Source organism: Talpa occidentalis, unplaced genomic scaffold (assembly GCF_014898055.3).
Source record: "Talpa occidentalis isolate TD23 unplaced genomic scaffold, MPIMG_talOcc4v2.1 talOcc4.10, whole genome shotgun sequence".
Lineage (NCBI taxonomy): Eukaryota > Metazoa > Chordata > Mammalia > Eulipotyphla > Talpidae > Talpa > Talpa occidentalis.
The window spans coordinates 36,297,109-36,415,765 of record NW_023600993.1 but is presented as its reverse complement, the minus strand read 5'-3'; the positions used below and the strand labels follow the sequence as shown (position 1 = coordinate 36,415,765).

General features: G+C 52.5%; 2 protein-coding genes and 1 long non-coding RNA gene across 22 annotated transcripts; 2 read left to right on the top strand and 1 right to left on the bottom strand.

The window, feature by feature from the left end:
• The first annotated feature begins 20,309 nt into the window (after positions 1-20,309).
• POC1A (POC1 centriolar protein A) lies at positions 20,310-87,471 on the top strand. 8 transcript variants are annotated; one of them, XM_054694377.1, is made up of 11 exons: positions 20,310-20,372; positions 24,302-24,386; positions 25,696-25,867; positions 26,251-26,430; positions 27,288-27,395; positions 28,278-28,393; positions 36,494-36,630; positions 45,013-45,081; positions 47,614-47,706; positions 70,737-70,880; positions 86,750-87,467. In XM_054694377.1, the coding sequence occupies exons 1-11, from the start codon at positions 20,367-20,369 to the stop codon at positions 86,846-86,848; spliced, it is 1,209 nt and encodes a 402-aa protein (XP_054550352.1). In that variant the 5' UTR covers positions 20,310-20,366; the 3' UTR covers positions 86,849-87,467. The 8 variants fall into 8 exon arrangements, with proteins under 8 accessions (XP_054550352.1, XP_054550334.1, XP_054550327.1 ...); XM_054694359.1 differs by having other exon boundaries at positions 20,311-20,372; positions 24,228-24,386; positions 36,497-36,630; positions 86,750-87,466; XM_054694352.1 differs by lacking the exon at positions 20,310-20,372 and adding an exon at positions 20,996-21,060 and having other exon boundaries at positions 86,750-87,469.
• On the bottom strand, positions 87,006-99,339 carry LOC119260981 (uncharacterized). 13 transcript variants are annotated; one of them, XR_008551467.1, is made up of 7 exons: positions 98,920-99,071; positions 98,683-98,747; positions 96,188-96,409; positions 94,583-94,635; positions 88,428-88,707; positions 87,819-87,900; positions 87,006-87,339 (listed from the first exon to the last, which is right to left on the bottom strand). It is a non-coding gene; the product is annotated as an uncharacterized LOC119260981 (long non-coding RNA). The 13 variants fall into 13 exon arrangements; XR_008551448.1 differs by lacking the exons at positions 94,583-94,635; positions 98,683-98,747; positions 98,920-99,071 and adding exons at positions 95,392-95,801; positions 99,201-99,339; XR_008551452.1 differs by lacking the exons at positions 94,583-94,635; positions 98,683-98,747; positions 98,920-99,071 and adding exons at positions 95,392-95,801; positions 99,201-99,339 and having other exon boundaries at positions 96,290-96,409.
• Positions 99,340-106,779: 7,440 nt separating this feature from the next.
• On the top strand, positions 106,780-115,288 carry DUSP7 (dual specificity phosphatase 7). Its single transcript, XM_037530118.2, has 3 exons — positions 106,780-107,296; positions 108,690-109,124; positions 112,058-115,288. Exons 1-3 carry the CDS (start codon positions 106,780-106,782, stop codon positions 112,363-112,365), a joined length of 1,260 nt encoding a protein of 419 aa, XP_037386015.1. The 3' UTR covers positions 112,366-115,288.
• The last annotated feature ends 3,369 nt before the right edge of the window (positions 115,289-118,657 follow it).

Here is a 118,657-nt window from a genome sequence, read left to right as displayed (position 1 = left end):
GGCCTCCCCGGTAGCGCAGCGGTTGAGCGCTGGGTTGCGAAGCTGCCCGCGGCCTCTGAGGCACCGGTTCGATCCCCGGCTGCTCCCCGGCCACGGGAGGAGGGTCCCACATGGCGCGCAGACCTCTCCTGCCGCCCGCTGCTCCCCTCAGCAGTGTACTTCGGTCCTTCTGCCTGTTCTGCTCCCCGCTCTGGCTCTGGTGAATTCTCTCACCCTCCCGCGCTTCTGACTGTACCCAGTGCGTGTATAAATAAATAAATAAATCTTTAAAAAAATTATTTATTTATACAAGCACTGGGTACAGTCAGAAGCGCGGGAGGGTGAGAGAACTCACCAGAGCCAGAGCGGGGAGCAGAGCAGGCAGAAGGACCGAAGTACACTGCTGAGGGGAGCAGCGGGCGGCAGGAGAGGTCTGCGCGCCATGTGGGAGCCTCGCCAGTGGCTGGGGAACGAACTGGCCCCCAACCCAGCGCTCAACCGCTGTGCCACCAGGGGAGGCCCTGTTTTTTTTTTTTTTTTTAAGATTTATTTATTTATGCATACAAGAACTGGGGTACAAGCCAGAGGTGCGGGGAGTGAGAGGATTCACCGGAGACAGGGTGGGGAACAGAACAGGCAAACTGACTGAAATACACTGCTGAGGGGAGCAGTGGGTGAGACAGGAGAGGTCTGCTGCACCATGTGGGTCACCTCCCTGGCTGGGGATCGAACTCATGTTATACTGGCTGCAGATAGCTTCATAGTGCTGTCATAACCCCTGGCACCACCAGGGAGGCCCCCCTCCTCCACTCTTGAGGAAAAGGTTTACTCTGCCCCCAGCTGAGCATTAGTCAAAGGGACAAAGTCCAAAGTGATGTGACCAAGGTGTGTCCAGGTATTTCCAATTCCTTCTCTGTTTCTAACTAACAGGGGAGTCTCCCACTGAAGAGGCAACTGGGTCCAGAGTGGCATTGGGACCAGTTTAGAGGCCCAAGCTAAGGGCTCTGGCTTGGGAAACCCAGCTCTGTCCCATCCTGCTCAGGGGCCCTGGGCAGTGCTCATCAGTAGAAAGGAGGACAGAGAAAAGATCAGCACCTGAACACATACCCAAGTGCAGTTAGAAGTGGAAACAAGGTAGATGGTGTTGAGTGCTTGGCCTGTTTCTGGGCCTTACTTTCCTTACCTGGGCAAGGGCATCATAATTTCTGTTCTGCCTGTCTCACAGGACTGTTTGGGCGGCCAGAGGCAAAGTTGAAGCAGAAAGAACTGGTCACTAGAGCTGGACATGTGTTCCAGCCATGGCTCTGAATCTTCCTAGGCCTTGGCAGGCCACAACCTCTCTGAGGCTGGGTTTCCTTATTGTAAAGCTTACTTGTGGTTGGCGGGAGGGTCAGGTGAAGTCATGGATTTCAGAGGTTTATTGTTTAAACCAACAAGTCTCCAGCCTGCTGGGAGTTTCCTGTTTAATAGAGGGAAAGGTTGGGAAACAAAGCAGACTCATACAGAAAGTGAAATAGAATGTTGTAAACATTCCCAGATGGAGGGGGAGGAAGCTATTACTCCAACAGATGCTGAAGGAGGGGGGATCCCAGCCACCAGGAAGTATTCCAGAAAAGAGATGCTGGCTGGAAGGATAGGTCCCAGTGGAATTGGGAGACTGGAGGGTGAAGCCTTGAGGCTTGAGCTTGGGGGCGGGGAGGCAGTATGAGTCAGCACAAATAATTGGATTGTAGGCAGGGGTGCAACTTGGAAGTCAGACCAAGAAGGTCAAAAAAGAGTCACAGAGGTTCCCAGTGTTAGAATTCAAGAACCACCAACAGGGCACTGGTCAGAACACATACTCCTGCAAGTGGTCCTGTTACAGGGCAGGGAGAGGGGCAGCCCAAACCCTGCAAACCTGCCTATTTATTCTAAATGGGTTCTGCCATCCGCCGCATCAACACAAAACATATGAGACTTTAATGGAAAGGAACTTTAATACAACTAGGAAACAAGACAGGAAAGGCAAAGAATCTAGTTTCTAAATCAAGCACCTAAAGTTACCCGTCCCCTCGTGGGTAAAACTCCATCCAAATGGGACCGGCCCAGAGCAAGGCCCCAAAACCTGCCACAAGTCTAAAGCATCTTCCAGTGGAGACCCACAGAAAAGGGTCACAAACAACCAGACAAGCCCGGAAGGAAAAGAGCAAAATCAAAATCAAGATGAAAGCTGCCATGGTCACCTCCCCACGGGTCTCACCCACATCTGTGTCACCCAGTCCACGACCAAAAGACAAGCACAGTTTCTTCACATGTCGCTGGGCTCCATGAGCCTCCTCCAGGTCTCCTTCTGGCTCCATCCTGCTTCCTTCCTCAGTCTCCTCTTCAGCTTCTCCTCTCCCTGCTCAGCTCCACCTTCCATTTGGGTGGGGCAGGGAACCTGGAACCTCCCCCTTTCCTCGGGACCACCCTGTTACAGTCCCCTTGATTCTGATCATTTCATGCAGCCTCCACTCCTGCTAATGGTGGTTACCAAGTGAAAAATCTTGGGCTCACATTTTGGGAAATGCTTTCCAAGTGGTTTCTAGTTTGAGACTGAGGTATAAGGACTAAAGCTGTGAATTTTAATCCTGGCTATGTCTTTCTCTGATTCTGGGATCTTGGGCAATTACCCAAGGCCCCAGCCTCAGTTTTTGCATCTGGGAAGTGGGAATACCCCTCCTGTCTCAGTTATGAGACTTGGTGGGCCCTACTCTGGTAGTTTTTTTGTGTCAGTCTTCTTCCTCCCTGGGACCTTTTCTGTTCTTTTTCCTTTCTTCCCTTCACACCTCCCTCCTCCCTATTTCCTCCCTCTTTCCTAGCATGTCTCACTCCTCAGAGCTTCACAAGAACTCATCTTATCACTCTGGCCCTGGGCAGGGGAGCTTAAGCCCCTGGAGTTCAGGCAAGGTCAGACCCCCTTCCAGGGATGACCCTGGGGCCTGGCCTCCCCCACTTCCTCCAGGCCCCCCTACCCCCCCCCCCGCCCCTCCCACCGTCTATGTCTTCATCATTGTCAGGGGCTGCTGCACACAATTCCCACCCAGAGATCAAGGCAAAAGGAAAATGTTAGTCCCAGCAGAGAGTTCATTTTTTCCACTCTGGGCCCCAGGAGCTATTCTTAGCAGTACCCCTGCACAAGGGTCAAGTCACGAGGACAGGCTTACTGCTTTTATCTGGGCCTCAGTTTCCACATCTGTCTGTCAGGCAAGAAATCTTGCCAGTTTTTTGGAAGATGGACAAAACCTTCAGCTGCCGATGCTCAGGGTGGCCTTGGACTTGGGCCAGCAGTGCCCTTTAGGGTGTCTGTGCCAGTTTACATAGCAGTGTGTGTGGTGGTGGTGTGTGTGTGTTGCGGGGGGGGGGGGGGGAGGCAGCCTTGCAGTGCAGAGTGGCTTAAGTCTCCCAATACAGCTCTGCTCCACCCTGGAGGATAGGATTGGAACATGAGCTCCAATGTTCACAGTGTCAGGGCCCAAGAATTATCAGAAGACATGGAAAGGGAGGTTTGGGTGCAGTAGGAGCACTCTGAGGTCCCAACACCTGTTTTGTGCTGACACTGCCTTTGGAACCCCTTCAGGCTTTGACTCACCTAAGGCTAGTGTGAGCCTGAGGTTGTGAAACCAGCCCTGGGGTGAGGGACACACGCTGACTAGGAAAGCAAGGGGCCAGAGTGGAGCTGAGCTATCATGTAAATGCTCCAGGAACAGCTCTATGGTGGGGTACACAGGGAATGATATTGCTCCCCCCTAAAAGCAAACACTACCCTCCCTTCTAGAGAGCCTCAGAGGATCATGAACCTAGCCCTCCAACCTAGAACCCATGAACCATGGCCCAGACAAGTTCTGTTTGACCCACACAGTGCTTTTTAAAATAAAAATTATTTATCAATGCTTAACAATCAAGAGCTCATTAAACTGAAACCAGATGTCTGTCTTCTCATACAGAATCAGTAGTCCTGGAGCCTCTGGGCTAGCCCAAGCAGGACATCCTCTCCCCAGTTCTTCTTTTTTTTTTTTAAAAAAAAAGTCTTATTTATTCATTTACACAAGCACTGGGTATAGTCAGAAGCACGGGAGGATGAGAGAATTCACCAGAGCCAGAGCAGGGAATAGAACAGGCAGACAGATGAAGTACACTGCTGAGGGGAGCAGCGGGAGGCAGGAGAGGTCTGCGCGCCATGTGGGACCCTCACTGGTGGCCAGGGATCGAACCGGCGCTGCAGAAGCTGCGGGCAGCCCCGCAGCCCAGTGCTCAACTGCTGCGCCACCCGGGAGGCTCATCCTCTCCCCAGTTCTCCAGCAGCCCTCTTTTCGGGGGTTCCCAACCCTGAGGACATGTTGTTGTAGAGCAGCCCCTATATTGAACGGGTTCCTGGCTGTGGGTCCTCACCCGCGCGCTTACAAGGGACTTATGAATACTCCACTACAGGAACACACAAAAGGTTAATAAAAGGTTTATTTACAAGGGAAAAGGAAATAAGGAAAATGTACAACTCAGGGAGAAAATAGGGAAATAAAGTCTTTAATGCGTCCTACCCGATCCGACGACCTGGAAACCCAAAGTCGCTCTCAGAGCTGGCCGGACACTGCGAGCTGGCGGAGAGCCAAAATGGGGGACCCCCCCTCAAAGCCCACGTGTCTGCCTTTATATCAACCTGGCTGCTTAACCCCACCCTCAGGTCCCAGCCACCTTCCCTTTGGTGGGGATGGGATTTGGAGTTCCCAGTGTCTTTGGCTTTGGCCTGGGGTGGGGGTGGAGTCCACAAAGCCTGTATGGGATTAGCTTTAGGACATCCTTTTCCCCCTAACAATGTGATGACCAAGCAATGAGTGATACCTGTCTGTAGTTGTAGGCCTCTGAGTGTATGTCTGCAGCCCTAATCCTAATCCATTTTATTTATTTAAAGATTTATTTTATTTTATTTATTTATTTATTTATACAAGCACTGGGTACAGTCAGAAGCGCGGGAGGGTGAGAGAATTCACCAGAGCCCGAGCGGGGAGCAGAGCAGGCTGAAGGACCGAGGTACACTGCTGAGGGGAGCAGCGGGCGGCAGGAGAGGTCTGCGCGCCATGTGGGACCCTCCTCCGGAGGCCGGGGAGCAGCCGGGGATGGAACCGGCGCTGCAGAGCCTGCGGGCAGCTTTGCAACACAGTGCTCAACCGCTGCGCCACTGGGGAGGCCCCCCTAATCCATTTTAAAGCCAGGGCAACTAAGATCCAGAGGAGAAAGGACAAGCTCAAGGCTACATAGCAAGTGGTGCAATAGTACCCAGTCCCCTGCTTTCTAGTTCACACCTGAGCTCTTTTGCCCTCAACCTCTGGAGGGGGTTCTTAGTTGGGGGCTAAGGGATGGGTGACTGCAAGGGGTTCTCTGGAAGTGACTGGCCCAGAGGTAGGTTTCTCTAGACTTGTCATAACCCTCAACACCGCCCCTGCTTTGGGATCAGGCCACAGGAGGCCCTCTGAGGTGATGGGGTGATGGGATGGGGCAGGCTGATTCCTCCTCTGGCCCTTGTGATGTAAAGGAGACTCCCTTGCTGCCCTGGGCTGTGGGGAGTCAACACCAGACAAGGAGCTGTTACAGGTTGTGACACAGGCAATCAAGGGTGTGGGGACAGAGAATGGTGGGGAGGGAGACCCACCTCAGAGCTGGGGGTGGGAACTGGAACAAAGGAGAGGGTGAGGGAGAGTGAGCAAGGCTCGAAGAAGTGGTGCTGGTGGACAGGAGTGGTGAGGAGGAGCCAGGTGGATGATAATACAGTGAATAAGTGTGGGAACTATAGCAGCTCTAATCAAAGATTTATTTTATTATTTGTGCACACAAGAGCTTTATGTAGGCCAGAGGTGTGGGGTGGTGGTGGTGAGAGAATTCACCAGAGACAGAGTGGGGAGCAGAACATGTGGATTTACTGAAATACCTTGCTGAGGGGAGCAGCGGGCAAGACAGGAGAGGTCTGCTGTGCCATGTGGATTAGCTCCCTGGCTGGATCTAACTCCTGCTGCAGTGGCTGCTGATAGCTTCTTAGTGCTGAGATTTAACCCCTTCTGCCACCAGGGAGGCCAGCAGCTCTATTCAGCTATCTTCCCTGGCACAATATGTGGCTATGTGCACAACATTAGTCCCCCTCGAAGCAATCCTACAGATCAGTGCAATGATTCGCTCCATACATGGGACAGAAGCTCAGGTGGTTAAGTAATTTGCCCAAATTCACAAAGCCAATACAAGGAAAGCACACAACTTGTAGGCTGTCTGCCTTCCGGTAGAAGTGCTCCACCCTGGGGCCGTTGAGGAAGCAGGGAGGAATAACACTAGAGCTGCCTCAAGGGTTGCAGGTCTCAGTGGAAGTGCTTCTCTCCTTCTGGGTGATGGATCCAGTTCGTGTAGGCAGATGGGAGTTGCCCAGACAAGCAGCCAGCTCGCTGGACTCAGAGGAAGTCCAAGAACCACTGGGCAACCATCGAGGGCCTTGGGAGGTAGGACTCCTTCCAGCCTCCCAAGCTGGTGGCCATGACTCCCTCTCTGTCTCCTGCATCTGGGACAGCAGCTCTGCACTGGATTGAAGAGTACCAGGACCCAAAGCCTGGCAAAGGATTCCTTCTGCCCTCCTCTCTCTGGGAATCCTGCAAGGAGGAAATGTGGGAATTATAGATTTTCTATCTGAAAACTCATCTCCAGTGGAGCAGCAGCTGATTCCTCTTTATCTCCACTCCCAATTCCCACAGCCACACCATCCTTTTTCAGTGTTAACAGCCATCTTGCAACAGCAGTCACTGCCTTATTGAATTCTGATCTTCCAGAAGCCAGGCTCCAGGCACTTCTGTGCATTCTCCCAACTATAATAATTCTCACAGGCACTGGGCGAAGCTGCTAGCTCTCAGTAGCCCCGCCCTCAGACAGCGAGGCAGCCTCTTGCTTGAGGTCAACTCCCTGTCTATCTTCTAGGAACTCCGTGCCTCACAGCCTCTCCAAACTTCCATCTCCTCATACTCCAAAAGGGAGCGATGCTTTTTGTGATGGTTAAATCTTGTATGTCAATTCAGCCTGGTGATGGTGTTCATTGATTGGCTAAAGACCAGTCTTGATACTGCTAGCAGGCATGCTAGACATGCGATTAACATTTGTGATCAGTTGAGATTATCCTTGTAACATGGGCAGGCCTTATACAATCACCTGAAGGCCTTAAAGTGCAAAAACTGAGCTTTCTTGACTGAGAAGGGATTCCACTCTAAGCTATAAACTGGAGCACACTGCCTGAGTCCCCAGCCTTTGCAAACTTCAGATTTGCCTCTACAAACTCTACAAACTTCAGATTACATCAGCCTCTACAATCATGTGAACCAATTCCTTAAAATAAGTCTCTCAGCCACTCTCTCTTTGTATCTGTGGGTATGTAGCTATAGTTCATTGGCTCTGTTTCTTTGGAGAACCCTGACTGATACACAAAGCTGATGTGAGGACTCACCTTCTGCTTTGTGGAGTGCCCAGCACCTGGAGACAGCAGGCAGTTAATGGGGTCATTGACTTCAGGTGAGGGATCTGATGCTTGGAAAAGTGAGTTCAAAGTTTCAGAGCAGGAGCCAGAACAGCAGTCAGGCTTGATTTCTGCTGGCCAAGATCCTTGGGCCAAGATGCCCGAGGGGTCACTGGTGGCTCCAAGGATTCCTTTTCGGCTTAATTAAAACTCTCAAGACCTGCTAGAAGAGGTGAGACCAGAGGCAAGGTTGGAGTCCAGAGAATGAATAGGTTCTTGTGAAAGACCATGACTTGTGACATGGCACATTCACCAACCTGAGGACTGAATACTGGAACGTGCCTCTTTATAGAGGGTGAGGACTTCAGTAGGATATTTAGAAATTAAATATTATAATGATTCTAATTCCCACAAGGTCAAACTGAAGGTCAAAATCTTTGCTTCCAGGGGCCTCCCTGGTGACGCAAATGGCTAAGCACCGCACTGTGAAGCAATTCGCAGCTTCTGCAGCACGAGTTCGATCCCCAGCCAGCCAGGGAGCAACCCACATAGCATAGCAGACCTCTCCTGGCTTGCCTGCTGCTCCCTTCAGCAGTGTATTTCAGTCAGTCTGCCTGTTCTGTTCCCCACTCTGTCTCTGGTGAATCCTCTCCCACCGCCTCCCCCACCCCCCCCACCCCCGCACCTCTGGCCTGTGCCCCAGTTCTTGTATGCATAAATAAATAAATCTTTTTTTTTTTTTTTTTATAGAGGCATGCTTTATTTATTTATTTATTTGTTTGTTTGTTTTGTTTATACATGCACTGGGTACAGTCAGAAGCGCGGGAGGGTGAGAGAATTCACCAGAGCCAGAGCGGGGAGCAGAGCAGGCAGAAGGACCGAAGTACACTGCTGAGGGAGCAGCGGGCGGCAGGAGAGGCCTGCGCGCCATGTGGGACCCTCCTCCAGTGGCCGGGGAGCAGCCGGGGATCGAACCGGCGCCACAGAGGCTGCGGGCAGCTTCGCAACCCAGTGCTCAACCGCTGCGCCACCGGGGAGGCCCTAAATAAATAAATCTTTAAAAAAAATCTTTGTTTCCACTTTGTCTCATCTCTCATATTGAGTTGCCCATGTTCTTATAAATATCCCCAGATCTCTGAGTGAGGTGACTCTGAGAAGATAGATAATTAAGTTTATTCACTCAGCAACTACTGTGACTTGTTCACCAGGCATTGAACTAAGTTCTGGGAGGGTAGATGTGAACAAGGCAGAGGTAGTCCTGCTCCTGTGGTGTGAACAGTTGAGTGGGGGAGACAGATGTACAGTAAAGACGAGTCCATCCAAGCATGTGATCACATTAGAGACTCCCCACTGGCTCATCTGAGTGACAAGGACAGGAACTGTTTTATTTGGAGGCTAGAGAGGCTTCTGAGGAAGAGACATGCAAGGTGAGTCCTGAAGGATGAGAAGGAGCCAGCTAGGTGCTGACAGTGGCTGGAGCAGGCCAGGCGAGGGAATCCAGGTGCCATATTCTTGGCTGTCTGGTCATCTTGCTTTATAACTATTGGGAAATTGGAAATATCACCCATCATGCCCAGCATCAAGTAGGGGTTGGGTCTGTCTCATTATGCTACTACTGATATTATGAATAAAATATGAGCAAGGAGGCATGGGTGAAAATTTGGTGGTAGTCGGCAGCACTTGGAAGATGGGGCCCAGGCTCTCTTGGCCTTTGGAGGAGGGAGAAAGAGTGCAGAGGAACTGGAAGGCCTCAACGCTTCCCATCATTCCCTAGTCCTTGGTGCTCACAGAGGCTGGGGGAATGGGTGGGAAGAGTACAGGAGGGGCAGCAAAGGCAGTCTAGGTCCAACAGCAGGAACTCTGAGAGCCAGCAGAGTGAGCTACCTATTCCGTGGGATTTGGGATTGGGGGCAGCTCTGCAGCCTCTGGGGCAAAAACCCAACTGAGACAGACCATGGGCTTCAGGCTAGGTGTCCATGCCAGACCCAGCTGGGGGCCTAGGATGGGGCCAGAGCAGCCATGACATTTACCCAATCTCCACAGCCCATCCGGCTTGATACAGTGGCCTGGTTGTGACACCAGTTCAGAGCTTCCCTCCAGCTAACGGCCACCATCCCACCCAGCCTGTTGGTTCCCTTTTTCTGCCACCTACATCAAGGTCCGTCAGATTTTCTCCTTTATTCCTCTGACCTGGGGGGTAGGGGTAGCTGGAGGGCATCAGTAATGCTGGGGGCTCCCAAGAGGTGTGCAATGAGCATATATTGAATAAATGAACAAATGCATAGATGCGTGCGTGAATGAATGGTGTGGGTAGATCCACGAGGATTATCTCTGCACTGTGTCCGAATGCATGTGTGCAGGTGGGTGCACAGGCTCCAGAGACGGGGCAGTTTGTGGGAAGGTTGTGTCAGCAAAGTGGCAAGTGTGGAAAGCTGGAAGGGGATGGCTGCTCAGCAAATAGCCCAGTGATTGGTGGGGGAAGCTAATCAAGGTCTTTTGCCAGGCCCTGGTTGCTTGGCCTTCTGCAGGAGCCTGCTCTGGGGAGATCTGTAAGTGTCCACAACCCAAGCGTCCGCATGTAAACTCAGTGGGGCCCTCCCAAGCCTCCCTGAGGTCCTCCTCCTTGATATTCTTGTCACCCTCTGCTTTCGCCCTGGGGCAAGCCATCTCCCATCTGGGCATGGTCTGTGAGCCTTGTGTGTCATCAGGACCCAAGTGACACCCTGTGGAGCTGAGCTGGGGGTGAAATCTACCGGCATAGGGCAAGTCTTCCCCACCCCTCACCTCGCTCCTTTTCTTGTCCTTCTGCTCCCTTCCACGGCCAGCATGTCAGAAGGTGACCATGTCTATGCAGCAGGAGGGCTCTCACTTTATTTGGGGTTACTATGCTTAGAAATGATTTCCCTACAGCTGGTTCAGTCTTTACACACAGAAAACCACTGGCAGCTTTGAAGTGACAACTCAGGTTTGGGAGTTAACAGGGCCAAGTTTCTGTCAGGGAACCCACTGGCTCTTAGGGGCACACACTGGACATCTCTCAAATTCATACTCGGTCCCAGGCCCAAGGGGTCCAGAGTCGCTGAAACCCCCTCGTGTGCAGTCACACATCCAGGTGCTCTGGTTACCAGGACGGCAGCACACATGCTGACATCCACATGTAGCTGCAGCGTCACGTTGTTACAGGCAGATACATCAGGACTGTTACAGTGCTCCACGGTCGTGATGTTGTCATACATGGTGTCACACACTCGTGGGCTGAGCAACGTGGGGTCACAGGGTGGTACATGCCACTTCACCCTTCACCCTTACTGCCACCCTGCCTTCTTGGGGCTCCCTAAGATGTTGCATCACAGCCCCTTCCCCCACCGGCATCCCTGATGAGGTCAGGGCTGTCTTGAGCCCTGGCTGTCCCTTCCTTAGTCTGCCTCCTCTGTGACCATCTTATTCACTTCTGAAAACTACCCACTGACCAGTGTGGACCTTGGGAGTTCCCTGGGGCGACAGTCAGACTGTGTAATTGTATTAACAGTCCCTTCTTTCTGGACTTCAGTTTCTCTACTTGATTAACAGGGTGTGGAGTAGGTGGTTCCAAACATCTTCTGGTACTTGTGATAGGGATGGCTACATTCCTGTGGCCTTGTGGCATTTCCTGGAGCAATGTGGCTTCTGAGTTTCTACAGAACTGCATGACTGGATGTCTCTTGCTAAGAATGAGCCCCAGCAAGGCTTCCTTGGGAGCAAAAGAGAGCCCTGTTACCCTTGAGGCCTCAGAGGAGCCCCTGAAGGCAGGCCTGATGCCTGTCTGTGTGCAAGAGTCACACAAGAGGCCACGAAACTTGGAGACAGAGGGATGATGGGACTGGTCTCTGGGCCCCACCAAGGCCTTCTACAAGCAACACCGGCAAAAAAAGCCTTCTAGAGAAGCTGCCTTGTAATTCTGCCACAGGTTCAGGCAGGGTGGGCACTCGGCACCAGGGACAGTCATTATTTCTGGGGAGCCAAGGAAGCAGCTCCTCCCTGTTCCCCATCTTGCACTTGAACCTCCTAGATCTCTGGGATCCCAGGGCAAGTAGGCGTCCAGAGTCAAGGGCTGCAGCCAAGTTCCCCCAGAGTTCAAGAAAGGTCGGTGGGAGTGATTTGTAGATGGCCCCAGTTCAGACGGCGTTACCAAGGGGAGATTGGAGTGCTTTGCAAAGGGTAGCTGTTGAGTGGTCACTGTGTGCCAGGTACATCGTGGGAGTCCAAACGCAAACCCATGGTTTGTACAAAGTACCCTCTGCCAGCTTGAGGGCTGTTTCGTATGTGTTCTCTGAAAAAACTGTTCTGTGGCCAAGTACATTAAGAAAGCGTATTATATAATTCAGCTGGGCAGAACAAAGGCTAACTGATTTCTCCTTTGTGGTTTTTGGCAGGGCCTTTAACAGGATCTGTGAGTGTTTCGGAATGTGGGAGGGCTGAGAGCGTGGGTCTCATTTCTCACCTAGTTTTCTTCTCAGACTCTCTGGTGGGGTCAGAGATCTTGAGGGGTATCGGCCATCATGGAGGGCTCCACTCCCTCCATGGAGGGTTCCAGATTCAGCAGGGCACTGGAGAATCTGCATTTCTGCAGGTTAAAGAGACCACACTTGGGTAATCACTGCTCTTATCTCAGGGCAGACAGAGGGATATTTTTAAAACAAAAACTTCATGAAGTTCCTCTGCTTGAAGTTCTCTGGTGACTCCCTCTTGTTCGGCAGAAGCCAAGTGCTCTCAGGAGTCTGCAAGGCCCACCTACCTCAATGACACCCCCACCACAGCATCCCCAGCCCTGCACGTCAGCTCACAAGGCCAGAGCCGTGCCATCTCATTTGCAGTGCTGTCTCTAGACCTCCACCCCTTCTCCTCATAGGGCTTGGTGCAGGGTGGGGGGTGTGTGTGGGGGTGATGGTTGAAGGTGAAGTTAAATAGAGCCTAGAAGAGATCAGTAGTTCCAGCAGGGCAGAAGCTGGACTCCTAGGCCAGCTAGACCTGAGCAGCAGGGAGCCCTCACCCAGGAGAACATGAATGGGGGGGCTCTCTGGTCTACCCTCAGGTCTGGTATCCTGGGAAGGAATGAAAAAGATGGCAGTGGTGCTAGACTGGAGCAGTGGTCAGCCAGGCTTTGTCGCTGGCTTGGTGAACCTTATCAGGGCCTGACTGTGTCCTATTCTCGGAGCACTTGGTGTTCTTGACGCATCTCCCCAAAGGTCATGGCAGTGCAAATGAACTCAGTTCACCCAGCTGCCTACAGTGGCCCTGATGAACTCTGTCCTGTGGCAGAACCCAAAGGCTCTTAGAAACTAGGGCCAGGCTTATCCTCCCCACCTCCCTCCACTGGCTTTGACCTGGCTTGGGGGACCCCAGTGGACACTGGGGGAAAGCAGGGGTAGCAGAGGCCTAGCTGACTTCCAGATGCATGGGAGTTATGGGCAGTGACAGACCCCCCCCCCACCTACCTTTCTATGAGGTGAAGGGTGGTGGCTGCTCAGAATTCCCCCTGGGGTCCCTAGGGTCCCTCTGATTCTGTGTTCTTCCCTCCTCTTCCTCCCCTACTCAAGTGGCTGTGCTGCATGTGCTCCTACAGCCCTCCCCCATGTGGCCAATGTTGTGGGTTTGAGTAGCCTTGGCAGTAGGCACTATCTGAGAATTTTCACCTGACGTCAGGGGTGGCCTTGCAAGGATTTTCAAGGAATTCTGTCAATCATGCCTTGAGAGCTGACAGGTTTGAGCCTTGCTCTGAATGACTCTTCCTGGCAGGCAGCTTAGAGGTTAAGGTATAACTGCATGTTTTGTATCCTGTGCATGCATACTTACCCAGCACCTGCATGTGTGCACATATGAGTGTGTGAGTAGGTGCAGGATGTCTGCGGCTCTGAGCTTCTCCACCACTTCTGGTCTGCCCTTTTTTTTTTAAAAGTACCATTTATTGAGAGCTTACTATGTGCCAGGCCCTGGTTTAGTCCTTACAGCAGCCCTATGCCTCCCCAAAAGTATGTTGAACTCCTAACCCCCACAGTCTGTGAATGTGACCTTATTTGGAAATAGGGTCTCATATTGGATGAGTGTAGGCCCTAAACCCATGACTGGTGTCTTTATAAGGAGAGGGAACTTTGCACAGACACACATATAAAAGGCAGCATATGAAGGAGACAGAGATAGGAGTTAATGCTGTCACAAGCCAAGGAAATCCTGGGGCTACTTGGGGCTGCTAGAAGCTGGAAGAACCAAAGAAGGGTCCACCTTTTTTTTTTTTAAAGATTTGTTTATTTATTTATTTATTTATACAAGCACTGGGTACAGTCAGAAGCACAGGAGGGTGAGAGAATTCACCAGAGCCAGAGCAGGGAGCAGAGCAGGCAGAAGGACTGAAGTACACTGCTGAGGGGAGCGGCGGGCGGCAGGAGAGGTCTGCGCGCCATGTGGGACCCTCCTCTGGTGGCCGGGGAGCAGCCGGGGATTGAACCGATGCCTCAGAGGCTGAGGGCAGCTTCGCAACCCAGCGCTCAACCGCTGCGCCACAGGGAGGCCCCCACCTTTTTTTTTTAAAGATTTATTTTTTAAAATTTATACAAGAGCTGGGGTACAGGCCAGAGGCGCGGGAGGGTGAGAGGATTCACCAGAGACAGAGTGGGGAACAGAACAGGCAGATTGACTGAAGTACACTGCTGAGGGGAGCAGCGGGCGCGACAGGAGAGGTCTGCCGCACCCATGTGGGAATCTCCCTGGCTGGCCGGGAAACGAAGCCACGCTGCAGAGGCTGCAGACAGCTTCACATTGCTGCGGTCAACCTGCTGCACCACCAGCGAGGTCCCACTCTTTTTTTTTTTTTTTTATATTTTATATATTTTTACATTATTTTTCATTTTTGTACAATGTAGGCATTTTCGTCTTGGTTATATTCCCCATATAATTCCCACCCCTCCTTATTTTTTTTTTATTTATTTTTTAATTTTATTTAGAGGCATGTTTTATTTATTTATTTATTTATTTATTTATTTATTTATTTATTTATTTGTTTGTTTGTTTGTTTGTTTATACATGCACTGGGTACAGTCAGAAGCGCGGGAGGGTGAGAGAATTCACCAGAGCCAGAGCAGGGAGCAGAGGCAGAGGGACGGAGGCACACTGCTGAGGGGAGCAGCGGGCGGCAGGAGAGGTCTGCGCGCCATGTAGGACCCTCCTCAGGTGGCCGGGGAGCAGCCGGGATGGCTGGGGAGCAGCCGGGGATCGAGCCGGCACCGCAGAGGCAGCGGGCAGCTTCGCAACCCAGCGCTCAACCGCTGCGCCACCGGGGAGGCCCCCTACCCCTCCTTATTTTGACCCTAATCCCTCCTCTCCTCCCCACCTCCCCGTAGTGTCTCTGGTTTATAGTTGCCTGTTGATTTTGATTTTTACTTTGTATTGATCAGTCTTTTTCCTGGTCTCTTATTTAGGTTTTCTAAATTCCTGCTATGAGTGAGTCCATTGGTATTTTTCTTTTTCTTTCTGGCTTATTTCACTGAGCATGATCCAGATGGGTCTACTCTTAGAGGCTCTGGGAGGAGAATGGCTCTGCCAATAACTTGACTTCTGACTTGTAGCTTCCAGAATTGTGAGAGAACACATTTCTGTTGTTTTAAGCCCCCCAGTTTGTAGTGCTTTGTTACAGCAACCCTAAAAACAAATACACTTAGTTTCTGTTATGATCTCTATTTTAAATGAGCAGATAAGGCTCAGAGAGGTTAAACTCTTGCCCATAGTTGCACAGCAAGTTGGTGTTGCACCTGGGATTGGAACCCAGATCTGCTCAATTCCAAGCCCGTATGCTTAACCCCTCCTTACAGAACAGGTCTCCTCCTCCCTTGGCTCTATCCCCCAATCTACCACAGCACACCCTTCTCAGGCTCAGAAGAGATCCCATCCCCTCCTTGCTGTGGGTCTCCCTTCTTCTTTGCTAGCTCCAAAAGACTCCTCCAGGGTCCTGGTTTCTCCACACTCCAGCCTTACTACTCCCCTTCCATTGCTCAGCAGACTTCATGGACACCCTTCACCATCAACCCCTGTTCTCCCAGGCCTCATAGTGGCCTCAACCCTTGAAGCTACTCCCACTGTCCATGTGATGTGAGAATTCTGGCACAAACTGGCACCCCGTGGATCCTCCTGCCCCATCCCTATGCAGTCATGATCGCCCAGTGGCCAGACCCTCTCGCTCCTGTTGTTCCCCAGGCCTGCAGAGCCCATGCCTCTGTGCCTGGACCTCTCCCCTGTCTGAAGTGACTTCTTCGGCTGTTCCTGCTGGGACTTCCACACTTGCTCTCTTTTAGAGGACAACTCCCCTGGGCCCTCAGACTCCTCTCATATTAAATGAGTAGAGCCCAGCAACTCTAGCAGGGCCTCTCACGGCAGCCAGGCCTGAGTAGCTGGGACCCCATCCCCAAGGAGGACGCAAAATGGGATTCCTCACCCCAGTTCCTCCCCGTTGCCCCATTCTTCTCTTGACCCCCCCCCCCAATTTATCCCTACTCTTTCTCCATAGCTCCTCCCAGTCCCTCACTCAGTAGCCATCAGACCCTGTCAACGACACCTGGGTTTTCTTCTTCCTCATTCCTGTGGTCTCCTGTCCCCAGTTCTATCCCACAGCTCCTCAATTTCTAAACTTTGCCACCTCCCCTCCCCCCACAGGAAGTGCTCCCTGGTCACCAGGCACACCCTTTGCCCCCAGCTAGTCACCTATCACACTTAGGGCTTTGCACAACCTGCCCAACTGAAAACCTCTTCTGAGGGGCTCAGACTTCCGTCTGGCCCCAACAGCTTGTCTCCAGTCCTGGTCACAGAGCGGTTCCTCTAAAGGAGAGTGCTGACCACATCCCTTGCTGACACACTCCCCATGGCCTTCAGGACAGAGGTTGAGTTTCCCTGGGTGGCAAGTGAGGCCTTCCCAGCTACTGTCCATGTTCCTGTGGGCAGCAAGATTCAGAGGAGGCCAGGATTCCAGTCTTGGAGAGTTCGCCACAGGAGGGCCTGCCCTCGCTCTCTGCCCTCACCCCACTTGGGCCCTGGGCCTCCACCTTGGCCCAAAGCCTCTGTCCAGAGTAGGTGTTGATCTGTTTGCCCAAGTTTGGCACAGAACTGGAATCATTTGGCAAATCCGGAGTTAGCCTGGTTACAGGAGGGGAGGAGGGCAAGTTCAGAACTTATTTGATGTGCTGACCCTTTCTTGGACCTGCAGAGGTTTGCACAAGAAGAGGTCACTGGAGCCCTTGTTGTGCCAGTCCTTGGCACAACATGGAACCAGCACACACACATAAACATGGACACAGTGTAGTTGCTCATTGGTGCTTAACCTGCTCCCCCCACTTTTTTTTTTTTTTTAAAGATTTATTTATTTATTTATACAAGCACTGGGTACGGTCAGAAGCACGGGAGGGTGAGAGGATTCACCAGAGCCACAGTGGGGAACAGAACAAGCAGACTGATGAAATACACTGCTGAGGTGCTCCCCCCACTTTTCTGTTTGTTCACACAGCCCAACTCCCAACTGCCAGTACCAGAGAGCTTGTGCCAGAGCTTTCTTTGCCCCAGAAGCCCTGGCCTTGATGTAGGGCTGGCTGAAAATATCAGGCCTCAGCCATGAATGTTGAGAATGAATGTATAAAGCCTCAATTCCCTCATCCTCAGGTGGGATGATTCCCAGACATGTTCTATATTGTGGCTCCAGTTTGAGTGCTGGTCACCTGACACACACTTCACTGGCTGTTTTCCCTTCTCTGTCATTCCCACTCCCTACTGGTGTTTCCTAGAGTCACTTCCCAAGTAATTGATTTACTTTTTTTTTTTTTAAAGAGGCATGTATTTTTATTTATTTATTTATTTGTTTGTTTGTTTATTTATACAAGCACTGGGTACAGTCAGAAGCGCGGGAGGGTGAGAGAATTCACCAGAGCCAGAGCAGGGAGCAGAACAGGCAGAAGGACCGAAGTACACTGCTGAGGGGAGCAGCGGGCGGCAGGAGAGGTCTGCGCGCCATGTGGGACCCTCCTCCGGTGGCCGGGGAGCAGCCGGGGATCGAACCGGAGCCGCAGAGGCCGCGGGCAGCTTTGCAACATGGCGCTCAACCTCTGTGCCACCGGGGAGGCCCTGATTTACTCTGAAGACCTTTACAGGGTTAGCTTGTGGAGGAATCCAAACTGCAATACACAGGCACAGATGCAGGCATAGTCTCACAGAGGCATGCATCCACATACAGCAGACTCATGCAACACACAAACGCACTCAGAGATACAGGCAGGTGCACACTGACAGCCTTGCCCAGACACACACTTATGCATGCACACATACACACAGACATGAGCGCACTCTCAGCCACTATGCAGAAATATGTACACACAGTTGCGCATACACCTTCTTCTAGTTCATGTACTCTAGGGAGGGGACCAGATGAATTGACAAGTCCCTCCCTCCAGCAGCACAGGGATCCTTGGATAGAAGAGAGGAAGAGGATCTGACTCCCCGAAGGGGGGTGGTCAGCCTGAGCAGCCTGAGCCCCAGAGGGTCCTGAGGAGAGGCAGTCATTCCTTTTACATGTTGGGGGTGGAAGATTTGGGACAGGATTACCCCGGAGGGGTTGGACACAGGGGCGTCCCAGGCAGAGGGAACAGTGTAAACTAGGCACAAATGGGGTGATTGTCTGGCATGTGAGGTGGGGTAGAGTCAAGGTGAGTCTGGAGAATAAGCAGGGGCAGAGCAGGTGGGCTGTGGGGAGCCTCACCTTATACTAAAGATATGGGGAGCCGCTGATGGATTTTGAGGGAAACACAAATAAGCCCCAGGGAGGCTGACAAATGTAATTACTCCATATTTGTACTAAACCCCTTTCTCCCTCCTCCAGACCAGAAAACATGCCTCATCCCTTCTGGAACTCAGTCTTTTCCCTGCACAGGGGAGTCTATTTTGACTCACTTCAGTCCTAGGAGGGGACATGTGGTTAAGACCAATTCCCAGGAGGCTTGTCTAGCTGTGTCTAGTAAGGTGGTCACCTACTAAAGACTACCCTGAGAAGTTGACACTTGAATAAAGTCCTGATGGAAGTGATGGGTTGGGCCAAGTGGACAATAGTTGGTGTAAGAATCCTGGGATTGGACTGTGCCTGAGCTGCCCTGAGCTGCCCTCGTCAGAGTTCAGGCACAGGGCAGATTGATAGCATTGGTGGGGCTTTCCAGACACAGGCTGGGCGGGCTTAAGGGTGTGTGTGTATGCGTGTGTATGTGATCCCTGTCTTTCCTCCTTTCTCTGCCTCAGGTTGGGGTAACTTTTGTCCTGGGACAAGGGATCTGGGAATGATGACAGGGCAAGGTGGTAGTAGGGTTTGTACCAGGACTGAGGTATTCCTTCTGCTGGGGGACTTGAAAAAGCTTTCTTCTCATCCTCTCAACATGGAGGTTCCTCCAACACCGAATCTCTCCTCACCCCCAACATGGAGAACTTAGTCAGAAATGGAGTCCAATCTGATGGAACTGGCAGGGAGTAGGGGCTGTTCAGTCAGAAAGTGGAAGCACAATTTTGGTTTAAGTAGGTTGTGCCCGCAGTACATACTGGGTTGTCTATGTTGGCAGAGTCTATCTCATTTTTTGGCAAACAATGAGGAAGGCGGTCAGGGCATTCCTAGTTCTTCCTCCTTGATAGATAAGGATAGAAATCAGTGGGACCTGAAAAGACTAGAATGAGTAAAATCTTCCAGTGCCTCTTACTTAGCACAAGCCTGATACTGGAAGATAATTTTACAGAGGAGTTCAGTTTAGGTAAATTTTTTTCTTTTTCTTTTTTTTTTTAATATAGAGGCATGTTTTATTTATTTATTTGTTTGTTTTGTTTATACATGCACTGGGTACAGTCAGAAGTGCGGGAGGGTGAGAGAATTCACCAGAGCCAGAGCAGGGAGCAGAGCAGGCAGAAGGACCGAAGGACACTACTGAGGGGAGCAGCGGGCGGCAGGAGAGGTCTGCGCGCCATGTGGGACCCTCCTGCGGTGGCCGGGGAGCAGCCGGGAATCGAACCGGCGCCGCAGACTCCGCGGGCAGCTTCGCAACCCCACGCTCAACCGCTGCACCACTGGGGAGGCCCTAAATTTTTTTCTTCATTAATATTTTCAACTAAAGTGTTTGATTGACAGACAAAAGAATAGCTGAATGAGACTGGAATGTTGGGAAGGCTTGGAGATCCCCCATTTGAACAGTGTTGAACAATTTAGGGGTGTGTGCAAGTGATTACTAGTTTTAAGGAGAATTTCATTGTGTCTAAGTCAAGTGAGCCAGCACATTTTTAACATAAAGGAACCAGCTCTACGCCAAATCACAGTAAAGATGGAATTAAATATATATATATATATATATATTTATGTCTGGTGTTAGATATTCCAGTTTCAATGGGAGGTTCCCTCCTCTACAAGCTAGTTTCCCCATGTTTCTGAGTTTCACGAATCAGGCTCTGGTGTGTCCAGGGACACTCTGTCTGTTTGAGAAACCGCAGGATTTGGAGTCTAACCAACCATATCTGCCCAGGGGAGGTGATGGAAGGTTCCTGAATCTTGCAAAATATCTGGTCCAGGTCAGTTTCAGCTTGGGAAAATGCCCAGGATGAGGCGGGGTGCAGTGGAGGAAAGGTCTAGGGACTGCCTCGGCTGTTCCGACAGCAGAAAGTGGGCAGGGACGGCCTCTGGTGGCCAAACCACTGGCTGTCTCCTTCTTTTAAATATGCAATTATAACGGCTTCTCCCATTCATAAGAGGGCCAGGTTGCATCACACTCCCTCACAATACAAATGGGGAAACGGAAGCTCACAGAACAGGGGTCCTTTCAACAAGCTCACAGAGCGAATCGGGGAGATTGAGACTCACCCCATGGAGGTGATTCCGAGAGACGCGTGTTCTTTTAAGTCGACGCCTGTTCTAAGCACGTTCGGAGGAACGAACCATTTAAAGAATGTCCGAGGGGTGAATAATCAGTTCTTTAAAGGGTGTCCGCCGAAACGCCGGCGTCGCGGCTCTTTAAGAGAACACACAGAGGAGTTACTGCTCCTCCACTTCCGGGATTCTAAAAGGCTTTGCTTGGGGTGGTTCATTCCGGCCCCGATTTTAGGGCATTCTGGGAAATGTAGTTCTACTCTTCTGCGGACACAAGGATACCCGCGTCCTGGAACTTCATTTCCCAGAAGTCTGTGTTCGCCATCCCTTCAGCCGGATTATAGGCCAATGGGGCGAAACCTTCATCCCGAGTTTTTTAATTTCTCAATGGGAATGAGCGACGGTGGACAACAGTCCTCGGAGGCGCAGTCTATAGGCTGCCTGGCCTGGCGGAGCGGGCGCGGATAACGTGGGGCCGACCTAACGGTTCTGCTTCCGGTCGGGGGGCAAAAAGCCCAGGCTCCGCCTCGCCTTTAATTGCGATGGGCGGGGCGCGGCGACGCGACCCGCGTTGCTATTGGCGGCGGTTGGGGGCGCGGAAACTGAACTGGCCGGGACGCCGGCGGCTGACTTCACCGGCTCCTCCGGCGCCGCGGGTGCTGTCGGCGCCGCCATGGCCGCCCCTTGCCCGGTAAGTTCTCGCCGGCGGCGTCCGCCCTTGTCTTAATCTCCCCGCGGGGACAGTAGGCTCCTGACCCGGGCGATGGCCGCGAGGGTGTCGGTGACGCGGGGTCCGACCTGATCCTCCTCCGTTTACTGTCTGTGCGGGGATCCCCGGGTCAGGGCACCCTCTGCGTGCCAGGCCGTGCGCAGGCTGCTGGGGCGAACAAAACAGTCCCTGTCCCCGGTATTTGCGTCTCACCGGGGAGACGGTGGTATGGCCGAACTGAAGATGCGACCTGCGGCCAGCGTCGGGCCTCCCTGGCCTGAGTCTCCATCCTGAGCAGTGGGTGACTGGATGAGGGCATGCTGAGAGTACACCCTGTTCCTGGGGTGGCAATAGTAGGCCCCTGGAATAGGTGGGAAAACCGAGACCTGCAGTGTGGCCTGAGCTGACACCCTCTTTGCTTCCCAAGCCCCTCCCGAGGCTAATGCCAGCCGAGCAGTCCAAGGCCCCCCTTTTTTGAGAGATGGTTGGGAACCTGTCTGGCCTTCTGACTGGGCTGAGAATCAGGGAGGATGGGAGATGGACTGTTGGTCCTTTGGGCTTTCAGGAACTTGAGTAGAGGGCCCAGACTAGGATTTGGCTTTTTGACTCCTAATCTGGTGCTCTCTCCGCTCTACATTCCCACTTAAAACCACCTTTGGCTAAAATAACTACAAGGCTCATGGGATTTGGGGAAGAGAGTGTTAGATTTCAGAGGCCTTCTGGTCAGTTGTCTCTGCCCACTGAGCATAGAGGTGGGCACTATTTTATTCTTCCTGTTCCAAGAGGCTCTGGTGGGGCAGTTGCTGCCCGGTTGGGGGCCTTCCCCCAGCTGCTATTCCCTTTCTCACTAGGAGGAAGACTTCCGCAGGTGTGTTGGGGGTGGAGCTGGGCACAGGGCCATGGGGGCCTTTGTTCTGGTTAGAACTCCGAGGGTTGGCAGTGGCCTTACTCAATCCAAGGACATGGACATTTTTTTTCCCCCAAGAGGAGGCTTTGTTGGACTCTCTGGTGCACCCGAAGTGTTTCTTTGAGATTTCTGATATTTGGGGTAGGGGAGATGTTGCATGACTGTGATATAACTCTTCAGGTTCTGAGACACAGACTGCTATTGGATGGAGAATCTCTGGAGTATTATCTCCATGCCTTCCTAAGCAGTTCCTGGACTACTATTTCTCTGAATATGGGTGGAATGGAGGTGGTGGTGATGCCACCAGGAGCTTGTCCAGGGCTGACCTTTTGGGCTTACAGTCCAGTCTGCAGTGGGATTAAGGGTATGGGGTCTGATTCCTGAGATGGGGTTTTGGAAAGGCCCCCATTATCTCTTCTTGGGTCTTTAAAAATAAAAAACTGATTGAGACACTGTTCACATACCACAACATGCACCACTTTAGAGTATAAAATTCAGTGTAGTGCAGCCATCACCACTGTTTAATTTTAGAACATTTTGTCATCCCAAAGAATACCCCATTTTGCCCCAGTCTGGCAACTTCAAATCTATTTGCTGGGCCTCTCACGGTGGCGCAGTGGTTGAGCACTGGGCTGTGAATCTGCCCGCAGCCTCTGCAGTGCCGGCCGCCCGGGAGGGTCCCACATGGCGCGACAGAACTCTCCTGCCGCCTGCTGCTCCCCTCAGCAGTGTATTTCGTTAATCTGCCTGTTCTGTTCCCTGCTCTGGATCTGGTGAATTCTCTTACCCTCCCATGCTTCTGACTGTACCCAGTGCTTGTATAAATAAATAAATAAATCTTTAAAAAAAAAATCTGTTTTCTGTCTCTCTGGAGTGGCCTATTCTGGACATTTCATGTCAGTGGAATCACACAAAATGTGACCTTTTGTGTTTGGCTTCTTCCATTTAACATAATTTTTTAGTGTATTTTCAAGGTTCCTCCATGATGTAGCAGGAAGCAATACTCCATGTCTTTTTTTTGCTGAATAATATGCTATTTTGTGGATATACCACATTTTGTTTACCCATTCATTCATTGATGGATATTTAGGTTTGTCTTCTTTTTGGCAATTATGAATAATACTGCTATGAACTTTCAATAGCATACAAACGGCTATTTTTTTTTTTTAAGATTTATTTATTTATGCATACAAGACCTGGGGTACATGCCAGAGATGCTGGGGTGGAGGTGGTGAGAGGATTCACCAGACACAATGGGAAACAGAACAGGCAGATTGACTGAAATACACTGCTGAGGGGAGCAGCGGGCGAGACAGGAGAGGTCTGCTGTGCCACATAGGTTGCTCCCTGGCTGGCCGGGGATGGGATCGAACTGCTTCATAGTGCGGTGCTTAACCCTTTGCGCCACCAGGGAGGCCCAAACGGATATGTTTTTGTGTGAACATGTTTTCAATTCTTTGGGGTATTTGCTTTGAAGTGCTCGGTTACTTGATAATGTTATGTTTAATTTTTTGAGGAACTGCCAAACTATTTTCTACAATAGCTGCTCTTTCTTGCTCTTGCTCTTTCTTTCTTTCTTTCTTTCTTTCTTTCTTTCTTTCTTTCTTTCTTTCTTTCTTTCTTTCTTTCTTTCTTTCTTTCTTTCTTTCTTTCTTTCTTTCTTTCTTTCTTTCTTTCTTTCTTTCTTTCTTTCTTTCTTTTCTTTCTCTCTCTCTCTCTCTCTCTTTCTTTCTTTCTTGATTTAAGAATATATTTTGTTCATTTCTGTTGTATCACATTTTTGCATGAATTTAAGGATTAGCATGTCTGCATAAAAAATGCATCTGGGGAGTTTTCATAAGGATTTTCATGAGGATTATGTTGACTCTGTGGATCAGTTTGGGGAGTTACTGCTTCTAAACAATACCAAGTTTTCCAGACTGAACTCAAGATATCTTTCCATTTATCTCAGTCTTTCTGAAGTTCTTTAAGTGTTTTATAACTTTCACTGTCTACCTCACACTTCTTTTGTTATCATTTCTAAAAATCCTTTTTTAATGTATCATAAATGGAATTATCTAACTTTTTTCAGCTTGTTCATTGCTGCTGTACAGAAATAGAATTTATTTTTGTAATTTAATTTCATATCCTGTAGCTTATTGGATCCGTTTACTAGTTCTAATAGTTTTATTAGTGAATTCCTTAGGATTTTCTATGTACAAGATCATGTCTTGAGCATTTTAAACTCTCCTGACTGTTATAGGAAGAGTCTTGGCCCCAGGGAAGCCCCTTCCTCATCCAGGCTTCTTCACACATTTGACCCTGGCTCTCCCCCAGGATGACCCCTCGCTGGAGAGGCATTTTAAGGGCCACCGAGATGCAGTTACCTGTGTGGACTTCAGTCTCAACAGCAAGCAGCTGGGTAAGAAGAGGCATCCGTCCCAGGCACTAGGTTATGAACTGAGAAGGCTGAGTTTCTACATGGGAGGTGTGGTCTGGGGCGGAGGGGGTAGAGGACCCGGGCGTTTTTCTAGATCTGCATCTTTCTTCAATACTTTGTGAAGTGCAGAGTGAGTTTCAGATAGGTTGCGGGCTTTCCCAAGGTCATAAGCTTTTGAGGGTGGGACCAGGTTCTGGGCTTTTCCCTGTCTACCCCAGCCACCTTTGGGTCTGACTTGAGCAATGGGCTCTAAACAGTGGTTCTTTTTTTGGGGGGCTTTATTAATTCTGTTGTCTGTAGTGATAGGAGTCTACCTTATTGAGGGGGCCTATATGTGAGGAGGATGTAGAGCAGAGCGGGGTTCTCCCCTCCCTGCACTGCCCTAATGCAGTAGTTGGGGACCCTTCTCCTTCGTTGCTTAGGGTTCATACACAGATGTCATGGCTGCAGCCTCCTTGTTTCTTTTTTTTATTTTATTTTAAGATTTATTTATTTATGAATACATGAAGTGGGGTACAGGCCAGAGGTGTGTGTGTGGGGGTGCTGAGAGCATCCACCAGAGACAGAGCAGGGAACAGAACAGGCAGATTGACCGAAATGCACCGCTGAAGGGAGCAGCGGGCAAGTCAGGAGAGGTCTGCTGTGCCACATGGTAGCTCCCTGGCCGGGGATTGAACTCATGCTGCAGTGGCTGTGGATAGCTTCATAGGTTGACCCTCAACCCCTTGCGCCACCAGGGAGGCCCTGCAGCCTCCTTGTTTCTAAGGATGAGATTCCCCCTTCATACTATGGTCAGTTTCTTACCAAGGGGCCACTGACTTCATGGTCTGTGTAGAGAGAGAAGAAACTGAGGGACAATTTTGATTGGTTTGCAGGACCTCTTTTAGTTTCTGACTGAGTCAGGCCATCTCAGTGGTAAAAGACCCATTGTGCTGAGTTGAGGGGGGCATATTCTCTTTCCTCAGAATATGTCTCTGGGGAGCCTGGAGACCCCATGGGGAATGAGTTTTCCCGAAGGCCCTTTGGTTGCAGTCCAGGGCTGGCATATGAAGGCATTTCTTGGTCTGCTTCCCATGTGGGCCTGCTGCTTGGAGAGACTACAGGCCATAGGCTGGCTTTCCAAACTCTGGGTTAGCAGTGATTGGAGGTGTGGCCTGCCCCTGTGGGGAAGGTAGAGCTGGGCTGTAAGGCCTTGTTTCCATGTTGCTCCCTCTAATCCAACACCCCGATGTCCTGGTGGAGGTTTGAGGCCTGCTAGAGCGGAGGGTCATGATATCCCTACTCTCTTCAGCTAGCGGCTCCATGGACTCGTGCATCATGGTGTGGCACATGAAGCCCCAGTCACGTGCCTATCGCTTCGCGGCCCACAAGGATGCTGTCACCTGTGTGAACTTCTCCCCTTCAGGACATCTGCTTGCCTCAGGCTCCCGTGACAAAACTGTCCGCATCTGGGTACCCAATGTGTGAGTTACAGACTTCAAGGGGATTTGTCTGAGTCTAGGGCCCTGCTACCAGAGCTGTTCCCACACACCTCCCTGTACTGGCTCTGCACTGGTCACAGTGGGATACCTACCTCAGTTCCAAAGAGATGCCATCTGAGCTGGGACTTCAACCAGGGCCCTTCTCCTTAGCCTTGGGAGAAGGGCCCCCAGCCATTCAGGGAGGGGATTCTGCCTGATGCTGCTCATGCATGGGTGGGTTTGGGCAGTGCTCTGCTCCCGTGAGGGAGACTGTGGTCTCCCTTGTTGAGGGCTGATTGAGTTTGGGAGGGGTGCCTGAGGTGTGCTTCACTGCACCATCATGTCACTATTTTGGGTTTTCTGACGCTGGATACCTGTCCCCACAGCAAAGGTGAATCAACTGTGTTTCGTGCACACACCGCCACAGTGAGGAGTGTCCACTTCTGTAATGATGGCCAGTCCCTTGTGACAGCTTCTGATGACAAGACAGTCAAGGTGTGGTCGACTCATCGCCAGAAGTTCTTGTTCTCCCTCAGTCAGCACATCAACTGGGTGCGCTGTGCCAGGTGAGATCGTCCAGCCTGAGACCTTTGCCAGGACCTGGGCATTGCAGGGCACAAAGGAGCTGGGGTTTGCACCCACATCTCTGGCGCTGAGGCTTGCCTACTCTCCTCTGGGGTGTCCTGCTCCTCTGGGATGGCTCTTGCTCTAGAGCTGTGAGATGGGGCCCAGGTCTGGCTGCTGGCCTTTCCTTTGCCCTGGACTAATTGCTGTGGGGATGGGAGCCAGGTGACCCAAAGGACTTTCAAGGTCCAAAAATTACAGACCCAAATGTGCCTTTTTCTAGCTTATTTTGTTCTTTTCAACAAAGATCTCATGTCAAATCTTGTTTGACATGACAGTTCTTGTTCTCTAGGACACCCTATCTCTGTTTTGGGTGGTCTTGATTGCTTTGCGAGGCCTTACTACCAGGCTTCTGAAAAAAGGAGGGGCCAGGCTAGCAAAACCAAATAGGCCTTTGGTGGTGGGTCCCCAGGTCCTCCATGCCTTTTGTTGGCAGATTGTGTTTCACTGATACAATCTGAGTTAGATATAGTCTTGGGGACCTGGGAATAAGATGAGGATGCCCATGGTGACTTCTAACCCCCTTAATGCTACCAGCCATCAGCATGAACATGCCTACAGTGCTGGGGGCTTCATGCATCATGCTCCTCCCTGCTAACCACATGGTAGGGACCATTCTAATCCATCTCACCGAGGAAAAGCCACCTGCCCAAGGTCACTTAGGGTCAGAGCAGGGCATGAAGCCCCAGTGGATCCTGGGGTCAGCTAGTGGGCAATGAAAGAAGGTGGCTTTGGAAAACCATGTGTGGTGCCGTGACACCTATTATTCATTGGTGTGATTCATGCTCTGCTGGTTCAGGTTTTCCCCTGATGGGCGGCTCATCGTGTCTGCCAGTGATGACAAGACTGTCAAGCTCTGGGACAAGGCCAGCCGGGAATGTATCTACTCATATGGCGAGCACGGCGGGTGAGTCCCCAGGCCCTGTTCTCCACCTGCTGGTGCTCAAGAAAAGCAGCAACAAGGGGACCTCAGTGGCTGCCATCGTGGGGGCTGATAGCGCATCTCTGCTGCTTCCTGTCTCAGCTTCTTTTCCTCTGTGGGTGGAGGGTTTAGTCTTGTCTCCATCCCCACAAATAACAGGAGCTTTTAACTTCAAGGCTTGTGATTTTTGGGCCCTCTTTTGTTCCTTCACTTTCTAGCTCTCAGAAGTGTGACATGTCTTTCTGAAAGCAGTTTAACCCAGACCCCCCAAAAGTCTGTTAGCATGTTACCTGTGGTGATGGCTTTATCAGTGAAAGACTCCTGTGGCTCGTGGTGGCAGTTGATATTGTGCCACCTGGAGAGAGGCCAGAACCTTTTCTTAGCTCCTAAGAGAATCCTGGCTTCTGCCTGCCTCAGTTGTCTGGGAAGGCCTCTCTTTGAGAGGTACCACCCTGGGTGTCAGGAATGGGTGTACTGAGAGCCCTGGCCTATCTCCTGGAGATAGGTGAGCCAGTGGAACCTGGCTGACACTTGTGTCTGGGCCCCTTTGACCAGATCTGCCCTGCCTAGGTGGAAGTACCAGTTCCAACTCTGAAAATGCCCCAGCAGTTGTCTGACCTGTGTTTAGACATTGGTGATGGAACTTGCTCCTTGATCAGTTCACCGCAGTCACTGCTAGCCACCGTTCTCACCCTCTTTGCACTCCCCCTTTGCTACTTGGTAAAGAAATTGGCCAGAAGGGAGGTATTCCAGGCTGAAGGAAGCGAGTGAGCAGATGTACCAGGATGGAACAATGCTGGATATTCTTGGGTCTGTTCTGAGCCAGACCAGCCTGCCTATAGCATGTGGTGGCCACTGTCTTTACAGCTTTGTCACCTATGTGGACTTCCACCCCAGTGGCACATGCATTGCCGCCGCTGGCATGGACAACACAGTGAAGGTGTGGGACGTGCGGACTCACCGGCTCTTGCAGCATTATCAGTGTAAGTGTCCATGAGCAGCCGTGCTGGGGGGCTGTGGTGCCAGGCGTTTGATGCTTTGCCATGGTGCCCAAATGGGTGACAGCCTTTGCTACTGGGGAGGAGTTTGGGATCTGTTGGGATGCCCAGGGGTGGGTTGTAGTGTGGCTTTCCTGGCTTAAAACCTTGGCTATGTGGTATCTACCAAGCCCTTTGGTGCCTGTTCATGAGATGGAAGTCTCATGCCCACTGCAGGGGTATACCCTCCATGGGTCACTGGTCACGTCTCCTTTCTAGGGCCACTTCTCAGAGGCTCCCTATGCCATTTGCCTCTGCCTGTAACAGAGCTATGCCTTCTAGGGCCAAGGTGGCAACTGTGACCTGTGATGAAGGGGGCAGTTGTGGAAAGGGGGCAGTGTTGGTGGGGTGGGGCTTTCATCACCTCTGGCCACACGAGATCTTCCACAAAGTGGAGCCCTGAGTCACGGAGGGTCAACTTAGCTAGTGGCCAGGCTCAGTGTCTGGACTGTGTCCCCTTATTCAGCTGTAGCCCTTGCAAGGCAGGGTGATGGGCGGTCAGCACAGGCTGGTGTCAGGTGCCAGGTGGGAGGTAGGGACAGGCTTGGGTGTGATTAGGATGAGTAGCTGAAGGTGTTGGGTATGGAAGTGGCCTGGGAGCAAGTATGATTGTGCAAGGTCATGAGTCACCCACGTTGTGGGAATGGGGCCCCGGAAAGGGAGCTGGTGAGGGACCACAGGAGGAATGGGGAATTGTGCCAGAGGCAAACCTGGTGGACTTTGGGCTGAGACTAGGGAGAGGTAAAGCTGGAATTGTTTGAAGAAGTTTGGTCACTACTTGGGACTAAGTTTAAAATCCATGGACTCCCTCCCAAAATTTATGCCTGAAAATCGGATGAAAATGTTTGGACAAGGTGTGAAGCTTAGGATTCAGAGCTCTTCCTAGCTGATTATCGGGACATTTGAGGACATTTCTTTCTTGGAGTAACTGAGATGAACAGACCTTCCAAGAACAAGGACCTTCCAAGAAAGATCCTGGTCTTAAAAAGCATGTGGTGGGGGGCCTCCCCGGTGGCGCAGTGGTAGAGCGCTGGGTTGCAAAGTTGCCCAAAGCCTCCGCGGCACCAGTTCGATCCCCGGCTGCTCCCCGGCCACCGGAGGAGGGTCCCACATGGCGCGCAGACCTCTCCTGCCGCCCGCTGCTCCCCTCAGCAGTGTACTTCCGTCCTTCTGCCTGTTCTGCTCCCCGCTCTGGCTCTGGTGAATTCTCTCACCCTCCCGCGCTTCTGACTATACCCCGTGCCTGTATAAATAAATAAATAAATAAATCTTTAAAAAAAAAAAAAAAAAAAGCATGTGGTGGAAGGTGGGCTCTGCAGCCAGCTTCAGCATTCCTAGTTGTGTGACATTGGGTTGGTAACTTGACTCCAGACCTTAGGACATGTCTCGCAGGTGGTATTGGGAAGGTAATGAATTGGCCCATGTCAAGAACTTAGACAGTACTTGGTACAAAATGGGAACCAGGTACAGTGCTAGTGGCGGTGATGATGGTACTGAATGCTGTCTGTGTCTGGGGTGGGGATCCTGCAGCTAGGTCAGCCCTGGGGGTGAAGACATGCAGTACCTGACATCACCACTAGGTGGCAGGGGCTGGCCACGGGAACCAATTCTTTCCTCAACCGGTAGCCTGGCATTTTTTCACTAGTACTGTCTGTTTTAGGAACTTCTGGAACAGAGCAGCAGTGGGATGGGTTCTGCACTCTGCTCTGCTTGGAGATCACACCTCTCTCTTTTCTACTTTAGCCTTACAGGACTTTTTTCTCTTGCTCTGGCCTAGGCCTGAGTTGGAGGTTGGGTGTCTCTATAAGGCTAACTGGGGTCATGTGGGCAGGTGCAGAGGAGTGCTGGGTAGGAAGGCAGCATCTGGATATGATCAGGAGGGAGGTCTTAGCCAGAGAGGATGAGGCATTGCAGTGTTTAGGAGCACAGGCTCTGTTTCCTCTCTGTAAAGGGGATGGTACTAGTGCCTTCCTTGTGGAGTTTATGAGGATTTGATGGAGAATCTACATGTGGATTATAACTGTGTGCTGGATATGTGACTGTACCACATAGTCTTGGCACTGGGAAGAGAGGGTCTCTAGTTTACCCTGGGAGGTATAGGCCCACCTCTGATGGACTGGGCTCCTGGGCCTCATGCTTGTGGGGAATAGCAGCAGGTTTCCTTTGGGGGGTCTTGAATGTCATGCTCTGGCTTAGGCTCCCAAAATTCAGTTTGGCTCACAGTGCTGGGCTGGCCTCATCATTCTTGGAGCAAAGAGATGAGGTGCGCCTGAGAAGACAGCAGTACTGAGGGCCTACTTGGGTGGAAACTGGTTCGCCTGGGTGATGGGTGGGTGGGCTGGCATCTCTGTGTGTGTGTGTGTGTGTGTGTGTGTGTGTGTGTGTGTGGTGTCAGGCCTGGGGAATGGACTTCAGAGACTAAGTTAAGGCAGAAGCAGAGGCGTGGAAGACCCTGCCAGGCTCAAGAATCTGGGGTGAAAGAAGGGCTGACGCCATATCCTGGTCCCTGAGACTGAGGGGCCATGGAAGAAAATGGTCCAGCAGCTTGAATGAGGGGTGTAAGCCTGTTCTCCAGATTGGGAGGGCCGAGGGGCCAAACCAGGGAACGAAAGGAGAGTGGATTCTCATGAGGAGGGGAGGGGTCAGGAGGTGGAGTGACCAAAGCAGTCAAAGAGGGTGGAGGGTGCAGATCCCTGGAGTTCTTGGGGGCACAGGCTTCGCGGGGGGTGGGGTGGGACATCACTGATTGGCAGGGTCGGGGAGGTTATAGTTGTACTCAGCTAGCATCCGGGCCTGAGTCCTGAGTGGGCCCAAGGGATACAATGCTAGCAGGCTCTGCGGAGCGATTTCAGTCTGTTTGCTGCTGTCTTTTCTTCGTGTGACCGCCACTCAGGGAACCTGCGGCAGGTTGTTCCTAAGCTACCCCTAAGATCCATCAGAGGCTTCAGAGAGCTTGGGGTACTCCATAAACAATCAGGTTCTCTCTGAGCTCCCTGCCCAGTGCATGGAATGGTGAATACTCAGAGCAGCAAACATCCCATCACTTCTAGGCTCACCCAGTCTCTTCTGGGGCTCAAAGAGGAGCCTGGCAGGTCTGAGCACATTGGTTGGGGCACACTTCCTTCACTCTCTTTGCTGCTGGAGGGACCTTCCAGGTCTGCAGAGGTCTAGAGTCTCCCTTGATCGCTGTGATTGTAACCCACTGGCAGCCCATAGGCCCTCCTTTGGTCCTTCGTAGTTGCTGCCACATACCCAGAGATACACAGAGTTACTGTTGGGGGACTGATTACATAAGAAGTGCTCCCAGCCCTCTGTAGCAGATGCCTGAGCTGTTTTCTGTCCCTGGTCCCTAGGAAACCCAGGGGAAAGTTCCTAAGGACCTAGTGATACCAGTGTCTCCCCTGGTTGCTCTGGAGGAGTACCAGGTATTCTTGAGTGGTGTGCGACCCTGTTGGGTCTTCTAAGAGAGCTGGGAGTATGATACTGCAGTGTGTGGCCAGGTGCCTCAGGGTTGAGCTCTAGGGAGCACACTTCCTCTTCTGTGTTGGTGCTTGGGGCTGCAGCAGGCAGCTGCCTGGCTGTTCTCGCGGGCACAGAAGTTCTTGGCTTCACTGTGGGGAGCAGTTCTGATTGCCCAATTCAACAAGGAGTCGGCGGGGCTGCTGGAACCCCTGGAGTGCCAGTCCCCGTGGAGGTGGCTTCTGCTCCATATGCTCCGGGCCCACGTTAAGGCTGTTCACACATCTGAGCACCAGCCTCCGTCCCAGAACCCATGATGTGCTTTGTGCTTTACAGGCATGAGTAGGTCCATTATCCAGGGGCAGGCAGGGTGGTCAGCAGAGCAGTGTTCCGCATTTCACAGATGAGGATTCTGAGGTTACCTGCTGTCATGCAGGTGGCAAGCGTCGAATGTGAGTTTCCAACTCAGGACTCGAAGTCTGGTGTTGTGTCCACTGTCCCACGTAGGGTGCCTCACATTGTGATGATTCTAGTCTTCTGTTTCCCTGAGGTCCCTGGCAGAATGTGGCTCTAGATGGAAGCTCTAGTTGGAACTGAGAGGCCCAGTTTTTTGGTCCCTGGCTCCCTAGTACACATACCCCTGCAGCCCTGCTGTAGCCCAGATACAGTCCTGAAGGGTTTTAAAGCAGCTGTACACCTAGCAGGGCAGGCCTGCATCCTTGGCTTGGTGTTTTGAGACCAGAAGTGATGGTGGGAGGCAGTGCGCTGTCTTGCCTGCTCCTGCCAACTCACTGGGTCATTTTCACCATTCTTAAGTGGGCATTTAAGTGGCATTCATGGAGAGGAGTGTTTTTTTACTGCTGGTTATGAGAGGACTTCCATTGTGTTTGCAAACCTAAAGCCATTGTGTCTTGGGTAATGCCAGTCGTGTATCACGAGCTATACCCTGGCTATAGTGAGCTGAGCCTGTTGTGCAGATGTTGGCAGGGCTGGGCCCTGGTATAACTGCCCCACAGAAGTACCTCCTGTTGGGCCCCTGGAATTTCTCTGGGCCTCTTGTCCAGCTTGGAGCCCATTGGGCAATGTGCCAGTTTTGCTGAGGGCTTCTCCTTGTCGAGCTGTGTGGATTATGGGTATCCCCATTTCTCCTCAGGCTACCTGCCACTTACAAACTGGGCAGTAGCTGTAGCGGCTACACTGCTACCTCCCTGGCCTGGTGACTGGTAGAATGGTGACAGTGGTGTATCTCTCCCCTTGGTTGGAGTCCCTTCTTTGGGGTAGAGTAGGGGTGAGGGTTAATGGCCAGGACATCACAACTGTGCCCAAAAGCAGTCTGCCCCCGGTCACCAGTGCTCTTTGCCATGGAGCTCAGAGAGGGCCTGCAGCTTTGAGTGTGGAAAGTGGGTCGCTTGTGGACAGTCGCTTCATCACACGAGGTTCCCCTCTCAGGGGCAGCCGAACCTGTGGTGGACCATCAGGCAGCGATGATTCTTAGGAGGAGGCCTCCCTGGAAGGGCCCAGCCTCACCCCTCTCTAGTGCCAGAGAGGCTGAGGCTGGCAGGGCTGGTGGATGAGAAGGGCATGAGTGAGAAAAGGCAGGGGGTTCTGGTGTCTGGTGCGTTCCCAAAAGCCTGGTGTGCCAGTCTGAACCCCCTTCTGAAGCAAATATACTAGAGGTTTCCACCCCAGCCAGGAAGCCTTTGATATTCCTGCCATTTATAGAGAAATTGGGCTGTTGGTGCCCCTCTCTGGGGGAGAGTCCCCCCACTGGGTGGACTTGGTCAGGTGAGAGGCCCTGGTGTGCTATTCACACCCTGACCCTCCACCGGTGGTTCTGGGGAAGCCCGGGGACCTCCTGAGCTTTGCCTTCCCCACCCACCCTCCTGCTCCTGGCTGTTCCTCTGTCAGCCTCATCTCAGGTGGGTGAAGGTGGTATTCATTGCAGAGTAGGCTGCCAGGGGCTGCAGGAATGAGAACAGTGAGCACTTCTCCAGGCTAGTGAGCATTTGTGCCCACAGCAGCATTTATTTATTTATTTATTTATTTATTTGTTTATTTACTTACTTATTTAAAGATTTATTTATTTATTTATACAAGCACTGGGTGCAGTCAGAAGCGCGGGAGGGTGAGAGAATTCACCAGAGCCAGAGCGGGGAGCAGAGCAGGCAGAAGGACCAAAGTACACTGCTGAGGGGAGCAGCGGGCGGCAGGAGAGGTCTGCGCGCCATGTGGGACCCTCCTCTGGTGGCCGGGGAGCAGCCGGGAATCGAACCGGCGCTGCAGAGGCTGCGGGCAGCCTCGCAACCCAGCGCTCAACCGCTGCGCCACCGGGGAGGCCCCACAGCAGCATTTAAAGAGGCCTAAAAAGAGAGTGGCTTGTGGCAGGCCACCTCCAAGGCTTCCTGCTGGGGCTGAGGGGTTGGGGGGGACAGACCACCTGTGGGGGGTCTTCTCCATATTGCAGTGTTTTTGCAACATCTCCCTCCTTTCCCCCACCCCCGTCCCTGTCCCCATCACCACTTTGCTGCCCATGTGAACAGTGTCACTGGTGGGCACAGCTGGCCCCTCAGGGACATGGGGCACTTGCTGTCACAACCTGAAATGCCTGCAGGGCCGAGCTGAGCTAGACTTGGGTCTCCTGCCTCCCTGAACATGAGAGTCTCTTTTTTGAGGGAGGGAAGTTTTCGCTTTTAATCAGTTACTGGGCTGTGCAATCAAGTGATTACATGCTGCTGGCTAAAAAAACATTCTGAAAGTGTGCAGAGTAAAAATTAGAAGTCCCCCCATCCTTGTCCTCCCCAGAGATGACCCCTTTTCTTCGTCTGACTCTACTGTCCTCACCCCTACCCTGGGCCTGCACACATGTCCATGCCCACATGTGGGTAGTGACGGGCATGCTGTGTTACAGTCTCTCTGCTATTGCTCGTGCACTTCCTGTGAGGGTCGACTATGGCTTTATGCCTCTGTTCCCCCAGACCCCAATTTTGGTAAACACTGAGGGTGCTGTCCTCCCTTCCAAGTGGCCTCAGGTGAGAAGTGCATCAGACTGTGGGGCCTCTGTACTCTGTCTCCAAGGGCTGGATGTGGAGACCTAGTCAGCCTCTCTTCAGACCATCTCTTGGAGTTCAGTTATAAATATCACATTACATAAGTCCTGGCTAACTCCCCTAAGGGTGCTTGGAAGTCTATACCCTCACTCCCCTGGCACTCTGGCATGTCGGCTGGCCTTGTGTCTGAGGGGCTCCATGCACCCCTGTGGGCTCTGCTGAGGGCTCTTTCGTGGTGGGTGTTCAGTGGTCTGGTGATGGTCCTGCATTCCCGTAGGGCCTGGATGAGGTTGGTTTTAGGATTTGCCTTTACATAGTGGCAATTCTGAGTTGTGTGGTCATGGTTCTGGCCCTACTGGTTCCCTCACCAGCACTGCTCTAGGATGCTGTGATGCAGGTGATCTACACATTGCTTCCCCACGTGGCCTGCTGGATCCAGCGCACTTACTCACAAACCGCTTACTGAGTCCTGCTCAGTGTCTGGCTTTGAACCGGGAGCCAGGGACCTAATGTGGCCCTGTCTGATGGAACACAAGTTCTCGGGGGACCCAGCCATGAATCAGGTAGCTGCACACAAATGTGAAGCCCCTGCTGTGAGGAGTGCCCTGATCAGAAACCCGTGCTTCAGGAGGACAAATGAAGGGACCTGCCCTGATGGGGAGGGTAGAGAGGCTTCCTGGAGGAGGTGACTCTGAGCATTGAGCTTCAGGGTCAAGAGAAGAGAGGACAAGAGTCTCCTGGGCCCATGGGAATAGGGGATGGAAAGGGCGCACAGCTGGAGGAGCCAACAGGCCTGGCCAGAACAAGGGCCACCAGGGTGGATGGGGTTCAGGCTGGAGTGCTGGAGAAGAGTCGTGAATGAGGTTGAGGTGTTGAGTTGTAGGTGAAACTATATAGGACCTGGAGTTGCATGGGTCTTGGGGGACACTCCATGCAGAGGCTTAACCTGGTGTTAACCTGGCATCATGGACTTAACCTGGTAGCCTCCCCACTGCACCCCTAACACAGGAGTGCTGGGTACAGAAGGAGAAACTGGCTCACTGTGTCATGGTGCTTGTTCAAGGTGACAGGGTGGGCCTGCCTGACTCCTGAGAGTGTCACGGCCATCAGTTCTCTCCCCGCCCCCGTGTCCTCTCCTGTGGGGCAGTATTTATCTCTTTGGCATTTTGAGGCTTTTATTCTCCATTAGTTCCCTAAACATGCAGTATGTAAGACAGCAAAAAGTGTTGGAGGCCTCTGTTCTGCTCCAGCTCCACTACTCAGTGTGGTGGGAGAGGGGGAAGAATTGCTTGAGCCTTCTGGCCTTACATCTGCTCCCGTCTGTCCCATGTCCCCTACTGCCTGCCCTTGACTCTGGATGAGTGTCATCCTGTCCTTTGGTCATGCTGCTTTCCTGGGAAGTCCTTGTGAGGCTCCTCTGAGCGATGATGGCCACCAAAGCCCCGTCCTATGGCGAGCCTCAGTTGGCCCCGATGGCTGTGTTCAGGCTTCAGCTGGGCTCCCTGGGCCACCCAGCCAGCCCCTGACTAGTGTCCTTCAGCAGTGCACAGCGCCGCGGTGAATGCCCTCTCCTTCCACCCGTCGGGAAACTACCTGGTCACAGCCTCCAGCGACTCCACCCTGAAGATTCTGGACCTTATGGAAGGCCGGCTACTCTACACGCTCCACGGCCATCAGGTGAGGTGCTGGCCGGTGCTGAGCAGCAGGGAGGGGCGGAGGTGTGGTCTCGAGGCCTGTGTGGGGCTGGGGTTCACCTGAGGTGTCCTTTCTCTGGGGATGTTTTGGTGCCCCTTCACAGCCTGGGCAGTGGGGTGAGAGGCAGAGAAGAGTTTGCTGCCTGCAAGACCTGGGACCTTAGCAGAAGCACTGGGTCTGGCATTGCAGCTGAGAAAGGAGTATGGAGTTAAATTGGGTGTGGGAGGGGGCATGCAGAGGGTCAGATGGCATGGTTGGCGAATCATGACTGTACCCCGAGGGTGGAATCTGTTCCCTAAGGACCTCAGGCATCTCTTGGCCCGGTGGTTGAGTAGAGCCCTGGAGCCTCTCACTGGGGTGGGGTCTGAAAACATCACTGCCTTTGGAGACAGAGACAACTGCAGGTATCTCACAAAGCTGGTGTGCAGGAGGAACAGCTCACGTTTGTTTGGACGTTCTGGGAAGTGAGTCGAGGGCACGGAGGCCTTCTCTCTGAGAAGCTTTCGCTAGCCTGAACAAGCTGGGTGGGCAGTGGCCAGGCCCCGATCCCTCTGGACAGGACTCCCCAAGTAGCTGGCTTTTCACGCCCCCACCAGGGAGTATTTGAGCTGTCTCCTGCTGAGCTGAACATTCACCAGAAGGTCCCCTCTTGGGGTATAGTTGCCATACCCAGGGGGCAGCAGGTACAGAGACCAGAGTTTTTCAGTTCATCCTTCCTACTTCTATGACCAAGAGATGGAGCGTAGAAACAAGCTCTTAAAGGCTGAGGGAGACCCTGGGGTACTCATATATTGTGGGCTGATGGCCAGTTTGTGGGGTGTCTAGCCCAAGGCTGTCCGGGACCAACTGCCATTGGAGCTGGGGCACATCTGAGTTTTGGGCAGTGAGAACATGAGCCTTTTCTTCTGCTTCCTTGGGACCTGGAGCCTTCTTGTTGTCCTCAGTCTGTGGTGACCCTGGTCTTCCCTGTCAGGGACGTGTCTGGTGTGCAGACATAAGTGTATGTGCTGCTGGCCTGGGGTGACTGCTGGTCCTGTTGTCAGCTTGTTGGGAGCCACCTTTCCAGTCCTTTGGCATTTGAGTGCTGTTGCCTGTCACGCTCTCCACAGAGGAGAGGACAGGCGGTGCATGGAAACACCGTGCAGTGAAGCGGCCAAGTGCTCACTGGGACTTTTTCTTCTTTATGAGTGTTCTTTAAACAACTGTCTCTCCTCTGAGCCCGAGAACACTGGAACGAGGGATCTAAAATGTGGGTCCCGGGGTTCCAGAGCAGCTTTGAGCACACCAGGGAAACCTGTTCCGCTGCTTTCTTGGAGAAGTGAAACAGACTTGAGTGAAACTGCAGTGTGGCTTGTCTCTGGGGCACCTGGAAATGTGGGAAACAGGCTAGGGGATGACTGGCGGTTTGGGGGTGTGGAGAACAGGAAATGGCTCCACCGAATCATTTCTTCCTCAGGGTGCCAAACTCAGTGCCCAGAGGAAGAAGGAGGAAGGAGAAGTGGGCTCACCCTCATCTTTCCATTTCGCCATCTGTCCACTCATCATGGGCAGCTCCTGTTCCCAGGCTGAGGGCCAGGGGTACAAAATGAATGTTGTCCTCCTCCTTGGGGCTTCCAGTCAGGGAAGTGGGGCATTTCCTGGTGAGACAATAGAGCCAGTGGTGACACGAGATGAATAAGGAGACCAGGAGAGACGGGCTGAGTCTTAGCTGGCACTCGGAGGGCTGGGCGAAGGTGGGTCAGCCCTGCCTTCCTTCACGGTGTACCTCAAGTGAAGGTGGGAGTCAGAGTATGAGGCTCAGATTTTCTCTTCCCAATCCCCTAAGTTTCCCATCAAATACAGAACCAGTGCAGGGGTGTGGGACAGGCTGAGGTTCCCCTCTGCCGCCAGCCAAATCTGCCCGCCCTGGGAGGAGGGGCCCAGGTCTGGAGGCGCAGCTAGCCTGGATATGGTGCATTGCCCTCTGTCCTCCGCCTTCACCCCCGGGGACACCGGACTGTTTCTCACTTAGTGGCTTGGGCGGGTGCAGTCGCTGCCCTAGTCGCCTTCACCAGCATCTCTGACTGAGGCCTTGGGTTAGGAAGGGTTCACACAGCCTTGTCTCATAGGTGGCGGTGCCCAGCTTGATCAGGAAACACCGTGATGTTTCCAGGAACAAACTACTTCTACTTACGCATTTCTGGCTTGGAAACCATGGGTTTCTCTCATTTTGTTCCATGGGCGCAGCCTGAGCTTTAGGAGCTTAGAACAGGAGCAAAGGCCTTATGCATCCAGGTCAGATCCTTCCAGCCTGTGACTTTGCCAGGCCTTCCCTCCTCCATAAGCAGGACTCCGTATCTGCCCCCTTTTAGGAGAGGACATACTACCTTGTCCAGCCCCAGACTCAATAGGTTTTCACCATGTAAGTCCCTTCCCACTTTAGCTCTTAAAGTGGTCCCATGCTATTCTAGGCGAGAGCGCTTGAAGGGGCCATTTAAAGTTTCTCTTCTGCGCGTGGCCCTGGCACCATGGATGGGCAGTCATTGTCTGTTAGGACCATGGTGACCTAGCCCCTTTGCCCCCTTTGGATGGGCACAAGGCCATAGCCCCTGGGCTGGGGTCACCCATTTCCCCTATTCCCACTCACACATGGAGCCTTTCAAGTGTTTTCTCTGGTGTTCCCATCTCCCTCAGGATAGCTTCTTGCCTTGACTTCCTTTTTGTCCTATGGTAGGTGGACTTCAGTGACTCCCCTGATCCAACACGCTTGTCCCCACCAGTTGCCCTAAGTGGGTTTGACCTGCTGGCTCCTTGGTGTACAGTTGTGTGGTCAGTGCCCTTATTGGTCACCTTTTCCAGGGCCTGACTCCTGGGGGACAGGCTGGGTGTCTGATGGCACCAGACTGGCTGGGTGTACGGTGCCCTTTCTGAGGCTCTGGAAAGCCCTATTCTAGTGAGCTGCTATGGCTGTGACAGTCAAGCAGGAACAAAGAGAGTTCCTGCATTCAGTACAGACGTGGGGGCATCAGGGCTGCACAGGAGCTTCCTCATCCCATCTCACCCCTCACTGATAGCAAGGAAGAGGGCCCGGGCGGGGGAGGCTTTCCCACTGACAGCTGTCACTAAAGCCTTGTGCCTTGAGCCAGACCCCCATAGCTCTGGGTAGCAAGTGTGGGGGCAAAGTGCTAGAAATACAGATTTATTTTTCTGTATTTTCTGAAACATAATCTGGAGCCATGCTCATTTGGTTTAAGTCCCCAGAGCTATTTGGGAGAGGGTGGTGGGTGGGGTGTGGGTGGGGAGTTAAATCTGGTGTTTGTGGCTGTGCAGTTGGTATTCGTGTCGCTGTGGAGTGACTGAACTGCACAAGGACTGACGGGCATGTGTTCCACACGACCCAGCTGCCCACACCCCCGTGGTGCGGAGTGGGTGAACAGTCACCCAGTGGACCCAGAACCCTGTGCTGGGTCTGCTGTCTGCACTGGGAGCTAAATCCTGTGGCTTGGTTGTGGGAAATCACAGACCTGGAGTGTGTGATCCACCCATGTTACTGAAACTTGTGCCTGGCTAGGCCCTGGGTTGGGACTGGGGAAGTGGCAACAAGGGAGCTTACCTTGGAGGAGGAGAGGCAGCGGTGTGACGGGGAAGCCTGTTCCAGGTGGTAGCCACTCTTGGGGAAGTACCTCTCCTTCCTTGTTTCTTGGGGCGCTCTGCAGCTCTGTATAATCACTTCATTTTGGAGAAGTACTTCCATGCTTGGGAGGCTCTTACCTGGCTTAATGGTTGGGTACCTCTTAGAGATGTGAAGGGACGTAAAGAGGGAGAAAAGTACATTGACTCCCCAAAAGTGACCGAGAGGCCAGTTTGGTCCTCTGTTCTTTTTTTTTTTTAAAGATTTATTTATTTATGGATACAAGAATTAGGGCATAGGCCAGAGGTGTGGGGGTGAGGATTCACCACAGACAGAGTGAGGAACAGAACAGGCAGATCTGCTGAGATACACTGCTGAGGGGAGCAGCGGGCGAGGCAGGAGAGATCTGCAGCGCCATGTGGGTTAGCTCCCTGGCTGGGGATTGAACTCAGGCCACAGTGGTGATAGTATGATAGTGCTGAGACAACCCCTACGCCACCAGGGTGGCCCCTGGTCCTCTGTTCTTGCCAGCAGTGCAGTGCCGAGGACTGGGAACGGGTATCTTTGGCCGAGGTCCCAAGAGAGCCTGGCTTCCTGGGCAGCAGCTTTTCCCAGTGGGACCGCCAATCAGACCCAAGAGCCAGCCCCCAGCAGACTCTGGTAAACAAGCGTGGGAGCTACCTGATGGGGAGTGTGGAGGAAATGCTGGGGGCTGGTCAGTTTCTCCATAGTCTCTGTGTTGGTTTGGTGACCATTCTTCTTTAACTTCTGACTTGGGGCATGTGACAATCCTGTTTGTTTGCTGGCAGCCAGTGGAAAACATTTTGGAATGCTGGCAAGGTGGTGGGCGGTGGGGCACCTGGCTAGGCCTTTGCTGGTATGGCTGTTATGGGCTTGACAACCTGAGTTCCGGTGTGCAGGGCCTCAGTGAGGACAGTGGAGAGGCCATTCTGCTGGGGTCTACAGAGTAAGTGTCACCAGGAGCTGTGGATCACATCACCGTGGGCGCTTTTGTTTTTGCCTTATTAATATTTTTTTAAACTTTATTGATGTTTTGCTATTTTGAGAGTGAAGGAACTAGACAGTGTGGGGCCCTTGGGTCTGTGAGTTGGCAAGGGAGAGGTGACAAGTAGCGAAATGGCTGATGTGGGTCCAATCAAGGACCAAATGCAGCTGGGTTACGAGTGAGGTTAGGTAGGAGGCCACCCTCTGCCCAGGACTTTTGATGACCCAACAGGAGCATCTCAAGAAAGACTGGCCCAGGGCCTCCCCTGGTGGCGCAGCGGTTGAGCACTGGACTGCGAAGCTGTCCACAGCCTCTGCAGCGCCGGTTCGATCCCCGGCCACCAGCGAGGGTCCCACATGGCGTGATAGACCTCTCTTGCCGTGCCCTCTGCTACCCTCAGCAGTGTATTTCATCAGTCTGCCTGTTCTGTTCTCCACTCTGGCTCTGGTGAATTCTCTCACCCTCCTGTGCTTCTGACTGTACCCAGTGCTTGTATGAATAAGTAAATAAATCTTTAAAAAAAAAAAAAAGAAAGAAAAAGAAAAAAGAAAGACTGGCTCAGGGCCTCCGTGGTGGCACAAGGGGTTAAGTACCGCACTATGAAGCAGTCCACAGCCTCATGCAGCACGTGTTCGATCCCCAGCCCACCAGGGAGAAACCCACATGGCGAGGCAGACCTCTCCTGTCTTGCCCGCTGTTCCTCTCAGCAGTGTATTTCAGTCAATCTGCCTGTTCTGCTCCCCACTCTGTCTCTGGTGACTCCTCTCACCTCCTGCATCTCTGGACTGTACCCCAGCTCTTGTATGCATACTGAAATAAATCTTTTTTTTTTAAAGATTTATTTATTTAGGCATACAAGAACTGGGGTACAGGCCAGAGGTGGGGGGGTGAGGAGTCACCAGAGACAGAGTGGGGAGCAGAACAGGCAGATCGACCGAAATACACTGCTGAGGGGAGCAGCAGGCAAGTCAGGAGAGGTCTGCTGTGACATGTGGATAAGCTCCCTGGCTGGGGATCCAACTCGTCCTACAGTGGCCGCGGACGGCCACTGCATAGGCTGCGTCTTAACCCCTTGCGCCACCAGGGAGGCCCCAAACAAATAAATCTTTAAAAAAAAATAAGAAAGAAAGAAAGACTGGCCCAATCTGGAGAGGGAGGGAGTAATGAATAGAACCCTTGAGGCGTTCCTGCCAGTGGACCTGGCCAGATGGAGACCAGGGTCTCAGGCAGATGGACACCTCTGGCAGTGCCGGGGCAGGCGGGCTGGACTCCTGCTGAAGCCCTAGCCAGGAGCTGCTGATAAGAGTCACACCCAGGAGCTGCTGAGTGTGGAGGCTCCTGTTCTTGCCTATGGGCGGAAACAGCTTGGCAGCCTCCTCAAACTCATCAACAAGTGCACCAGGGGTGATTGATTAACTCAAAGGAAGGAGCTACCACAGATGCAAAACATTCTCAAAGGACGTGTATAACAGCTGGTCAGTGTCAGTGATGAAAGAGACTCCCTCAAGCTCCCATGGCTTGGAGATTAGATTACACGCCTAACTGATGGGCTGAAGAGAAAATTCATATTGGAAAATAAACATCTGAAAGTGACTCACAGTGAAAATAGTAGCTGAATAGGGATCCATCTAAGCTGGTAACCAGAGGCAAATTTGTAGCTTTAAATGAATTTATTTAAAACCAAGGAAGATTTAAAATACCTGAATTAAAAGCTCATTGTAGAAGACTGCCAAAAGTATGTAGACAAAGAGACCTTGTCGAGCACACCGTGTTTGAGGAGCCACGAGCAGCCCACTGGGACTGGAGCACGGATAAGGACAGAGAGGGCCTGGGTTCTTGAGGGTTCTAAAGGCTGCCTGAGCAATTGGGGGTGCTGATGGTCAGCGGTCTGCATTCTTGCCCATGTTGCCTTTGGCCTCCGTAGGCAGTGCCAGTCAGTGCTAGTCAACTACTCTCTGGGCTGTATTCTGGTGCCCCGGGCTCCTTGTGTGTCCCCAGATAGACAGGCAGAAGCCTTTGTAGAAAACTGGTTTTCCCAGGAATGTGGAGGTACCTGGGGTGGGAGCCAAGCAGTCTTCCTGGTGACAGGACTCTGTTGGGGAGGACTGTGGCCTTGCCCTACAGATTCTCCTTGGAGCATATCTGTCTCTCACCCCATCCCTGGAGTCTCCAGGGACCTGGACTCTGGGAAAAGCTCCCATGATTCTGCCTGGAGGGCTCCCAGCACCTGCTCTCTCCCAGGCCCTGGTCAGCTGCTGGCTCTGCCTTTCAGTTCTGCTGTTCAACCTCCATCTTGTCCCCCACTTAGCATCTGGTGGTTGAGTGATGACAGGGAAGTGTCTGACCCATGAATAGTTGTTTGGTTCCTTAGTTGCTGGGACTTGGAAACCCTCCATTACTCAGCGAGCTCTGGGCAGGCAGAGTCCGTCTTATTTGATACTCCATGTACTGGTTTCCTTCCTTTTTCTCTGTTCCCTCTTTGTCTTTCCTCAAAATGAAAATAGTTTTGTTGTTTTGTTTTAATAGTAATGTAGCAACTCTACCTACCTGCTAAAATTTTTGAAGTACAAATTGCAAAGATTTCCAGGAATCAAGTAAAAGTCACTCCAAATTGTATCCATTTGTTCTCGTTGGCCTTGTATTTCTTTAGCCCCCCACGGCGGGCACCTTGGAGAAGAGGAACTGTAAGTGGGCATGTTCCCTCTTGTTCGGTGTGCCTGGGCCCAAGGGGAAGCTCACCAAACCACCTGTGGGCAAGCAGAAGCTCACCTCGCTCCGATCGATCACTGTTCTAGCTCCCAGTTATTCTGGGATTTCTCTTGTCTGTGGCTCCACCGCTTCCATCAGCCCCCACTGCCCAAACACCTTGTGTGGCTTGCTAGTTCCTGCCCTGGTCCGGAGACACTGGGCTGACCTTCATGATAGTGACTGCACAGTCACCATCATAGAGAGAACCTCTTTTACCTGGTATTGCTTGAGGAATGTTAGACCCTGCCACACTAAAAATTTGACTGGAGGAGGAATGGTTCGTGGTATGGCTGAATGGGTTCTCACTCTGCATCTTTCTGCCATGGATGTTGGGCATATGGGGAGGAACCTTTCTCTCCTTCAAGATCATGCTTCCTTATCCCAAGCCCGGGCCTTAGCTGCCTGGCTCGGGTCTGGCATTGCCTGTCAGGTCCTTTACACCTGGGAAGTTAGAGCAGGCATGTCTCATCCTGAGGAAAGTGACATACATGTTAGAGGGATGTGTCCCATGGCCCCTGTCCAGAAGCAGCCCCCTCCCAGCCTCCTTCCTGCCCTGGGCCTTGCCTCTTGTGTTATCTGAGTTCCCCAGCTGTCCCTGCCTCTGTTCATTGGCTCCTGCTTCAGCTCTGCAGGGTGGTGTGGGGAGGAGCAAGGCCTGGCCAGGGAGTTCTGTCCTGGACGTGGAGTAAGTGAATGTACCTCTGACCTCCGACTTCTTGGGATGTGTGGCAGTGATGGCTGCTCTGCAGGGCTGCCATTCTTCTCTGCCCACCTCTACCCTCTGGCCTTTGTCCTATCAGTGGTGCTGAGAACAGAGGTCTTAGCTGTGGCTTCACACTTGACTTCATCCAATCGTTCCTTGGCCAAAGGCGGGACAGATGTAGACTGAGTGAGGCCCTCAGCCCTTGTCCTGCTACTGCTTCACTCAGGAACTTCTGGTGTCCAATCTTGTAGAATCTAGAGTGACCTTTGTCTCTGTTTTGTTTGTTTGTTCTGATAGGGCCCAGCCACCACTGTTGCCTTCTCAAGAACGGGGGAGTATTTTGCTTCTGGAGGTGCTGATGAACAGGTAAGTAAAGAAGGCACTGAGGCATCTTGGCTGATACAGACCAGAAGAGAACAGGAGGCCAAGGCATCTTGGGGGGCAGGTTTCACCAGCATCAATGGTGACTCAGCAACCACAGAGGTTGAACTTGGGGCTAGTGTTCAGACTGAGGGTCCTTGCCTTCCCTGAGTGGGTCTTCTACAAATGCTGGCCCTGTGTCAGTATCTTATATATATGTATGTGTGTGTGTGTGTGTGTGTGTGTGTGTGTGTGTGTGTGTGTGTGTGTGTGTGTGTGTAGCAGGTTTATTAGGGCAAGGGAGAGAAGAATGAAGGACTCTTGCATAGACACAAGCGGGCAGGAAGAGGTCCCCTGAAAGGCACAGGTTTTTTAGTGAGTTCTTTTTCCTGCTTATAAATGAATAATTTGTTAAGAATTATTAGATACTCAGTACAGTCTGGTAATGTGGGCAACGGGTAAGAGCTTTTTGTCTCCTTCAGTCCCTGTGCCCTGTGGGGCAGGCCTGCTCATCCCAGTCTGCAGATGCAGGCACCTGAGTCTTAGCAGATGACAGAGCTGGAGGTGACACTGGAGCTCCCTGGCCTGCTCGTGTATTGTTGAAGGCTCAGCATTTCACACTCTTTTGCCTTCGGAGAGAGGACATGTGTGAGGGGGTTCTATCTCACCTTGTCCTTTGTGCCAAAGCTTTCAACTTGTCAACTCTGGTATGCCTCCAGCCCAGACTACTGTACACTGCCCTGTCTCCTGGTGGGCACTCACTGGCCTGACCTAGTGTCTGGCCCCTGTGAATTTTCAGGGGCTTTGAAGGAATGTTTCTATCCATCAGAAATCTCAGACCAGGTTCCGGTAGTTTGTCCAGAAAGCTGACTCCCCTGAAGCAGAGAGTAGGGGTGCCGCTCGTCACCTTGCATGTGCCCCAAATGTTCATTGATGGTGGGCCTCACAGTTCTGATATTCAGCCCAGGAAAGTCCTACATGTCTCCTGTGAACCCCACGCACAATATTGGTTGAGTTGCTACCAGTAGAGTTGAGGGTGGTTGCAGGCTTTGAGACTGCCCGGACCAGCACACTAGATTCCTGCTAGAACCAGACAAGAGGGAGGAAAGCCAAGGGGACCCCTGAACCCACCCTGGGCATGGAGGGCTAGTTCATTGCCTGCAAGACTGGGGAAACTAACATAGCAAGTTCATACCATAATGATGGCGAAAGGAAATCACCTAGTACAGGGGCAGCCTGGTAGAAAGTGGGGCTTCCACCCACCCGGGTCCCTTCTCAGGCAGCTCCTGCTCTCAACTCCCTGGCTGGCTTAAAGTCTGCTCTGAGAACTGTTTGGAGTGACATTCAGCAACATCTCTTCACACTCATGAAAGCCATTCCACCCCAGGCATTTATTCAGCAGTTAGATTTGTGCAGTTACACAAGGACCCTCTAAGCAAGAGTCTGTGTGCCGACACTTTTGTAAAGGGGAAGAAGAGACCTCATTATCTGTCAGAGAGCAGAAACTGGTATTGTATGCCATGGAGCCGCCTAACATGCAGGCTTGTGACCGCTTCTCAGGAGGAAGTTATCCAGGGGTACATTGAGTGTTCATCTTATGTGGATGTGGGGATTTTTCTGTGACCTCAGTTGACCATTTGCCATGGCCACATTTCCCAACATCCTAGGAGCCACTCTAGCAGGGAGCAGCCTCACATGGCCCACGCCTACCAGCAGAGGGCACGCTTGCTCCCAGCAGGGCCTTTCCCTCAGCTTTTGTTGGAGCAATTCAGGACTTGAAGAACCTCCAAGTGGGATGTGGGATGACGGGTGTGTTACCAAGTACTCCCTGATGGCAGTGTTTGTGCCGAGCTGTCTTCTATGAGCATCACTGCAGTCTGTGGGGCTTAGAAGTAGAATCAGCCCCTTTTCACTGTTGAGGAAACTGAAGCAGAGAGAGGTTGACTCCCTTAGTACCTGGAGCCACAGAGTTTGGGGGAGTCAGGATGTTAACCACAGTGGTCTGGCTTAGAGTCCATATCTTAACAAGTACTCACAGTGTAACAGGCCAGGCTACCCCCTCAGAAGTTTTTCTTTCAGCGGGAGATAAATTATAAACAAGGAAGAGGGACAGATAGATTAAATAAGTACTGAATTTGTTATGAAGGAAGTAAAGGATTGTGGTGAAAATTAGCAGGAGGGCCAGCAAAGGGCCCTCTGGGAAGTTGATGTTGAAGTAGACACTTCAGGCCTGAGAAGGCTCCAGCTACATGGACTTTGGGCCTGAAACTCCCAGGCAGAGGGACCAGCACATGTAGAGGCACATAGTCACTCTCCATCTTGGTGGCTCATCCAGGTCCTCTTGATGCTTGTCCAAACAGCCAGCGCTCTGAGGTGAGGCAGGTCTAGAGTTGAGTTGAGGTGTCAGGTGGGGACCACTGTCCTGCCACGTGGGTCCAGAACTTTGAGGCTGTCCTCTGGCCTCATTTCCCTCATGAAAAACACTACAAAGGGCTTTTCCTCCAAACCCTGATTCTTTGTGCTTGTTGCCCTTGGCAGGTGATGGTGTGGAAGAGTAACTTTGATGTCGACTATGGAGAAGTAAGAGTGCAGCGGTCCCGAGCCACATTAGTCGGCTCCTCTGGGAATCTGGTAAGTGGCTTGGCAGGCAGGTCCTGAGCCTGTGACTCTGGTGGGAAGTGGGCTTAGAAATGGTGGGGGTTAGAGGCCTAGACCCATCATGGGTGTGGACCCTAGTAAAATGTTGTAACTTAACATAATCCTTTGGTGCTTGGTCTTGAATCTAGAATGAACAGACACGCTGTCAAGAGGCTGTTAGGGTGGGCTGCTAAGGGCCCAGGTCCTGTTCCATTTGGTGGGGGAATGTTTCCATGGTCTAGGCCTAGAAAAAAGAAAGGCCCGTCCCATGCTAACCCGGGGCACAGGACACCAATGTAGGGTTCCTAGAGGGTGCAGGGTCTGAAGTCACAGCTGGGACGAATGGGATGGGCCCCAGCCCTGTTGTTCTCACTTCCTTTTTTTTAAGCCATGGAAAGGAAGATTCTCAGCCACAAACCATTTTTAGTACCTTTGTTGGTCAAAGGGCAGTCAGTGCTGCAATAATTTTTGATAAATATTTGGAGAGAAAAATGATAACCGATATAGTCTCATTGAATAAGATTGCTTTCAGCTTTGGCTGAAATAAATTTTAAAACCAAGGATGGGAGTTCAAGGGTTTTAAGCTGCAGTGGCGGCAGTTTGTTTAAATCTCTCCCTCCTGGTCCTAAGAGGCAGTATGGCCTCTCCCACAGTCGGAAACTGGCCTGAACAACAGGAAGCAGCTTGCCCAGGGCTCCCAACAAATCAAGGCTGGGCCCAGAATAGAACCAGGAAGCCTTTGAGTCCATCCTGGGTTTTCTTTGGCTCTAGCACAACCCCTCCACCCCCTTTACACACATATGCCCCTGTCCTATGTGGTAGAACTACTTCTAGGAATGGGCCCAATTGGGATTTAAAGCTTTTCTTTCAAGGGCTGCCCTGGGCTGGGAGGTTTTATTACTCCCTCTGCATTTGCTAATGTGTGGCCAGTTCTCAGCTTTTGGCTTTGTTGGGGAATGGCTGGGTTAGCTGGTGGTCTGCTTCTGCCATTTCATCTTCCACTAGAAAAACATATTCCAAACTGCAGGGTTGGGATCCTCTGGTGTTCAGGCCTTCTCTATTGCTCCCTGTCTGTTGGCCATTTACAGTGAGTCAGGCCCAGCTAAAGCCTCACATGTGCTACCCTGTTTATTCTTCCCTTGTCGGGATGAGTAAAGTTGTTGCTGTCATTCTCAGGTGAGACACCTGGGGTTTAGTCACCTGCTCAGATGCCTCGACCTGGGAGCCTACCATGCTGGCTCCTCTGAGCCTGACTGACTAAGCTAGAAACTGCAGGCAGCCAAGGGCTGCATCACAGCTCTTCGCTGTCCCAGGGGAGGGCCTTGCACTGTCTCTTAGGAATGGTTAGTATTCACCAGCAAGGGACGATCCTATGCTCCTTTTCTTGGAGTTATTAGAAAAGTAACTTGGACAAGCTTCCTCTTGTCCCCACAGTCCTGCTCAGTGACACCCTTCCTACCCAGAGCTGTGGGTCCTGATAGATGAGGGAAGTCACATGGAATAGGAAAGCCAGCAGGACAGGGCAGGGTGTGTTGGGTGAACCACTCAGCAAGGCCTAGGAAAACCATTTATTCCCATACTATGAGCGCGCTGTCATCAGTTCTTCCCACTGGGCATCACCATGTGGTCCCAAACGGGAAGGAGTGTGGGCTTTGGGGTCCCATCCCTTGGTGTGGGTTCAGGCCCTATATATCCAATGTGAGCTGAATGCCCCAAAGGCAGGTCTCAGCATCCCATGTGTGGTATAGGTGAGCTTACAGTCTTGAAGGGACTCGACTTGTTAATACTAAACTCTTCCTTTGTTGGGACTTTTTCCTTACTTGTCATAACCCCCTTTGAGACGGCCTCCTCCAGACATAGGCCCCAGTAGTGTATGCTCTAGAGACTTCTGATTGCAGGACTCCAAGGCTAAGAGTAAAGCAAGGGTTTTTTTGCTTGTTTTGCTTTATATGTATTATGTGAAGTTGACCATTTCAGCCATTTTTAAATGTAGGGTGTGGTACACTGAGTGCACTCACATTGTTATGCAACCCTCTCCCCAGACTGAGGAGAGCCCTTTCTTACAGCACCTCTTGGTGCTTGGGTTTCCCCTGTGGTAGGAAGGGAAGCTGAGGAGTGTGGTCTCTCTCTTCTTACACAAGGGCCTTCCTGGCACTCAGATAGCACCTGCTGACTGATTCCATGGCTGGCCTGGGGTCTCAGCTCCACAGGCACCCCATGTGCTCCACAGCCACCCCATGTGCTCCACAGCCACGTGCCAGGAGCTGGCAAGTGTGAGAGCCTCTAACTGTACCCATGTGCTATCCCTCCAGGAACCCAGGCAACCTCTAATCTCTGTGCCATTGAGTCTTTAGACCTGGTAACTCTTTGTTGTGGGGGCTGTCCTGTGCATTGTGGGAAGTTTAGCAGCATCTCTGACTTCTACCCACTGGATGCCAGTAGCCTCCCCTCATCCCTGCTTGTAACAAACAAATCTGTCTCCAGACATTGCCAGATGTCTCAGAGGGCGTAGGCAGAGTTGCCCCCAGGTAAAAGCCCCAGGTGAAAGCCCCAGCCTCCAGAGGAGGCTGATCCAGCCATGGGGGAGGTGTGGGCAGTCGGGCCAGGCTGGGCCCCCTTCTGCAACCCAAGTCTCTAGGCCTGGGTTTCTAATAGAAGCCCACTTTGTGGGAATGTTTGGCTTGTCAAACTTTAAGATCTTTCAGGGATGATGGTAAATAACAAAGGAAGACCTTTAGCAACTTGGTTTTCTTCACTTGGTATTCTTCACAATTGGAGGGTGTTCTTGCTTCCCCTGCCTGCAGCTCCTTGGCTCTGAGATGGCACCTGGTGAGTTTTTTGATGGCTGGCCAAGGTGGCTTGTCTTCTCAAAGAACCTGTGAACTCTGCCGCTGTGCTCAGGAGCTCTCCTTTCGGATAACCCTCAACCCCCTCCACCCCTGGGCCTTAGGCCTTAGAGTCACACAAGACCCGTCTGGGCATTTGGGGATTTTAAGAAGCTCCAGGCCAGGTGCTAGGTCTTGAATTCCCCAACTGTGTGCCTGTTAGAATGTGGCAGTTTGAGGACAGACCACAGCCGGGACAGCCCTGTGAGGCTCTGCCAGCGCCTGTGCCCTGGAAAACCCCCTGCCAGGACCCCTGCTCTGACTGTGGCATTTAACTCTGACTCTTGGAATGAAGGCTATCCTTGAGTCCACTGTGAACAGTGCTCTGTTCACCAACCAAGCTATTTTCAACCTCTGGGTGAAAGTCACAGCTTATTTTTAGGCACATTTCATGTTGAAAAGCACAAGCCATTTCCCAGCCCTTCAGAATGAGAATAATGGGTTCCATTTTCCCTCTATTCTTGGCTGAGTTGTGCATGGGGAGGGTTTTAGGGCTGTGCTGGGGAGCTTTCTCTGCTGGAAGGCTGCAGAGGAAGGGTTCCAGCCCATGCGCTGGGCGGAGGGTGGGCAGGAAACTCCGTGTTCTGCCTCGTGACATGCTACCAAGCTGGAAGAAGGTTGGAAGGGCCTCAGGCGCGCAGATGAGTGCCTTGCAGAGGGGCTGGTGTGGGGGCAAAAGGGAGGCGACCCACAAGCTGTCTGCAGCTCGTGCTGGGGTTTCTGGCATCTAGTGCTTAACTCTTCCCTGGTCGTCCTCTGTACTCTTTCACCTGGGTCTCACTTCCTCCTGCTCTCTGTGCTTTGGGGCTTGTCTGTGAGGTATAGAGACCTTTGTGTTTTGGCTGACCTTGGATTTGGCACCTGCCCCCCAAGTCCCAGCTGCCATAGGTCTGACTTCTCCCTCAACCACAGGAACATTTTAAACCACTTTAAATAGCAAAGATGCATTTATATGGATTTACTCTATTCATGCCCTCCCTCCTAACATCTGAGGGCCCATTATGCAACTGGGAAGGAATATGGTGGGGGGCGGGCAGGAAGGGAGAATGCAGAGTTCCAGGTAATTCAGAGAAACTGATAAATTACTTCTTGAGTTCTCAGGGCTGGCTGCTCCAGCTCAGGCAGTAACCTTGAGTCCTGGGGCTGAGGGCTTTTCTCCATGCACCTTGAATAGATACTAGGTCCTCCTTCGTGAGGTTTCACGAGATGGTACATGCCAAGCAGGGACTTGGAACCATGCCCAGCGCATGGCGAGTCCTCACCAAGCTTTAGCTATTTTTAAAATGTTCCTCTTCCTTCCTCTATCCAACTGAGAAGTGGATGAATCCTCTGCCCAGTCAGGGTGATTATGTGTTCAAAACCTACTGCAGTGAGTGGGGGCCATTCTGACTGGGATGGTTTTTGACGTTGACTCCTCCACAGGCCATCCTCAAGTGAGGGATTTCGACTCTTTTTTTTTTTTTTTAAAGATTTACTTATTTATTTATACATGCACTGGGTATAGTCAGAAGCACGGGAGGGCGAGAGAATTCACCAGAGTCAGAGCGGAGAGCAGAGCAGGCAGATGTGACGAAGTGCACTGCTGAGGGGAACAGTGAGCAGCAGGAGAGGTCTGCGCACCATGTGGGACCCTTGCCCGGTGGCCCGGGATCGAACCGGTGCTGCAGAGGCTGCGGGCAGCTTTGCAACCCAGCGCTCAACCGCTGTGCCACTGGGGAGGCCCGGGATTTCGACTCTTATAGGCATCTGTTGTGCTTTTTATGAGACTCGAGTCCTCTGTGCTCCCAGACCAGAAAGCAAATCCATGAAGTGGGTGGAATGGGCCTGTTTTCCTTCCCCAACACCGTGATTCTTCAGGGAAGGGTATCCAGGACCCCCAGAGCCTCAGTGTCAGAACTGTCTGCAGAAGAGGAGGCATCTGACTGAAACCTCAGCCTTCCCCGACTATGGTCTGTTCCTTCTTCTTTGTTCCTCGGTTCTGAGGGTGGAATCCTAGCTGCCTCACATACACCCACATCAGCTCCCACATGTCTGTTGTGTGGCACTGCACAGGGTGGGCTTGACTCACAGGGTTCTTGGGCCCCCATTCCTGGCCCCGGGAATCTTGGCACTGGATCTTACCCCAGGCACCTAGCTTTAGGAGTCATAGACTCAAGGTGGGGCCAGGGTCCCATTTCCACTTGTCCCTTAGATTTGCTTTCCTTTTTTTTTTTTAAAGGTTTATTTATTTATGCATACAAGAACTGGGGTATAGGCCAGAGGTGCAGGGGCGGGGGTGAGAGGATTCATCAGAGACAGAGTGGGGAGCAGAATAGGTGGACTGACTGAAATACATTGCTGAGGGGAGCAGCAGGCGTGACAGGAGAGGTCTGCTGCGCCATGTGGGTCACCTCCCTGGCTGGGGAGTGAACTCATGCTGCAGAAGCTGCAGACAGCTTCATAGTGCTGTGTCTTAACCTCTTGAGCCACCAGGGAGGCCCCAGATTTGCTTTCTTGCTGAGGAGCATGGAGGACTTGGGTCTCTCACTGAGATCACAAATTTCTAGGTAGCGTTTACTTTCAGTATCGGGGAGATGTGTGGATTTCAGGGAATGCTTGGCTGGCATTGTGGGTGTTTGGAACAGGAGTGAACCTCAGATCTACACATCTTACAGAAGAACCTCTTTTCTCCACTTGACTCTGATTCTGGTTCCTAATTTTCCAAGGCACTTACAGGGGCTCTTGGCAGCAGAAGGCTCCAGTACCTGAATGGAGTCAGAAGATCCCTGGGTATTTATGCCTCTTGGAAAACCCAGCCCTTTTCTCCCAGCACAGTGGCTGCCCTGCCCTTAGGCTTGGAGTGTCTGTGAAGGTCAAGATGTGCCTCCTAAAAGGCTCAGGCGTGCTCTCTGCTCATACCCTCTGGCTGAAGGGTCACAGCCTCCATCTTTGTGATTGGGAGGCTGGTGCCTGAACTGGCTCTTGTGAACAGACTTGGGACAATGGGCACTTTGTTTTCATGTTTTCTGGGAGCTCCCGGTGGCACATCTCTGTGTGGTGTCCATGGGGTATTTCATTATTGCCTCCTCTGCTGCACAAAGGAGGAACCTGAGCCAAGGTCACCTGTGGGTGAGTGACCCAGACCCCTGGGATTGAAGTTCAGGTCTTAGCCCTTTTGCTAACACAACTAAAGGGACCCTTGACTAGAAGAGCCCCAGGGGGTCCCAGTATGTGGAACATCTCCAAATCACCCAAGAGGGTCTTCATTGGGAACAGGTCACAGGGGCATTAGCAAATTGGGCTGGCCAGACACCTTCCTGGGATGGAAACAGCAATCTTGCAAGGACTCTCCTGGCAAAGGTGTCAGGCAGCCCTACTAGGAAGGTTGCTGATGCTAGAAACCTAGGCATTGGGATCTACATAAACAACTTGGTTGGTGGGCACAGCTGTACTGCCTCTTTGTGCTGGTCTGAACCAAGATTGGGGCCAATGGACACATCTCTCCTGTCACTTCAGAAAGGTCGCCTTGATTGTCTGCACCCTGGTTGCTCCCATTAGCCTGCATCTTGCTGCCTCTCTGCAAAAGATCGTACTGCAGGGCCTCCCCGGTGGCGCAGTGGTTGAGTGCTGGGTTGCGAATCTGCCCGCAGCTTCTGCAGCGCCGATTCGATCCCCGGCTGCTCCCCGACTGCCAGAGGAGGGTCCCACATGGCGCACAGACCTCTCCTGCCGCCCGCTGCTCCCCTCAGCAGTGTACTTCAGTCCTTCTGCCTGCTCTGCTCCCCGCTCTGGCTCTGGTGAATTCTCTCACCCTCCCGCGCTTCTGACTGTACACTGTGCTTGCACAAATAAATAAATAAATCTAAAAAAAAAAAAAGATCATACTGCAGGGGGCTGGGTAGGTGACCATAGTGCCCTTGCCAGCCCAGGTGGGCAGTAGAGGCCTCACTTCATAGGTGTTGTTCCTGATGAAAATCATGGCAGGTGCTTGGGTTTCTTAATTTCAGTGGCTTTCCACTAACAAGATTAAAAGTGAAGAAGATTCAATATTTTTATCAAACTAAATATTTTTGGGTAATTTTTATTTTTTCTGTACAAACCATATTTTTTCCCCAAAGATTTATTTCTTTTTTTTTTTTAACTTTTTAAAAAATATTTTATTTTATATAATTCTTACATCATTTTTCATCTTTGTACAATGTATGCATTTTCATTTTGGTTATATTCCCCATACAATTGCACCCCCCCCCCCTTATTTTGACTCTAGTTCTTCCTCTCCCCACCCCTTTCTAATCCCCCCCACCCCTGTAGTGTGTCTCTGGTTTATAGTTGCTTGTTGATTTTGGTTATTACTTTTCATTGATTAGTCTTTTTCCTGGTCTCTTATGTAGGTTTTCTAAACTCCTGCTATGAGTGAGACCATCCGGTATTTTTCTTTTTCTTTCTGACTTATTTCACTGAGCATGATCCTGTCTAGCTCCATCCATGTTGCTGCAAACTGCATGTGTTTATCTTTTTTGATTGCTGAGTAATATTCCATTGTGTATATGTACCACATCTTCTTGATCCAGTCATCTATTTTTGGGCATTTGGGTTTAAACTTTTTTTTTTTTTTTAGATTTATTTATTTATACAAGCACTGGGTACAGTCAAAAGCGCGGGAGGGTGAGAGAATTCACCAGAGCCAGAGCAGGGAGCAGAACAGGCAGAAGGACCGAAGTACACTGCTGAGGGGAGCAGCGGGCGGCAGGAGAGGTCTGTGTGCCATGTGGGACTCTCACCTGGCGGCCGGGGATTGAATTGGCGCTGCAGAGGCTGTGGGCAGCTTCACAACCCAGCATTCAGCCACTGCGCCACCGGGGAGGCCCAAAGATTTGTTTCTTTTTGCATACAAGAGCTGGGGTACAGTCCAGAGGTGTGGAGGGCGGGTGGGAAGATTCACCAGAGACAGAGTGGGGAATAGAACAGGCCGACTGAATGAAATACACTGTTGAGGGGAGCAGTGGGTGAGTCAGGAGAGGTCTGCTCTGCCATGTGGGTTGCTCCCTGGCCAGCCAGGGGATCGAACTTGTGCTGTAGTAGCTGAGGACAGCTTCATAGGTTACGTCTTAACCCCCCCGTGCCACCAGGGAGGCCCCAGACCATAAATATTTTATTTTTTAAAGATTTATTTATTTATTTATACAAGCACTGGGTACAGTCAGAAGCGCGGGAGGGTGAGAGAATTCACCAGAGCGGGGAACAGAGCAGGCATACCGACGAAATACACTGCTGAGGGGAGCAGCGGGCGCAGCAGGAGAGGTCTGCTGTGCCATGTGGGACCCTCGCCAGTGTCCGGGGATCGAACCGGCGCTGCAGAGGCTGCGGGCAGCTTCGCAGCCCAGCGCTCAACCACTGTGCCACCAGGTGAGGCCCCAGACCACAATTTTTTTTAAAGAATGTTTTCTGCTTGAAGCAGAGCATCCTTGGGCAATGGCTGGTGGGAATGTGGTTGTGCAGGTCCTAGGGCCACCAAAGACCCTGACGCCTGGCATAGGAGCCACCTGGGATGGGGTTCTCACCTATTGTGTCCACTGCTGGGAAGCAGGCAGGATTTGTCTCCTTTTCCCTCCAGAGGCCACAACTTACTTCACTGGGAGGTGGGCCAGGACTGTTACCAGACACATGTTAAATAATTACTGTGTTTACCAGAAAGGTGGGGGTGGGGGGCTGCCTTTGACAACTACAAGAAGGACATTTGCAGAAATATATCAGAATGGGCTTCTAGACAGTGACAGGCCTGCTAACATTTGACAGTGGGAGCAATAAGCCTCTTGCAGGGGTTCTCAAATTTTAGTGTGCACCAGAATCACCCTGAGGTCTGTTAAAACAGCAGGCCTTGTGCTCCAGATTATCTAATTCAGCAAGGAATTTGCATTTCTAGGAAACTTCTAGACACTGCTGATGCTGCTGGTCCAATGTCCCACTTTGAGAGTCTCAGGTCTATGGAACATGGTCTAGCTGAGGGTGACCATGCTGAGACCTGGGCAGGGAAGTGGAGGGAGCAGAGTCTCTGTCTATCTTGGGAAGTTTTTATGGCTCATGGGGAATACAACTGGGGAGAGGCACTTGGAGAATTGGTGTCCCTTTTGGCCCACTAGAATTCTGCCTTTTTCCAGAAGAGGAGAGGTGGTGTTTCTTTGATTCTAGTCTCAGTGTAGTATTAAAAGGAAATCTCAGTGCTGCCCTGTGGGCCCTTGAGAGCCAAAGCCACCCACTGCGCTCTGTTTACAACTGGGCGGGTAGATGCGTGGTTTAATTTCCAGCCGAGGACATCAGTTAGAGGGAGCGTGGGACCCACTGCAGCCCTCTGTGGGGGGTCTGTCATCCTGTCTCAGCCCCTGTCCTCTCCATTAGTGCTACTGCAGCATTCCAAGTCAGTTGCCTGTTGATTGAATTCCCCTTCTCCAGACCACCTGCCCCCTCTGCATCCCTGCCTCCCCCCTCTCACCCTGCAGACATTGCTGTCAGCCCCACAGCCTTCTGGGCCTTTAGGACAACTGGTGGGAGTTTCTGACACCTGAACTTGAGGTGGCCTGGGTACTTGTGTTAATGTTAATCCCCCAGAAGAAGATTTTTGTGGAGCTTTTAGGTAGCAAGAACAGGAACAAGCCCCAAGACTGATGACAGCCGTTGTGGCAAGAGACAGAGCTATGGGGATGACAGCACAGAAGCTGCATATTCCCTTCTCTAAGCTGTGCCTTTGAGTGATTGATGGTAATTTCCTGCATTGGCAAATTCCTGCTGATTCTACAAGCAAGAGGAGAGTGGAGGAGGAGAGTGGCATGATGCTTAGGAAGGAGGCCTATTTAATGTAAAACTTACAGGAGGCGTATTCTCAGAAATCCAGGTCAGGGCGTGGTAGGACAATCACTGCTGTCGTGGAAACAGAAGAAACCCACTCTGGCATCCTGAGACACACGGAGGCCTTTGTGTCTGGTCCTGTGTGCACAGGGGCTTGCCTGGTACATAAACCTGTGCTCATACACCTTTTTTTTTTATATAAAAATTTATCTGTTTATGCATACAAGAGTTGGGGTACAGGCCAGAGATGCGGGCGGTGAGATGACTCGCCAGGGACAGAGTGGGGAACAGGCAGACTGACATACACTGCTGAGGGGAGCAGTGGGCAGACAGGAGAGGTCTGCTGCGCCATGTGGGTTTCGCCCTGGCCTGCTGGGGATCGAACTCATGCTGCAGAGCCTGTGGATTGCTTCATAGTGAGGTGCTTAACCCCTTGCGCCACCAGGGAGGCCCAGTGTGCTCAGACACCTTTGAGAAGTCTGTTAAGTCTTTCAAATTTCTCAGAACTATTTTGGGATTTTCTTTCATTCTGAAGACCAAAGTGTGGGGTCAAGTCAATAAAGATTCCACAGTTTCACCTGGGAAATTGAGCCTTAATCACAGTATAGCAGGCAGTGGAGTCTTGACATTATGATCTTTACAGCGAGGCAAACCTGACCATGGGCATGCCTCTAGGTGCCTTTCATTTCAACCCTAGATCCCCTGCTGTGATGCTGCCACTTTGCTGATGGTGATCACATTTATGATCCCATCAGGTAATTCTGACAAGCCCCCTTTCCGCACACCTCATGTGTGATACAAAGCAGACAGAGTAGGCAAGAACCGAGGCCATTGGCACCTGAGGGTCTTTCTTTTGATTCCACACTATTTTTTCAAGCCTAGAAACCTGAAAATGAAAGACATGGGCCACAAGTGGAAATAAACCCAGTTGCTTACATGTGACCATGATTCTTCCCTTTCCCTCCTCCCCAGCAGAGCTGCACTAATCCAGTTAGTCCCCTTCCAGATGGTACCTTCTCCAGGCAGCCTTCCCAGGGGCCAGCAGGGCCTGATTTCTTCCTGATCCACCTACCTGGAGCAGCCCCTCTCCTGTAGTCAGCTATATGCAGGCCTAACTTGTTTTCCTGGAGGGCTGGTCCTGTGGTCTCCCCTGGGTGCCCAGCATATATCTGGTACACAGAGTGCTCAGGAATTCAGAGTTAAATGGACACATGCCTGCAGCCTGTGGACAGTGTGAGGTGGTGTGGGGGGCTAGCAACAGACTCTGACTCTTTCCTTTCAGCATTTTTGATGGGCCCATACTAATTGAACCACTCTTTGGCCTGGTTTGTCAGTTTGAGGCAGGTGGCTTGAGGTGGTGGTGGTGACTGGGCAACAGAGGGTGGAAGAACCAGCACATCTGTATTAGAAGTTCCAGAACCTCATTTTCAATGGAAAACAGCCCCCTTTGCAGCTTATATTTTCCAGACTGGATAGCAGCATTGCCCATGTGGTGTAAGGGTGTTGGGTAATGCTTGTGTTTATGTTCTCATCGGTTGCCATGGGAAAAATCAGAATAGATGGTTTCCATGGAGATTATCTTAAAATTAGTTTCTTTGAAGGTCTGGACATTGCTGCAGAGTTCACTGAATGCTCTGGTGCTGATGGCACCAGAGGCTCTCTCTGTCCCAATGCCAAAGGCTGGTCAGAACATTCATGGATTTAGACAAACCTTTACTTGAAAATGCCAGGACATGGTAGTGGGGAGATCCTGTGCCTCAGCCTCGCCTAGGGTCCTACTCTCCTCGTCTCAGCTCCACAGCTATAGCTCATTCCAGCCACCTGGGAACTTTTTAAAATTAAAACAAAAGACTTCTGTGTTTTGGAAATTTTCAAGCTAGCACAAAAAGTTGAGAGAATAATGTAACAAACCTCCACGTACCCTCCCCTAGCTTCCACATTTTGTCAGTCTTCTTTGTTCATCTCTCCCCACATTTTTAGAAGAGTTTTTGAGTATTTTTTTAATACTAGATATATTATTTTACCCTAAATAAAGGCTTTTCTTTATTATATAACTGCAGTGCTCTTATCCCATCCAGCACAATTAATAGTTCCTTAAGATCAGAGCCTTGTCCATATTGTCCACATTCATATTTTTCTGCATTGTGTCAAGAGTTTTGTTTTGTGCTTTTTGTTCAAATAATGACGTGGGACACATGGTTCTGGCATGTAGAGGGCTCAAGCAGTCTGACTCACTGGCAGTGGGCCCTGACGCAGGAGGGACTTTGGGGCTCCACCCTCCTTCTATCCTCAGGGAGAGTTGTGTGTCCGGAGCTCCAGGACATCCTGATTCTAACTTAGAGGGTGTCAGGCACTGGTAGGCCTGCTACTGCCAGCTGTCCTGGGCCAGGCATCCGCTGGGGGGCGCTGTCCTTCTTCGAAGCCCACAGAGGAGGGAGAAGAGGTGATGTAACCTAAGCTCACGCCAGCTGTTTGCAACTTGATTTTCCAGGAAAGGGATGGAGGCTATGAGACCCCGTGGGACGCAGCCCCATCAACTCCTCCCTGGTGGCATCAGGATGAGGCTCTGGCCAATCCAAGCCCTGCTGCCTCTGCTTGTTAGGCAGAGTCAGGCTCAGGTATGGCTTGGCAGGCTTGGCTCGTGTTCTATGATGCTGCGCAAAATATGAATTACTGAGCTCGGAAGTGATGCCCGGGTGTGGTTGGTGCCTCTAACACTCTCCATTGAACTAAGTGCAAGGAGAGTTTAAAATAGCCAGCCTTTGTTCCCGAGGTTTTAAAAATTCAACTCCAGTAGTTACAATGAGCTGTCTTCAAGTGGATCTATAAATAAATCGCTACTGTGCCTCTTTGTCACCGAGAGCTTCGGCGTCTTCCAGAGACGTCGGCTCTGCCGCTCATCTTCATTTGATGCCTCTCATCTGCGGGGCAGCTGCGATCATCATTGAGCTGGGCTGACACACAGTGTTTGTAATGATAGCAGTTTGTTCCCTTCTAAAACGCTACAGTCCCCCCGAGATTAAATACAAAAGGAAAGATGTAACTTTGCACAGGAGAAACCTAACAGAGAGGTCAACATCACTGTTGGTCAAGGTCAACACCACTAAAGATAAGTTCTATCCTCATGAGCCCTGTGATGTCATGCATGTGGTTTTTATGGCTCTTGTCAAAAACATTCCATTCATGAAAAAACATCAGACAGACCCAAATTGAGGGCCATTTGACAACACAGCTGATCAGCACTCATCAAAAGTGTCAAGGTCATGAATGACAAGGGAAAACTAAGGAACTGACACAGATTGCAGAAGACTAAGGAGAAATAACTGAATGCAGCATGAGATCCAGGATAGGATTCTGGAACATCAGGATCCAAGAATATTAATAGAAAATCTGGTGAAGTTCAAATAGGGCCCTTAATTTGGCCCTTAATGGAAGTGCCCTAATGTTAATTTCCTGATTTAAACATTGAACTAAAGTTTATATAAATGTTAACACTGGGGATCCTAGGGGAGAAATATGTGGAAATTCTTTGTGCTATTTTTTGCAACTTTTCTGTTAGTCTAAAATTAGTTCAAAACTGTTTAATTATTTAAAAAAAAAAAAAAAAAAGGCAACACTTGGGCTTTATCAGAAGTTGATCTCCCTCCCGGAGTGCCTCAGTTTAGGCGTTTGCTGTAGGGAGGGCAGCTAACCCTGAGGTGGTCAATGCCCAGTTTGGTAGTGTTTGTGGAGGTGAACTGGTCCAGAGTCAGTCCTGGGGAAGCACCCCGTGTTCAGAGGCCTTGTCTCACGAAGATACTGGCCATCAGCATGGGGTCTGCAGGTCTGCTTTGTTAGCTCGTTGTTTTTAACAATGCTGCAGAGGTGCCCCTGCTCCAGGAACTCCAGGGCAGGCCATCAGTACACACTTTGCAGCGTGAGTGCAGGCCTGAGACAGGCTGCCTGCTCTTGAGGTCTCTGTGGGCTGTGTAGAAACCCCCCAATCTGCCATGTCCTGTTTCTTCTCATACATGTCCCTGACTCCCAAGCTCTGCTTTGCAGCCCCCGTGTCCCCCCATACCAATGTGTGTTTCTGACTGTACTGATTGTGATTTCCTGGAGGGCTTTAGCCCCTAAAGGCTTGGGGTTGTTTTCCTGGTCCCCTCCAGGGAGGAGAGCCGGGGATCTGCTCTGCCCAGGAATGATGTCTGGTTGCTTTCTCATGGTCTCCACCAGTTTGCAGTTGCTTAGCCGCCTTCCACTCTTTTCATCCTCATTCCTCCCCGTCGCTTCCCTGACTGGGACCTGTCATTTCAGTAAGACAGACCTCCCAGCTCCACTTGCTTTACCTGGGGGCCAATTTGGACACTGGAATGAGTTTCCATTTCCTGCTTTACCAAGGCAGTCCTTTCACTGCTTTGATAAATGTGGCATTATAAATCAGCACTCTTTTTTTTTTTTTTTAAATTCTCTTATTTAGCAAAGTAATTCTTTTTTTTTTTAGAAAAAGATTTATTTTTTTATGCATACAAAAACTGGGGTACAGGCCAGAGGCGTGGGCAGTGAGAAGATTCACCAGAAACAGTGGGGAACAGAACTGGCAGACTGACTGAAATACACTGCTGAGGGGAGCAGCGGGTGAGTCAGGAGAGGTCTGCTGCACCATGTGGGCAGCTCCCCGGCCAGGGATTGAACTCGTGCTGCAGACAGCCCCAGAGGTTGCGTCTTAACCCCTTGCACCACCAGGGAGGCCCCTAAATCACCATTCTTGTGTCGGGGAAGTACTTAGAAACTTGGAGAATGAGGCTGAGGAGTCAGCAGATGATTGCTGGGGATCATAGCCTTCACTATGGGGTGCTTGGCCTTGCCTTAGATCTTGGTAAAGAGATGGGGGCTCTTAGTTTGTGTATTTAGCATCTACCTTGTGCCAGGCAGGCCTGCAACGAACATGTCTGTAATCAGATGAAAGGCACCCGTGGTCCTTGCTTCAAAGTCTCTGAGGAGAGGACTGTGAGATGAAAAAGTGGGCCAAGCTGCCTGTGGCCATGGGATCTGGCTGGTACTGCTTCTGAGAGAGAAGGCCTGGGATCCAGGAGTGGATCAGACATGTATATACTTCATGGGGACCTGGGGTCGTTGGTGGTTGTTAGACCTAACTATAATTCGAGGTGAATGAATGATTCACTTTCTAAATCGTGGTGGTGAGTCCAGGTCCCATGTCCCTGAGCCTCTTGGTTCACTCTGCACACAGGTGCCCCAGCACCTGCCCTCCTTGGGACCATGGTAGTGAGCACACAGAGGCACCCTGCATATCCACACTCTAGATAAAACACAGCAGCAGGAACCCTATACTCCTATTCAGGCTGACTTGGAAGAACATTGGTAAGATTGCCAAACAATTAGATGATTTTAAGAAACCAGAATTCCTCTCTGGACCAGGGCTATGTTTAGAATCAGAAGTTTCCTCTCATTTGGACTCTAGGCTGGAACCCTAAATTATAGGGCAAACAAAACTAGTATATCCAGTTCACAAACGTGTGGTGAATATAGTACCAGGTTTCTTTTGAGCTTTGGTTTGAGAAAGCAGCTATGCCTTTTTCCACTTGAGAAGCTGGAAGTGAGGGTGAGCCCAAGTGAACTCTGTCCTGTTTAATGTTCTTTTTGCCAAGGCAAAGAAGCCAGTTTAGCAAACAGGGAGGCGGGCAGACACGGACACCTGTCAACTTTCCAGAGGGCTACATTGTCAAAGCCAGTGACCTGAGGCAGACTAAGAAAGGTCTCTCTCCATGATTGTACAATGAAAGATAAGTTGAAAGATTTAATCGTGTGTGTTTGTGTATGTTTTCATTTCTTCCAGTTTTGCACTCAACCCCTGCTTTGGAAACAGTAACATGTTTCAAGTGGGCAGTGGCCAGATGGGCTGCCCACCTGGGTCTATACAAGGAGGGTAACCGTGAAATAGTCCAGATCTCTCCCCTCTACAGCCCACACTTAAGCCATGGACCAATTCCTGAATGCTTTTGTCTGCTACAGAATTTCAGTTTCTGGAGCAGGCAAGCTAGGGGCAAGGTCCAGTGTTAGAAATTAAAAGAAAAGGAGAAATTTCCACAGTGAGCAGGTGTTAATAATTGACCACCTACCACAAGAGTCGGTTCACAACACCTTTATGGAAAGCTCCAGCCACTCCTGGCCACTGGCCAGGTGTGTGCAAACCTCGCGTGCTTGTGACTGTCAAGCTGTGTACAGACCCCTAAGTGGCTGAGGCCTGACATTCCATGGAGTGGGTGACTGTTGCTTGGGAAACCCTGCCTCTAGGGTTTCCTAAGCTCTCCTCTAGGGGAGATTGAGGCTTTGGGAATTGAACTGCTCTGAAATGTGACTCCTGCTTTCTCCATTTGGAAACCATAATTCCCAGGCCCACGGTGGAGCTCATGGGCCTCACCTGAGGTCTTCAGCCTTGGGTTTTACCCATTGGTTATATTTCAGGGAGAGGTGATTTTCACCTTGAGTGCAGAGTAGCAGTGTTATGTAGTGTCCAGTCCAGTGTCTTGTGATGGACAGACTGGGCTCCTAGTGGCATTTCAGGCTTACTAATATTACATGTAGGAGTAACATTTGCTATTTAAGAAAGTGAACTTCTCTGTGAGTTTGGACACACACATATAGTCATGTAATCATCACCGTGGTCCCTTGGTATAGAAAGTTTCTGTCATCCAGAAAGTTCCCTTGTTCCTCTTTCTAGTCAGCCTTGTTCCCTCCATCTCCAGCCCCAGGTAACCACTAATCTGCCATCACTATGGATTAGTTTGCATTTTTTAGAATTTGATATAAACAGAATCAAATAGTTGTATCTTCTCTTAGCTCTGGTTTCTTTTATACAACCTAATTATTTTTCTATCCACTAGGGTTATTACATATGTCAACAGTTACTCCTTTTTGTTGCTGAACAGTATTCCATTCAATGGATATACCAGGATTTATGTGCCTGTTGGTGAACATTGGATTATTTTCAATTTTTGGCTATTACAAATAAGGCTGTTCTTAATTTTTATGTACATATCTTTCTATAGACATACATTTCTGTTTTTCTTGATTGAATACCTAGGAGTCGAATGGCCAGGACATAATAGGTGTATGTCTAACCTTTTAAGTAACTTTCACATTGTTTTCCAAAGTGATTGTACTAGGGGACTCCCTGGTAGTGCAAGGGGTTAAGCACCACACTATGAAGCGATCCGCAGCCTCTGCAGCATGAGTTTGATCCCTGGCCGGCCAGGGAGAAACCTACATGGCGCAGCAGACCTCTCCTGACTCACCCGCTGCTCCGCTCAGCAGTGTACTTCGGTCTGTTCTGTTCCCCTTTCTGTCTCTGGTGAATGCTCTCACCCGCCGCATCTCTGGCCTGTATGCCAGCTCTTGTATACATAAGTAAATCTTTAAAACAAAAACAAAAACAAAGTGATTGTACCATATAACATTCTTCCCCAGTTAAATTTCTCTGCCTCCTTGCCAACACTGACTATGATCAGTCTTTTTAACCTTAAGTCATACAATAAGTGTGTGGTGGCATCTTCATAAGATTTGAAGCTGTTTTTCTCTAACAACTTATAACAGAATAACTTTTTATGTGTTTGCCATGTGTTCTTTGGTGCCAGAAATCTGAGGCAATAAGCTTAAGTTGTTTGAAGCCATCCAGTGTGACAATTTGTTAGAGCAGCCATAGGAAACAGATAACCAATTTCATGTTGTTCATGCAATGAAAGATAACGGCCAAGAATTTTCAAAAAATAATGAAAGACATCAAGCTACAGATTAAAGAAGGTAGAGTAAGGACAAAAGTCTAAAGAGAAAGCAAAAAAACAAAAAACAAAAACCCTACACAATGTATTTTAGAGCTCTCCAAATACCAAAGATTAAGAGACAGTCACAAAGGTATGCAGATAAAAGACCCATTTTATACAGAGGAGCAAAGGTAAGATTTCCAGTCAAATTCTTATATAAAACTAAATATACCAGAAGACATTGGAGTATCAAAGTATTGAAAAGAAAAAACTGTCTACAGAATTCAGTTGTCAGCAAATACACCTTTTAGAAATGAAGGCAAATTACAGACATCTTTCAAACAAAAACTGAAGAGAATTTATTACCAGCAAACTTGCATCATAAAAAATGTCCTTTTTTCTCTTTTCTTTCTGGGATTCCAGTCACATGTGTTAATTTGATATTGCCCCATAGCTTATGCATATTCTTTTCTGTCTGTTTGGTTTTTGTTTTATTTTGGTGTTTTTTCCTATTGTGTTTTAGTTTGAGGGACTGATCTATCTTTAAGGTCATTGATTTCTTTTCCTCAGCTGAGTTGAGCCTGCTAATAGTCCATCAGAGCCATTTTTCATCTTTGTGTTTATTTCTAGCATTTCTATCAACTCTTTCACCATAGAGCTATAATAGCAAGAGGGATGATGTATTGTACATGTTACAACATTTTCACAACTGAGATCGGAACTAGTCCAGAGTGTCACAGGGTCTGGGGCAAAGTACCACTTGGCTCTCATGGTATGGAGCCTTCTAAGACTGAGAGGCATTAAGACTGAGAGAACTCCATTGACCCTTTCTTACGGTGTCAATGGTGTCAGATAGAAAATTCTTATCTGTTCATCTGTATTATACACATTTTTCAGTTGAACCTTTGACACATTAATCATAGTTATTTTAAATCCTGTGTCTGCTAGTGTCACCATCTAAATCATTTAAATCTGATCCTGCTGATTGTTTTGTCTCAACAGTGGTATTTTTTTTCTTTTTTGCCTTTTTGTGTGTCTCACAAGTTTTGATTGAATGCCAGACATTGCGTTTAAGACTGTAGAAACTGAGGTAAATAGTCAATCTTATCAGAAATTGTGCTTAGCTTAGCTTTATTTTTTTTAAGGGTGAGGTCTGGGTGTTGGAGGATTTTTCTCAATACTCTTTCTTCCCACTCTCCTAATCTCAGCTTCCCTGGGGGCATGTCCCTCCCCCAGCAATAGACAGCTATTATTGCTTACTTGTTGCTTGCTTGTTAGCTTTGTTGGGGTATCTCTGCTGTCCTGACCCTACTTCATTCAGTCTTAGGCAGGTCCTATATTCCTGGGTCTCAGAAGTAGGGCATTCTAAGTGATCCTAAGTGAGAGTACCACAAGGTTAAATAGAGTTGTCTATTCCAAGTTTCTTCTTTCTTTCCTTTTTTTTTTTTTAAATTTTATTTTTTAAAATATATTTATTTGTTTATTTATTTATACAAGCACTGGGTACAGTCAGAAGCGCGGGAGGGTGAGAGAATTCACCAGAGCCAGAGCGGGGAGCAGAGCAGGCAGAAGGACTGAAGTACACTGCTGAGGGGAGCAGTGAGCGGCAGGAGAGGTCTGCGCGCCATGTGGGACTCTCCTCTGGCGGCCAGGGAGCAGCCGGGGATCGAACCGGCACTGCAGAGGCTGCGGGCAGCTTCGCAACCCAGCACTCAACCGCTGCGCCACCGGGGAGGCCCTTCTTTCTTTCCTTTTGATATTAGGGTGTTTATGTTTGGTAAAAGTGAAAGCGGTGGTGCAGCTCTGTAGATATGCAAGTGTGGTTAATCTGGCAATTTACTTGTGATACACCTGACATGGACCTACCAGACAAGGCCCCAGTGGCCTTTGATGTTGAACAAAGTGCTGATAATGATTTTTCCCCTTTAATGCTGCCCTAGTTATTCTGCCACTATTGTTACTCACAGCCTTGGTATGTGCATCTCTTCCCATTTGTGCCCATCATCGTCTTATCTCTGCTTTATCGCTTATTTGCCAAGCTCTTGGGGAAATGGCACATCTCCAGAGTGCTGGAGTGCAGGTAAGAGGCTGCTGTGCTGTGTGGGGCAGGGCTGTTGGCCATTGTGTTGGGAAGGTTTCATCACATAGGAATGTCACCATGGTGGGCTTGGCCCTCTGAGGCATCTGAGTGTTTGTAGAGGGACTTCTCTGTATTTAGCTTTGTGCTGGGCAGCATTCCTGGGCAGGTGGTGTGGGGGAATGACGCAGAAAATGTTATCCCCTGCCTCCGAGGGGATGCAGCAGAGTTACCAAGCATGTGAAAGCAAAATTGCAGGCAGTGCCACCACCACCAGAGGTTGCCGGGTGTCAGGGAACTGCCTACACTTTGGGTTTAGATCCCAGCTGTCATTTGCTGGGTGACTTAGAACAAGTTATTTAATCTCTCCAAACCTTTTCCCCTGTGAAAAATAAGATTAATAATGCCTACTGTAAAGGTCCATTTTAAGACTTAAGTGAAGTGACATGTGTAAAGCTCTGGCACATAGTAGGTGCCATCTTACATGGATTGGCTTTGTGTTAAGTGCTATAACACATATGCTGAGAATGAGCAAGGCAGAGGAGGGCTGTATCATGGTGAAGAAAGACAGGGAACAATTGGTGTGGCCAGAGGAATAGCCCAGGGAATACAGGACCTAGACTTGTGAATGAAACCTGAGGCTTGGGAACCTTCAGCCTGTCATGTCCTCTCTGAGCTACAGTTTCCTTCATTGCAAGATGGAGACGGCCCTGAAAGCATGTAGGAGGTGGGCAAACATGGTGGTTCCTGTGGCTGTTTCTTCTAAAGGCCGCCTGCCTGGCTCAGCTCTGTGGCTGCTGTCCTTAGTACTCCTTTGGAGTGGCCTCAGCTTTGACTGAGAGGAGTGCTAAAGTCAGAGATGCTCACCACCCCCACCCCTAACACACTCCCCATCTCCACCCCCCAACCAACATTGTACTTCCAGAGGCTCGGCTCAGCACTGCCGGTTTCTAGGCCATTCTACAGAGACACTCACAATTTCCATTCCCTCCTTCCCGGGCACTGGACAGCTCCCATGGGCCACTCCATATGAATATGGCTGTCGGGAGAGAGGGCTCCCTTGTTCTCACCCTCCCTCTGGTGGCACTTCCTGAGGGAGCTGTTGGGACTGAGCATCCAGAGGAAGAGCAAACACGTCTGGAAGGAAGGTGGCACTTTGGAAGTAATCGGCACAGGAACACAAACACTTCTCAAGAAAGGTCTGCTGGTGTCTTTAGAGCAGTACCACTCTCAGCTCAGTTCTTTGAGGGGTAAGCCCAGTCATCTCCCCCATTTTATAGATGAAGAAATAGAGGCTCAAAAAAATTAAGCCTCTTGTCCAGGGCCTCACATCAGTGGTGGAGCACTGTGCCAGCCAGGGTCTACCTGGGTTGCCACTTTTCCTAGATGCTCTCTGCTGTGTCTGTGACAACTGCCTAGGTCTGGGGGCCACTGTGGTGGGGTGACGGCAATACTGCAAGGCTGGTGACTTGTTGAGGATTCTGTTATGTTTCCTTTTGGGATGGACTTCCAGATGGGCACTGAGATCTGAAGTGCATTGATTCTCATGGGCTGAAAGAGCCCTACCCCCGGTGGGCCAGGTCTTACAAAAGGGCACCAGCACCATGGCAGGCAAGCCCATGAAGGACAAACAGACAGGGCACTGCTCTTGTTTTCAACAACATCTCTCTGGTTCGTGTTTCACATTCAGGTTTTCCTGTAATCACCAGGGCCTGCATTTTTCAAGTTCAAATAGACCTGCACTCGAGTTTGTTATCTATGCAATTAGAACTAAAAGAAAGTATGCAGCCCATGTGCCAAACTGCCCCTCATTCCTCCTTGTCTGGTTGGGAGTCCTCTCCTGAGTTGAGTCTTTTCAAGGACTCTGATGCCCACCTAGTGAGCATGTCCAGAGACACTGTAGATTTATCCAAGAGATAGACTTGAATGCAAGCTGGCCACTGATGATGGCTGCACAGGCAGTGCGGTGTTGCCAGGACCAGGCAGTGGGCAGGTGTGCAGGCATCCCAAGCAAGCCTGTCATAGTTGGTGTACTCCAGTGGGCATGGCCATAGGGGCTGGGCAGTCCTAGGTGGGCTAGCCTTGGCTCTATGGTGCTTGGGTAGTTGGCAAGCTTTGAACCTAGTGATATCCTGGGTCTAGAGGAGGAAGGAGTGATGAATGCAAGCAGATCAGAGAGGAGCCCAGACACAGGTGGGCAGCAGGCTCTGTAGGTAGGCTGGCTTTGATTCCTCCCATTCACATGTCTTAGCTCTGGGGATGCACTGGCCACGGAAACATTAGGGCAGGGATATCACAGGGCCAGGTATCAAGAACACAAGGGAGCTTCTAAGAGTGGCATCATAGAGTGAGTGGAGAGTGGGATGCTTGAAGCAGGAGAAAAGAAGGGTGGACCTTCTGCCAATGGAGTGGACCTCCAGAGCTAGGTATGAGAGTGTAGAGGCTGGAAGATACAGTGGAAGGAGACTGGCTGCTGAGAATGCCTTGTCAAGGGGCTTGATTTTCTACTAACAGTGCCAAGGTACCCTGGAAGACTGGTGAAGTCAGTGAGTGACATAGTAATGTTTGGAATGTCCATTAATGAGGTCATGGTTTAAAACCCCAAGCCCCAAGTGTGGCTGCATTTATGGGTTACTGGGGCTTTGGGGATGACCACAAGTGTGGGAAACCTCAGCAAGCACTTCATTCCCATTGGGAACCATTCCACAAAGGAACTGTAAGCTGTAAGACCAAAGCTCTCAATAGTGGCTGACTTTTGGAGGACATGTGATGGACTAGAATCAGACCCCTTAGAAATAACTTGGCTTTGGTGGAGGATATCCTCCACATTTGGGGACTGGAAGATCTTAGGCAGAAGTACTGTGCCCCTCACATTCCTGGAGTCCTGTTTGAAGCAGCTCAAGACACCTGTCCTGTAGATTCTGGCTCCCACCTCATGTGGTTAGGACATTCACATAGAAATTCCTATTTCCCAGGGGATCTGTGCCAGGACAAGGTTGAAATGATGCTCCCAGTTCTATCTGACAACTGCTGGGCCCTTGGGAAGGCATGAGTGAAGCCTGGCCATGCTAGGGGTGAGACTTGGTATTGAACTAACCAGAAAGAGGTGACCTCTAAGACCAAGAGAGCAAGAGACTTAATGGAGGGTACAGGCTATATGAAGCATTGACAGGTGGCCCCCAGAGGTCCCTCAAGAGTCCGTTGAGAGCATTTGCTGATGTACTTGCCCCCCTACACTGCCAGGTGCTCTGATCCCACTTCTCACTCAGGACCTCTGCTCAGAAAGGTAGGCCTGGAAGGGGGTTTCATGCCTGGATGTGGGAACACTACCACACCACTGTTTCCCACCAACATTTGGAACTCATTTTCTCCTGTTTGTTGGTGGCTTTCCATTTAATCCTTCGGAGGGGCAACTCTCCCAGTGTCTCCTCAAGCCCTGAATTAAGACCCCGGGGGTCTCTCTGCTTTTGTTGTCTTTAGCCAGAAGTGGATCTCCCTATGCCATCTGGCAGGGGCAGGAGTCAGGAGTCGGTGCAGAGCCAGCCCCAGGAACCCGTCAGCATGCCCCAGACGCTGACCAGCACACTGGAGCACATCGTGGGCCAGCTAGACGTCCTCACCCAGGTAGGCCAAGGTGTGAGTTTACCCATGTCTGAACTTGGCCTGGCATTCAGACACTTCGAAGTTTGTTAGCAAGTGCAGGATTTTTTAAAATATGAAAAATGATGGACCTACTTTCCAGCCCAAATTAATGAAATATCAGTGCCTGCCTGGGAATTGGACTACCAGAGCCATCTGAGCCCTGGCACGCCACTGGACCCCAGAATCACCAATGCAGAATCCTGCCAGTGTGACCCCACCCAGGGCTGGCCAAGCAGACTTTTGAGAGAAACATTGTCCACTCAGCCCACTCTTCTTTGAGTGGGCTCTCCAGCGACATGCCAGTCTCCAGGGCCACGCCAGGGAGCTATGAGCAGTGAGTCAAGGCATCAAGAGCCTAGCTTTGGTGTGAGCTGCTCTACTCTTTGGCCTCTGAGCAACCTTGGGGAAATCCCTTTGGCCCTTTGCGTTTATCTGTGATGTGTGGGGTCGTGGGCTCCATCCCTCATGTTCGTGGTAAGGATGAAAGGAAATGAATCTGTGGTGAGTGTTTAGCCCATGACTAGCCCTAACTAGGCTCACTAAATGTTAGTTAGCCATGGCCCTGACCACCCTCACCAAGGAGACAGTCGTGGGCCTGGCCCTTTGGAACATACTTCTGGCAGCTTATAACATACTCGTAGCGCAGCAGTTTTGGCAAGAGCAAAGTGCCCTGACAGGTGGCTGCCAGCACTGCAGAGGAGTTACCTCACCCTGGGGGATGTGGTCCTGACAGGAAGCAGCCTGCCTGTCAGTCCGGAGGGGGCCATGGGTGCATCTAGGCAAGGAGTAAAGCCCAGCATGGCTGGCATGGGTTGTGTAGGTGGTGGTGTAGCTGGGCCAGGCCAGGACTAAAGATCCTTAGGCCCCTTCTCTCCTTGGCTCAGAGTTCCCCTCCTATGCTAACTCGTGGGTAGAATGAGGCTGCAAGACAACACAAAGGATCCTTGAGTTTGATGAAACAGGACAGAAGTGGCTAGGCCTCCTTTCCCTGCTTCTGGACCCCAGACTAGTGAGAATAGCTGCTCCACCTATGTGATGTGGCCCACAGTGTGCCACAGCATTCCAGATGGGGCTGCATGCCTTGAACCCATCGAAGGAAGCACTTTTGAAGGAAAAGATCAGATGTTGGTGGTTGGGGGATTGTGGGACTCCAGGGCACCTCTATAGACATGCTTGAAAGCCCATCAGCCCCAGCTAAGGCATGTGCTAAGAGAAATGAGCGGCATGCAAAGACAAACAAAACCCCCCACTTCAGTCCCCATCAGAGCTGCCGAGCCTGTCTCATGTTCTTCGCAGCCTCGTCAAGTGAGAGATCAGGGGAGGTGGAATCAATTAGAACTTTATGAGATAAAATTGGAAATTAAGTCTGAGAAGATGGTTAAAAATAGCTTCATTGGATCCAGAAGAGTATAATACTAAAAACATTTCCTGCCACTGTGTTTTTAGGGGTACACATGGAAGGTTTTGTTATGTGTTAGCACTTAGAAGTATGATAGTAACTTTAAAAGAAACTGGCATCACAGAATAGGAGAAGACTCGCCTGTGGCCTTGGGCTGTGGGGTCTGGGTGTCTCTGTACCCTTGTCCTACCTCACACTGTTCAGTCCCTTTGCAAATCCAAGTGACACTCCACCCCCAACCAGATGCCAAGCCTATCAGCCGGTCACCTGCTCTGCCAAACAGACAATGTCTGAATGTTCCTGACAGCGACAAAGTGAGGCATATTCCTAATGGGCTTGTCACGTCCTAAGGAAATTGGGCACCACAGCTGAAGCCCCTGTTGAATGGAGCCCATTTTCATGCTCCCCTCAGGCTACCTCCTTTCCTGGGGCTAGGGCTCTAGCAGACAGCCACTCTGGTGTGCCAGAGCAATCCCCACTGGTGAAGGAGGCTCCCCACCCCCGCCTTGTAGAACCAGATGGCTGAGGGCAGTCCCCTCTCTGAAGCCTCCCCTGAACCAGGCAACTGCCTCTATCCTTTCCAGGTGGGCTGCTCAGCTTCCTTGGTCTGTGGGTATTGGCCTCAAATGCTGCCTCCTCAGCGAGCACGTCTCACCATCCTGACATGTTTCGTGCTCAGGAAGGGCAGGGGTGTCTTTCAGCCACCCAACACTGACTCCCGCCTCAGTGTTGTCTGAGTCATGGTTTTCTCCCCCTTTCTCCCCCACAAAGAAGTCGCTTCAAAGTGACTTCTGACAGATAAACTGTGCCTTCTAGATCCTTCAGTCCTCTGTCCTACAGAACATCCTTCCAGGGAACCATGGGGGCTGCAGAGGACAGTGACCAGGGATGTTTATTGACGGCGCCACAGAGCCTGCCACCCCTGGGAGACTCTCCTCAGCGCCTGCTCACCAGGCAGGGTGTGGCCCAATAATCCTGTCCTCTCTGGATGTGTGTGGCCCATTTGGCACTGATCTGAGGACCAAGGGCCCAGTCTTGGTCCTCTTTAGTCCCTCCTCTGTGCCAAGCAAATGCCTATAGGTCAAGCAGCCTAGCAAGCCTGTCTGGGTTTGTTCCACCTCCAAGTTCAGTGACCTTGGGCAAGTCACTCTACTTCTGTGTACCTCAGTTTCTGAATCTGGAACTCAGAGCTGATAATAGCACCCACTTCACAAGAAACCACACTGCCTGTGGGGCTTGTCTAGCATCTGAAATCCAATCTTTAACTCTCAAATTAGGGTTGTGTTATTTTTTAGAAATACTTTTTCTTAAAAATTGCATGCATTATTTTTCAGAAGTGTATTTATACCAGTAATAGACTTTGGGGTGACCTTGCAAAGTATGTGTCCTTTCACCTGACTAGAGCTGAGCACTCTTGCGACTGTCCTAGCCTGTCAGGTCTCCCTGTGACATTGTTTAGAGGGAAAGTCTGCAGAATGTTGGGATCACGGCCTCATTATCATGTCCTCCTCCTGATGTTAATCTGAGACTACAGCTTTCCAGGGGCTTTCCTTGGTGACCTCATGTCTTCCCCTCTGGTGCCCAGCAGCTAGCCCCATGCCAGGCATAGAGAGACTACTGGGATGGCACCCATGACTTGTGCCTGGACCAGCCCTGGGGTCCATAAAACTGGGGCTTCTCCAGGATGCCAGAGGATCAGCTGCGTGGTCAGAGGTTGCCCAACTTCCCTTAATAAACAGTTTTGGTGTTAGGGATGACTTCATTGAGAAGTTCTTCTGCAAACCAAACTTGACCCTTCTGAAAGTTAAAGCCAAAAGCTCTTGCTCAGGGCTTTGTGATCACAATACCCAGCAGGCTAGTTCATGAGATTACCTGCCAAAGAACACACCTCCTTGCCCTGGCCCTTCTTAGTGTGGGAGAGACCCCCCCACTATGCTCTGTGGTTCCTCCACTGAGCTCCTTGGACCCTGATCTCAGCTGTACACCATGTTCTGAGCAGCTGTAGGGTCCTTCTTTGGATTTTAGGGCTGCTCAGCTCAGCCCAGTAAGCCACCTGCCCATCAGCCTGGTTTTGAGGGTCAGCTCCACCATTCATTCCCTGGGTGACCTTGGGCAGATGCTGTTATTCCCTAGAGTCTCTTGTAATGTGGAGACAGTCAAGCCTGCAAAGCTCTTGGTCACCTGGCTGTGCTAGGCTGGTGCTGGCTATTTTGGGGAGCACCACACTGAGTTGATGTTCTCCAAGGTGTAGTGTGGGAAATTTGCACCAGGATGACCTGGCGACACAGGGGCAGGAGTGGACATTCCACAGTCCTCTCTAACTGCTGGACTTGGGCCCCAGGAGTATTTTTGAACTGCCAGGAAAACTAATGGTCTGGCTAACCAGAAGAAAGGGAGGGAGAGAAAAAAAGGGTTTTCTCCAGGTCCTGAGAAGGAGTAGGGTCCGGGAGGTAATGCCCCCCTGTCCTCACAGCTAGAGGGAGGACTCTAGGTGGACTCCGGCCACCAGGCCTGCCTGCCTAGTGATGGCACTCAGAGGGTGTCTCGACAGAGGCCCTCATCCGGGTGTTCTTTCCCCCTCAAATCCTTGGGGGTGGGTGCCATCAAGTAAGTCTGTTAGGGATCCTTTTCATAGATGCTGGGAGATGAGGGAGCGGAGAGAGGCTTTTGCACAGCTAGCTTTTTTCCTGCATGTGCTCGCATTGGCTTTCTTCACTGACTACTTGCCCTCTCAGTACCTTCCTTCATGGATACCTGAGTGACAGAGGTTCAGGTAGTGTCTAGTTGCAGAAGCCCTTGATCTTCCTCAAGGGTGAAGGGTGGGAGCCCCAAGTTGTGGCTAGTGCCCAGAAGTGCGGAAGGTTGCAGTGAGGGGCCCGGGCCCTACAAGCGGCTTAGTGGTTTTGCCTCTAGCCCACAGCAAAGTTATTTTTGACTCCAGTTTCACATCTTGCTGCTTTTTAAAAATACCGAGCCATGAAATCCCTGCACTGTGTTTTTTTATGGCGCCCGTGCTTGAGGCTGGCCACAGCAATGCTGTGATGTCACATTCAGGTTCCTGTGACTCATGGGGGCTGCTGGGCCCCAGGATGGGAACATGCTCTCAGGCGGAAGTAGGCAGGGACAGGCCCACCCAGCCCTGCTGGCTTGGGTCTCTGGCTTTAAGTTTGTCACTGTCTAGGTGGTTGGAACTCAGCTAACCTAATCCATCAAGGCCAAGAGTTTTAGCTTGCATACATTGGGGAGTTGGAGAGAATGGCCCCGGCCTCCAGACACCCTGACCTCCCTGACCCTGCATATAGTTCTGGCAGTTCTTTATTTGATGGGCTGCTTAGGTGAAGCTTCTGGCTCCACAGTGGTGGGAAAGATGGGAGCGCTGGCCTACCGTGATATGGGCCAAGCTGTCTGACCACTCTCAGGGGCTCTTGGTACCCCCCTTTCCTGAGCATACTAGCTATAGTTTGTGGAAACAGACCCCAGCTTTTAAAGCAGTTACCCCATTTCCTCCAGGCTACCCCTAACCCTCTCAAGTGTACCCAGACTCAAGTGGAAAGGTGCAGAGGGAAAGTCATCCACCCCCACCCCCACCCCTGTTTGTAGGGTGCAGGCCGTCCTCTGGCCATCACTCACACACACACAGGCTGTGCCACAGGGGTGGCTATGGTTGGCTTCCACACAAGCATCCTCTCCTCCCGTCAGCATAGCCATCGCTCTCACCTGGCCTGCACAGTCCCGTGTGGGTTAAGCAGTTCTCCTCTTTATGGACATCCATTTATGGAATGCCCTTCGGCCACAGTCGAGTTCAGAACATCCTGAGCTCCCACCACTTGGGGTTTAGAGACAAGAGACTTGTTTTCCCTCTGTTAAGAGGCTGCTTCCTGGGGACAAGGGACTGCAGACACTCTGGTCTCTGCCAGAGACACACTTGGGGTCTGACTCAGGCTGCTTGCAGGGGTGATTGGGCCCTGATCCTTCCCAGCCCTGTTGTTGTTCTTGGCATTTTACCCCTCCGTTCCTCTCAATTTGCAAATGCAGAGGCATGGAGGAGGCTGTTTTTCCCATACCAAGTCAGGGCCAGTCTTGCAGGCAGCACTCAAAGACAGGTGAGCTCACATTTGTCATTGCATTGGGTACTGATGGCAGCTCTGTCTTCTACCCCATTGGCAGTTGTGGCCAAAATCAGTTCCTCCCCAAAGAAGCTTCAGATTGAGAACCCACTCACCCAGTTCTTCTGTTAGGCCCCAGCAGGCCTGGAGATGGGGGAGGGGTGGCAAGATCCTTGTAGAAACATCTTGTTCTGGGCTTATTCTGAGAGCAGGGAAGAAGGGGACTCTGGATCATTTGCTCTTGCTCCTCTGGGCGTCCAAGGGCCCTCCAAGCAAGGGTCAAGCATAGGCCACAAGAAAGAGTCTAGGATTATTCTGGTTATGACAGGCAGCTCAAGTGACTGCCCAGGAGACAGTATGGCCTCTTGGCATACTCCTGAATAAAGGACCACTGGGACAGGGTCATGGAGAGCCAAGCCTGCCACTCTGTAGGGGCCCTATGTCTAGATCTAAACTGTTGGCACAAACTCTCACCATGTCTTCAGTAGCCATGGCTGAGTGAAGGAAAATACGCAGAAAGGTTTGAATTCAGCAGGGCATGGCATTTGGAGGGCCAGTTCTGTGCACTCCCCCCACACTCCCTTTCTGTTCTGGTATAACCGGTGGCTCCAGAAAACTGGCCACAGTGACAGGCCAGGTTTTCAATCACCACTCAGCCATACTCAGCAGGGCACAGCCTGTGAGCCTTTGTTCATGCCTGAGGCCTGGGGCCATAACATGACTTGCCAAGCTGTCTGGAGGTTTCCTAGATTCCCAACAAGTTCCCGAGCAGTCTCTCTGGCTTGGGATACTTATGTTTTATCAGGTCTTGGTAAGTTAATACTTCAGTGCGGATTGTTGGAAGTTAGCCTGTGAAGAAATGGGATGCTGGGGCCTCCCTGGTGGTCAAGGGGTTAAGTTTCAGCTCTTTGAAGCAATCTGCAGCCACTGCAGCACAAGTTCGATCCCCAGCCAGGGAGGTGACCCACATGGTGCAACAGAACCTCTCCTGTCTCTCCCGCTGTTCCCCTCAGCAGTGTGTTTCAGTCAATCTGCTTGTTCTGTCCCCCACTCTGTCTCTGGTGAATCCTCTCACCCCCGTACCCCTGGCCTGTACCCCAGTTCTTGTATGCATAAGTAAATAAATCTTTGAAGAAAAAAAGAAAGAAAGAAATTGGATGCTGACATTAGCTAAGGCCCCATGGGCTGCCCTTTTTGGACTCACCCTGGAGTCATACGGCAGAACCTACCCCAAGCAGTGACTGACATGCTGCACCTTGGGGCCTGTCCCCGTCAACACCTGGTGGCCTGCCCAAGGCTGGCAAAGAGATGAGCCTGATCCCAGGCCAGCGTCAGCAGGGCATGCAGCTTAGGTCTTCCCTCCTGATGTGGGCAGCACGCCGTGGGTCCCAGCACCCAATTTTAGGGACAGTGGTAAATGGACCCACTTTTTGCAACTTCTCCTGAGGGGTAAGCAATAACATGGAAAGGCTGTTTATTTAAAGGAAATTGTTATGAAGCCGTGAGGAAGGTAAATTAGCCAAGATTCCCTAATCCAGCAGCTAATCCACCAGTGGATAATAGTATGTTGTGTACTCTAAAGGGAGCTAATCCTCCGTAGAGGCAGAAGCTGAGAGATGCAGAGACGTCAGAGAAATCCTATATCCCTGAGATAATGCAAAACAGAAACATGGACCTGTGGGCTCAAGGGACAAAAGCTCATTTTGTGCTGTTAGCTGTGGGGTGAAGGGGGTGTCCAAAAGACAGTGCTGAGCCCAGAGATAGTGGGAGGAATTTCTTTGGAAACTCGTGTTGTGGTGCATCCACTGTATGTGATCCTGGACAAGTTAGCTTGTTAGACATCAGCATGAGAGGGAACCTCCATTCCTTCCCCTCTGAAGTCTAGGCCTCGAAGCTTTTAGTCTTCATCAAATCAGGCCTGAGGTGGGAAGGGGAGGAAACTGGATGCTTCCTGGATTGCTGCCTGCTTTGTGCACCCCCATTTCCTGTTCAAGGCCTGTGTGAGGCCTAGAGGCTTCCTCCCTCCCAAAGCTAGTTGGTGGGGGATGGGTGCCTTCCACCTGCCGGCTCGTCTCTTCCTCGCCCACCACCTCCTCAAGTCCACCAGGTCCAAGGCCCAAGCTGGCTAGAATGTTCCTCACCAGCCAAGCAGTCTTATCCCCAGAGTAGAGCTGCCCTTAGCCTTAGGGACTTAGACTGACTGGTGCAGGACCTTTAGTCTCAGAGTCCCCGTGGCACTCAGGGCTGTTTGTCCCTCGAGCATTCAATGTGTACCTATTACATGCTGGGAGCAGGGAGATGTTAGTGAGCAAGAATAGACAGACGCTGCCATGTGGTGCTGACTTGCAGACTGGTGGATGTCAGGAGGCCACTTGATGGCCCCTGTGCCATTAGACACTGGACAGCCTGAAGCTGAGTGACAGAGCCTTGGGGTGGTGGGAAGAACCAGCCTCCCTGTCTCAGGGGCTGGGCTGACCCCTCAGACCCCAAGTAACTCTTGATATGTGGCAACAGACCAACCAGGGCTCCATCAGCAAGACAGCGCTGCCTGTGGGCACACATGGATGCACACGCATGTACACACCCACCACACATACACCAACAGACAGAGCTGAAATGGCAGGAGACAAGGCAGAACTGGGCAGGCTCTGGGCCCAGCAGCCCCGCTTTGTTTTGATAGCTCACAAGACCCCACAGCAAAGAGATTCCCCTTTTATTGCATCTGTTTTAGATCTTTAGAATACAAGTGAAGTCAAAAACCATGCTGTAGGGGTAGATTAATTCCATATTTTTCCATCAGTGCAATTAAACCATAGGAAAGTTAGATATTCTGTACAGTATAGTCAAGACAGGGGCATTGAGCCAGTGGCCAGGCTGGGACATTTCCCACAGCCTGGCACAAATGCCCCCAGGAGTGGCTGAGGGCTCCCTGGTGCTCAGGGCATCTACCCTCAGTAATCTGGCTCCTGTGTGGGGAGAGGACTGGAGCACCCTAGCCCTTCTGGGGAGACTGACTGGAGGAGCCCAAATCAACCACAAGCCTGGAAGTGATTAAAAGGAACGTTTCCATCACAGGAGAACTTTACAAAGCAGCCAGACCATCACATGGCCTGATGGCTCAGACCCTCCCAGGCCTGACCACGGGCCACCTTCTTCAGGGCCTTATCAAGCTCCATTTGTGCTCAGGATTTCCCAGCAGCCCAGAGCTCAAGCCTGGCCCCTGTGAAGGCAAAAACTTGGGGAGCCATGTTGACCACAGTGTAGCCTGAGCCCAGCCTGGCACTGAGCAAGTACCACATTAATATACAGTACAGCGTAGCCCACAAGCAATGCATTGTGCAGGGCTCTCCAGCCCTGAGTCAGATAACTTGCCCAAGGCCACTCAGCAAGTTAGCGGTTGAATTTAGGTTAGAACCCAGGCCAGGCAATTCTGGAGTCTATATGTTGACCATGCAGTATGAAGGTGGGACCAGGAGTCACTCTGACCACATTTTCCAAGGATCCCCGCTTCCACCAGCCACCTGTAATAAGTCATGACCCACTGGGTCAGGAGGAGACCGGCACCTGAGTCCTGGGGCTGGGGGAAGGAGGACGTCTTTGGGGAGGATGACGGGTTAGAGCTCCAGGTAGGTTGGGTTTGGCAGGGAGAGCAGCAGTGACAGGCGGCACTAGAGAGGCACGTGAATGCCCTGTCGAGGAGTCTGCCCTTTATTCCCAAGCTCTTGACCAAGCAAGGGACTCTGTCGACGTGGTGTGAAGGGCTGGGGGTCAAGGGTGACCTGGGAGGGACCAGGAAGCCAAGGCGTAAGGATGGGGATTGAGAGGTTCAGTCACTGGGAGGGAAGTGCCTGAGACCTGGAGAGGGGACTCCTCTGGCAGACCCCTGACATCACAGGCCTGGCCAGCCCGTCACCGCAGCCACATGGGTCTGGGACATTACAGTCTGCCTGTGTTATTCATCTCCCCGCCTCCAGCCCTTCCTGCAGTCCCTGCCCCTACTCACTGGCTCGCCAGCCCTCTGCCTGGTTGTGCTTACCATCCCCACTGCCCTCTCCTGGTCTTCACCTAGTCTGCCACTTCCCTCCTCTCATCTGAATTTCACCAGGCCGCCCCTCTGGCAGATTCCTGCTTGTCAGACATCCCACCCCTTTTTTCAGTCTTCTTGCCCCGCTCCCCACTTCTTGCCTATTTAGACACCAATGCCCTAGTCTCCTTGCTTCCCCCCTCCCCCCCCCAGATGACCTCCCAGGCCATTTTGTGCCCCTAGTCCAGGCAGACTGCTTAAGGGAAGGGGGTGTGACTGGATGTCAGCTATGTCTCCATTGTCAGTCTGTTTCTGGTACTGCCACCCTGCTCACCTCCATGTCACCTGGCTTCCATGTTCCTAGAAGAGAAACTGTCCTAGAAGCCAAGACTGTTCACCTAAGAGGAGCCCCATGCATCATCTAGGGTTCCGCTTGGAACAGGAAGCGGACATGGAGAAGTGCCCTGGGGAGTAGGGTCTGCCCCAGAGTGGGATGGGATTTGGGGCAGGCACTGCAGTGGGGAAGCATAGAGTGAGACCAGCACATTCAGAAACCTTTGTAGAGGACTAGCCAAAGGACTGAGAATTGCAGACACAACAGTGGGCTGACCGCCTTGTTCTTTGCCCTTCCTCTGAAATGTTCACTCTAAGTTGAGGTGGAACAGCTTTGCCCAGAGCCAGCTCAGACAGGGCTGGTGCTATGCCCCTAAGAGCCAGAGTTTGCTGCTGTGGCGGGCACTTCACAAAGGTATGTGACTGGATGATGGGGTCAGGTGGGCCTGTGGGTGTCCCGTGGTCCCTTGGGGCTTTATAGAAGTTATAGCTCCAGTTTTCCAGCTACATTTGCACTTGTGGGACCTGAGAGATGCCTTCAGCAAAGGACAGGGGCTCTGGGAGGAGGACCAGCTGCTGGAAGGGATCTTGCTCAGAGAATGTGCCACTGGTCTATATTCTGAGGTGCCAGTTCCCAGCTGAGCCTCTTCTCCCAGAGCTCATTCTGGAACCAGCATTCTAAAAACTGACCACCCAGGAGCACCATTCTCCGGCTGTACCTGCTCAGACCTCTGAGCCTGCTGAGGCAGTGCCAGGGAGTGGAGGTTTCCTGTTTCTGACCCTTTTTGGCTAAGTCCCTGGGGCTCCTCCTTCACCTTTCTTGTGGCCACCACACTCTTTTTTTTTTGGCTTAATCACCCCAAGTCACCCCAACCACGCTGGCCTTTTGACAGTTCCAAGAACAAACTCTGTTTTTTGATAGTTCCAAGAACTCATGTTCTCCTCTGCCTCAGGGCCTTTGTGCCCGCTGTTCCTTGTGCTGGGAATGTACTTCCTTTGGTGTATCTTTTTGGTTTTTTTTTCCCCCTTTGGCATATTTTATATTATCTCCTCATGAAAGCCCTCTGAACCCCCTGTCAGAGATGGAACTTTCCTTTCCAGGTTTACCTACACTAGCATCAGCCTGAGGGCAGGTGAGCCCTGTCAGGGGCCCAGACCACCTGAAGCTTAGTCCCTGTGGGCCAGGCTGATACATCCTGTTCCTCCTCTCCTTGCCTTGTTAAGGGAAGACTAAGTGGAAAGGGGAAAAGAGGAGGCCTGAAAAGGAAGCAGAAATGAGAACTGGGGGAAAAGAGCTCAGAAAAAATGTAGCGCATGCCCACCTTAAGAGGAACTCAGACTGGGAAAAAGAAAGATGGGCAGGGCTGAAAGGAGAGGGAAATCATGAGGTGAGACAGTGGAGGCCTGGGAAATAAGTGGCCAAAGTAGAGAGGAAGGATGAAGGAAAGTCCTGCAAAACCCAGGGAGAACACCATGACATTACTGGAGGGGAGAAAATGTGGACAGAAGAGGCCTGCTCCTCTACAGGAGGCAGGGGGCCCTCCCTGCCCCTCAGCGGGCAAGTCAAGCCTTGCCTTGTTCTGCTTTTTACTACTCCTGAGGGAGGATACATTCTCGGGAGCGCTGGACTCTCTCATCCTGTATACGGAAACCATAGAAGTGTCTCAATCCCCCAGGCCATGCTGCCCTGGACCCTCACTGGCTGTGGAACCAGACAGAGGCCTTGCAAATCCACCTTGGCCTCTCACAGCACCACAGGTGACCTGAGTCCCAGTCACACACATCACAAGTGGAGGCTCTCCCCTTGCCCACCTCGGAGGCCAACAGAGATACACACCCGCTGTTCAGGCTCAGCCCCAGGAGTGGGCCACTGGGGGACAGTATGGGTGTTAGGCTCAGCTTCAGTTGACACCTGATAACTCGAGGCTAGTAGAGAAAGAGGTGTCACAGGCAGTGAGGTGTAGAGCCTGGTGTCTGTCAAAATGTCCCCTGAGTTGTGACCTCTCCCACTTGGAGTTGGGGGCCCTGGGTGCCAGACATGTCACTGAGGACTGGCATTTTGGTGCAACTTCTTTGGGCACCAGTAAAGTTCTTGGGAGACTAAAAATAAAAGCCTGTCACTTTAAAATCAGTTATTTTTATACCACACTCAGAAGGCCCTTCGGGGTGTTACATAAAACGTCTTACACATCTTGAACTGTGAGAGAGGAGCGCGCTCACCCTGTTACTTTTTTACTGTTGCCCCAAAAGACAATGTCTTTTGTCCCCTAATGCAGGAAATTGAGGGTTCAGATTCGATGCCCTTGTTCAGCTGCTGTAGGAGGGTTTTCTTCCAAGAGCTCAAGTGGCTAAGCCATGCTGCAAACCCCACCTCCTGGCCCTAGCTGGTCTGTGCTCTTGGTTTTGGTCCCGAAAGCCTCCAGCACCACCCGACCTTGGGAGGGTCTTCCAGGTTGGGCCTTCCTTCCCTTGTCACTCACTGAGGGACAGGCAGCTTTCCTATGGGTTTCAGCAGCCTTACTGATGTCCTGATCCCTGGTTCAGCCCTCAACTCACCTGCCCAGCGTTTCTCCACTGTCTGGAGGCCTCCACTGGCCTCCCTTCTTCCCTCATCCCCCCTTGGTCTCCTAGGCCCCCAGCACTGAGGATGAGCTCAGAGATGCACAGTAGCCCACTGCTGGCCCAGACTTCTTCCCTGACCATCCATACCTGCCTGATCCTCTCAGCCTTCGCAGGACCTTCCATCTGTCCCACCTGGGCCCACCCTCTGCCTCTTCTTCAGGGCTACCCTTGTCCTGTGTGCTTGGTCTCTGGGAAAGGCTCCTCCTCTCTCTTGTCCCCTATCTCACTCACCACCAGGTGGTAGTGCTTCCTACCTCTGGATCTCTGGTTTTGGCTACTCTTTTTTTTTTTTTTTTTTTTAAAGATTTATTTTTATTTATACAAGAACTGGAAGTACAGGCCAGAGGTGTGGGAGGGTGAGAGGATTCACCAGAGATACAGTGGGGAGCAGAACAGGCAGACAGACAGAAGACACTGCTGAGGGGAGCAGTGGGCGAGGCAGGAAAGTCTGCCACACCATGTGGGTATCTCCCTGGCTAGCTGGGAATCAAACCGGCGCTGCAGAGGCTGCAGACAGCTTCACAGTTGAGTGCAGACTCAACCCCCTGCGCAACCGGGGAGGCCCAGTTTTGGCTACTTTTCTCCCTAGCCCTCTCTCTAGTCAAGCCACACATTGTCCCCTCTCTCTCCTGCCTACATCTTGCCTTCCCTGTCGTACAGCCTTTCCACAGATAACCCTTCCTACCTCTTGCCTGGTGCACTCCTTCTGGGCCTTTGTTCTTCCTCACTTCTGGGGCTACTTCCTCTGGCTGTGACCAGGCCAACGCACTGTTCTTCCCACAGCGCAGGTCAGTGCTATTCCTTAGCACTTGCCTCCGCAAGCCAGTGCGCACCCTGCGGGCCCAGCCAAGCCTGTCTGCCCCTTCATCACCCTGAGCCTAGCACGGGCACTTCTCAGTGAGGGTCTGAGTGAGGGACATGAGCATCGAGGGCAACTTTTTCTTATCAGTAAATGTTCTAGGCTTTGTGGATTCTGCTGCTGCCACCACTCCAGGAAAGCAGCCATAGATGACATGTAAACAAATGGCTGTGACGTCAGACTTTGTTTACAAAATAGGCTGCGGGTTGAGTTGGTCTAGGGGGACCAAGAATATGTTCAACTACAAACTGCTCCTCGGGCCGTGATTTTCTACGAGGAGGGTCATAGCTTCCTGGTGATTGCTGGTAACAGCAGGGGAAGGTGGTTCAGAAACTTGTCCCCAGGTGGCCCTCTGACAGGTGTGATTTTGAAGAGGAAACTTCTGGATCCCCTGTGACCTTGCTCCACAGCTGACAGGTGAGAGCCAGGACCCTCGGGCCAGGGTGACAGGGTTCTGGGACCCTGAGCCTACTTCCCATCGCTGTGGTCCAGGCAGCAAGGTGCCTTGTTTATGTGCTAAGGGCAGCATTCCAGAATTTCCAGGTTTCACTTTATCACAAGGGATAACTGTTTTCCATGAAAAGGAGGTTGTATGTTTATTGAAATAGAATTATTAAGAAAACTATGTAAAACAGAGAATGCCAGACAGTATCCTAGTGTACAGAAATCCAAAAAGCACCCTTCCTTCTGGCTCACTGGGGACAGGATGGGGGAGCCAGTGTGACTCGGAAATGCCCAGTAGACTGACCCTGCATGGTGGCTGCTACCCAGCATCTTGGCAGAGTAGACTTCGGGCCGGGGACTAGGGCAGACAGAGACTGAACAGAGATGACACAGCTCTTCCAGAAGCTTGGCTGGGCGAGAGAAACCAGGGAGTGGCAGGGAGAGAAGATGCAGGTTTTAGAGGTGGTGGGCTATACAGTAAGCTTGTTTGTCCACAACCTCCTGGGAAGCAGCTCCTCACAGCTCCCAAAGAAGAGGACCCCAGCTCAGCTGGTACCGTCCATTCAGGAGGCTGGATATGAAATGGGCAACATTTTCTGATCAAGATGTATGATATCAAAAATTTTAATGTCCATATTTCTACCATGTAACTAAGTGGTGTCCTCATGAAACGTGTGGCACCCCTGGTGTTGATATTGGCCCAGGATCCTCTGCCTCTACATTTGGAAATTTGTTCCCTGGGAAAAGTCAGAAAAAAAAGGGGGGTGGGGGAAGAAGAGGAAAGCAGCAGGCTTGGCTCCCCCACCGTGGCCTTGAGTCCCGGGCCGTCGGAAAAAGTCTGGATGAAGAATGGGTTTGGAGCTTGGCTCAATGTGAGTTTCACAGCAGCCAGTGGAAACTTCCAGGAATGCTGCTCTAGGCCAGCCGAGGGCTGTTTCCACCACCACTTTTACGAGATGCAGACCCCCTCCATGGCTGGCTGGCCAGCACAGGGAGAATGTGACCATCTCTTTCAGTGCCTCTTGGGGTACATCTCATATTCCACAGGCAGCAGCTTTTCAGGCTCTGTCCTGTGCCTCGGGGTTCAGAACCCTCACAGCCTCAGCCAGCTCAGTTAGAAGGGGCCAGCTGCCAGGCAGAGCTGTCTCTGTGAGTGACCGACATGGTGCAGGATGCTGCAAGAATTTATAGCAGCCTTAGAGGGGAAACTCCCTCCCCAAATGTTTCAATGTTTTATTAAATATATGAAAGGAAAGTTTCCTTTCCACTGAACCAAGACCCAGAGCCTTCATGGAGCCGCAGGGAAGGTGGCCAAACCTCTTGGGGAAATCCACATACAAACGGGTAAAATTAATAGAAAGTTTTGTTTCTTAACTGACCCCTTTCTGATGCCCGTAGGCTGCATGGCACAGGAACCATGCCTTGTCACAGCGGATGCCCCCAGCACCCAGTGTGGGCCTGGCATATACTCAGCCCTCGATGAGTGAAGTCAGTGCCGACACAGCAGTAATGTGTGTCAGGCTGAGTGAGGCCTGAGCTGGGCTTGTGACTGATGGGCCAGCCCCCTCCTGAGGGTCACACAGGCTCCCTGCCCCCTACTGTCCTGCTGCTGACACTGTCCAAGCCAGAGGGGGTGGGCAGATTTCACAGCCTTGTCAAGACTGAGCCAGGCCCACAAAGCACATGCAGCCCCAGTGACTGGGGGCATTTGCAGGCCACATAGCCAGGTCTACAGGGCAACCAACATGCGGGGGGTGGGGATGTGAGGCAGAGGCCAGGAAACCGGGGGTCAAACTGACAAGTGTTGACACCATGCTGAGTCCCCTCCATCTCCAGGACTCCTGTGGTCCTTCCCATCTCAGGGAAAATGGGCTCAGAGACATGGGGAGTTGTAACCTGCTATGGGCACCCTGGGCCTTCTCCCCAGGTGGCATATGCCTGCAGTGATTCTCACAGGACTCATCCAGACAGAGGCCCCACCAGTAGAGGTGGATTCGCTAAGGGGGTCCCCAGGCAGCCTGGTGGCCCCCTGGTCCCTAAATGTGATCATCACTTATTTTGCAGACAGTCTCCATCCTGGAGCAGCGGTTGACACTGACAGAAGACAAGCTGAAACAGTGTCTGGAGAACCAGCAGCTAATCATGCAGAGAACAACATCGTGATCAGGGGAGCAAGAATCAAGAGCTCGCTCGATTTGGGGGGTGGCAGGCCAGGGATTTGTACTGTGGGACTTGGGTAAATAAATAAAGGGGATTCAGCTCTATGGGGATCATCTCCAGCCCCAGGGGTTCTGCGGTTCTGCCCTGTCTGCACCCAAGCCTCCCCGCTGGGTGGGGCCCACGCTTGTACAGTGACCAACAGTTAGTTTAATGTGAGGGAGCCACTTGAAAAGGTAACCGTGGAGTCCTGAAGAGTCCCAAGATGGCAGCTCCCCCAGTATCCCAGAGCCACCACAGCTTAGAAAGTGGCTGCTCACTGGATGGAGGAACCAGTTTATCTGACAGAAATGCCCGACGTGGGACACATCTTGAGTTATGAACAAAGCCTTGGGGTGAGGGGAGCGGGTGGTTTTGCAGTGACCTTATTTCTGTTCCATGCATATTTACTGGGACCTGGTGACTTCCTCCTTTGCGTGGCGTGATGACCAAGGAATCTGAAAATTAAAATGGACTTTATTGAGCTTGTCAAAGAAATGGCTTATTCTGAGTGAGACCTAATCAGCCCCCACCCCAGGGCCTATAAAGGGAAAATGAAAAATGGTGGTTTGGACAAGGTTTGCCATGATCACTTCTGAAGCCCAGGACACCCTTGTTTGCAGCCGTTGTGGTATTTGGGGAGCAAGGACAGCTGGAACCCCTGTCTACCACCCACCTCCCACTGACTGGCCCCAGCGGGCTTCGATTGGGTCCTGGAGACCTCAGGCACCTGCATTTCTATGTGCTCTCAAGGTCTCCATGGGTCTCTCTACATTCGTTTGGGGAAGGTCAGGTGAGCCTTTTCCATGTATCTGGGTGTCATCCACGCCTTAAGCATTTGGCTTCTTGGGGACCAGCCAGCTGGGCAGGAATTTACCCTCCAACACACCTGCCCTGGGGGCTGTGGGTAGTGTTAGATCTCGGGAGCACTTGGTACCTGTGCCTCGTTCCTGGCTTCTGCAGTGTCCAGGTGAGATGCCAAGAGCTGGACCTGATAAGGGGGCATCCTGTGTTGATTCCTGATAAATGACAAGAATAGGGGTGTGGCATCTTCCTTCTGGGGCGGAGCTAGCAGCAGTCCAAGGTCAGCCTCAGGCTCTGCCTTTGGCCAGCTGTATAACCTCCATGTGGTGACACAAGTCTCGGGTTCTTGTGTTAAGTGGTGATAACTACTCCTCCAGATGGCTACAGGTGGGCCTGCACTGCCCGGAATAGTACCCAGAACAGTGGCACAAAAGGTAGGCAATGAAGGCCCATCACATCCACTCCCACAGTCCCACTAGGACCACGGGACCTGCTGCCAATGACACACTCCCCATGAGCTGTAGGTGGGGAATTGTCTGCTGTCTCAATGTTCTGGAGGCCCCCAAATAGTTACTATAGTCCTGCCTTGTAGGGGAGCTGGTCTGAACTGACTGGTAAGACCTTCAGACTGCCTTGGGAGATCTGGAGCTCCCCATCCCTGGAGGCTTTTTAAGGAAAGTCTGGGCAAACCTAAGAAGCCTGCTCAGAGGGGACACAGCTCTAGAGCCAGCCTTGTCATCACCTGACATGCCTGTTGTCCTGCCACTGACATGCCGGAGGCTGCCCTGTGGTAACTTCCAGACCTGGGGCTGGGGCTCTCTGGTGATCTGAGCAGCCAGCCCAGAGCAAGGTCATCTCCAAAGGCACGGATGATGCTCTTGCTGGGAGTGGTAGGACAGGAACAGGTCTCTAAGGCATTATATGGAGCTCTTGCTCAAGGCCCGCCCAGGGTGGCCATCGCCCCTGTCTTCACTTGACAACCAGGAACAAGTTTTGAATTTCTTTCTGAAATTCATCTTCCTCTGCAAGAGAAAATGTGGGTTAGAGGGGATATGGGAAATGATCTGGGAATAGTGGTGTGGTATCTGTTCTTGGTGGGTTTTTTGCTAGTAGAAGCTAAATCATAGTTATCAGATGTGAACAGTCTGGAGGGGTTATTCACACTCCACATCACAGTCTTGTCTTGAGGGATCATATTGGGGGAGAAGATGGTTCTAGAGAGCTACACTTGTCTTTAAAACAAATAGAGATCCACCTCCTGCAAGCCTAGGGGTCATTTGTATCACCCTGCTGGGGGCAGAGCTGTGGAGGGCTTCAGGTGCTCATTTGCACCACACTCTTCTGAAGAGTTCTTTTCTTGCCCCTGTGGGGCCTCCCCCGGGGCCTCACTCCTCTGAGAAGCCACAGGCCTAGGTTGCTGCTTAGAGGAGAGGTACAGGAATCCTAGGGAGCTCTGAACATTCTGGTGACTACCCATCTAGCCTCGGTTCCATGAAGGTCCTGCAGGGCCCCTGGTCTGGGAAACACTGGAGTAGTGGCAGTGGTGGCTTGCAGGAGGGCAAGTGGGCCCACAAGCAGAGGAGGGGGGTGGTTTTGTACTTGAGGTGACTTGATGAGGTTGGAGACCATGTGGCAGGACCCTGTGTTTCCTCAAACAACACTTCTGGTCAACCCTACCCAGTAGCTCCCCAGTGGTTGGGGCCCTTAGTACTCCTCCCATTCCTGCCCCAAGCTCAGAAGCAGCCCTTTGGAAAAGCATATACTTCAGTCATCTCTCCTAATTTTGGATTTTGGTAACTGAGCTCCCAGAAAACCAAATTGCAAACATCTCTCTTTTTGGCTCAGAAGATGAGTTTAGATTAGGGAATTTTTGTCAGGAAATGCATCTCAGTGGCAATTCCCACCCTACCCCTTCAATGCCCTAATTTTTCTAAGTTAAGAAATGAAAGAATCGGTGCAATTTAAATGCTCCTCCAGCTTCTCTTTGCCAGATTCTTGGAGTTTCAGGGATGAACATGTACTTACTGCTGGGGAAACTGAGGGAGGCGGGTGGACTGGACAACATAGCCAGACAGCCCCCAGCTGAGTCCACCCTAACCTGGGGCAAGCCAGCTGCCCTTTCTCCCAGTGCCCACTGCCAGGAGCATCTGACCCCACGTCCCTCCATAGACTCCATAGACTGGCATGAGCCAGACTTCCTCCCACCCAGTCTTTGCCCCTCTGTCCCTCCATCTGCCAGGGTTTCGTGGGGTGAACTGTGTGGGGAGCAGACTACCTAGAGGGCAGAGCAGGAGCTGCTGGGAGTCAAGGACTCCTCCCCCACCACCCAAGTCCATATTGCAGCTCTGCCCCCTCCTAGTTGTGTGACCTTGAACCAGTGCCCAAACCTTCGGAGGCTGCGAGTACCTGTCCAGCACACGAGGCGCTCAGAGCAGGCACTGGCATGGAGTGGAAGTAGTCAGTGTCTGACTTGTGCCCCCCGCCAGCTTAGGGGGAGACTCCTGGCAGGCCAAGGCCCTTCCCTGGAACTTGGCCCATGTGTCATTGGGGGTGGGAGGACTGACGGTTCAGAATCCATCTGGCTCTGAATTTGTAGATAGTCTTAATTATTTCTTGATTCTGTCGCCCGTGTCATGGGTACCCCCCAGTGATGAGATTGCAGCTCTTGTCAGCCCCTCCCTCACAGAGAAGCAAGCACTCCTAGGCCACAGTTTCTGCTGCCCCTGAGGCCAGGCCACCACTGGGGCCAGCCCAGACTGAGGGGTGATGTTTGTGATTGCCCGGAATCCCGGAAACCCAGCCCACTGAGCGAGCAGAGCAGGATGAGTCACACTGGCCCTGTTGTCCCTGCTCCCTGTCATTAACCTCGTCTTCCTAAACGTTTTGCTCGAGATGAGCCCCTGTTGGCTCCAGCCTTAATTAGTGCGTGGCCATCTAAGGGGGACAGGAATCAACCCAGGGGTTCTCTCCTGGCCAGGCTCTCCCCGCCTCACCCTCCCCCGTCCCAGGCTACAGAGGATGGAAACAAGCTTGTCAAGGTGGCAGCAGCAGACTGGTTGTGGTGGTGCCTTGGGGCATCGTTCCACTACCTGTGAGCATCACCCGCCTGGCACAGGGCCTCCTCCCATTGCCTGGTGGGCTTCAACCCGCCCCAGCCAGGCTGCCCTGGCACCAAAGGCTCACTCGCTCAGCCTCCCCTGAATATCTTTCTAGATGTTTCACCCCTTTCTCTGACTCGCAAGTGCCCAGGACCAGGACTCAGGGCCTTTACAACCTTGCTCAAGATGAGACTGGAGCCAGGCCAGGGAGCCCGGGGCACAGCCACTAGGAAGCTTCCTGTGCCAACCCCTCCTCCAGCTGGTGTGGAAACACTCTCCCAAGAACCTATTTATAGAGCAAGGCCAGGGAGTGCTTTTGCTTGAGGTGAGGCCACCTAGAGCCCTGTCTGCCTGGAGTGCTTGGGACAGGAACCCCTGCCTCACCCACTCTCCTACTCCCTGAAAAAAAATCCGTGTGCTGGGACAAGGGACCACAACAGGAGAGGAAGTCATGTTCCCCTAAACTTCCCTTCCTCGGCCTTAAGCTTCTCTTTCAGGCACAAGTATGTGCCCGAAAGTGGGACTTGGGTATCTTTTGTGGACGTCCAGTGGGCAGAGGTCCTGCCTGCAGGGCTGGGACCCATGCGAGCATCACTCAGTCACACTGACATCAGCCTCTGTTTTCCATCCTTCCCTGCTGGGTGCCTGAACTCAGCTTTGCAATGGAGATTGACTTCAGAGTCATGGAAGTCCCTAAGTGCCGGGGCCCATGTTTACCCAGTTGTTCTGGTTGCAGGCCTGGCCTCCACACGTGTGCCCTGCAGATGCTATGTCCTGCAGATGCTCTGCTCTGCTGGCCTCTTCCACGTCTCTGCCCTGCCCCCTGCCCTCTCCTGGCTAGGCTCAGCCCAGGGCTTTGCCTGGGCCTGGCAGTTCCCTCTAGAACCATCCAGCACTCTCAGAATTTCCTATGGTGACAAACCCCACCTCTGCACTGAGTCCCTCAGACTCGGACCCCGCATGCTCAAGGCTGGGGTGGAGATGCTGGTCATGCTCCCTAAGGCCAGCACATCCCCCACCGCACCCAGCTCAGCTCCCAGAATCCCAAGATTCTTCCTCAGAAACTTCTGAAACTTGGAGTAGGAGATGCAGTGTAATTAGCCCTCCAGGCCCTCCAGGCAGCCACTCACATGCGCCTGCTAACTGGAAACAGAAGGTGCTTTCTGTTCAGAGGCCCATGTCTGGGCTGCTGCTGTGGGGCTTCGTGACTGGATCTAGGATGCTGACCTCTGCCTTCTAGTTGCCCTAGTACTGGGGTCGGGTCTAGCTCCCCTAGAAGTTGGGGTGTGCTTGGGGATAGGGCCATTAGTGAGGCCCCAAGAGAATGCCCATGCCCTTTGAGAAATGTCCTGAAGTCTCCTAGCTGGGGCCTAGTAAGAGGTGGGTGCCACAAGCTGGGGCAGGTCAGGTGAGGCCCTTCCAGTCTTCCCCAGAAGTTGGGGCTTGCTAGTACACAGGCCCTTCCAAAGGGAGCCCCCCCACAAGGAGCCAGGACCTGCCAAGATGCTGTTACTTATTTCCTACCCAGTCTCCCACTTCTGCTCTGGCCCCTCTCATCTGTTCTAAACAGCAGCCAGAGTCTACCAAGCTATAAGTTTGAAAAACAATAAATAATAAAAAGAAAACTTGTAAGAAAGCTCATGCATCCCTGCTCAAACCCTTCCAGCGGTTTTAGCCTCCTCCAAGTACAGGTCACAGTGCTTACCACAACCAGGGGGGCCTACTTAATCCTGCCTGTCCCCCACCCCCATCTCCTACAACCCTCTAACCTCCCCTCACACTCCTCAAGCCACACCAGCCTCTGCACTTCTCCTTGGATACTCCATGAGCATTCCAGCCCCAGGGCCTTTGCACCTGTTGTTTCTACTGCCAGTATTGCTCTGACTTCACCTCTTGGTGCCTTAGCCTCCTCATCTATAACATAGGGTAAGAGCTGGATGGCCTTTTGGGCTGCTGGGGAGATTTGCTAAGACAACTCACCCTAAGTTCTAAGAGTGGACTTTATCCTTGTTGGGCTCTAATCCATGACTGGGGAGGTGACTGGAGGGCTGAAGAGCTGGGCCCCCAGCATGGCCAGCTAGCTGGAAACCTGGGGCCCGACTAGTGCTCCTGGGAAAGTGATCTACTATAGCCCTAAGCCCTAATTACCATGGGTCTGAGTGGACACCCCGCCAACATGGGCTCTGCACAGCCTTTTCCTAATGAGGCTTCCAGCCATCAGGCCAATCTGGATGCCCATGCATGGTCGCCATTGGACAAGGAGGGCAAAGTGGGTAGCCAAGCCACATGCCAGGTCTCCCTGCCCAACTACTAGCCAAGAGAGGCAAAGGCAGGGGTCAGGACTGGATGGGTCAGTGGCTTTGTTGCTCTCTGGGAGTGAGGGGGCAGGCAGCCAGGCTGGATCTGCATAAGCTTCTTTCATGAGCATCATGTAGGTCAGCCAGCTGGTTGTGGAGTGACTTCCTTGTGCCACTATAGACCCTCCCAACCCCCCTGGTGGCTCAGAACTCCAGCCAGGCAAGGCTGGGGATTTGGGGCTTTTTCCACCTAGAGGAGAGGTGTGGCCCTGGAAGGGGTCCCTCCCACCACTCCCACTGCTGGCCTGGGGGCCTCCTGCTGAGTCTGAGAGCCTGGCAAACAACCTTGTGGGGGGTGGGCGCCAGGACTTCTGGGGATAAAGTCTTCCCTTCCTCTTGCCCTCTCCCCCTCTACTCCCCTCCTTTCCTCCTCCCTGTCTTCCTCCTCCAAAACACATGTTTCCAATTCCCTCTCAGGCCCCTCTTCCCCTCCCCAGCCCCTTCCCATTTCCTCTTGGAGGCATCCACCAACATGTGGAACTCATTAGAGATCGTAACCCAACTCTGGCCTGGGCTTAGGGAGGGGGCCCTGTCCGCAGCCCCCATGCTGAGCTGCGGCGGCCTCCCTGTCTGGCCTCTGTCTGGCCCTGTGCAGCCTCCAGCTAGAGAGCACAGGAGCTGGCCGGCCGTGGCTAGAAGCCGGCTGGTGCTGGTGAGGGAGCATGGCCAGGCATCCGCTCATCTCATTCTGCTCCAGCCTGCTCCTCCTCCCCAGCACTCCTTATCCTAGCCCCCCAGGAGACAGGCCTGGGTAGCCCCTTGTCCCACGGAGAGAGCTGGACCTGCTTGTGAAAAGCAGACCTCCAGGTCTCTAGAGAGGGCCAGAGGGTGGAGCTCTGAGCAACTACCAGGATGACCCTAAGCTTCTCATGTAAAAATGGGAAGAGGGCCTCTCTGGTGGCGCAACGGGTTGTCTCAGCACTATGAAGCTATCCACAGCCACTACAGCACTACATCAATCCCTAGCCAGGGAGCTACCCACATGGCACAGCAGACCTCTCCTGTCTCGCCCGCAGCTCCCCTCAGCAGTGTATTTCAGTCAGTCTGCCTGTTCTGTTCCCCACTCTGTCTCTGGTGAATCTTCTTACCCGCCCACCCCCCCCCACCACACACACCTCTGGCCTACACCCCAGTTCTTGTATGCATGGACAAAAAAAATCTTTAAAAAAAAATAAAAATGCTAAGAGAAGCCCAGGAAAGAGCAGCTGCTGTGGAGAGCTATTCGGCAAGGACATGCTGTGGGCACAGGCCCAAGGGCTGGTAGTGGAGATTATGCAAAAACCTGGTGCAGTGTTTACCAGAGTTTGGGAGATGCCAGATGAACCCAAGCCAGCCATGTCTCTGCAGGACTTGTCAGAGCCTTTCAACACCCCTAGGCTGTGCAGCTGGGGCCGCAGAGTTCCCAGTGTTTCCCAGATACATGAACACACAGCCCATCTTACCAAGCGACACCTCTTCCTTGGATCCCACTTCGGAAAATGCTAGATGAAGAGTCCTGAGAAGGCAGGAGGCCCAGGTCAAAGCTCCCTGATGGGAAAGGCTCCCTGAGGGTCCGAGCAGGGGTGTTTGTTTGCTGGATCTGAGCAAAGGGTGGGACTTGAAAGGGGATGACAGCTGAGGAAGGGTGAGCAGGAGGCAGTAGGAAGCTGGTGTAGCCACACTAGGGACCCATTGACTCTAATTTCCTCCCTCCCTGGTGTTTTGTCCTCACGGGAGGACAGGCAGGTGGGTGGACAGGCATGAGCACAGCAGCAGAGGCAGGAGACTGGCAGGCAAGGCCTCGCCTGTGGGAAGGGACCTGCACAGGCAGGCTCTGGGTGCTGGGTGTGCCCATGTGACTACCCCAACTGCACATTAGCCTCAGGATGGGGCAGCAGCTGGCTCAAGATTCAGGAGAACTGCTCTGTGTCCTGTCTCCAGTTCCCTCCCTGTGGGGCACCCTCTCTGCTCAGAGCCCATTCTGCCCATACTCCCTTGCACAGCGGCCTACAGGCCCTTCTCATCCCTCTACTCCCAAGCCCTTCCCACAGAGGCGTTCTGCTCCCCACCATCCAGGACAAGATGGCTGAGCTTGTCACCAGGCACATTTCCTCCTGCATCTTATATGGTATATTGCACCCCATTTTAAAAAGGAAGAAACTGAAGCCCCGAATAGGGGAGGCTGGTGTGGAGTCAGGATTAGAACCAGGTTTCTTGGTTGGAGTATCCAATCTCCACGCCCATTGTAACCTTGCTCTGTTCCAACACATACCTGGTTGAGGACCATGTAGGGCAGTCCCACTTTATCCAGTGCAAGGCCAGGCAGATGGTCAGCACTTAGCCTGGTCTGGCACAAGATCATCCTGCTGCCCACAGTGCTTGCAAGGTGTTTGGGGGTCTGTTTAGTTCCTTAGGCCAAAGAGACCCTTCCCTCTGGCAGTTGCAACAAGAATCTGCTGGTTGCCCTCACCCATGGGACTCAGGGTTGGTAGAGGCATTGCCTTACTTTGTAGATGGAGAGCCTGGAGAACCTCCAGGAGCCTCCCAAGCCCACAGCAGTAGCACTGTGTCTCCCTACTCCAGAGGTTCCAGTTCTTTCCTGGGGGCTCCATGTCTGACAGTGCCCATAGTCTGGAATCCAGACACTCACCAGCCTGAGTGCTTGGGCTGGAGCTGCTGGTTCTGGGGAAGTTGTAGGAAGGTTCGAGCTTTAGCCAAACTGCCCTTTCAGTGCCTCTCACCACCCCCCACCTCCTTAGCACTGCACCCCTTCCAGCCCTGGCCTGTGAGCTGCCCATACAGCTCAGGCCAGTGTTGGCTCCTGAAGGTAGGGGCAGTGGGTAGGGCCCCAGGCAGAGCTGGCTCTGGTCTTTCCCTCTCTACCTCAGAGGACCCCACTAGGAGCCATGAGTCAGAGTTCATTGAACTCTTCCTCTTGGGACTCTCCCAGATCTTGGGGCACGTGCCCCTGTGGCAGGAGTAACGCTAGGTGGAGCCAGGAAGGGGAGTCCCTCAGACTGTTTCCTGGTGCTGTCACTGGTGCCCGCCCACCTGGGAGTGCCATGTACCCAGGTCCAGTGGGCAGCTAGCGAGACAGCTGAGCCATTGTGGGCTGATGCCGGGCGTGAAACTGGGGACAGCGCTTGGTGCTGAGGCCTCAACCCAGATACCTCCTGCTGGGACCAGGCCAGCTGGCTCCCAAGGCCCTTTTCCCAGCTTTGTCATGGTCACCGTCAGTGCTCTCGGATGTCACCATCAATGCCTCCAGGAGGAATTCCTGAAAAACAGGGCTGTGTGGGCCAGTGGGGAGGGACCCAGACAGGCCCAGACAGCAGGCAGATGCTAATGAGGCAATTAGGCCTGGCATCTACAGAGAGACCTACCAACCCCTAGCCCCCTAGCCATCCAAAGACCCAGCCCAGGCCTCTGGCACATCCGCCAGCCAGGTGCCCTGGGAATTCCCAGCCTCCTCCACCTCCCAGCCTCAAAGCTTGGACCGTCTTTGCTGTCAGGGGCCTACCACGCACTGCTGGTTCTCCTGATCAAAAAATCATAAGCTGGTTTGGCAAAGCAGGGCACACCTGCTTCCCCCAACTCTATCACCACACCTTGACTTTTCTCTGGCTGACAATGCCTGCCCTGCTTCAGGCACCCCTTCTGCCCCCCAATCCCTTGCTCAAGCTGTCAGGGCTCCGTGGCACAGGTGGCCTCAGAAGGATCAGAAGCTTCAAAGAGGCTAAGGGGGAATCACGGCCAGATGGGACTCTTGTTCCTCCAAAGCCCTGCCTTCTATCCTCAGAGTCCCAGGTGGACTTACGAGGTGCTGCCCACAAACCCTGTAGAGTCTGTGAGAGATGGGGAGATCAGGCCTTTCGTCAGAATCAAAGATTCTGGGCAAGAGAGAAGAGCTTTAGCCTTCACTCGTAGCTCTGGAGTTTTGAACATGGAACATGCCCGCCTGGATTTATGTGAGTCCTTTCCCTCTCCTCTGCCTTCCTCTCCGCCCCAAGGAAGAGCGATCAGGCCTGCCTGGTTTCCCCAGGACTGTTGAACAGCTCCTAGTCCTTAGCAGAAGGTACTCCCAATTGAGTCAGAGCCCCCGACCCATCACATCCCTCCAAGCTCTGGTGTGGTGCCGTGTAAGTCTAGATGTCCCCCAGGTTTAGGACCCCAGGTACCCTGAGTGCACGAAGAGGTGGGAGTTTAGATTCAATTTGCAGAGGAAGCCATGATCAGCTACCCCTAGGTGAGGGAGAGGGAGCACACTCTCTCCAACAGGGAAATTGAGGCCTAACAGCCTGGGGCAGGGATGAGGCCCTAGTAAGCATAGGGAGAGCAAGCTTTCATCCTTTTCTTTTCTTTTTTTTAAAGATTTAGTTATTTATGTATATGCATACAAGAACTGGGAGACAGGCCGGAGGTGCAGGGGGTGAGAGGATTCACCAGAGACAGAGTGGAGAACGGAACAGGCAGATCTACTGAAACACACTGCTGAGGGGAGCAGCAGGCAAGTCAGGAGAGGTCTGCTGCACCATGTGGGTAGCTCCCTGGCCGGGGATCAAACTTGTGCTGCAGAGGCTGTGGATAGCTTCATAGGTTGCGTCTTAATCCCTTGCACCACCAGGGAGGCCCCAAGATTTCATCCTTTTCATGGCAAGGAGCCTTCTGACTCCAGGGATCTCACTGAGTGACACTGGCAGGTCACATAGGACAGTCTGATGCTCGTGTGGGGAATGGAAGGGAAAGGCTCCCACGCGGCAGGGAGAGCAAAGGAATTTTAAAGCATAGGACCGTGTGCTCACAGCTGACAACACAAAGCCTGGAAGGAGGCCAGATTCCAATTCTGGTTTAGCCCCTCCCTGGTGCCCACTCTGGCGCAGGAGGATCAGTGGGTTGGAGGGAGGATTCAAAGGAAGTCGAAGGAAGGAGCTGGAAGAAGGTGCCAGCAGAGGGACCTATGAGTGCAGACACTGAAGAGAGCAGGGGGCTGGGGGAGAGAGAGCAGAGGGCAACCAGGGAATCTGGAACCCTGAGGGGAGGGGGTAAGGGGAGGGGGGGCCAGATAATGCCAAGCTGGCCATAGAGGGGAGTTGGGACTTCAGGGCCCCACGCCAGGAACAGGGGGCTGCTGAGGAGCAGGGGCGGGCCAGGTCTGATTCCTAGTCCCCAAGACCCCTCTGGCTGCTACCTGGGTTCTGGGCTGTAGCGCTGGAGCTGGGCTGGGAAGGAGGCGGGACACTGGGTCCCAGGCTGGGTTAGCCAAATATGCCATGGACGTGGGAAGGGCACTTGATGGCACAGATGCCATGTGTGGGATATAACCCTTCTCATAATGGGATGAATAGCTGCTTATGCTCCCAGTCTGTCCCCCTTCCCCTCCCATGCCCATGTGCAGTGTTAGCCTCCTACCACCCGGGAAATGGGAAAGAAGTGGCAGAGCACCGGCTTCCTCCTGCAGGAGCCTGGAGGCACATAGTGAAAGCCAGCTGGGAAGAGGAACGCTGGGTTCTTAGTCTGGGGCCCATTCCCTGCTGCAGCTCCACCTGGGCCTTGGTTCTCCCACCTGTGAAATGGGTTGACAGCCCTTCCAGAGATGACACAGATTCTTCATATGAGGCCAGAGTGAACCTGATTTAAGATGTTTGGGTATCTGCCTGCCCAGTGGGCCCACAGGCGCCCATGTATGGGAACTCATAGCTGGGGGCCCTGGGCAGGCGCTTCTACCTTCCTACCAGGCCGCCCTTCCCGCTTGCCTATGTTTATATGTTTCCTTCCCATCACCTGGGCCACCATGACTCACCCCAAGCTCAGTGGGTGAGTGAGTAACTGACTGGAGCTGGAGCCAAGCCCTTGGGCAAGGCATTTCCCTGCCTAGGCCTCAGCTTTCCCATCTGTAGAAGGGACAGACAAGCCCTGCTCTGCTCTCCTCACTAGGGAATCTGGGGCAAATGCAGGCTGAAGTTGTGAAGACATAATGGAGTGAGGGCAACATAGGGAGTGGCCTCTAGGCCAAGACAGAAACCAGACCCGCTTGGCATCAGTCCCCCGTCCCCACTAGCAGAGCTTGACATGATCACTTACCCAGGCCGACCAGCCCAGCAGATCCTCATCCCCCTGAGGGGAACCCCATCCCTATGAGAGCTTAGATGAGAGGGAGGGTGGGGCCAGGAGAAAGGCCTGAAAGGGCCCCTGGATTCTGAGTGACCTCATTGGGGAGTCCATTGACAAGAGCAAGGCTCACCTAGGTGAAGTCACAGAGGTGAGGCTCTATACCCAGACCTGCTGCACCCTCCACCCCTGCAGACTGAACTGCCCTTCAGTGGGCAGAGGGTGGACAATGCTGGGCACCACGGGGGAAAACAGGAGAAAGAGCAGACTCTGCTGAGGTCGGGTAGGACAGGCTTTGAGGCTGAGGCTGTGCCTCTCAGAAGCTGGAGGTTGTTTTAGAGGGTGGAGGAACAAGAAGAGAAAACATGTGGTTGGTGCGCAGACCCCTCCTGCCGCCCGCTGCTCCCCTCAGCAGTGTACTTCGGTCCTTCTGCCTGCTCTGCTCCCCTCTCTGGCTCTGGTGAATTCTCTCCTTCTGCCTGCTCTGCTCCCCTCTCTGGCTCTGGTGAATTCTCTCGCCCTCCCGCGCTTCTGACTGTACCCAGTGCTTGTATAAATAAATAAATAAATAATCTTTAAAAAAAAAAAAAAAAAAAACAAGAAGAGAAAACATGTGGAGAAAGGCACTGTGTTGGAGGTGCAGAGGAGGGGGGTTCAGAAGAGAATGGGGTGAGATGAGCTGGGGGTGGGGACAGAGAGGTCATAGCCAATTTGGCTATGAATTGGGACCTTAGCAAATAGATTTCATCTCCCTGGTCTATCACAATCAATCAGCTGGCCATGCCTGTTTGGAAGGGTTTTGAGGCCAGAGGATGGCTCCCAAGAAAAAATGCTGTGATTAGTAATGTCGGGCAGGAGTAAAACACTGGAGCGTGTGACTGGACGTCTTCTGTTTTCTATCCCCAGGCTGGCCTTCTGGGCTGGGTATGTGGCTGGCAAAGCTGTCACTCTCAAGCAAGTGGTCACCGGGGATCACATGGGGAGGTTGGTCAAGGGTCTGCTCTGTCACTGCCAGGTGGGGGGTTGGGAGAGGGAGGAATCATGTCCCATTCTCTGAAGTGACCCCTCACTGCCCTGCACACTCCCTGGCCCACCGTGGGTCCTCAGAAAATGTCTGAGCTCCAATGAGAGGGGAAGCCTGGCTCTTTTCACTCCCTTTTACCTTCTCCAGGCACCCTCGGGGATCTCCCAGATGGCTTCCATCCTGCCAGGTCTTGTTCTCTGACTTTCCTGGGTGTGACCCTCACTCCAGCGTGCTCTGTAGGGCTCTGTCCTCCTATCCACTCAGCTCCACACACCTAAGCAGGGGAAGGAAGGATGAACAGGCACCTCCTCCCCATTATTAGAGCCATGCCAGGCAATAGTTTCCCCACAAAGTACCACAATCACCCAGGGCCTGGCAGCTTCCTGCTGGGTGGAGGGCTGGGGTGGACTCGCATTCCATCCAAAACTTGTCACCACAGAGATCCCAGCTATAGTCAATAAAGCATGGTGAGCTCAGGTGACTGGAGGCCTGGGGGGGTGTCAAGTGTGGGCCCCACCAGCCTGTAACAAGCCCTCTGGGGGTACTTAACTGTGAATATCTCTGCAACAAGAGTGGCGAGTAGCCAGGGTTTTGTGTGTACATGCATGTTGTGCATATCTGCATTTGTGTATAGGTAGGTGTCTGTGTACTTCTGCACACACACATATGTGCCTGTGAGTCTGTTGAGCTCTACGTAGGTCTATGTGTTGTTTATACCTGTGTGTATGTGTCCTTACATGTATGTGTGTACATGCACACACGTATGTGTATAGCCAGGAGTTCTGTCCAGGAGAGTTGCAGACTATTTGCAGTCCACTGCTGGCTTGTTTTATATGTTACCTGTTCTGATGACAGCCCAGGCAGGGACCTCATCATGAGTTTCAAGGGCAAGCAGAGTGACCCCAGACTGTGCCTCAGGCTCTGATGGCACATCTCCCCAGTCTGGTGGAGCTGCCCTGGACAGAAGGAGGCTGGCTCACCAGCAGCAGCAGCAGCAGCAGCAGCAGCATAGGTTGGAAAAGTCAGTCCCTGCCCCAGTGCATATTCAGCTACCATAGCAGATGTGAAATAGAGACCTCTATTGGAAAGCTGTCCTGGAAGCAAGCCGGAGCTCACCCTACATTTGTGCTAGTCTTCTTAGGATGGGTGGGCAAGGAACTGACCCCCCTTCATACCTCCTCTCTGCATGTGCCTTTCAAAACATGGTGGCCCATCTCTAAGCTCTCCATGGGCACCAGTGGGTAAAGAAAGTGAGCTGCCAAGATGCTTAAATTATTCTTAGTGACACAGCTCCTGGCTTATCAATCAGTGTGCATGCGTGTGTTTGTGTATATGTGTGTGTTTGTGTGTATGTGATGAAGGCTGGCCTTCATACCAGTTCATATCTGCGCTTCGGAAACAAGCATTCCACCCTCATGGTCAAGGCTTGCTCTGCTGGGAAGGGCCCCTTACTGTGAGGTTCTGGGTCTGATTTTGTGCAAACAGGGAAGACATCTCCAAACATGCCTCATGTCTTTGGGCCTGTTGCTTGGGTGAATACGGATGAGACAGGGATGGCAGGAGGAGGAATGGGCTTGATGGAGGCAGCCTTGCCATGAGGCACCCAAAAGGAGAAAGTTGGGAGGTGGGGGTGTAACAGGGTGGTCCCCAGGAAAGGGGGAGGTTCCAGGTTCCCTGCCCCACCCAAATGGAGGGTGGAGCTGATCAGGAAGAGAAAAAGCTGCAGAGGAGACTGAGGAAGGAATCAGGATGGAGCCAGAAGGAGACCTGGAGGAGGCACATGGAGCCAAGAGATACGTGAAGAAACTGCGCTTGCCTTTTGGTCGTAGACTGGGTGACACAGATGTGGGTGAGAGACCCGTGGGGAGGTGACCATGGCAGTTTTTATCTTGATTTTGCTCTTTTCCTTCCGGGCTTGTCTGGTTGTTTGTGACTCTTTTCTGTGGGTCTCCACTGGAAGATGCTTTAGACTTGTGGCAGGCTTTGGGGCCTTGTTCTGGGCCAGTCCCATTTGGATGGAGTTTTACCCACGAGGGGACGGGTAACTTTGGGTGCTTGATTTAGAAACTAGATTCTTTGCCTTTCCTGTATTGTTTCCTAGTTGTATTAAAGTTCTTTCCCATTAAAGTCTCATATGTTTTGTGTTGATGCGGCGGATGGCAGAACCCATTTAGAATAGGCAGATTTGCGGGGTTTGGGCTGCCCCTCTCCCTGCCCTCTAACAGGGGGAGGCTGCTGAATAGTAACTATGGTAGAGTCCAGGGCAGGGATCCCAGGAGTATGGAGCAAGGGGTTAATTTAGCCTGGAGGATCAGAGGGGACTTCCTGAATGTGATACCTGAGCTAGGATCTTCTAAAGACAGGCAACAGGTAAGGGCAAAAAAATGGCCAGGTTGTGCAAAGACTTGGAGGTGAGTGGGAGAGGCATTGTCTTCAGAGTTCTCTGTCCAAGACCAACTCACACCCCTCCCCGCCACGAACCTGTCTGGGGGTCCTCATCCCACCCTTCAGGGAGACCCTTGCTGAGGCCCACATCTCCTGGGGGTGAGGGAGGGCCAAACCCCTGAAGGGCAGGAAAAGCTACATTCCTGAAGAAAAGGAATGTCTTTGATCCCAAGGCCCACCCTAGAGTCCCAGGTCTCCCCTCTCTCAGCATCATTGAGGGAGGCTTACAGTTGCTGGGTGAGGCCCTGGGTAGGGGCAACCCTAGCCCCTTGCTGTCTGAGCACGGACAAGTTCTGGCTATGCTCTGGGCCTTGCAAGTCAAACAACTCTCTGCTCTGTAGCAGCAGGGTTAGGATTCATTTTATGCACTGTGTCTAGAAGGAGGTGGAGTTTCACTCAGGAATCAATGCCTCAGGTCTCTCCTGGGTGATGGGAGCCTGGGGCGATGTTGGCACCCCATATAGCCAGGCAGAATTTCCTCTACCACTTTGCTTCTACTGTCATCCTCCTGCATGCTCTCCCTTCTCCTGATTCCCCAAATCCTGCCCCTCCTTACAGCCACGCTGGAGGATGTTCCCCACCCCTAGGGGAGTCATTCCCATCCCACATGTCCTCACAGTTCTCCTCTTCAGGGAGCATGTCCCCTGCAGCCCAGAGGGGAAGAGACAGTGGAGCTATCACTGGCTAATGTGAAAGGAAGCAGACTTCTGTTAGGGGAAAAAGGATGTCCTAAAGCTAATTCCATACAGGCTTTGTGGACTCCACCCCCACCCCAGACCAAAGCCATCAAGACACTGGGAACTACAAATCCCATCACCACCAAAAGGAAGGTTGCTGGAACCTGAGGGTGGGGTTAAGCAGCCAGGTTTGGTATAAAACCAGACACATGGGCTTTGGGGTATTCCCTTTTATTTGGCTCGCCGCCAGCTTGCAGCTCGGGCAACTCTCGGAGTGCCTTTGGGATTTCCAGGTCAGCGGATCGGGTACGACACATTAAAGACTTTATTTCCCTATTTTCTCCCTGAGTTGTACATTTCCTCATTTCCCTTTCCCTTGTAAATAAACCTTTTATTAACCTTTTGTGTGTGCCTATAGTGGAGTATTAATAAGTCCCTTTTAAGCGCACGGGTGAGGACCCACAGCCAGGCAACCCGTTTTATATCGGGGTTGCTCCTTAACAGTTTGGCGCCCAGTGTGGTTTCCAAGCTACACCCGTGGTTGACCAGCCCAAAGTAACTTTCCTTGTGTTGGTCACCATAAGCGCACTAGGTCTGCAGGACTCGCAGTAAAAATCTTTGTTTCACGTCTTGAAAAGTCTGTTTTTTTCCCATGCATACTGCTCTTGTGGGTGTGGTTTTGCCCCAAACGTGGCCTCAACCATGAGCTTAAGCGGTTTTATCCCTAACTTGAGTTCTTTCAGTTTTTTTCCGGCCTTGAATTTAAGTAGCCTTTTTCCATTAAATATTACCACCAGTTTTATAAGTGTAAATAATTGAATTAAACCTAGGTTTTCAATCTTGATTTTGTTATTTCCTTTTAACTTTTTGCTTTTTTTAACTTTGAGGGGTTTTTTTCTTTCTTATCTGCTTGTTTTTTTTCTTTGGCATATGAGTGAAACTGCAGTTGTATGAGATATCCCACACGTGATAAATGGTAACTAAAGAGCTCTTTGTGTCTATATGTTGTATATCTGTATGTCCTTTCCTTGTGTCCTTGTCTTGGTCTCCAGTGGTTGACAAATTGGTGCCCATAGATGTTGGGCACCATATATACCAATTTGTGAATTTGTGAAATCTGCTTCCTTTCCTTTCTCCAGGGAGGTTCTTCCTCATGGATGGGGAACAGACTGGGGACACATTGGAAGTTGTGCCCACACTAGTGAGAGTGTTGGCCAGTTCCTCCTCTGGCATAGCTGTTGGCAAAGCTCCACAGGCCTGGTGCTCCACAGGCCCTCAGGGAAAGGGCCTGGTGCTCCACAGGCCCTCAGCAAGCCCTGGGAGGAATGATTCCCCGTCCCTGTGAGTCTGTTCTGCCATTTTGTTTTGTTTTTTAAACTCCGAGAGCATTTTCTTCACACTCCAGCCCCCCCCCCCTTCTTTTTTATGTGCTGCCTCAATCCCTGACAGTTATCCCTGAGGCCTTGCCTAAGACAGACACCCTCCTAGTTGAACAGATTTGTGGACTGGCTGGGCACTGTCCAGACCAGCACTTTCCTACACGGGTCAAACCCAAACCCAGAGAAGTCAGCATGCCACTCCGATCACACTATGCACCAGCCGCAAGTGGAAGGGCAGAGCAAGAAGTCTGGGCCTCTCTGGCCCTGGAAGCTCCGCAAGTCTTGGGACCCTAGGAATGTGGGAATTGCCCTGCAACCCCAGGACATCCTTGGGCAGGAGATTGGAGACCTCCTTTCACCTCTATGGGTATGAATCCAGGGGAATAATAGGAGAGACCCCTGCTCCTCTGGGACACAGCACTGCGCCTGCGATGAAGTCCTTCAGGTAAAAGGACTTAGCATGGAAGACCGGGAGATGCGAGGACTGCTCCCTTCTTCGTGACTTCCGATCAGGTCAGTGAAAAGCGCAAATCTTCCACATTCCAGAAACCGTCCAGCACCACAGGCCCCACCTGACCCCCACTTCCTCTAGTTGGAGGTGGGGCAAGGTGGCTCCCAGCAGACCAGACCTGGGCTGAGTGGGAGGAGCATGGCCCAAGGAGGTGGGGACACTTCACTCCGCCAGGAATCGACCAGGCTGACAGCAGGGCCCCGGGGCGGGCTCCCTTCCAGGGCAGACCACCAGGGCTCCACGGGGAACGCGAGACAGCCCCCGCGCACGCGCGCCGCTCTAGTCAAGACGCTTTGTTCCAGGACTACCTGAGGCTCCATTCACCTCCTCCGCCCCGCCCTCCCGCGGGGCACAACAAGCAGGCGCGGGCCCCGCCCACTGCCCGCGGGGGTGGACCCGGCGGCCGACCCGCCTCCTTCCCGGCCTCCATCTCTCCTGCCCGCCCTCCCCGTCTCCTTGGCCTCGATTGGCTGTCTGTGAGGCCACTCCCGCCTGTCACGAAAGTTCATTGGCGCATTGGGAGGTGGGCGAAGGCGAGGGATTATAAAGGCTCCTGCCTCTCCCCCCGCCCCTTGTGGAAAAATCACGTGGCGCGGGGCCCGGCGCGCGTCTCCGCCCCGCCCGTGGAGCTTTCTTAAAGGGCCAGCTCGCTTTTCCCAGGGCTGGTCACTTCTACGCTTGCTCCACACCTGCCCGCGGAGGGGGGCGCGACTGCGGGCTTAGGTGCTGGTTCCGCGTCAGTCCTGCGGGAGTGAGACCCGAGGCCTTCAGGTCTGGGAGGCTCTGGCCACCACAGGGACTATGCAGTCGCCTGGAACGGCGAACGCCTAAGCACTGTGCCCGCACGTAGTAGGCGTTCAATTTCCATTTGTTGAATGAACTCACTGAGAGGAGTGAATGAATGAGGTTGACGCAGGAGGGGGGGGGCTGGCTCGGCGCGCCCAGACCCTCCCGCCTCCTCCCAGGGGAACTCAGCTTCTGGGAATGCAGGGAGGGGATGACAGGCGCAGAACGCCCCCTGGGCTGCCCTTCCCTCCAGGACGCCGAGGATCTGGGGGCACCGGCATGGAGGATCCGGGAAGGCGTCTTGGCCGCGTCCCCTGGGGGGTCACAGTTCCAGCCGAGGCGATGCGGCAGCAGCTCTGAGGCGGGGCGAGGGGCGCCGGCGCGGGGTCCCGGGCGCGCGGGGCAGCGAGCGAGCCGCGTACCTGTGGGGAGGGGCGGCGGCGGCGCGGCGCCTTTAAGCCCGGGCGCCGGCCCCGCGGCCCCGCCCCCCGGAGGACGCCTCGGCGCGCGGCCGCCGGAGCCGCCGTTTAATTGGGACTGTCAGGCCGCGGCGCGCGCGGAGGGCCGGGCGGGACGGAGGCCGGGAGGCCGGGAGGCCGGGAGCCCGGGGCGGCTGGCGCGCAGCTCGGCGGGAGGCGGGCGCCCGGAGACGCGGCTGGGGCCCGCGCGGCCGCGGTGCCGTCCCTGGGCGAGGCTGCCCGGCCCCGGCCCCGGGCCGCCCGCGCTCCCCATGAAAAACCAGCTCCGCGGCCCCCCAGCGCGGGCGCACATGTCGGACTCGGGGGCGTCGGCGGCTGTGGGCACCGGGGCGGGGTCGGAGCCCGGTGCGGGGTCCGGATCTGGCTCGGGCACCGGGGCGGGCGCGGCGACGGGCGCGGGGGCCATGCCCTGCAAGAGTGCTGAGTGGCTGCAGGAGGAGCTGGAGGCGCGCGGCGGCGCGTCCCTGCTGCTGCTCGACTGCCGGCCGCACGAGCTCTTCGAGTCGTCGCACATCGAGACGGCCATCAACCTGGCGATCCCGGGCCTCATGCTGCGCCGCCTGCGCAAGGGCAACCTGCCCATTCGCTCCATCATCCCCAACCACGCCGACAAGGAGCGCTTTGCCACGCGCTGCAAGGCGGCCACCGTGCTGCTCTACGACGAGGCCACGGCCGAGTGGCAGCCGGAGCCCGGCGCTCCCGCCTCGGTACTCGGCCTGCTCCTGCAGAAACTGCGCGACGACGGCTGCCAGGCCTACTACCTCCAAGGTGAGGGCAGCACCGAGACCCCCGTCGGGATTAGAACTTGCCTGTTGCTTCCAGACGCCCCCGCCAGAGGCTGCTTTCTCTCCCTGTGCTCAGCCTTACCCGCCGGGCGCCACGTCGCCCCCTCCCCGCATCCACTTCTCCCGGGAGCGGGGCCCCAGCCTTGCAGGTTTAGGCTGGCGCGGAGGTGCCTGTTTGCGCGCACGATTAGAGTCTTCTGAAAAACTTTTCCCTGCCAGGGCTTTTCTTTTTTTCCTTTTTTTTGCGGCCGTGGCAGCACCCAGGTACCAGCTGAGCCCTCTCAGAGGACGGAGGGGCCTCCTCCTGGGACCCTCCTAGGCGACGGGGCACCCAAGTCTTACTCTTCCAGCCTGGACTACATGTCTCTGGAAGACTAGGGTCAGGACAGGAGACTGCAGCACCATCCACGGCCCTAGGGCCTAGGGACCCTTTGGGTTGGGGGGACTCCAGCATTCTGGCATAGGTCTCACCATTTGGGAATCAGAGCCTCTTGGAGGCACGTAGGGGTGGCAAGCAGTGTCCCTTGCCGTGGCCCCTCATGTTTTCCAGGGACCCCTCAAGTCCCCAGCCTGCTACCCCACAGCTTTCAGAAGGGGAGCTGGGGGGTGGGAGGGAAACAGAGTGTCTGAAGCCGGTGTTTCCAATTAACATTCCAAAATGGCCTCTTGCTGGCAGCAGGGCGGGCAGGAGGGGAGGGGAACGGAGGTCTGCTGCACCCTCCAGCACAGGGCCCATGCCTGGCTGCAAGGCACTCCCCATTTCTTGTCCCTGTGAAGACCCCAGGGACCCTCCTGTGTGGGTAAGAGATAGTGTGTTCTAGGGATTTCTGGAGAGGTAGAGCTGGAGTCGCCTTTAAGTACCTGCCTCTGCTGGGGAAAAGGGCAAGCCAATACCTACCTCCCTGACTGTGGTTGGGGACGTCGGCAAGCTCTGTATTCCAAGTCAGGAGGCCCAGGCCCTCTCTTCTGATCCAGCTGCAGCTCTGGTTCTCGCGGTCTCATGTGAAATAGGGAGTTTGCAGACCCCTCTTTTCTTTAGTAGTTATTGAGCCCCCTTGAGTGCCAGATAGCATGGGTACTGTGGGAGAGGAATTTTCTGGGGCTCTGAAGTATATGGGTAAGGGTATGGGATTCAGGCAGTTTTCTTCATCTCCTGGGGCCTCGGTTTCCTCATCTGTGAATTGGGTCATAGGATAGGTGTGGAGAACACCGTGTGTAACTTACTTGGCATGACCCTTTTGACTGTTGTTGGTGTTACAGTGCTTGAAGTGGGGAGGCCTGGCCACTGTTAGTCATGTACAGCCATTTTGGGGTGGGGGAATTAACCAGGGCCATCAGCAGTCTTTCACCCAGGCCCTGTCTTACCCTGGCCACAGGTGGTTTCAACAAGTTCCAGACAGAGTACTCAGAGCACTGCGAGACCAACGTGGACAGTTCGTCCTCACCAAGTGGTTCGCCGCCCACCTCAGTGCTGGGCCTGGGGGGCCTGCGCATTAGCTCTGACTGCTCGGACGGTGAGTCGGATCGAGAGCTGCCCAGCAGTGCCACCGAGTCAGATGGCAGCCCTGTGCCATCCAGCCAACCGGCCTTCCCCGTCCAGATCCTGCCCTACCTCTACCTCGGCTGTGCCAAGGACTCCACCAACCTGGACGTGCTCGGCAAGTACGGCATCAAGTATATCCTCAACGTTACGCCCAACCTGCCCAACGCCTTCGAGCACGGTGGCGAGTTCACCTACAAGCAGATCCCCATCTCTGACCACTGGAGCCAGAACCTCTCCCAGTTCTTCCCTGAGGCTATCAGCTTCATTGGTAGGTGCTGCTATACTCTGGGCAGGGTGGGTGGGCAGGCATGTCAAGGTGTGTATGTGACTCTGGGTGTCGCCCATGCCCAGCTGGGTACCTCTGGGCCTGTCAAGGCCTGTGTATGCCCTGCATGTGCCAGCGTGTGCCATGGGTGTACCACTGCCTGCTGTGAGTCACTGAGGCCCTCAGGGCCTAAGCAATCCCTTGAGTCCTGGGCTCCCCCCAGCTTTCGGCACCACACAGATTCTGCTTGTGTTTTCCTGGCTCCACCGTTTTGGTCTCAGCAAGCTGAAACATCACAGCTCTAGACCTCCCACGGGCCTCGCTTGCTCTGCATCACGCCCCAGCACACGTGTCTCTGCAGAATGGGGCTGTCAAAATGCGGTCTTTATTGTGTACCTGAGGGGGCTCAAGGGGTGGCCCTGGAGCCTGAGGCCTACCCCAAAAAGGCAGCTATTGAAATGTGACCTAGAATGCCTCAGCGGAGCCCCAAATGTCCCTGGCAGCCTGTGGGACTTGCTAAGAGTTTGGAGGTATACAGAGAATGTGGGGGCAAGCAGTGTGTTCTGCTGTCTGGCTTAGAGCCCTCTGATCCCCTGCATCCCCAGCCTCAGCTGACTCAGGCTGCATGCCTTATCTCTGACCTCCCCATCCTGCTTCCTCCTTGGCCAGCTGGAGGCTGTTATACTGCAGGTCATCTTCCTTGGCCTTAGCTATCATCCAGGGTGTGGGGAAGGGATATAAGATCAGGATGAATGTAAGCCCTGGGTTCTCTGAGCCTGGTGACCTAGTGTTTCTTCCCATCCTCAGTGGCAGGGTGGGGGTGGCCTGAGCAGTCTTCTCTTGCTGGCGTCTGTGTCCAGTGGAGGGCGTTTTGGTGTCAGCAGGGCCGGGCTAGCTTTAATAACAGGAAGTGGGAGGCTTCCCCGCCTCATCCGCTTACTGGGAACTAAAACTAGGTGCCTGGCTGGGAGGAAGGAAGGAAGCTAAGGCCTGGGGGAGGGGCTGTTGCTGGGGCTGCCCAGAGCTTCCCAGCTCTGCCCCGGAGGACAGGGCCAAGAGGGCTGTGGGTGCTTTGCCACTGAGGGGATAGGAGAGAGGGCTGTAAACCCCCTCTCTCTCGCTTCCCAGGGCTGAGCCTGGCTGCTGATGGGTGCTTTTATCCTTCTTAAAGTTTCCTCTGCATCAGGGGAGGGGGACAAAATAGGGTGTTAGGGTGAGGGAGAACCTTTCCCCCCTTTGACAAGTGAAGTAATAGGATTCAGTGGAGTAAGATCAAGACCAGCTCCCTACCCTTCATCCTCAGCCACACCTAAAAATTAAAGGCAGCAGTTTCACTTTGGATCACCTGGGAAGTGGCTTTAGGGGCCAGGTGTTCCCTGTATCTGCATGCTGTCACTGGAGGCTTGCTGCCACCACCCTCTCCACCAGCCCCAAAGCTCAAGGTCAGATCTCATAGCTCTACTTGAAGAATGTCTGTCTCTTCCCCTACTATCTTGCCCTAGACAGTCCTGTAGTCTGTATTAAGCACCTCCTGTATACTTAATCATGGATTCCCTTGTGTGGAGTTGGGATGGAGAGCCAGAGGCAGTGGGAACCAAACGAGGAACGATTTGTGAACCTGTGTGTCACCTTGTGGGAGAGTGCTGAATGCCTGACTCCCAGTGCACTCAGGATCAGGAGATGGGGACCTTCAGGGTCCCAGGGCTGCCTTTCGTTAACCTATCCCTGCCACACTATAGCACAGAGAGAGGCAGCTACTCTAGAGTCCTAGGGAGGAGAGATTATTTGTGCAGTGTCTCAATCCATATTGATTGAGTTCCTACTGTGTGTCAGGCAGAGGGGTGAGAATGACACTGCGGGGAGCTGGGAGAGGTAGAGGGCATAGCAGAGGGCTGGTAGAACCTGATTGTATCTGGTGGGATAATGTCACTGACACAAGGGCCTGCTGGGGGAAGTCTAGTAAGTGGGGTGAATAGGCCCCGCTTAAGCAAATACCATGTGTGAAACCTGCAATGTGGCCCTCCTCGCTCCAGTCCTGAACTATTTCAGAGTGAAGCTAAGGCCCTGGGGGCTGTCTTGGTGCAGGGCAGACCAAACACAGAGGTAGGCCACTCATTTACTTGAGGAAGACCCTTCCTCAGGCCTGTTTTCCAAAAGCTCTCCAGGGGGTACTCATGGGATCCCCAGGTTGGGACTAACATAAGGGGTGCAGCTTGGAAAATCTGCGCGACCTTGGCCTTGTCACTGTTTCTGCATCTGTTTCCCTATTTGTAAAATCAGCTTACTGGCCATGGTATAGATGGCCTGAGGGCCGCAGGTGGAAATCCTTAGAGCCTGGGCCTCCCCGGTGGCGCTGCGGTTGAGCGCTGGGTTGCGAAGCTGCCCGCGGCCTCTGCGGCGCCAGTTCGATCCCCGGCTGCTCCCCGGCCACCGGAGGAGGGTCCCACATGGTGCGCAGACCTCTCCTGCCGCCCGCTGCTCCCCTCAGCAGTGTACTTTGGTCCTTCTGTCTGCTCTGCTCCCCGCTCTGGCTCTGGTGAATTCTCTCACCCTCCCGCTCTTCTGACTGTGCCCAGTGCGTGTATAAACAAAACAAACAAACAAATAAAATAAATAAATAAAACATGCCTCTATAAAAAAAAAATTAAAAAAAAAAAAAAGAAAGAAATCCTTAGAGCCAGTTGTGCAGTAGGTGGATTGGCAGTGACTGCTGTCATCACAGTTGCCTTCACTCAGCTAATGCATGGCAGAACCCTCTCCATGGTCATGCTCTTGACCGCTACTCCAAGTTACTGCCCCACCCACGTGGAGCTTTACAAGGTCCCTTAAGAGTCAGGCAGCGCCAGCCAGTGACCACACCACCCTCTGTGTCCCATCCCTACCTGCTGGGGCTCCTTGGAGGAGGTGCCCCCCTGACCCCTGCCTGTGTGTTTCAGATGAGGCCCGCTCCAAGAAGTGTGGTGTTCTGGTGCACTGCCTGGCAGGTATTAGCCGCTCGGTGACAGTCACCGTGGCCTACCTGATGCAGAAGATGAACCTGTCACTCAATGATGCCTACGACTTTGTCAAGAGGAAAAAGTCCAACATCTCACCCAACTTCAACTTTATGGGGCAGCTGCTGGACTTCGAGCGGACGCTGGGGCTGAGTAGCCCGTGTGACAACCACACCCCCAGCGAGCAGCTCTACTTCTCCACACCCACCAACCACAACCTGTTCCCACTCAACACGCTCGAGTCCACGTGAGACCAGGGTCCCAGGGGCCAGGGTGCCAGCCCTCCACGGGGCCAATAGGTGGGCCTGCACCTGCTGCATCTGGCCCGAGGAATGGACGAAGGTCTCCTGGGCCCAGGGGCCGAGTTTCCCTCACCTCGGCAGGATTTTCTGAGAGCCCGTGGCTCTCAGACATAAGGCTTTGGGAGTCCAGCAGGCCTCATCCTTGTCCCAGGACACTGCTTTCTGCTGATGGCCCAGCCAGTTTGGCTGTTTTTTAAAGACACATCTACGGACCTGAGTTTACTTTTTAATTTTGGCAGGTAAATCCAAGCGCTCTGGGGCACAGAGAGTATTCAAGCTCTTCTTCATTTTTTTTTTTTTTTTTAATGAAAAGTGTTATTTTCAGGCTTCATGCAACAGTGGATTGTATAAACCAGTATTTCATCCTTCTCTTGATCTTACAGGAGAGAGAGAAGCATTCTCAGTTTTGTTTCTGTTTCAAAAAGCAATTTTTTTAAATGGGAAAGACAAACCCCGTGTTGATCTTGACCAAATGCGTTTTGCACATGTGTGAAGAAGCCTCTGTTTCTGTTGCAGGCCCTTCTTGAAGGGATGGCCTGCTGGTCTCCAAATGTTGAACCCCCAGTCATACCCCAGCTCCCCACTTCCCACCTGACTTGGCACTGCATTTGCCTGCGATAACTGCTGCAAGTTGTGACTGGCAGGCTGGATGGTGGCCTTTTCATTCTCTGCCCCCAGCGGCCCCTCTGTGCTCCCTACAGACTCCCTGAGGCAGGAGATGGGAGGCCCTGCCAAGCAGTAGCATTAGCCCTCTGGGCTCAGCCCCTAGGAGGGTCTGGGCCTTGGGCCCTTTACAATACTACCCACTACTTCCGTCTCACTCGCTCTTTGAAATGGAGAGTGGAGGCCCAGTGGCTGGGAAAGCTTAGGTGGTAGGGGCCTGGCCCTGCCTCTGAGTTTCTCTCCCTGACTCTGGTAGTTTTGGTTCAGCTGCCACTTGTGGCTGCCTTGCCCCTGGAAGCCTGCCCTGCTCTGCCCATGCCTTCTACCAGGAAGCTCACACCCATTGCCATCCCAGGGCAGGGGCAGGTGGGGCAAGGATGGATAAGTGAAAGGGGTGTGAGGCTGTGTCCACCCCATCTCACCCCCAGTATCCACATAACAAGCCACGGATTCCGTTACCTTCCTCCAGTTTTGTTCCTTCTCCAACCTCAGTTCTACCCAGGTGTCAGGACTGCCATGGGGGGGAGGGGGTCCCTGAGGGAGTTAGCACTCCGCATGTGAGCAAGGCCACGGAAACTCTGCCCCCTCTGCATCTTACCTCACAGGGGTTGTTTTCAGGGATTCTTTAAGGCAAAGGATTAAAATCTTGCCACAGTTGAGAAAGTGACAAAAAGCTTCCATGCTGTACACGGTTCTCTCTCTTTTTTACTTTTAAAAAGAAAAAAACCAGGAAGATGCATCAGATTTGTGTAAATGAGGGTATGCCAAGAGGGTGGCCAGTTTTGCTTTATGATCTTATGAAGGAAAATTTGTGACCCTACATATATACACATGCACACACACACTACACACACACACAAACATATACACATATATATATCCCGAACCAGCGACGGGACTTTGTTTATATTGCAAATAAATACTATTTTTTCTTTAAAGTGAGTTGTGTCTGATATAAGGGCCTGGGGCAGCAAGAGGGCACTGTGCCAGCATCCCGGTGCCTGCGCTGTGTAAGGTAGTGACCTTGCCTGCCCAGGGCCTGCTGAGCACTGGCTGTAACTGGCCAGAGGTGCTCACAGCTGGGTGGAACATGCAGACCTCTGGGAGAAACTGGGGTGCAGGCATTTCCTAAGCACTTCAGGCCATGGCAGGCAGGGGCATTGGAACTTTCTGGGCTTTTGCTAATTGCATGTCAGGAAAAGGGTCTTGGAGAGGTTCTGTGGACCAAAGTGACAACTGAGCCCCAGAATTCCCCAAGCTGCCTGCTTGGACATAGCTCCTGTTGCTCCAGGATCTTGACCAGGGCCCTGGCTCTTTCTCTTGCTGTTCCTGTGGGTAGTGTGGGGGGTTGGTACTTCATTGCAATTTATCCCTCTCCCACTCCTTAGACTAGGACTCCAATTACACTGAACCTCAGTCCATGAGTGGGTTACCCTGCTTTGTTGCTCAGGCACTTGGTTTCAGCCTCCTGGAGCCTCAGTATCCATCTCTGTGAAATGGGCCAATCACATCCAGATACTTAGTGCTTTTATTTGGTGCAGGATGAGTACATTTTTCATTCCTGGTCTGGGCCTCAACCTGCAGGGAGAAATCATCTATTCCCAGACTTCTCCAGAGCAGGTGAACTTCAGTCTGTACGGGGCCCCTTTGGAGACACAGGCCAGCCCCAGGCAGGAGCAGGGAAAACAGGAAAGGGGCCTAGAGAAGGATGCTTTATGGACTGCAGGCCCCAGTGGGAAACAGCCCCTTGTTACAGATGGGGAACTAGAGGCTGCAAAGGAACCAATGTCTCCTTTACCTTTGGCTGGATTGAGTGGGCCCCAGGGACTTAGGTGGTCACTCACTTTCCCCATCTGCCTCCTACTTGGCTTTATACCTTTAGCTGTGACCAGCACTGGGCTGGCCCAGGTGGCAGGTAGGCAGACAGGGCAGTAAGGGTAAGGCAACTCCTTCCCTTCCCCAGGACTCTTCACCGGGGTCTCCAGGCTCTGCCTTCTCTGTTCCTGCCCTGTATCTACCTGTGAGTTACATTTGACCAAAACATAGTCACCTTCACACACATAGCATCTAGGGGGCAGCTTCCGCAGGCAAAGGGATCTGGGTTCAAATCCCAGCTGAGTGGCTGCCAGATCCTCACCCTTCTCACTCAGCTTTCCTATCTTAGAATCGGGGGAATACTGTGGTGCTGCCAGCAGGCCTGTAGGAGCGGGAGGGGGTTCTCACATCATGGGCAAAGGGGAGGGTGCAGCTTTTGCTCTTGGGCTCCCTTGGGGCCCTGGTCCTTCTGTGCCAGGGGTGGGCAAGGAGGTGGGGGCCTGAGCAGGCAGAGACTGGGCCTTTGTTCCTTCTTGCTGCCCTCTGCCAGGACTGGGGAAGCCCGCGGGTGCCTGCTGGGGGCTGGGCCCTCAAACAGGCCAAGTAAGTGCCTGGCAGTGCCAGTGTGCCCAAACGCAGGATGGGGGTGGGGGTGGCAATCATTTCCTGAGCCAGTTCCTCAGAGGACTGGGGAGTTTTACCTCCTGTACAATCTCAGGCCAGGTGGCCTCTCAGTGTCCTCATCTGTTAAAATTCTCACCTCTGGGGCCTCCCTGGTGGCGCAGCGGTTGAGCGCTGGGTTGCGAAGCTGCCCGCAGCCTCTGCAGCGCCTGTTCGATCCCCGGCTGCTCCCCGGCCACCGGAGGAGGGTCCCACATGGCGCGCAGACCTCTCCTGCCGCCCGCTGCTCCCCTCAGCAGTGTACCTCGGTCCTTCTGCCTGCTCTGCTCCCCGCTCTGGCTCTGGTGAATTCTCTCACCCTCCCGCGCTTCTGATAAATAAATAAAATAAATACTCAGTGCTTGGATAAATAAATAAAAATAAATCTTTAAAAAAAAAAAAATTCTCACCTCTGTTCCGTGGCTAGCTGTGACTCTCCTTAGCTCCCCTCTAATAGAAACAGGAGGCTAGGTCGTGACTGAATGACTGGGGCCCTGGGTCTTCATTCTGTGACCTTCGACTAGACTGCACTTACTTAGGACTGCTATCCCACCCTGGATTCCAGGGTCTTTGTGGTCCCTCGCTCTGAACTCTAGTTATGCCGCCCCATTTTGGCCATGCCGTTCCCCCCCCACCCCACCCCGGGCCCTGTCCATTCCAGGCTGTCTTTGCTGAGACCCTTGAAATGATTTCCCTTGAGCTGCTGGCTCACTGGGACTGCATCCCACTCCCTGTCTCTGTATCCTCAATCCCTCTCTTTCTTCCTGACCCTCTCTTGGCCTCTCTTCGGGCCCCTGTTCCTGTCTTCATCTCAGCCTAGGCCTCAGGGACCCCGTCATCCACTTCTTAGCCACTTTGCATTCTCAAGGGAGGAGGATCCAACTCATTCACTCACTCACTGGAACATTCATCAAACAGCCATTTCCTGCACGGCTGGGCTGTCTCAACAGTAGGAACATGCCCGAGGGAAGTTCAGTGATGTCAGGCTGGGTAGCAGGATAATGGGGCTCTCTACTTGTCCTCTGATAAATGAATCAGGTGCAATAGCAGGCGTGACTAAGGCTGGACACGAGAAGGAAGTCGTAGCACTGTAGGGCAGTCTGACAAGGGGGTGGTCTGACCAGGAGACCACAAAAGACCATTTCTCTGGGGTGGTCTTGCTCTGAACTGGGAGAGGGAAGCAGTCCTCTGCCCAGAGTGCAGTTATCCCTCATGAGTGGGGCAGGGTGGGAGTGGGCAGCAGCCTGTGCTGGAACCTGCCCCCTCCCCTGCTGCCATCACTGCCTGGCACACTCAGGCTGTCCTGCCCCCATGGCGGTGACCAGCAACACCAGGACCCACACCCTCAATAGAAGTCAGAAAGCCTGCTGTGGGGCTAGGTGTCTTTGGAGGGAGCATGCTAACTTGCTCACCTCTGGGTGCCCCAAGCCTAGATTGCAGCATTGGGGGGTGGAGGTATGGGGTCCCAATCTTTGATACCTTTCCCCTGATTGTTTTGGATCCCATTGTGGCACAGCCCTCTTACCTCCTCATCTGCCTCCTGATCCTCATCTGCTCCTGAACCCAGGAGACTTGAGAGCCCAGGGAGGGCTCAGAACTGCCCCAGGCCACCCCAGATGGGGAAAGCAAGACTCATCTGGGGTGGCCAAGAGTGAGCCAGGGTAAAAACTAGGGCTCCCCTCCCTACCGTCCTGAGTCTTTTCACCCAGGTCCTGCCTCCCGTATGGGTCTGGGAGCCTTCTCCCTCTGGCCCTGTGGAGGACCAGACATGCACATGCATGTGCAAACACACTGCCCCCTCATTTCTCAGACAGGACAGGCCCAAGCAGGTCCCCAATGATGGAGGAGCCGCCTGCCTCTGACTCTACCCTCCTCTCATCAGGGTGCGGCCTGGGTGAGGTCATCCCTTCCCAGGCCTGGCTTTTAAAGACCATCATTAGCAACTCTCCCAAGGTAAGATCAGGCCTCAGCCCGATTGTCCCCAACTGGGCCAGGAGAGCCCCAACAGGCAGTCAGTCCTGCTGAAACTTCCTTTGCTCAGGCAGTCAGCTCCCCACTTCCGAGGGCTACCCCATTACATGCCCTCAGGGGGCATCACCTACCCAATAGCTTCTGTGCAACTGTGGGATGGCATGAGCCCCCTCCATACCCACACCTCCTCCTTTGACCCCAGGACACTTTTACCCCTGCTGCAGGCAAAGGAGAAGCTGCAACTCCTTCTGTCATGCCAGGGAGGGGTCTGGTGGTGGTGGTCCAGGTGACAAGAGGAGCCCCTAAAAGAGCTTTAAGCCCAGAAATGACCAGGTCCAGTTGTCACTAAAAAGATCCCCTTCTTGTTGTGTAGAGAATAGCCTGAGGGCTAAGTGTGTAGGCCTGCGATGTGAGAAGGCCTGGACAGTCTTCCAGGGTGGGGCTTGGGGGCTGGAGAGTGTGACAGAAGGCCATGCTGTAGGCCAGCCAAACTTGAACCTCATGGGAGGTGGGACCCATGTGGTGAACAGCATCCTAGTTTGTTTGACCCCCATTTGTGGCCTGAATGTCTGTTGCCATACTGTGTATGAGTCTTAGACAGGGCACATGTGGGTGCGCGGAACCCTGGCCACTGGAGTCAGATCCCCACTGACCTGCCTAAGAGGAACGTGCCTCACTCCTTGCTGTCCACCCACATGCTGGACATCCAGGGAGGAGGCAGGGGTCACGAAGGTCCTCTTGATAGTGGACACTTTCCCAGGACACAACCCTGGAGACCTGTCTCAGAGCCTGTTTCTTCATCTGTTTAGTGGGGGAGAGAGCTGTGGGATCTAAGAGGAGAAAGCAGGATGAAGGGTCTTCCCTTAGGAGAACTGTGTACCAGCAAGAGAGGAGAACAAAAATCTTGGGGGACCCATCCCTCAGACGCAGGATTTAGGGATTATGGCCCAGACCCTGGGTTCTGTCCCGAGGGCTGGACAACCTGACATCAGTGTGCAGGAGTGGCCTATGAGCCTGTGTCCAGCCTGAGAGAAGATGGAAGTCTAGTTCTGCGGGCGTTGGCTGGGATGGGGGTCTTGGCCAAGGTGCCCGTCTGGAGACAGATGGGCTGGGCTCCTCTGTGTTGCCGCCC

What these genes read in the sequence shown, in the direction of transcription:
- POC1A (XM_054694352.1), top strand. An exon ending in CGCATCTGGGTACCCAATGT is followed by an intron (nt 25,868 to 26,250) that starts GTGAGTTACAGA and finishes CTGTCCCCACAG; the next exon opens with CAAAGGTGAATCAACTGTGT. An exon ending in CTGGAGGTGCTGATGAACAG is followed by an intron (nt 45,082 to 47,613) that starts GTAAGTAAAGAA and finishes TGCCCTTGGCAG; the next exon opens with GTGATGGTGTGGAAGAGTAA.
- DUSP7 (XM_037530118.2), top strand. Translation starts at nt 106,780, where the DNA reads ATGAAAAACCAGCTCCGCGGCCCCCCAGCGCGGGCGCACATGTCGGAC. An exon ending in CCAGGCCTACTACCTCCAAG is followed by an intron (nt 107,297 to 108,689) that starts GTGAGGGCAGCA and finishes CCCTGGCCACAG; the next exon opens with GTGGTTTCAACAAGTTCCAG. An exon ending in TGAGGCTATCAGCTTCATTG is followed by an intron (nt 109,125 to 112,057) that starts GTAGGTGCTGCT and finishes TGTGTGTTTCAG; the next exon opens with ATGAGGCCCGCTCCAAGAAG.